We start from the raw sequence: 144,179 nt of genomic DNA on the forward strand, positions 1-144,179 counted from the left end.
GTAGAAAAAGCCAGAGCGGTTTTTATGACATAACTATTACATTAATTGACTTTCTAAGGCCCAAAAATTTCAGTTCAAAACTAAAAATAAATTTATAGGTACGCACGTTGCGAAAAACGTAATGAGCAAGTGAACCAATATGGCCGCTATCTTTGATGGCCTGTAAAATTATTTCGCACAGGATTCAACATGTCTACCCAAGATATTCTCACATTAGAACACCTACAGATCAAGATTCTAAAGAGAAAATCTCTGGACCTAAATTTTTTTACCGGCATACATTGTGGGGCCTGGAATATTAAGCCTGATGCCCTAACGGTACTGTCTGTGTATCATATCTAGTTCTGTCTTATCCCTGAATTAAGAGGGGGGGGGGGGGGGGGGACTTACTGCTAAGTATTTTATAGGCTGTTTTTATGGGGGCTGAGTTTAGTTTTCCCAGGTTGGGTAAGTTCAACTAGTGTGTCATCCCTTAAGTGGGTCAATTAAATGAATATCAAGTGTGCTTGGGAACTAAACCCTGGGGGTTCCACGCTCGGTTGACCATCTAATTGGAACATCTGCCTCACAGTTCAGAGCCCTGGGTTTTGTTAACTGAGATGAGCACAGCACAGTTTCGTCTTTATGGGCTGTAGCGCCTCTGAGTTTAGTTCCCAACAGAACAAACTTTTATTGACAATGATAGGAAAATTGGTTAACAGAATTTGAAAACAATTTTAAAACATTATTATAAAGAAAATATATAGAAAGGGAGAAAATAAATCATTGATCACAGAAGTAAACAAAGTACTAACTAATTCTGGAAAGTCTAAACTGTGACTAAAATTGAAATGAAAAAGAAAATTTTGTATTAAAAATTAATATCATCAGTATAATATGTCGGCATTGGTTGATTAATCAGTAATCGGCCAATTTTTCTATTGGTGCATCCCCAGTTAAGACTTTTAAGATTATGAATTGCTTAAAATTTTTGGTAATCAAGAAAAGTTTTAAGGCAAAATTTAAAATAAATATATTTCTTCATAGCCCGATAGTTATTTTTATAAGTTTAGTTTTTTTTTTTTTTTCAGAATATTTAGGATAAGATATAACCTGATCGGTTAGGCACTGGGCTGGTGTCTGAAAGGTCATGGGTTCAACAACACCGGGAAGAAGACAAGGCCTCCCTATGCATGCTAATGGTTACTTCACTGTCTTTAATTATTATTATTTATTTTTTTGTGCCAAAGTGTTTTCAAACTCAGTCTTTCCCAATCCGGGAGAGCTCCTCTAAGTTCCCATAGCATATCAATACCTCTTGGGTTACTGGAACAGGGGTTGTTTGGCTCCTGCTTAAGAACAAAGAATATCAAAATATTGATAGATGGTGCTTCTAACTATCATGTATTATCTGAGCTGAAGTTGGGCTTCCGCCCTTGTGAAGCTCATTGAAAAAGAAACATGCTCATTAAGTTATAAATAGGGTACAAAACATTAACCGCACTCAGTGTTCCAAGTGGCATATAAAAGAACAATGCAGAAAAGCCAAATATGCATAAAACATTTTTATTCATGTAAAGAAAAAGGATGTACAAATTATAAAATTTGACATTATTTAAAACAATATATTACAAAACAAAATACTATATTCAGATGTATTTTGCTTTTCAACATTAAAAAAATTAGATGCTGAAATGATATCAATATTCTTGCATATATACTTTTATTTTACATTGCATAAGCATAATAACACTTTTCTTAACCAACATACTAGAATTAAAAGCTTAAGCACACTAAGTTAAATGAAGTACAGTAAAATTGTACAGTGTATTTACATATACAGTATGTATATTGAAATACTGTGTCATTGAACTTCAGTAAGAATTGTTCGACCAAACAACAGTTTTGGCACAATTAGGAAGAAAAAATTACCATAATTGACAGAATCACAGAATTATAGTTAGTAATACAATTATCATAATCTCATGAAGTTAAAACAAAACTAGCAACTAATTTGGCTCATATTTTCTTTACTAATGTAATAAAGATACAAGTCTTTCTGTCTAGATCTCTGTGACGAGCATAGTGCCTAGACCATTCGGCCAATTTTCATGAAATTTGGCACAGAATTAGTTTGTAGCATGGGGGTGTGCACCTTGAAGCGATTTTTTGAAAATTCAATTTTGTTCTTTTTTCTATTCGAATTTTAAGAACATTTTCCCAAGCAAAATTATCATAAGATGGACGAGTAAATTATCAAGTTATCACAATGTGGAACCATAACATGGGCAAGCCAATTGGCGAAAAATTCACCATACATTATTTGTAAATATACAGGCGAACCAAAAGACCTTTTACTTTTCTACTACGAGCAAAGCCGTGCGGGTACCACTAGTCTAATATAAAAGTAATTTTTCCACTGTTATTAATCCATTTAATATTGATTTAGAACTATGATTTAGAACTATAATAACTTTCAAGACAATGAATTACTTGATCTGAAAGTTTAATTCAATCATTCATATCATTAAAATCTTAAAATCCTCTTAAGAAAATTGTGAACTTTTGTCATTAAAAAATAGGTTCAGTTTAATTTTCATCTCTAAAGTGATAATAAAATTTAAAATTCACTTTTTAAGTCGAAATTAGGCATGATCAAATTGCCTTTTCACAAACATGGAATGTAAAATAATTCCTCCATTTTACTTACTTAGAACACCCCCCCCCCCCTCCACCAAAAAAATCTCATTCGAATATCAGAAAAATTTAAGTCCTTAATTCTAAAAAGTAAAAAGAAAAGTAAATGAATAAATAAGTAAAATAACTGAGACAAGACGATTGCAAAACCTTTCATCTCTAAAGAAATTTATATATAACATGCAAGTTCTATCATATATCCTAACCAGAATACTTATGGGCTGTCAAAATTCTCAGGGCTTTAACTTCCATGAGACAAATCTGCAAAACATACTTCTTAAAACAATAAATATTTCAATGACAATGGAAAATACAAATAAGCACTCCAAAGTATTACAAAGAACTCTCAATAACTCGAAGTTCCGAGGGATCGGCTAAGTCATCAAGTTATTGGCAGTTTGAGTTATGGGAAGTTTCCATAACATTCTCAAGAGTTCAAGACCCAATGAAAATGATGATAAAGGAATATTCGAATTATAAAGCTTCGAGTTATTGCGAGTTGAGTGCATATAGAATGCATGAATAAAAAATGAACTTAAAATGTATAACAGTTCTTATACTATATACTTTTCATAAAATAAAGCATACTTAAAAATACTACTCAATATAACATTTCATAAAATGGAAATTTCAATCTTTATCATAATAAATTTATATCAAACTAGCAGTATCAGCACAGCGATGCCCGTGCTAAAAATTTAATGGAAGTCCGTTGAATGAAAAAAATTGACGCCCCCTCCCCCTCTGATGTGAAATGATCATTTTTCTTTGTATAAAATGCGTACACACCTTTTCAAAAAATAAATAAATAAATAACTATTTAAGTTTCTTTGGAATTTAAAACTTTTCATTAAATCATTAAATTAGATTTACCGTTGCTTTAAAACTCTATTTAGCGAGTGAAGCGGTTTTTGTTGCAATTTAAAATATTTCGCCAAATAAACAAAAAAAGACATCAAATAATATCTTTTAAATGTAAAAATAATTCCGCAGCTCTGCTGTTTATCGCCAAACTTGCCCAGCAACCACGCTATCATAATCCATCTGTCTAACGGAAAAAAAAAAAACATCTCGTGGAACATTCAAAAATCATCATCAGAAAAAAAGAAGAAAATGTCGTACATTTCACTCGAATAAAAACAAATCAAAAGTTTCTTTTCTTTCAAAACAAATCGTCAAAACAATGAATTACATTAACGGTTGCCTTAAAACAATAATCCTAGAGTGAACTGCTCAGCGCCTAACGTGCCAAGCGATCACGCCACAGGGACCCAGCCTTTTTGCGAGTGAAGCGGACGTTTTTTCTTTGGCAATAATAAATGTTTCGCCAAACAAAGAAAAAGGTATAAAATCACATTAACAGTAGCTTTCAAATCTTAATATATTAAGAGCTGCGTTGCCCGGCTTTGCCCGGTCTACCTTGAGAACAAAAATTGTGTCAAGTGACATATATTCAACGATTAATTAAAAGAATAACTTAATTACTTAAAGAAGAAATTACATAAAAGAAAAAAAAAACACCATGAAAAATTACCCTCCCAAACAATGACAACAGCTATTAAAATACTTTTAAGAAATTAAAATGCAAAAGATGGATTTTAAAAGCGTAACCATGGAAACATGAAATAAGTTTTAAAAAATCAGATGCAAAATAAGGAAATACACAATGGATTCAAAAAGCGTAACCATGGAAACGCGAAAATAAATGATTGACAACCTGAATCAAAATGACATATTTCGAAATTGATTTGAAAACGCTTGTAACTTTTTTTCCTTTGAAGATAGAAGCTAATTTTTTCGACCATAGGTCAAGAGAGATCTGGAGTAAAAAATCTCTCTTTTTCCAATGTTGTCAAAAAGAAAACTGTGGGACAATTCCTTCAATTTTTATTGATAGATTTAATGAAGAAAATAGTGCCTAAATTTCAGCTAAGCCTAAAAAAGTTCAAGCTAAAAACGCAAATTACTCCCGCCGTAATTTAGTTAGAGTATTGAAGTAAATTGTTTAGAACGCAGAAAATTCTACCCTTTCTAACGATATATAATATTAATATGTGCAAGTAATTTTTCACCCCTTTAATAGCCAATAATAGGCAATTTAAGTGAAATTTGGGCCTAAATTTGAATAAAAAAAGAACTATTTATCGGATTTTTCGAATTATAGCCTATGTTACTCGGTAGGAAAGCACCTTTCATATAGTGAAAGAATTTTTCAAATAGGTGCAGTGGTTCCGGAGATTACCTCGAACATATAAACACACAAAAATCCACTCTCTCTCTTTATAATAGTAGTAAAGATAAATACATGTAACAAATATAACACATGTAACAAATGGAAATTCTATTGTTCATCATAATAAATTTATATCAAATAAATACATGTAACAAATATAACACATGTAATAAATGGAAATTCTAATGTTCATCATAATAAATTTATATCAAATAAATACATGTAACAAATATAACACATGTAACAAATGGAAATTCTAATGTTCATTATAATAAATTAATATCAAATTAATCCAGGTAACAAATATCACACAAAGACAAAATAAACTCTAAAAAATCAACTGATGAAAGCATCAACATTGTAAACTTAAACCGTAGACATACATGCAATATATTGACATCCTAGTCATATCATCCAGAGACTGCAGTTTTATCTCTGTTACGGACCCATCAGTCTGGATTCGTGAAGAACCAAGCTGGAGGCAGCTGTCATCTCATTGAAGCTGACAGTGCGAAGAAATTGGTAGCTAAAGTAAATTTAGCATTCCAGCAAGAAGCCACAGCATTGGCAGAGTTCAACTCGTCAATTGAAAGCAAAGCTTTGGTATTAAGCAGTAAGCTACCACCTTAATGTAGGGGCTAAGGCCCAGAACTACATGCAATGTACCAGACAGCTTAGTTATCACATCCTGAGACTGCAGTTTTGTTCAGATTAGAACTCATCAGTCTGGATTAGTGAATAACCGAGCTGGAGGCAAATATCATCTCATTGAAGCTGAGAGCGCCAACAAACTGGTTGAGATGACATTGGCGTCCAGCTTGGTTATTCACTATTCCAGACTGATGAGTTCTAATAAGAAAGAAATTGCAGTCTCTGGATGGCATAATTGGGCTGTCTGTATATTGCATGCAGTTCTGCCTTAGCCCTGGCTGGCTGTAACTTACTGCATTGACATATACATTTAAAAAAGGGCGATGAACAACTTCATATCACAATAAATTAAAGCTAAACAATGGGGAGGGACTACTCTGCTGACAAATTTTTTGACCCAACTGTGAAATTCATCATCTGCAGAAGAGTAACAAAGATTGCTTTGTTCATTATCACATAAAGGTTTATAATTCTACAATTCAACTTCCATGCTAATGTTTACCATAATAAATTTATATCAAAGTAATACAAGTAACAAATATAATACATGTAACAAATGGAAATTATAATGCTCATCATAATAAATTTATATCAAATATCATGTAAACAACTAACAAACAAAAATATCATGTAAAGACAAGAAGATAAATTAAACTCGAAAAAATCAATGGGGTCGTGTCCAAAATTTTAAAAGTATTTTTTTCTGAAAGAGCACGTTTAAAAACATAGGATCTGACCAATTTTTGATAAATTTGTCTAAGTTTAATATTTAAAAAAAAAACTTAAATCAGTGCGCTTTCATTCTTTACGTTGTCACAACGTACGATGACGTTTGTGACGTTTTGTCACAAATGATGAAATGCCAGTCAGTATTGCCATCCACAGAGCAAAATACTTAATTTGCATCTTTACTCACGTGTATTGGCAACGTTAGGTGTGATAGCAAGCGTAGAGCGCAATTTTAATTTGTTGCTTGATTATCAAAACGTGGAAACGTAGTAGAAAGATGCGGCAAAGTGCATCATTTGTGACGTCATCAAGATCATGTCTTGATTGAAAAATTGGACATTTAAAAGAATTAATTTAAAAACCGTTGGAAAAATGAAAGTATTTTCTGGGCCCATGTTATTTTTTTTTTTTGCTCATTCAATCCATTTCAATGACTAAAAGTAGTACTTTTGACTGAAGGAAACCACCCAATTGAGGCAGTGAGAAGCAAAGGGATGCAAGAGAACTATTTTAAGTTTAGAGTAAAACGCATTTTAAGATCAGATCCTCTAGGTAGGCTTTCATTGAAATTTTTTTCTAAATCATGCTGTACAGCAGCACCTGCCGGGGCTACTAGTACCATCTCTTGCCCCAAGACAGAGGAGAGGTTCACCTACCATTTGTGTACTGGTTATCTAAAAATTTTTAATTTTGCCACTTGCATGCCTTTGCTTCTCACTGCCGCAATTGATGTCAGTATCAACACTGAAGAAACAGTCATAGATATATACATTTAAAAACGCCAATTGACAATTTTATATTACAATAAATTAAAGCTAAAAAAAAGAGAGGGGGGAGCGGAGAGTTGATTACTATGTGGATGCTGACTGAAATTCTTTTCTAACCAAACTGCGAAATTCATCATCTGCGGAAGAGTCTGAGAGATTGCTCTGTTTGTTGTCCAATGAAGGTTTGCAATTTTGTAATTCAACTTCTACACTATCATCATTTGAAAATATCAAGGATCTAAAAACGTCATCAGATATGAAAGTTTTGTTAAGTTGTTTAGTTGGAAAAGGACAAGAAGCTGAAGAATCACATATGGTTTTGTCTTGCTCAGGTTCTTTCTCAGAATATTTTTCACCAATATCTTCTTTACATGGTACAGATGTATCTGTAGCAGAAAACAGAGATTCATGATAGTTATCCTCTTGTAGTTCATCAATTTTTTCATCTAAGAAATGGATGTGGCGATTTTCAGAGACTACCACCTTCATTCTATCGATGGCATTATGTAACTCTTTTAACTCTTTCATGTTCTTCAGCTCGTCCTTCGAAATCCACTTATGGCTGAACTCGCATGGAGCTCTGGGGATACAATCAAAGAGAAAACACAAAAAGTTATTTACTTTGCTAGTCAAACAAAACTGTCTGGTAGCTATTCTTTGCACACACTTGGGGACATGCTCTGTTCTTGAAAATGGAAAAAGAATCTGGCAAAACTTTTTCTTTTGGTAAGATTTTCTAGCATAGAAGTCATGAAATATTACAGTTTCGGCAACAGATAACTGATTTCGACAATGATGTCCCACTTTTAACATTCGCTTACCCATTTTTTCATACGTATGAAAAAGACCTTCTGATATGAAGAATAGAATGACACTTGATTCCTCATATTGATTTTGAAGCCACTTAATGGGGTTTCCAACTGTTTCGTAAATAGTATGAACATCGATTTCAAATGTTTTTAAAAATTTAATGAATGCTAAAATTACGAACTCGTGTTCCATACAGTCGTAGGAATAAACAAGCAGTAGTCGAGGTGTAACTTCTTGAAGAGCTGCAGATAAAGGAAAACTATTAAGCAAGAAAGCAGATATTACACATACGTAGATGAAAGAATTTTACTTTCAATGACAGTTTATTCATTATTTTAGATCTAAAGAATGCAAAAACCTTTAAAATGTATCAGATAAGAGTTGGCCATAAGAATAAGTTCACAAATTAAATGAAATAATTTATACATTACGATTCATATCCTATCATTCAATGAAGTTGAATAAATACCTTGGAGCTAGAACAGTAAAATAAGAAGCAACAATATATAATTATTCAAAACTTCAGATTACTGCAGACATGTATGTATCAGGTTTACAAGGAACCCTTTCTTCAATGCAAAAAATAAGTGAGCTTATGGATGAAATCTCTTTTTATGAATCTCTTTTGTCAGACGTCTTTTCATTTACAAGCTCACTTATTGTTTTGCATTTAAAAGGAAGTTCCTTGTAACTCCAAAACATGTGTCGGCAGTAATCTGTAATTTTGTGCAATTATATACTGTTGTTTCTTATTTTACATGTAATTCAATATTTCATAGTAAGGTTAATGATATTTTATTACTTACCCACACACATATTAATATATTTAAAAAAAAGCTTTTTGTTTTAGAGTGCAATTGCTCCAAATTTGTTCCTTCAAAAAACGATTTTTTATTTAAATTTTATCTACCATCAAGAAATTTTAGAAAATTTAACCATTGAATGGAAAAATATGTTTCCTTTAATGCTTTCTATTTATTTTAAATCATCAGGTGTAAAAAGCATTATAAAAGACAATGCTAAGTGGTTTAAAGAATTAGTAAAAACATAATATGTTGCACATTCATACAGTGGTATTTGATCATTAATTATAATAATTATGTTTTGAAACAAAAGATCTGGTTAGCATACAAGCAACAAACCCATTGAGTTGCTGGTTAGCAACTCAATCGGTTTGTTGAGCAATAATCAAGTAAAATGGCAGGAATGAAAATACTTTTTTCTGTGACAAAATATATTGCTAAATTCAGGAAAAATTTGCCGTAATTAAGAATTAAGGCTGAATCCTGCTAAATGGAATACTGCAACAAGATATTAGTCCAAAATTTTTATTTTTTTAAATTTAGTTTTAGGGGGCAAGGAAATGATACAAATATCTAAGATAAAAACAATATAATGCTTTTCAAAATTATAATTTTTTATTTGGCAGAAAACAAAGGGAAACTTTCGGACACTAAGCGAATGAAATGTTCAAGAAGTATAAAAAAGAAAAAAACCTGGATAAAAATTATAATTCAACCAAGTTCTCTTCTAGTTTACTAACTTTAACAGCTGAGAAACTTGGAAAAAGTGAATTTAGATTAAAAATAAAAAAAAAAATCTTAAGAGCAATTATTTTGTTTTTTAAGGAAAAGAAAAAAAAACTTTTTTTTTTTTCAAATCTTCTCAAGCAGTCTTAAATAATAAACATATGGTATTTTTTTTCAAAAACATAGTTATACACTGAGGTAACAAATGTCATGGGATAGCAAGGTGCAAATATAAAGATAATAATAGTGCCACATGCTGATGTGTAAGTGGGTATTGCATAGGTAGGGTTTTCATATGTATTCAAATAATTCAGGTGAAAAGGTTTTGAACCTGCTTGGGGCAGAGGATGGGGCTCAAAGGGTTGCCTATAGCACCTTCACTTTCACTTTCAACCTCTTAGATTGCACTGTTGATTTTTTTTCCGTCTATCATTGATCTAATTAACTCCATCGATTCTAATATTCAGTTTACTGCTGAGATTGAAAACAATAATTCTTTGCCCTTTTTGGATGTTTTAATCTCGAACAACAATAATAAGTTTCGTACTACCGTTTACCGAAATCCATTTGCTGTCTGTCTTCCCCCACACTCTCGTTCATGCCACCCGAAGAAGCAAAAAATGTCTGCTTTTTATACTTTTGTCAGCCGAGCCATCTCCATATGTTCTGATCAGACCCTTCTCAACAATGAACTCAATTTTTTGGAAGCCGTGGCTCTGGACAGGGGTTATCCTCTTCAGGTCATCGACAGGGCTTTTTGCAAACTTTCAACCCGGAATAAAACCTCCAACATACGTAGTATTTTTTCTTCTACAAATTTTGTGGTTTTACCGTTTTATCCACATATTTCTTTTCGTATTACAGACCCATAAATAAAATTTCTTTTTCCAAACTGAAGAACCCAATCCAACCACTTGATCAGTGGGGCCTATATCACATTTCTTGTCAATGTAATATCGGTTACGTGGGACAGACAAGGCGTTCACTTAAATTTCGTTTGAAAGAACATGAAAACCACGTTAAAAAACAGGAACTGAACAAATCTTCAATTGCTAAACATTGTTGGGACACAGGGCACAATTTTCTCTTTTCGGAAGCCAAGATCATTTGCAGAATCTACAAAAGGTAGGTGAATTAGATTTTCTGGAATCCTTTTACATTCATAAAAACTTAAATAATCTTTGCAATGAGTCTTTTGCTGTTCTGCATTTTTCTCCAATTTTATTCAATCTTACATGTTAGAATACGTCATATTTTGCCTCAGCACTCGCTGATAGCTGATTGGTCAATGTTTTTCCGTTTACGCAATTTCAACTTTCCCTTGACCTTGATTCATCCATTTATACATTTCGCTCTGAGGAAGAAGGCTATTGCCTCCGAAACATGTCTGCGTTTTTATAAACTTTTTATCGTTTCTGTGCTTTTAAACGTTGTTTCATTTTTATCCAATGCTGTAGTAGCTGGCCAGTTGCATTCAATGACCGAGATCCGCAACATGTGTGTCGATTTGTGACTAAACAGACTAGTAACATCAAGTAAAATAACAACAGAAACCAATGTGGGATGTAAGACAGATGATGTGAACGTTAGAACAGTGCAGCAAAATAGGGCTTTAATGGGTTATGACAGCAGAGAACCCACTCCATTGCCTTCCTGACTAGCACAACATCGCCTGTTGAGACTCTCCTGGACTCCTGACTGAATCAGTTGAATCCTAGATTGTTGGCAAATGCTTGTTTGGTCAGTTGAATCACTATTTCAGTCGATAAAAGCTGATGCTGGGGTTATAGAATGGCACACAGCCTGCAAAGCCATGAACCCAAATTGTCAACAAGTCATATTTCAAGATGTTAGTAGCTCCACAATGGTGTGGGTTGCTTTTACATGGCATGGACTGGGTCCTTAAATCCAACTAAACCCTATCACTGACAGGAAATAATTCTGTCAGCTACTTTAAAACAACTTACAGCCATTCATGGACGTCAACTAACAAAAAGACCTTGGAATTGTTATGGGCCGCCATGTGCCATGTTGTCAGGCTGCAATCATTATCAAATGTCTTGTAAAACATTCTGGATGATTCCAGTGAACTATTTGGCCACCTAGATCACCCGACATGACTCCCTTTGATTATTTATGGGAAATAATTGAAAAGTCAGTAAGTGTATACCTGTAACCTGCACTGATCTAATTTTCACAATTGTGGACATGCAGCACACATGGCACAACATTTCTGCAGGGGACTTCTTGAGTCTATGCCCAGTCGTTACCAGGGAAAAGAAGGTCCTGATATGACATTAGGAGGTATCTCATGATTTTTGTCACCTCATTGCACATTAAATAATGTTCAAATGAAATTTGAAACAACTTCTATTTGAAACTACATTTCATAGCCAATCCAAACATAAAGCAATTTTTTTCATAAAAAGTACTTCTAAGACAAAAAGAATGTTCACAATACCTGGTTTAGAAAACTTTTTGAAAACAAAAACAGCTAAGACACTCAAAGGAACAGCCAGTAAAACCACAATTAAACAATACAAAATGAGCTTTACATCTGGAAAACATTTAAATACAACAACAATGAGGAATTTTTGTGATAAATCAAATTGATATATAAATAAATAATATTAAAATGCATAAATAAATACACATGAATTAACATTATATAAAATCCACTAAAAATTACCAATCAACGTTTGCGGTAAGAAAAATAACCTAAACTTTTCTCACCAAAGTTTGCCTACAAAATAGTTTTTATTTCATACAAATATTTGAGTTAACAGGTTTAGTTACTGCTCTAAACTTTGAAAAGAATTGGCATTTACACTAATTAAAGTGAAGTGCAAATGAATTAAGAAATTATAAAGATTTTTGAACTGGAAATAGGACGTTATACCAGAAAATAATCAATTTCATGCAGAAATATTTGCAGCTGCAAATACTATATTATGAGGAAAACAGCAGTATAAATAAGCAAAATATTAAATGAAGCCTTAAAATTTTCATTAAGGGTTGGAAACTTCATATCATAAGCAATAGAAGAAATAAACTCAAAAGATAAATATTAAATATATAAAAATATCCCAAGCTTAAAAAAAAATGAAAGTGAAAAAAATACCCACTGCATAGCCAAGCATTATAAAAGATATACTAAGGCACCCAAAAGGTTAACAGTGCTCAGGGAGTGTTTTTCTGTACCACCTATTCCTGAAATGTTATTAAATATGCTCTTAACTGTCAGTTGTATTCAAACAACCTATAAACCTGATGCTCCTCATTGTCTTTGAACTTTTAACAACACTTTTGATTTCCCTGATCGTCAATTGAAAGAAGTTTTCATCTTGGTGAAAATAGTTGTAAGAAAATAGTGCATCTTTTACCAATTTTTATTTCTTGCTCCAGGAGTAATTGTCTTTTTCACAAACTCTTTTGGATGGCTACGGCAGGGATATAAAAAAAAATAAATGTATGGAACTAGTTCACGCCATTAAGGATATGATTTAAAAATAATCATTCCTTTGACTTAGAGATTTTAACTGGCAAGGTACAGTTGGAAAGAGCTAAAAGCTATTACTTATGTAACAGTGAGATAAAAGATATTTCATTATGTGGTTTGAGGCATGTAAGATAGAAGTAAGCTGAGAAACAAGAAATTTAGAAGCAACATTACTTTGAATCTCAGAAACAAGTGATGAATGAGTACTTAATAGTAACTAAGAAATGAGTACTTTTCCATTATAGGCACATCATAGCACATTTCCTGTTTTGACAACTATTTCTCTTTTATTTTCACGATACTTAGTCAAAGTTACATATGCAATATCATACATTATTTTGTCTTATTTTGGACTTTTAACAGCAATAAGCCTTTGGAAAAGACTAAATGTTCCATGAAAATAAAAAGTAATCTATCAATAAATTGAATTCAGCCATAAAGTATAACAATCCGCAAGATGGAAAACAAGCCAATTAGGAACAATAACATCAAAAATCCCTTCAAAATGATCGATCAAATCATTTAACTTTAAATGTTCAATTCACATGAAAAGTAATCAGCTAGATAGTATTGAATCATACATAAACATTAAAAATTTCATTAAAATGTACAATAGGAAAACATAGAAAGTAAACAGGTCGCCAAGCCAAGCGGCATATCCACAACAAAAAAGTACCCAATAATGATACTGCACACAAGGATAAGAGGTTATTAATTACCTTTGCGATAGTATCGGAAATCTTTTATAATTTATCACAATCCTGGGTTGAAAAAGGCGAAAACTTTAGATAATACAAATCATCTTTTGCCTTTTATGGCAGATTCGTTTCTCAGAGCTAACTACAAAAAGGTAAAAGTAATCAATGGAGGCAGTGAGAAGCAAAGGGATGTAAGCAGATTTTTTTAAGCTTAGATTAAAACAAGTTTAAAGTTTAGATTCTAGGAAGGCTTACACTGATTTTTTTGTAAATAATGCTGTATTTCAGCAGCAGCAAACTAAAATATTAGTACAATCTCTTGCCCCAAAACAGAGGGGACATTTCCCAATTTATTTGAACTGGTTATCTCTAAGATTTAAATTTTGATACTTATATCCCTTTGCTTCTCACTGCCTCATTTCAAAGTGAAAGAAAAATATATTTTGAATGATGGTGATCAAGAGCTAATCAGTTTTTGTAACTAAGACACAAGTTAGAATGTTTATACAAACAGCTTGAGAAAGCTGAACAGTTTAATCTATATCGTATGTACTCTGTTTTCATCAATAACAAAATTATGGCCATTTGATTTCCAAATTTCAAACTATTAAAATAAACACACCATGAAACATATACTGTACCTAAAAATTAAAGGAAAAGCACATAATAGAACCCACCCTACCTCAAAAAAAAAAAAACACTCATGTCAAAGTACTCACCCAAAAAGGATTTCCCAACGTAAAAAGCTCTTGTCTTTGTAAAATTGCAAACTGTGTTTGCATTTCCAGAAACTCTGATCCAGATGGTGTAATATCCAGATGCAGTCACTGCAAAAGCAGCCTCGAGAAAATCTTCACCCATATTTCTTCCAATGTTTCTCTCTTCAATTTCTTCATTAGTGGGCACCAATACTAATTTTACATTATATGAGACATTAAAATGTTCAGGAGCTTTGGTAAATTTGACATTTACGTAACCATTATCCAAGCTCCCTTGAAAGATCATTACTAATGGTTGCCAAGCACAAATACTTTCTAAAAGAAAAGAAAAGAACTTAGAACCATATACATTTAAATATTATTAAAAGTCCAAACAATTCCCAGATGCAAATGAAACAATTCTCAGATACTAGTGACATTCAGGACTGCACAAGAGAAAGTAGCTTAAAATACTTATTTTATTCAATGCAGTCAAACATGGATATCTTAAACCTCCTTACCTCAAGACTTTTAATGTCTTAAAAAGAAAAAAAAATCTGCATTTTTGATAAAAACTCTTATACATTTTCTATGACTCAAAATTGATTTTTTGAAGCCAATGCTACGTCAAAAGTATTGCACAGAAGCAAGTTTTAATTGGCGTTTTCCCTTAGCAGTTTTGTAGTAGAACTAGTTTCAGAGGTATCTGCATATCTGCTTGTAGTTTTTCACCACTTTTTCCTGAAAAGTATAGGGGATTGAGGCGAGATAATATAGGATTGTGGGTATCAGAGGGAGTGTTATGGTATGTTTTATCTCAGTGTTTTCCCCACAAGTTCGAGTCTATGCGATTTCTTCCAAACTAGAGGACAAGGAGTCAAGTTGAAATTTTTTTGGGAAGACAGTATTTAGATTTCTTCTTCTTTTTTTTCTTTTTTGTACTTGGAGGGAGAATTATTTATTCACATTCGCACTGACTAATTATTGAATAGGAATAGTGAAACAATTAAAACAAAAACAAGTGAAAAAAATTATTAAACTAATCTCATGATCAGCTCTGATAAATACTCACCAAATATTCCAGTGGGAGGAATATACACAAAATAGCTTATTTCTGCATTCATTGGAAGAACTCTAAATTTCATTTCAACATTTTGAATGTGTTTTTCAACCAAATAATGTAAGCAGTCATAAAATATGGTACTCTGTTAAAACAAAGAAAATATAATGTAGCACAAGTATTCAAGTATTAATAAAAAACAAAATGTTAGAAAACTAAGAGTTCCATGATATTTTCAAAACTTTAGATTGAATTCTATGAAATAGTTTTTGTATCAAATATTATAATTTTAGGATAAAATACGAAAAGAACAAAAAGTCAAGCACAAATTTCTACTAAATGATCTATAAATGTAACATAAAAAAAATCGGCTATCTTGATCATATTTAATTAATTAAAACAAAGTAAACAAACAAATAACTTTTTCTTGTTCCTGGATTTAATCCCAGGGTTGCAGTCCCTGCCTCAAGAAATCATCTGACCAGGTTTCTTGAAGCCTGGCTTACAGCAACATATGTTGAAATCAGGAAAAATTACTACTTTAACAAGGTTTTAGGCATTTGGAATAGTAAACCAGAAACAGTTGTTACTAGCAATGAGGTGAACAGTTTTAAGAGGACTCCTGATTTTCATTGAGGATTGATAAATTGACTAGGACCAGCCTTGCTCGGCCCAAGTGTTTCTGGACACCACTTTTGTATTTATATTTGGTATAACCTACACTGAGTTCAAAAATAAATAAATACCTTTGTACTGACAAGTAGCACTACCTAAGTGTGAATCACTGATCAGAATAAAACTTTGCACATGGATAAAACACTTTAAAATATTGAACCTGTATTTTTTTAAAAATCGGCAACAAACGCTTTTAACAGGGTGAAATTTACCCCTAAATGTTGAATAATTGGGATAGTAGGGGGAACAATATAGTCTTTTATTTTAAATTTAAAAAAATCAAAAAATGATTGAAAATTTGAAAAAACTAAACAAACTATAATTGCTGTGCTTCCGGATTTTTTTGAAAATACTATTTTTATGGAGATAAACCATCCTTCACAACATTGCCCTGTCATGGTAAATAACCCAAAAATTAAATCTATCGAAAGAAAGTTATGTTGCATATCAATAGAAAGCTTTATTTTTTAACTTTACAATATTTTTTGAATTTTGATTCTACTATAATTAGGAGAGAAGTTACAGTCATTTGTAAAAACACACTTTTCATTTTCATCACCCCCGTTAAAAGCGTTTGTTGCTCATAAAAAAATATGTGTTCAACATTTTAAAGTGTTTACAGGTACTGATGTTTTGATGAAATCAAGTACCTGCTTAAAGTGTAAGCTGTGACAAGAACGCAGATGATTCTTTGTGTCATTTTATTACGAAAATTGAGATATATATACACTTTACTTATACATTTAAAGGAACGACTATAAGATTTGAATTCTCTCCGCGAGTATTGGGAGAACAGAGAATGCGCGAGTAAAGCAAATGCATGCAAGTACAATTGCAGTTAAAACAAGTTCGGGTTCAGTTCAGTTCTTTCGATTAGAAAAGCTGACACTGCAGTACCACTACAGGTAATGATGTTTTGATGAAATCAAGTACCTGCTTAAAGTGTAAGCTGTGACAAGAATGCAGATGATTCTTTTTGTCATTTTATTACGAAAATTGAGATATATATACACTTTACTTATACATTTAAAGGAACGACTATAAGATTTGAATTCTCTCCGCGAGTATTGGGACAACAGAGAACGAGCGAGTAAAACAAATGCATGCGAGTACAGTTGCAGTTAAAACAAGTTCAGGTTCAGTTCAGTTTGGTTCTTTTGATTAGAAAAGCTGACACCGCAGTACCCCTCTCCTAGTGGAACGTTAGGTTCTGAAACGTGCGGGGAAGCGGACTTGTCTCCGAGCACGAGTGCGTTTAGCTTCACAAGGGTCCACTTCCTCATTCAGGGTTTGTTCCATTGGTGGCCTGCAGCAAGTCTCAGGAGTCAGGTCGGAGTTTTTGGTCAAGTTCTGGTAATTATGTTGTTCGGAATCGTTCAAAACGAAAGCAGGCTTTAGACGATCAATTGATATGAATTTATGTTTTCCATCAATCTGCAGCTTGAAAACCTTATCCGTTCTCTCAAGAACCGGGAAAGGTCCATCATACGGCGGTTTCAGTGGGGGTTGTACAGCATCATACCGCACGAAAACTTGACTGCACTTCTTGAGATCTAAGGCAATAAAAGATCGGTACTTGGTGTCATGATTGCTTGTGGGGATTGGAGAAGACTTCTGCATAGTCTCTTTTAATTGTTGGATGAACTCGGCAGCACTAAAGTCCTTTGGAGTAGGTGGAGAAATTCTCCAGGTAGCTTTAAGGCAGTGCCGTAGACTAGTTCAGCTGTTGCAGCTTTTATTGTCTCGCGCAATGCAGATCGCATTCCAACCAACACTGTTGGTAAGACCTCTGTCCAACGGTGGTCAATTAAATGAGCTTTTAAAGATGATTTCATTGCGCGGTGCCAATTTTCAATTAGTTCGTTTGACATTGGGTGATATGCAGTAGTATGAGAGTTTAATTCCTAATAATTTCAGTAAGGTGTTAAATAAATGGGATTCGAATTGTCTCCCTTGGTCGGATGTGACAATTTTGGGAATACCAAATCGGGCTACCCAAGTTTCGTAGAACACTCTCGCTACCGTCTCAGCAGTTATGTCGGTGATTGGACAAGCTTCAACCCAACGCGTATGGCGATCAATCATAGTTAGACAATATGTATATCCTCGAGAAGGAGGGAGAGGGCCAACAATGTCAATATTGATATGTTCAAAACGCTTGTCCGGAACTTTAATGTTATGTACTGGACTGTTGGTATGGCGGCATACTTTGGCTCTTTGGCATGGGATACAAGACCGTGTCCAAGTTGTGACATCTTTTTTTATTGCGGGCCAGACAAAACGGGATGTTAACAGCTTGACTGTAGCTTTGACGCCAGTATGAGCTAGGTTATGGAGCATGTTAAAAGCTATTTTACGAAATTCCAAGGGAAGGTATGGACGAACATTTCTTGTAGAGGTGCCACAAAGAAGCTGAACTTCGGTTCCAGGCAGTAGCATTTTTTGAAATTTCAAAGTTGTGTCTGATTTTAATAAGTCCTGCAGCTCGGTATCGGTGCTTTGGGCTTCAGCCACAGCTGTGTAATCCAAAATAGTCGGAAGCTGTAATGCCTCAATTCTTGACAAAACGTCAGCAGGTATATTGTCGGAACCTTTTACAAATTGAATATCGGTTGTAAATTGGCCAATGTAATCTAAATGTCGTAGCTGTCTCGGTGAGCATTTATCCAACTTTTGTTGAAAAGCGAATTGGAGAGGACGATGGTCTGTAAAAACGGTGAACAAACGACCTTCGAGCATGTGCATGAACTGTTTAATGGCAGCGTAAGTTGCGTATAGTTCACGATCGTAAGTAGACCATTTTCGTTGTGGTGGAGACAACTTTGATGAGAAAAATGCAAGAGGTTCGATACTCTGTACGTTGTCAAGTTTCTTTACTTGATTTAGCAAAGCTCCAACTGCTGTATCACTAGCATCTGTAAAAAGCGTTAAATAAGCTTCAGGGTCAGGATGAGCTAAGATTGTGGCCTGAGTTAGCCATGTTTTACAAGCTTCGAATGCTGACTTTTGATCTTCAGTCCATTCCAAATTACACTTCTTTTTGCTTTTTCCCTTTTAGCATTTCATTGAGGGGCGCTTGAATATGGGCAGCATGTTTAACATTTCTGCGATAGTAATTCAACAAACCGAGGAAACGCTGGAGTTCTTTCACACTTGTAGGCAATGGATATTTTAAAATAGGCTCAACACGTTCTGGCAGTGGTTTGGTGCCATTTTGATTTACTAAATATCCCAGGAAAGATAACTCGGAAACACCTAAGACACATTTGTTCAAATTAATGCGAATGCCATAGTCTGAGAGTCGTTTTAGAACCAACTCAAGATGTGTCTTGTGCTCTTCTTCAGAATGACTTGCGATTAAGATGTCATCTAAATAGGCAAAGGTAAAGTCCAAACCTCGTAAAACTTCGTCAATAAATCTTTGAAAGGTTTGAGCAGCGTTAGTTAACCCGAAAGGGATGTAGAGGAATTCAAATAACCCGAAAGTAGTGGTTATTGCGGTTTTTGGAACATTGCGGAATTTGGTGGTATGCCCGAACTAAGTCTACTTTAGAAAAAATAACTTTACCATGCAATTGACTTGAAAAATCTTGTAAATGAGGCAAAGTATATCTATCTGGTATTGTAATATGGTTTAGAGCTCTGTAGTCACCGGTAGGTCGAAAATCCTTACCATAATCTTTAGGCACCATATGCAAAGGGCTCGACCAGTTTGAGGTACTAGGTCTGCATATTCCATGTTCAATCATATAGTCGAATTCTTTTTTGGCTGCTGCCAGCTTTGCGGGGTGCAACCAACGAGGTCGGGCAAAAACCAGTTGTCCCCGAGTCAAAATGTGATGCACTGTATTATGCTTAATTTCCTTCATTTTAGGGTATGGCCGAAATACGTTGCTATATTTGTTTAAAATATCCTTGTAGGATGAGTCGCTTGCTATTAAGGTTATTTGTGGACTGTTATCAAGTGATTTTTTCCTGCTGCTGATTAAATTAGTGAGTGGATCCTTAAGGCATCCATGTTTCAAATCGATCAGTAATCCGTAATGCTTTAAAAAATCTGCGCCAATGATAGGCTTGCTTATTTCTGCCAGAATAAATGGCCACTGAAATTTTCGACGCAAGTTTAAACTCAATGTAACCATTTTAATTCCATGTGTTTTAATTGTGGAGCCATTAGCAGAAAATAAAGTAAAATTTGTACTATCAGAATTGCATTTTTTCCTCTGAAAAGGCAGTACGCATATGTCACTTCCATTGTCGACAAGATAAGTTAGTTTTGAAACTGGATCTTGTACGAAAAGGCGACTCTTATTATTTGGCATGAAATCACATTGCGCCAAATTATGTGATTTCTTATTTAGTTTTCTGAGTTTTTAAAACGACAAGGGGATTTGCAATGCTTTGCATCGTTTCCAAACTTCCAGTGATACCAACACTGATAATACGTTTTCTTGTTCTTACTCGAGTTTGAACGTGGGCGACGAGAAAAATGTCTATTCGAAATATCCTTGGCGCGACTTCGTGAGAGGCGTTCAACTTGTTTACTAAGTTCTGCAATTTGCAGTTTTAACTCGGTAACGCCAGAAATTGCCGTGTTTTACTTCATCTATATTTGGGCTTGCAGTCTCATGTATTTTATCGGCCATTAAAGCTAATTTATCCAAATTGTCTTCAGATACCGAAAGAATAGCTTGAACTTGACTAGGTAGATGTTGTAGCCAAAGCGTTTTGAGAAACTCATCGCCAAGAGTTTGTTTTGCCAATTGTTTCATTTTCCGTAGCAAATGTGAGGGTTTGTCATCCCCCAAAATTAATTCGGAAAGTACAGCTTTAATTCTCCTCTGCTCGAAGTTGGAAAAATCAGATATAAGCCGTGATTTCAAAGTTTCGTATTTGTTGTTCTCAGGCGGCGTTATTACGATATCACTAACATAATTCAAAATGTCCGAAGTGAGAGCCGCTATTACATTGTAATATTTCGTTTCATCTTGAGTTATTCCAGAAACAATAAATTGTGCTTCAATATTTTTGAACCAAAGTATAGGATGTTTATCCCAGAAGGGAGGAAATTTTAATCCTACTCGATTTACTTGCACCAGCGTTGGAGTTGCAGCTGTCTGTTGTTCCGGAGCGTCTGTCATGGCGACAGCAAAATTTAAGCTCACTTACTGACAACTGGTGTATAAAATAGCGATAGTAAGAGGTCCTACCTTTAGTTTTGAAATCGACAGGTCACCACTACAGGTACTGATGTTTTGATGAAATCAAGTACCTGCTTAAAGTTTAAGCTGTGACAAGAATGCAGATGATTCTTTTTGTCATTTTATTACGAAAATTGAGATATATATAAACTTTACTTATACATTTAAAGGAACGACTATAAGATTTGAATTCTCTCCGCGAGTATTGGGCGAACAGAGAACGCGCGAGTAAAACAAATGCATGCGAGTACAGTTGCAGTTAAAACAAGTTTGGGTTCAGTTCAGTTCAGTTCTTTTGATTAGAAAAGCTGACACCGCATGTTCTATCGATGTGCAAAGTTTTATTCTGATCAGTGATTCACACTTGGGTAGTGTTACTGATTAGATGTATAACGGGGTTGGGTGACATCATAATTTTAACACTGCAACATATCGCTCTTTAAATATCCATATTTTTGGCATATCAACATGTTTAGGTCTGTCAATTCAACTTTTTATGGGGGGGGGGGGCAAAGGTTTTGTTGGGCTATGTTCCTGGGGTTGTTGTGGTATTTAAAGGGGTGACATTGCTTTTCGATGGAATGGGCACCTCTAATTAAAATAAGTGCATATTAAAATAGAGAGCACAGACATTGGACATCTTGATAAATAAATCCTTCCAACAATTTATTCTTAATATCAAAAGCAGGGGTGCCCATGTCAGGGGAAAAAGGTCGTGGCACACCATTTCTAAACCATTGAAATTTTTAGAAAGAGTTTAAAAGGGGTTTTTTAATCACATTGTTTGAAGAGAGGACATGTTTTTTTAGGTGGGCTATAAAATTGTTGAAGGGGAGGGAAGTGAGCCATCGTTCTTTTGTGAGATAATCACCCCTGCGAAATTATCTGCAATGGAGAACAGTAATCGGTATCGGCTATCTTAATGAGCAAACATTCCAGAATTTATTCTAAAATAATGATAGCTAAGGCAGAACTGCCGACAGAGGAAGGGGGGAGGTCTTAGCGTAGACTTACACCATTGAAATTTTTAGAACAGATATATTGCAAGGATCTTAGTCTTATCATTGGAGGATCTCCTTTTATTGGCGGGGGGGGGGGGGGCGGCGGGGCGAACGCTTGGTTAAACTTTGGAGAGGAGTGGAGGAACAATCACACTTGGAAGGATAGCTGAAGTTTCTGGATTCTAAGATATGCAATAGAGAACAGCCTGGCCATTTTTGTTAATAAATATTCCAGCAATGTATTCTAATAATAATAGCTAATGCAAGGGTTCCATGGGGGGGGGGGCGGGCAAGGAACAAAATCTACAATTGAAATTTTAAGAGCAGGTTTTTAAAAAGCATTTTTGTCTCACTATTGAGGGGGCATGCTTTTTTTTTTGGAAAGGGTTGTGAGGAATATTAAAACTCTTCCTAAGCTTTTTGTTAACTTTTATGGTAAACTCTTGCTTCAACAATAGAAACAAAGCAATAATGTCTCGGAAAGGAGTCTTTACCAAGTAATTAGAAAGACCTAAATTACATTGTTTTGGCAAAACTGTTATGGCAATGATGGCAAAGCAAATTTGGTTTGATGCATTTCTATGTTTACAGAAAGGAGAAAGGGGCAACGGTCAAAATTTTTCCAAGTTATTAAAATTGAAAATATTCTAAGATATTTAATTAAAGGCGGAACAATGTGTAACCTGCAAGTCACATTAAACAGCCCTTGAGACATGTTTTAAGGAACTGTCAGTCTTAAATTTTCTATCAACACCAATGAAATTATAATAAGATCTTATTGTCCAAATTCAAACAAAAGTTTTTAGACAACATTTTTAAAATATGTGCAATTCAAACAAAATACTTAAGAATTAATACAGTCGCACCTTGATATCTCGAACCTCCTTATCTTGAAACCCTTGATGTCTCAAAAAAACATTTTTCCCCCGCATTTTCTATAAAAATCCCTATGTATTTTCCATAGTTATCTCGAAATTTATTTTTCGAAATCCTTGATAGGTCGAAATTTTTGCACAGAAGCAAGTTTCAGTTGTCATTTTTCTTTGGCAATTTTTGTAGTAAAACCAGTTCCAGGGACCAATTTTCATCTGTCTTCTTGGAAACTTTGTGATTAGAGGATTGAAGCAAGATAATAGGGAGTGTTGGTATGAAAGGGGTGCTGTGTTTTCCCCAGACTTTAGAATCTTTTTGCATTTCTCTCGAACACCTTGTCCACTTTGAGGAAAGGGGGTTGATTTTTCACCAGTAAGTTTTCAAGTGAAAACGGAAAATGCGTTCCTCATTTTCATCATTCTGCTTTTTTAACTCCTACAAAATGGCTGCTGAAAACTTTTTGAATGTGGAGAGCTACTAGTTGAACATTAGAATTTTTAAATTTTTAGGTGAAAAACCAAGTTGAATTGTTGTTCATTTCAAAATCTCTTCCTGTGCACTTTCAACAATTATAAAATTTCAGATCAAGTAAAATATTGAAGACTAATTTATTGATCGTAATTCAAAGTGGTTTCATAGTACATATATAAATGCATATAGCGTACGTGTGCATAATTATGAGTTTCTAGTGTACTTTTTTTAAACCTTGATAACTCAAATACTCGATATCTCTAAATTTTTTTTCATCCTGAGAGATTTGAGATATCGAGGTTGTACTGTATTGCGAAAATACTTACAGATACATTTGGTCCATTTAGCAGCTTTCGAAAATCGAATACTCGACAAAGTTTTTTTCCTGGAGCATAACTTAGGAAATGAAAAACAATTCCATTAACCCCTGAAAAATCAATAAAAGAATACAAAAATCAACAAAACTATTTCATCAAACATTCAAGAACAAATTTAGAGTAATGAACAGATGCAAATATTTTTAAAAATATTTTTCAAATTGTAAAGTTTAAAAAATGTAGAGGGGGGGGTACAGTGAGACGTCATAAATTTATTTCATCCTTTTCAACTCGTATTTCACTGATATTTTCATTTTGAGCATTTGTTAAATTTTCCTTTAGAGGTACTTGTAAAAAGAGTTTGCTTACTTCAACTTGAATCCTTTCTCTAACCTTGAAATTTAATGAGATAATTGTCATTTCTAAATTTGTTGGTGTATGTTTGTGTACCATGTAATTTTGCACAAAAAGTATTTTCGTGAGAGAAAGTATTTCTAATAGTACTTAATCACCTGCTTTAAAGTTTGAAATGGTATGATCCTTGATATATTCCAAACGTTTTGAAAAAATATTCATTCTCATTAAATCTTTTCATTTCCCTGGTTTCTAGAATATGCACTTTTAGCAGTTTTAGGTATTGAGATGGGTTTACAACGTCATTGGTTCAAAGAGTAAATTGAGAAGGTAATTTCAGATTTCTTCTAGAAAATTTCAGCAGGTGTGAATTTAGTAACAGAATGTTTGAAATTATTATAATGATGCTTAAAGAGAAGTAACCTGTTAGACCATACACTAACAGAGTCAAACACAGTCACAGAATCATGGCTGATAAACATTCTCTCATAGTTCTGTTAATTCTTTCAATTAATCCATTACTTTACAGAAAAAAAGATTGATGACTTTCTGTGTACAATATTGAGAGATTAAAAAAAAAAAAAAAACATTGATTTCCGAAAGCTTGATGTTTGGCTCATTGTTAGAAAGCAGAATCTTTTTAATTCTTAAACAAGCAAAATACTGATTTAAAGTATGAGTTATGGTAAAAGATTTAATGTTGTTTAAGAGTATATCGTCTAAGTACCTAGAGTCATGATCAATAATCCTTAAAATACAGAAGATTGTGGCTAGGCAATTTTCCCACCACATCAACTGCAGCTACCTCCCACAAGTTAAATTGCAATTTCGATAGTCAATTTTGCTTTAGGTTTATATGCCAGGCAAGTACTACGATTGTTACAAAAGTTTTTCCTATTGTTTAGCATGCTATACCAGGAGTAGCTATTCTTAAGAAAATCATTTTGCAGGTGCCAAAATGGGGAGCATGTGCACACCCAAGATTTTCCACGAAATGAAAATTTGGTCTTAAGTCCTATGTGGCATATTTTTTGGGGTTCTGATCATAAGTAGATTGTTTTCCTCATTTATAAAAACATTTCTTGGAAATAAATCAATATCCTGTAGTTTGCCTAATGTGCATTTAATATCCTTAGACATCCTTTCTTTTTTGGCTATGTCTTCCAAAATTAAACTAGGATTCGCCTCAAAGATATTAATGTTATTTACAACTAAATCAGACTTGATCGCTCTCAAAAGATAATCTGAAGGATTTTTTTTCTCTTAATATGTTTGACTCTGAAATTCATCCATCTAGCTACAATCTCAGGTTGTTTCTCCAATTTTAAATGATAGGTCAAAGGTTTTGCATCAATCAGGATAACAAAAGATTTGCCCTCAACTGGATGTTATTGAAAATGCTTTATGGAATCATAAATACCCAACGTCTCCCTTCTTACTGAAGGTTATCTAGATTCAGAGGGTAAAAGTTTCGTAAAATGGAATTCAACAGGTGAAAGTTTGTTGTTCTGCTTTTGCATAAGAATTCCACAAAGCACTCTCTGACTGGCATTAGTGACAAGATAGAAGGTCTCCGATTTTACGATACTTTTCAGAGTAAGTTTCTGAAGCAGAATATGCTGAATAGTATTGAAAGCTTCCAGAGAGTCACCATCTCATAAAAATGCATCTTTTTTTTTGTCACTTTTACTAATTGTTAAACTATTTGTTCAAAGTTAAAAAACAAATGATGAAAACAGTTAACCATACCAAGAAAAGCTTGGACAATTTTAATAACAGGTAGTTTCAATAACTTATTCACATTATCAGAAGAGGGTGAAAACTATTTTTATGAAGGCTGAATCCCAGATAAGTTATTTCCTGAATGCAAAGTTATAATTTTGCAGGATTAAGTGTTAAGTTGAATTTTATAAACGTGCCAAAAACTTTCTGAAGCCATGAGCAAATTTTCTGAAGAGAATTCCCCGCAAATACAATGGATTCTGGTCAGGGGCGGCATTTCAGCATTTCATTTGGGGGGTCGAGTTTCTTAAATATGGATTACCACAGTATGGAACCAAAACAAAAATTGGCTAAGAGCAAGTAGTCATGATATGGGTTTAGAAGTAATAAAAGTAATAAAAATAAGTGTTCAAAAACAATTTGATTTCTTTTATGACAAAATTTGTAGTTCCTTTTAGAATATGTTATCATACCAAGTGTTTTGATATTACAATTTTCACCTTTTAATAAAGTTTTTATGCTTGATTTTTAAAATGCAGAAGAACAAGAAATCTTGTTACTAATCCAGCAATGCCCAGCGTCATGCTCTTTTTTCAGCTAAGTTATTTTCCCCATTTTGCTTCGAAAATAATTCTCGAACCTCCTGAAACACGAAAATGAGTTTTCTCTACAGACTGAACTGATTGGAATAGTTGAAAAATAATTGAAGTAACAAAGTTACATATGAAAACACACCTTTCACATCTTGCTCTTGAAAATCATCCAGGTAACTTTAAAAATTGTGATGATCTTCATTTTTCATCATTGAATAGCCTATTCTAGGCTAATCTCTGAACAATTCTTCTTGCCTCATGCTATAAATTTTACTCATAATTGAAACAATTTATTTTTTGTTTTCAACATCCAGTCCAGATAATATGGAGCCAAAAATGCAGGAAAATATTTATCATCAAATCTTGTGTTAATTTCATTAGAAACTGAATCCATTATTTTATACAACATGTTAAATCAAGGTTTGACTTTACATTATCATGTGCATTTTGGTCACCTCTTCTAAATTCATTTGAATATTCTTTGCACTTTTTAAAAATTCTCTGGAGTAAGAATTTTTTTGAAAAGATCCACACTTGGTTGAAATATACATCCACATGAAATTTATTAATAGTTTCAATGGGGTTATTTCCAAAATTTTAAAAGTATTTTTTTCTGAAAGAGCATGCTTAAAAACATAGGATCTGATCAAGTTTTAACAATTTTTTTTTAGTTTAATATTTCAAAAAAAATTACTTAAATCGGAGCACTTTCATTGTTTACGGCTTCTGTCAATGACATCACAAATGATGAAATGCCTTTCAGTGTTGCCATTCACAGTGCAAAATATTTAATTCGCGCATCTCTACTCAAGTGTATTGGCAACGATAAGGTTGATAGCAAGCATAGAGCACAATTTTCAATTCGCTTCTAGATTATCATAACGTGGAAACGTGATAGAAAGATGTGCCAAAATGCATCATTTGTGACGTCATCAAGACAACGCCTTGTTTGAAAGATTGGACACTTAAAAAAATTAATTTAAAAAAACTGTTGGGAAAATGAAAGTATTTTCTGGGTCCATGTCATTTTTTTTTTGCTCATTCTAGCCATTTCAATGACTAACAGTCAGTGGTTAATTGAATCAACCACTTTACTGAATCAAATCATCAAAAACAGAACTAAGTCCAGCTGTATTGAATTAGGCATTTTATTGAATTCTGCGTTATGGAATCAAAACTGTTTAGAACAAATGTGATTCATATAAGTGGCAGCCACTGTATTCAGAAAAAAATTGCGCATTGGGACCCTTGATATCTTCTAGACATTTTAGGCTCAAGCTATGAAAATACAATGTACTGTTGACACTACCAAAAGGTAACCTTGTGATAGAGAAAAGGTTAAAGATGGTTTTCAGAAAATGCTTAACATTTTATACATTTAAAATACAATTTTGAAAAGAGAGTAAGTCATTGAAAGATATTCTGAGAAAATAAAATAACACAAATTCTATCTTGCAAAATGAAGATCTAACAGAAAAAAAAAGTTCAGTTAAATGAATCATTATCAATAAGTAACTAATTACACTTCAATAACTGACCTTTACTATAAAAAGTGAATGTTACATTGATGGCAGATACAGGTTTTTCTTGCATGTCATGAACTTTCAGTTCATACGGAAAAACGGAAATGGAGACTGGAAATTCCTTCAGTGATATAGGCTTGGATAGACTTTGAACTATCCATCTCGATAAATATTCATCAGATACTAAAAATGAGAAGGAAGAAAAAATTAAATTTGACAGACACAACAAAATTTAAGTAGGGGAATGAGGGGTGAAATGAAGTAGCGGAGCAAAAAGAAACGGTGTAATATTTACTCTGCACCACCAATCTAATAATATTTTGACAATGTACCGTATCTTCCTGCGTATAATCCGAAGATTATCTCCTAAAATAGGCAAAGTTTATGAAGCGCGGATTATACACAGCCGCAGATTATCTGTGATTTTTTGCGCCCTTAACACCAACGCATTGAACCTCAATATTTTTACAGTAGGATTCACCGATCGAGACCGTATGCCGACTGAATGTTTGTTTTACGAAGCTTGCATGTTCTTCCTCGCTCTCTGCCTGTATGTTTGTTATTTTACGTTGCTGAATGTTCCTCTTGGCGATTCAGGTCATGTAAAATAAGCAAGATTACAGTGAAATAGGTACCCGTTTGCACAAGATTTGATTGTTTGCTCCTTTGTCTTGACTCTTTGTTTTTCAAGTAATTCACGTACTATAATCAAGATTTCAAGAAGAAATCATTATATTTTAGATTATATTTGAGATTAATTTTGATTATGCCTTCAAAGTAATTACTTTTTCACGTTTTTAGTTTAGTTGCTCAAATGGTATGTTAAATTCATACTTTATCTTTTTACATCGTATTATCCGCGGATTATACGAAGCTTTTTTTTCTTCAGGCCGATTTAACGACCTGTGGATTATAGGCCGCCTGCGGATAACACGCAGGAAAATACGGTAATAACACATGTAGTCTATTCATGTAGTTCAACAATTGATACTCATAGTGTAATATTTTGTTGTAAGTCAAAATTAACTTTTGGTATTATTAAATGATAAAGTTTTTGTTATTAACATTTGAAATATGAATTAAGACCTACAAATATTTATTGCAATAGTTATTTGTTTAATATTAAACTCATTTGTATTTTAAATGCTTTGTACAGTTAGTCAAGTGCATGCGGAGCAATGTGAAATAGCTCATTTACTTATTCAGTCTTTTATCAAATCACTTACATATTCGTTTATTAATTTGTTCATTTACATTCCTTCGTTTAATGATACCCTTATTTATTCTTTTATTTACTTGTTTTCTTATGAATTTACTATTTTATTTTTTCTCAAGTATTAACTTATTTATTTGTGTATTCGTTTAGTATTTCATTTCAGTTTTCATTTTTTCATTCGATCAAAAATATTGTTAATGATGGAATAGAGAATATTTCATACGAAAAATATTTTATTTTTCACTTTGACCCATGGAAAGAAAAAGGTGAGAGTTTTCAACCTTTTTTTGGAGACGGTACAAATTTATTACCAAAAATAAAATCTAATGTTTCATGCAGGTTTTATTGCAAAATACACTGTTCTTTCTTTATGTAACGTAATTTTCAGAACAAATTTTCAATTTGTTCATTTTGAAAAAAGTAAGTTATCTTAATTATTTCACTTTGTCTCACATTCCCACATTCCCCTACAGTGACATCTTGCTAAATCCTATTTTAAAGAGTGGTGGCAAATCCAGGATCCTGTTTAGGGGAGAGGATGTGTAGGACCTCCTTAAAGATGCTAGGATAGAGGTTTGGGTCTGGGGGAGGTTGCAGTCCCTTAACGTCTCCCCGGGATTTGCCACTATTAGACAAGGTCCAATGCAAGAGAGGGACAATGGGAGCGATCCCCCCCTTCCATCAGGGACCCTGCCCAGCATTTATTCTGAATTGAGGTCCTTTAAACGAAAGAGTAGGCCATCCTTGATATGACATAAAGGAAAGGAATCGGGTTCAAATCTCCCACCCGGAAACTTTTGGGAATAGAAGTTTCAAAAAGGCATTTTTAGATGATTTTTTGGTGATGCTAGGAGTTTGGAGACTTTCCCCCCAAGCATTTTTCAAAATGTAAGTCTTACAGACACAACTGTAAATACCCCAGGTAGTGTTAGGGGAAGAAATTTGTTTCGTGACATTCATCCAGTAGTTTTTGGAGACTTTAGTTCCAAAAAGCGCAATTTAAAAATACTTTTGATGATGTTAAGGGAATCAGGTTTCAAAACATTCCTCTGAAAATATTACGTAATTGAATTTCTAAAACGCAATTTTAGAATACCTCTATTAACGATAAAGGAAATAAAGAGGTTCGGGGGACCTCCTTGGCCTAATCACTATATTTTTGTTGCTTTAGATAAAAATGATGTGGTACTCCCCTCCTTCAGCAGGTGTAAATCAGATACATAGAAAGGGGTAAGGTAAAAAACAATCAGCCCCTTCTTGAAAAATTTCTGGATCCACCATATGGTTAGAGAGACATAAAGATAAAATTATACCTTGCACTTATACAAATCTGCACATAAGTATAAGTACTTTGCTCTGCTCAGTATGGGTTTGGTGCTGATCCTGCCATAGAAATGATAAAAATTTGAGTAATAAATTTTAATCAAAGCTGTTGAATTGACTAATATGGTGTTGAAGAGATTTTGCACAAAATATATTGAATAAAAAGGATGTAAAAAAAATCTACCGCAAAAATTGTTAAAAGGAAGCACTTGTGCTGTAAATACCAACAAAAATAAGAAGAAGCCCATATTATAGACATTTTAGCTTCATTTTTTCATTTTGCCAATGTAAATTGAGAAATTCAATTGAGAACATAAAGTTTGCCAACAAGAAAAGTTAAATAAACATTAAAATATTTTTAGTAAAACTAAAGTTTGAAGAAGCATACCATTTGTGTGATAGATCAAACAGCTTTCCGGCATCACATCAGGTATCTGCAAGTAGAAAGATAAGATCAGATGACAAAAATAATAAAACAGATTTTGAGAACATTCATTGGCACTTTAGAGAGAGACAATAAATCAGGATCTTTATCAGCTAAGCATTAATTTCATGTCATTATTAAAAATTAAAGGGGACCCGCCTTGTTCCGGCATGAAATAGATTTGTAGCGAGCAAGACTTATCTGTCGTAAAATACCAAAAAGCAAAAGAATCATGTATCAAGTTCATATTTTAAACAAACACTGTACCTGAAAAGAACATTCTGTAATGTTTCTCTCCTTGCACATACTAAGAGAATGAAATGTACGAGAACAATTTACAGCACAAATAAATAACATAAAAGTACTGCTGAGTATCAAACAATGCATATTTCATTCCCCTTTTCATCAAGTAAAGCTAGATGTGAAGAAATGATTTCTTGGCTTTCGGCAATTAAACGAATCGATAAATAAACAAAAATTCAGAAAGCTACTTTTGGAAGTGACTATGGAGAAATTTCTTCCTGTTCTATTAAAACTCGACATCTATCAATCTATACAGCTTCAAATTAAAAAATATATATATTATTTAAGAACTGCAAAACTTGTCATAATCATCTTTTACAGTGAGCACATTATATTACATACGACGCAAAGAATGAGAAAAGGGATAAAAGATATAGACTGTAAGCCCCTCCTCTTCAATATTTAAAAATGGAAGAAGTTTCTTTTCCCTCGAAACTTCTCATTTAAAAGAAAACTTTTAATTAGTAAATGCATGTAAGTGACAATCTTATGCGTCCTTTTCAATTCTTTAGAACTTAAAAAGGCAAAAGCTTGCAAAAAGTGCCCTGAAGCAGAGCTAAACAAAAGAAACATGTGAACTGAAGTTATAAACGTACTGAAGTCTTGTTGACGTTTGGAGGATGTCACACTGATGTTACGATAGATGACAAGCATAAGTTCATGAAAAAAGGGCGTTTCGTGAGCATGATCGAAATATTCTCCAAATAGAATTTCACTCTTTAGTGAATAGAAGATATTTACAACTGTAAGGTGTTTCAATCATTGTCTGAAAAATGATACTGTATAAAATTGCAGTACAAGATAACTAGCTATTCCAGTTCAAAAAATTGCTAACTTTAATATAAATTTAAAGAATTCAAAGCTTCTTAACTTACCTAAAGTTTCTTAGTAACTGTCTCGTGAATTAAAGGAAATGTTATCTTCCTTGTATAGAGTTTAATACACGTCTCGTATATCCCTATTGATGTTTCGAATTTTATCTTGCACATAAAGTTGAGAAATGCATTGCTTAGCATTTGTCTGTAAAATATTTTTTCAATTGTAAAAAGATCATGTTTTAGCTAATTGTAACGTGTTAGTGTGTTACTGCATAAATTTTCAATGGGAATTGCATATCACTTCTGGGATAACTGGTTATTGCTTTAAAAAAATGTTATGTTTATGAAATCGTGACTTTCTGGAAATGATTAGCAGGCTTATCAGAATTACAGAAAATTATTTAATTTTCTCTTGATAGTTAAAATATAACTTCAAAAATATGAACACTCTATTACAGTACCAGAAAGGAATGTTAATATGAAAGAAGTAGGTACTAGAATACTTTAAAATAAATAGGGTCAAAGTTGATTAAAGTTCGTAACACAACTAAACTTAGGGCAAAATATTTTTTCTCCCCCTCTTTCTTTTCTTTTTTTAACCTTCATAAAAATTTACTACTCCTCTTGTAACCTGTTAGTATTCAGAAAAAACATTTGGCAGTTAGCTTGGGGTGACTATTTGTGATGGGTTTTTTCATATAATTGAGGCATGTAGCTGTATGAGCAGATATCTCCAATTCAAATTTTTTGTGCTTATGAGTTTTTTTTTTTTTCTGTTTCTTCAATGCAATACTTAGGTAAGCAACCATGGCAACTGCTGACTTGTTTTCATGTCTACTCAGCCCCTAGCCCGGTTCCTGGGGTAAGCAGCCGCCTAGGGCGGCAGATTTTAGGGATGGCAAATTTTGAAGTTGAAACTTTTTTTTTTTTTTTTTTTGAGTATGAATACCTGTTCTGATACATTTCTTCAATGCTTAAAAAAAATAATAATAATTTAAAGTGTGTACCAGTACTTGGATATGCAAAACATAGTTCAGAACTTAACCAGAAATTCAATGTAATTTTAGAGTCGGCAAATTGCGTGATTTAAAAGTCTTTTGAAAAATTAATGTCTGTTTCAGCGCCCTAAAATGCACTACTTGAATGTTAAAAGATAGTTTAAAGTGTACCAGCGCTTGGGTATGCAAAATCCAGTTTGGAATTTTAACTCAACACTCACTTTAATTTCAAGAATGTTACTAATATTTTTATTTTATTAATATATTATTAATTTACATTATCATTTAATGGAGGGGGGGAGCGCTGCACTTGTCAATATCGTCTAGGGTGGCAGGTCTACTAGAGCTGACCTTGCTCAGCCCTCTTTAACAGATTATGTGTGTTGCCTCTACAATTTCCACAAGAACTGTTCATGGCCATTTATAACTCTAGATGCCATGGATTCAGATATAAGATCTGGTTAGGTGGTACCTATTGCCCACATAATCAAAGTCTATTGTAAGATTTTTACAGCAGCCTTTTTTAAGGAGTAATTTTCAACCATTCCTTGAAATTTCGAAAAGTAAAGCAAAAACACACAATTTTAGGCTTTTTCTTTGATTTGTTCAAGAGGGTCATGGCCATTTTTGAATTCCATCTGGTCTCTAGAATAGGCTAAACACCCTTAGCCTCCTCTGTGGGTGCACCACTGCATCTAGCAAAATAGCTAGTTGAATTTTTACAACTTAATCTTTCATTCAAGTTCCATCAGAGAGATGTAGGTGCAATATTCTCCAGTTGGTAGCCGTATAAAACTGCACCGTTAGTTTTGCATCACCCTGTACTTTGTTGACATTAGCATTTGTTAAACTTAGTGAGAAGTTATTTGCCAATCCTTTAGGTTAAATTTGTACCTATAAGTCTGAGGAACACAAGTCACACTATCAGTACTCAACAAAGCACAAAGCAGCATGAAAACATTTGTCTGGTGGATATAAAGGTTGGAACTAGACCAACACCAGTAAATAATTTTAAAAGGAATTGTTTTATACAATTACATTGTTGAGTCCCAATGTGGAATAAGATAAGATTCTACATACCTACAATGCAATAATAACCTAAAAGTCACTATTTTTATGACTTATGCTATTCGTCATTACTTATGCTATGAGGTACAGAAATGAGATGACTCTGGCGTGCACAGAAATTTTGGGGCCAGTCACAAATGAATTTTATGGGCCCCGTTGATATTGTTTCCCCCTACATATATTTCACCCCTCATTTTAAAAATCTCAAGCCCAGGGAAACAGGTGTCCTTTCTCTCTCTCCTCCTCCCCCCCCCCCCCCCCCCCAGTGCACATCTCTGAGATAACCATTTTAATAAATGTTGTGAATTCATATAGTGTAGATGTTGTTACCTGTCCTAATATTGATGTGTAAAATTCACACAATGTTTTTAGGATTTTCAAAATGGAACAACTAAACAATGTGAGTAAAAGCATTGAACATTTGAACCTTAAAGATGATGGATCAAGTTCGGTTCTGTCCGATACAGATGAAGATCCTTCAATTCGTCCTTTGATAACTTTCCGTGAAAGGCTTTGCAAGTTGTTTGACTCTCATAAATTTCAGGTTAGTTAAATAAAAATTCCTGAAATTATTTTTGTTTTTATTTTGAAATTATATTAATTTGTTCATGTTGAATTGAAAATCTGATATGAATCCGAATAGATAGGTTACTTAGAGTTTGTGGTACATTCATATTAGTTGCCGGAATGTCAGTGATAAATTTCCAAAGCTTTCATGATTTATAGTAACTCTTGACGGTGATGTTCCCGTCAGTTTTTCTGAGGGTATACTCCCAGTAATCCATACGCACAATATACATATGCGATACTATGCATAATATGTCATTATATGAAAGTTTTTGACGCTTGAGGGTATACACTATATGTCTAAAAAATGTTTGACAGTATACGCGTATATGGAGTCTCTATGGGAACACCACTGACTCTTGAAAATATTGTCTGCTAAAAATTGAAATGTTGCATTAAACATCCATTTTCTGCTATTCAATATTGAGACCAGGGGCATGCACGGGGGGGGAGGGAGAAGGGACACCTGTTGGCCCGGGTCCGAGCTTAATGGGCCGAATATTTTTAAAACTAAGGGTGAAATATAGGGGTAAACAATATAGAGGAGGGCCCGGAAAAGCCATTTGCGACGGGCCCTAAAATTTTTGTGCATGCCCCTGATTGAGACAGTGATGAAACAATAAATAAATTGATGAAATTACACTGCCAGCTCAGTCATTCCAGCTGAGTACTTTTGAATGCTAATAAGCATGAAATTGCAGTCCTCGGCTACAGGGACGGCAAATGGGGGGGGGGGGGTCAAGAGGGGGCGGTCGCACTTCCAAATTTTTTGACTAGAATGATAGAAAATGGGTGAATTCAATTTATGTAAGTTGGAAATCAATGTTCATTAAAAAAAAAACTTGCTGGTTCTCGGTAACTATTCGATGAAACTCGACACATTCCCAGAGTAGAAAAAGTGTTTTTCATTATTTGGATGACGACTTTGAAATTCATGAAGTATTTTCCGTCCTTTTCAGAACATAAAAAGCTGATAGAGAACCATGGTTAATTTTAACTGAGGAAGACATTTCCTCATATAGGCCAAATATTTCATACTTGTGTGCCCAGTGTAACGATGGTCTGTAGAAATAGGAGAGGCCTGTGAAAAGTGGTGTGGCTGCAAGGTTTTCACAAGAAAATTCCTTGATAGTTTACATTCACTTTTATGTTTATTTTTAAGTGTATATTTATTTAATGAGTATTCATCGCTTTCTTCTGCTAGAAACACATTTTAGCTGCTCAATGAATTATATGCTTTCATGGAAACTTCTTAAAATGCATGTAATAAATGAATGAAAGAAAACTTATTAACAGATACCATGGGCGCCCATATGCAAAGTTGCAAGGGGGGGGGGGGGCTCAAATATTTTCCCTGTGGTTTAGCTGGATATTTTGCCTGTGGAAACTGATTTCAGGACAGATTAGAGTCATTAAAATTTGACATTTTTAATAACTTATTCATTGATGACTGGAGAAGAAATGTATTTACATTTTTGCAAAGAAAAAAGCACTAAAAGCAAGGAAGTTCTAATTTCAAAGGGGGGGGGCTCGAGCCCCTCCTTGCCCCCCTATATGGGCGCCCTTGACAGATACCTTTTATGGGGTTCTATGATTATGCAATCTCGGGGTCACGGTGGTCTTCAAGAGTTAAAACCATAAAAACATTTCTCAATAACTTCAAAGCAGTGATTTGACGACTGGAAGTATTATTGCAAAACGATTCTTTCAATAGTGAAAAAGCTCATGCCCTTTTAGCATGTGTGACTTTGTTTGAATTTTTATTCAATTTGTATTGAGAAAAGTTTTTGAAAAATGCTTTACTCAATCAAAACATCTTCACTATTCAAGGACTATTCAAGCCACAATTCAATCTACAATTGATCTGTGCACCATACTACCATAGTTCAATCTACAATTGAAACTGAAAATAGATTTTACATAGATGTATATTTCAATCAAGCATGAAACTTTTCAAAAAAATTCTTCCTCCGAGCCAATTTTTAAAAAATGCAAAAGAAAAAAAAAGTGACAAAAACCCACATGATGATATGAAGTCAAACATTGATTTTTTAATATTTTGTATGAAATAATAGATTCAGTTTTCAGTGAAATTAACACAAGATTTAATGATAAATATTTTTCTATATGGTTTGCTCAGGGCCGATCCTAGGGTGTCGGCCGCCCGTGTGCAAAGACCAAATGTGCCGCCCCTCAAGAGTAATTTGCATATTTGACTAATCTTTAACTTCTATATAAATCTTTCTTTAAATTTCTATGCCAAGTTCGAATTTAAAAAAAAAGGGGGGGGGGACAGAAGAATGATCTTATAAAAAGGAAGAAATTTTTTATAGTAAGAAACTCCTTAGGTACAATTAATATCTTTGAAGAAAATAGTAGATACCAAAATTTACTAGTCGTAAAAACGCATTTTATGGTCTTTCTTCGGTGACATCAGAGAAGGGACGGAGGAAGGGGAAGCGTGAGGGGAGGTGTCAGGGGTTCAGGGGAGGAGGATTGCTTCAAGAAAATTATCGAAATTGGCGTATGAAAAATATTTTAGTTAATCTTTAGTTGTGTTTGTTTGCAAGGACAAAAGAATCAAGTATATTCAAGGTGCATGGAGAAATTTTCGAAATTGACGTCAAATATCGCACTTTTAGGAACTTTTTCGAGACTTTAGGTGATTCTTTCAAAATTGAAATCAATTTGAAGCTATTTTTAAGACCGTAGCTTAGGAAGGATCGGCGTTCTTCCCGAAAAACTTCCGAAATTGAAATTTTAAACCCGCAATTTTGGGTTACCTTTATTGACATTGCAAGAGGGAGGGAGATTCAATCGTCTCCCATCGAATGATTTCGAAATATAAGTTTAAAACGCAAATTTAGGCCGTCTTTGGTGACGGTAGGGGATCTGGCGGCTATCCTCCGGTAATTTCTCGGCACTATTTTTCCAAAAACCCGTTTTTGGCTAGATTTGAAAACAATAGGGGAAACGTGAAAATATTTCGAACCAAAATATTTTTCGGAACTAAAATCCATTATAGGCTGGGAAGGAAGGGTTTTGGAACTGTTAAGCGGATATTTCTAAAATCGCAATTTTATATTATCTTTGGTGACGTTAACAAAACTGAGAACTCGGAAGCTTCTACGGATCTTTCGGACATTTTTCAACATTAATATCTGAAAAATATAACTGTGGACTTTTGTACACCTCCTCTCGACGATTGATGGATATGCCCTAGCGCCGTAAAAAGTTACATAAGCCTGGCAGTTCTCCTCCGGAATTCTTTAGAAATATAAGTCCCAAAATCGTATTTTAAGCATTGTTTGATAACGATGGGACTAAGAGTGGGCGGAGGTTCAGTGTGCCCTCACGAATTTTGTTTTTGAAACTGAAGTCAATTTCAGGCTAGTTTAGGCAGGAAGCTGTGGCTCCACGGAACCGTCTAAAAACGAATTTTTCAGGTATAATGATTGCGTTGGAGAAAAGGGGGATCCAGGGTTTTCCCCAAAAGTTCTTAAAACTGATGTTTGAAAAACGCAATTTTAGTTTGTTTTTCAATACGTTAAGTGAGAGGGGTGGAATTAGGGGCTTCTATAAAGACGCTAATTGAGACTATCTTTGATAGTAATGTTTGCGAATGGATTTCGGGGTCCTCCACTGCAAAAATTTCGAAAAATGCCAAAGCAATTTTATATGACGTTTGATGATCGGAAAGGCTGTCGTCTGAAAACACGTTTTGGATTTTGAAGCCAACATTTTTAGGCTATGTTTGATTAAGTTAAGGTGGAAGAGGTGGATCAGAGACTTAATTGGGTCCTTAAGATCGATGATTCAACCAGCGAAATTTTCCGAAAGTAAAGTCTTAGAACCGCAATTTTAAGTCTTCTTTAGTTTCGTCAAGAAGGTCATGGCATCCTTTTGGATCTTCGCTTTGGAGCTACAATTAAATTTGCTTCCCGGGGCAAGGGCCCTGTCCTCCTACCTGAACCGAAACCGGGCAGTTCATTCAAGATTTTAATCAGAAAAATTGTCGTAAAGGGGGAAAAGTACAACATTTTAGTTCGTCATTCATATATGTTACTCTCAAGGGAGTCGCAATTTTCCACTTTCTCTCCACGCATTCACGATCGTTAAACACAGTTTGTTACATAGTTTGTTGTTTGAAATGCTTGCGAGAGAATCTAATCAGTATAGCTTTTTTTTTAATAAATAAAATATGTCTTCATTGTTTAGGTCTATAAAAACTTGGAGGTTAAACATTAGTGGCCGCCGTCGGTGCTCCTTTTAGACGGCACCATTTCATGCTTCAGAAGGGGGCATTTCCCCTCCCCTGTATCCATGCCTGATTACCAGTTCTGTCACAAACTTTGCAACCAAATGAAGCATGTGTGTTAAGAGTAGATATTAAAGGACAATAAACAAACACAATGTTCCCTAACATTCTATTTTTCTTAAACTATGCTATGCTGTAGGGAAATTGACACATACTTTGACAATTGAACATTTAAAAATCAGCATATTTATTCTACTTATTATAAGTTATCTTGTGAGAAATTCTTGAGGAATTTTCCTTGGTTATAAGAACTATATGATGCGGCCTGCGGCCGCCCTTTGCTTTGGCCGCCCTTGTGCGGCGCACACTCTGCACACCTGCTAGGATCGGCCCTGGGTTTGCTCTATATTATCTGGATTGGATTTTGAAAACGAAAAATAAAATGTTTCAATTATGAGTAAAATTTTTAGCATGAGGCAAGAAAAATTACAAACAATATACTGACAAGACCGCAGTTTTGTCCTTGTTATGAACTCATCATTCTGGAATAGTGAATAACAGAGCTGGAGTAAAGGTCAAGATTCAGAAAATTTCTAAGTGGCCAGTGGCCATTAGACCCAAAAAACTTGATGGCCACCACTGCGGGAGAGGATTTTTTACCATCATGAAAAAACAAAGAGAACTTTACAGAATTACATTTTAAAACGATAAACATGCATTTTTTTCTTCAAAATAAATAGATAAATAGATCAATGAAAAGTTGACAAAAAATTACATTTCAGATGAAATTTACAAAAAATACAATTTTGCTGATAAAATTTCTTTTTTTCCAGAAAATAACCAATTAAAAAAAATAATTTCTGCCCCTTTTTATGTTATTTTCAGTAGTTTGCTATGAGATAGGCATCCAGTTATGTTTTCTGGAAACTTAGGCAGTTAAATAGTCTTGTCTGCTTCCATCTTGCGAATGACCAAACATGGCGACTATGCAAAAAATTTAAGTTAAGAAAGAAATTTTAATAATTAAAAACCCTCATAATACAATAATTTCGGTGAAAGAGTCAGTTTTTAGAGCATTAGCGTCTAAAGCAATGGGGATAAAATAATATTCTGAAGATAAAATTTGAAGGAAAAAATTTTGCATTTTTCAAGACAAAAATTTATTATCCTGAGGGGGGGGGGTGCAAAATACAGCACATTTTGCAGGATTGTTCAATAGTTTGCATGGTATTGCAGTAGATATCCAATTCTATTTTTGGAAACTTAGGCACTTAAAGAATCTTGGCTACTTCCATCTTGTAAGTGACCAAATATGGCAACTGCGCTAAAAATTAAGATTTAAGTTTTTAAAGTTGTAGCATAAAAATAATCATAAAATGTAAAATCCTCATTAAACATCAATTTAATTGAACTGTTATAGCTTTTAGCACATTAGCATCTAATGTAATTAGGATAAGATGAAATTTTAAATACAAAATTTTTCGTTTCTCAAGAAAACTGTTTTAAATAATAAAAAAATAAATAAATAAAATAATTTACAACACATTTTGCATTATTTTATTAGTTTACATTGGAATAAACATCAAATTCTGCTTTGTTTTTGCAAACTTAAGCACTTAAGCGCTTAGCATACTTCCATCTTGTGAGTGACCAAATATGGCGTCTATGTTTCATACGTAACTGAAAAGTGTTGCCGTTCTGGTCAAAAAACTATCTTCCTAAATGTGTTTATCCTTAGGCGTATGCTTCTAAAGCAATTTATTTTCTTCCACCCTCTTGAGTTTGTGCAAAATTCCTGTTCATTCCAAGATTTTTTTTTTAACTCCTTTTACATTAATGTACACTTAACACTATCTACTTTTACATTAATTTCTTAAGAACAACAGGGGGTGGAGGGAATGGCGACTGAAGACGTTGTTTTAGGTAACCACTTTCTCAAACTAGGTCGCCACATAGCGAGTGTCGACCGTAAATCTTGACCTTTAAGCTGGAGGCAGATGACATCTCATTGAGACTGAAAGCGCTGATAAGATTAGATTTAGATTATTCAATGATGAAAAATTAAGCCCCTCACAATTTTTGAAGTTGCCTAGGTGATTTTGAAGAGCAAGATATAAAAAGTTTTATCATACATAACTTTGTTACTTCAATTGTTTTTTAACAATTAGCTCAGCTAGTAGAGCAGGATTTTTTTTATGTTTCAGGTGGTTAGAGAGTTATTTTCGAAGCACAATGGGCAAAAAATTCAAAGAGGTCATACATGGTAAAGAGCATGAGCTTTTTCACCACCTTTTCTCTTCAACTGTACTGGCAAAACAGCATGACACTGATCAATGATAGACTAGTAACACGACTCTCTTCTGAATTAAAAAAATCATGCATTAAAACTTTTCCAAAAGATATTATAACTTTAGTATCGAGATGTTTTGTATGATAACTTTTTCAAAAGTGAATCAAAATTTTAATTATTTCTAAACACTAATTTTTATTCTTATTAAACCGATTTTATGACCACTTCCTGTTAGCTAATGTGTGTTTGGGACTGCACTGTGGTAATACATATTTCAGAAACTTGACCCTTCAAATGAAATGCGGAAATGCCACCCCTACTCAACTGGAATGGCTGATCTGGTGTTGTATTTCATGTATTCCTGCCTTAGCCCTGGCTATAGGGTGTAACTTACTGAAAATAAATAAATTGCTGAAATCATAATTTAAGGAATTTATTCCCTGAATGCAAAGACAGGTTGAGGAATTTTTCGAAGAGGGGGCGATTGATTTTTGAAGCTTAACCCTTATTACGTATCTGATTTACACATGCTTGGTAGGGGGGAGGTTCAAAATCATTGAAATCTAAATTCTAAAACAATTAACGTATGGAAGTTTATCAAAGGAAGTCTCAGAATCTAATCCTTGCCTTTTCCGTTGAAAGAGGTATCAGAACTTTGATTTCATAATAACTCTGGAATAATGTTTCGAAACTCTTCCTATTAACATCATCAAAGATTGCTTAAAACTGCTTCGTGGAACTTTTATTTCACAAAACTATCAGAGAAAAGTCACTGAACCGATTCTTTCCCCTAACTTTACCAGAGATGTCTACAATTGTTGCTTTAAGCTTTAAATTTTGCAAAAGACCTGGAGGAAGGCCTCCTGACAATTGCCTTTTTGAAACGTTAAACCGGAAAAGTTTCCGGAAGGGAGATTCAAACTCCACTCCTTTCCTTAACCTTATGAAAGATGGCCTACACTTGCGTTTTAGAACCTCAATTTGGAAAAATTGCCGATATAGTGTTCCCTCAAGGGTGGGGCCATCGCCCCTGTCTTGTATCCGTTTGTGGCTGATAGTCAGTAAATATTTGTAATATTCATCGTGTGGACCTGTTAACACTAGAAAGACGGCGTTTTGCGTATACCTAGAAAGACGAGCAGCGGTCACTTTGACCGCCATACTTAAAATAATAGAAATTTCCTCCTTTCGGGATTTTCAGCCATAGAAAAGATTTGTTTCATAATATCAAAGTTTAATTTAACAATTTAATCCTAATATAGTCTGCAAATAAGTCTCAGATAGCTTTTTTTTATTTTACGTTCGATCAAGTGAAATACACATGCTTTACACAATTGGCATTGAGAAAGAGGAAATTTGTACAAAAAAGAGGAAATTTTCTTAGCATGTAATAACTAACAAGTACTATAATCAACCATGCATGTGTTTGATTTAAAAAATATCTTAATATCGCAAGATACCGTACATTACTATCTTTTGCAGTATTTCGAAATACTTATGTTATCACGTCACCTGTATATTAGTCATTAACAGTTTTTTGTTTGGAAGTTAGAACAAATGCTCGTAGTTTTATTTCCGCATAATTTAATTTCACACTATTTTAATCTTTTTCCTGAGGTACTTACTTATTTATATGCAGCAAAATTGATCAGTGGGGATGACTTGGCGGAAATTGAAGAAATAGGAGTTATGTTTTTGAAATTTTCTCTTTTTTCGGCGTCGGACCCTTTTCACTCTTTCTTTCACTGCTTTTTAAATTTTGAGCATCAGTTTTTATTACCGAGGTTTCTTCTCATTCTAACTCAGAAGAACAATCCTTTTCTGCAAATCTAGGCTCCGAAAAATATCCGCAATAATCTCATGAAAGCAAACTATTCTCATCGCTAGAAATATATTTCTTTTCAGATAAGTCAGACTGTTCATTCAAACCATAATCTGTTTTAGATTAGATATAAATCTGCAACAGCTTCAGGAGTTAATGCTCCAATAAGTTTTGCTTGTCAATGGTTCATCTCGACGTCATGAAGATAATTATGTGACTGAGCACTTCATTATCACCGAAGAAAATAAACGTCAATGCTTCAAGCAAAGCACATGTTTTGGTGCACAAAACAATTCCAGCAAACATTTTTGTAATTTACCTGTTTATATTTACTTCTTTTTAGACCCAAAGTAATTTCACGTGTCCAGTCACATGCTTTTCAAATTTACCTTTCCCAACTTTGCCCCCTGTGCAGATAGCAGAAAACTGAAACCATGCAACCAGCAGGTGTTTCGCATTTTCCTAACAGTTCAAAGAATTAAACCTGACCAGCAGGTACTACTCAAGCTCAAAAGAACATTACTCACCCTGACAACTAACAATAGTCCATAGTACACACAACTGATAAGCGAAAAAAGAAGAAAACGGATGCATAAAGAAAGGTTCACTTAGCGGTCAAAATGACCGTAGTCAGTCTTTCTAGGTATAAACATTTATAGCGACTATAATAATAATCCTAAAAGGAAAAAAATTACTGTTGTAAAATCTTAATAAATAGTTAGGAAAAGTCAATGAAGGAAAAAGAGTTTGAAAATTAAACGCAGCAAATATGAGCATTTGAAAATAGTTTGCGGTCAGAATGACCGCTTCCGTCTTTCTAGTGTTAAAATGCAATTCTAAAATAATTTTACTTAAATAAATTCTTTTATTTTTCAGTCTTTGCTTTTGATGCCTTTGGAAAATGTGATCTCTTTGCATCCCATATGAGAATCAAATCTTACACAATTTTGATGCTTCTTATGCTTTGTTAGAAGGCAAATAAATGAAAATTCTTTTCACATGGATTAAAATCATTAACTCAGATTTTCAATCAAAATTTCGTGTTTTTATGAGTCTCAAAATGTCAAAAAAAAAAAAAAAAAAAAATCAATGCTGAATCCCTGGTTTAATTTTGTTTCTGCTTCAATTATGTCAATAATCTCAATAGATATTAAGAACATGTATACGTATACCTTTAAAGAGCAATTCTTAAATAATTTTACTGAAATAAATGCTAAAATTTTTGTTTTGTACTTTTGATGCCATCATTTCAATTTGCAATATGTTTGCATCCGCTGTTTGAATTTTATTTTTTAAAGTTTTGATGTTTACTACATTTACTTTCTTAAGAGGCAAGAGAATAAAATTTCTTTTATTTTTCATGATAATCATGAAAATAAGGTTTTTCACAAAATGCTGTGCTCTTAAAGATTGTCAAATGTCAGAAATGTAAATGCTGAACCACTGCCTGAATTTTATTTGTTTCAACTATGTTTTAAGTTTTTTAATACATAACATATCGTTTTAATAAGTATTCTTTGTAATCTTCAAACATATATCTGCAATTTATTGCAAAAGTTTACATCACAGTGTTGTTTATCTCACATTCAATTTTCAACATTTGACACTTACATCTTCATCCTCTAATGTTAATTAATTTAATTGATTTTTTTCTTGTTTGTAATGTCACTCATAATTTTTTTTTAGTTCATAAGCAAATTCAAGAAATAAATTTAACATAATAATAACCTTAATTCTTTATTTCTTCCCTTAGATTGCAGTTGTGGCACTAGTTATAATTGATTGTTTGATTGTTATTACTGAATTGATCCTGGAAGCAAAACATGATGAGTTACATAACCGCATGTCCATGCATGTAAGTCTTCATTTATGCGAAAAGGTTTTGATTTTTTTTTGTTTATTGTAAACATATATATATGTTTGCATTTACAGGCCGAGGAGTCAGTCACCTTTCTCACCTTTAGTCACCTTTTGAAAATTTGGTTACTTTTAGTCACCTTTTGCAACTTTTGTCACCTTTCTCACCTTTCTTGAAATGTGTTGTAGGATTTTTTTTTTTTAAATAATTAAATCCTTGAAAAGTATCTGAATGATAGCTTTAACAGTGAAATTAATTAAAAAAAGTATCATTAAATATCCCCCCCTCCCCGCCCACCTTGTTGTTGTTTAAGAAAAATAGCTATGCTGCCGGGAAATCAGGGAATTTTTTTTATTGCCTGCAATTGCACCCTATGAGCAGAACCAGTCTTTCTATCCCCCTTCGACCATCAGACGCATTTTCTGCAAGTCTCGTCTAAATGCCATTTTATTTCCTATTGTGTTTCTGGCTATAGAGTGTTGTTCAACTAAAGTTCAGCTGAGCAATTCCTTTCTGCACACTTTGTTGTGTGAGCAGTCATCGAATGCAAGTTGTCTTCTGTGTTTATCAAGTAACATCATCTGGAGTCTTTGAATCTCACGCTCATCTCTAGCCGGGTGCGTTACTTGCTTGTTTTACTTTTAATGACTGTGAAAGCCGCCACAAGCCGTTCGATTTGAAAAAGGGGTGATGGGTTAAGGAGGCGTGCCTCGATGTCTTCTTTGAGTGGGGAATAGTGAAAAGTTTTGATTTGTGCTTATAGTTTCACTTTGTGTTTGCACAGAAATGGTTAGTTTGGGTTCTATTTTTGCTGCGCAAATGCGAAGTGAATTTGGTCTGTGTAAACATTTTTAAACATTTCCTTTTTTGGTGCGTCTCAGAGAATCTCCAAAAGTCTTTTTTATTAGGTTTCGACCCTTATTATGGCTAGTTCCAGAAAAAATATAGCTTTTAGAAGCAGATGCTTTCCAAAAGCTTTATTTTATGTAATAGTGAGATTGATTTTATTAAAGCAGGGTCATTCCATGTCAAATTGATTTTATTAAAGCAATGTCCATGTCAATTCAACCAAAAAAATGGCATTTTGACACCCACCGACACGGATTTTGATAAAACTTGGTGAGTTTAGTCCTTCAATTTAGAAAAGTGTCCACATCAATTTTTTCTTCTCAATCTGGTTTAGTTTTCATTTTAGAGCCAGTCGAAATTTTGAATGCTTAGTATTTTCCAAACTATGACGATTCTGTTCGTTGATTGAAAATAATTTGTATTTCATTTATTTTTCAGCCAATTTTTGTGAAAATTTACAGTAATATTAATGAAAGTATGAGGATTTCAGAAAAAATATAAAAAAATTCTAAGTAAATATTTTAAAAGTAGAAATAAATTATTTTCATAATTTTTGCAAAAAGCATTGAAGCATTTCTAATAACTTGATTTAACACTACATTTTTTACCTCCCATGGACATGTCATGGAATATTTTCAGAGCTTGCTAAAAAAATTAAAAATAAATAAAAACAAGAAAGAAAAAATTATGAACATTTTCAGGCATATGAAATGATATTTTCAGTTTCATACTTCAACATTTTATTTTTGCATTATAAGTACAATTATCATTTTGTTAAAGTCTGATTTTTCAAATTGGTTTTCTGTTATTCTCTATTGTCAAGACTTTTGATTTAATATTTATGCTTTGTATTTACTAAGAAAAAAGAAAGAATACTGATAATTTTTCAACAAGCTAAAAAAAGGGGGAAAAAAAACAATACTGAAAATGTGATTGAATAATATAAATTATATGTTCAATAAATGCATCATCTTGCTCTTTACTTCACAATTTCAAGCTTTATTATGTTGATTAAATATATATATATATATATATATATATATATATATATATATATTAAGGTTACATAGAGTTTACACTGAAAGCTTTTTGAAAATGTCTTAAAATTTTTATTTTACCACTTCTTGCCCTATAATATTCATTTCCAAAATAGTAAAGAAATCTTTACAAAAAGTATATAGGCTATTTGGGTAAAAGTCAGTAAAAAGGGATAATCCTTTTCTGTTTTTTGAGTTCTTAACAAATTGCTTTTGGTCACCTTTTAGTTAATTTTTGTCACCTTTTAGTCACCTTTGTTTTCAAATTTGTCACCTTTCTCACTTTTTTCAAAGGCCATCAGCAGTCCTCGGCCTGCATTTACTTAATTAAATGTGTGTGTGTCTTCAATTAACAATTTCAAACTTTAGAAAGTCTTTTATTTAACTAACCCTTTCTTTGACCATGACCTTTTAACAGTGCTCTGGACAGGTGAATTTCCAAGGTGAATAAGTTAGTTATAGTATTGTTTAATATTTATCATTTAAATAATAACAAAAGTTGTTTTCGTAATGCGGTCAAACATGCTATACGTTTTATGAATAAAAAAAAGAGTGTCTAAATTAATTATTACCTATTTTTAACAGTCAAAATTTGAATTTTGTGATTGCTTTTTCTTGCTGTTTTAGGATTAAATTTAGTTACTCATCAACGAATGAAAAAATGAGCGAATGGCATATTTTTAATGATACTTTAACTTACTTTACTAATTTCAATTAAATTGCTCTTAAATTATATGTCAAATTCTACATTAAAAAAAATTATACATATTTTCTTTATTCAAATGAATCAGCTGCTTTATTGCATCAAAACTGACTCTTACAGGAAAATGGGCAAATAAAAATGGAAAACAGGCTGATTTTAAGATACTTGCTCTGTATATCAATAGTCTGACCATGTTGCCATGAATTTGGCAAGCTTCCAGTTAAGACCCTTCCATCTGAAAAAGGGGGAAAAAAATTGTGTGATTTCATTCATTTCAATGTAAATGTGCTGTGTCTCCGTACCATCTCATTGCTGATCAAACAGCAATGCTTGATCAACAGCAAACAGCTTGAACCATCAGTTATTTATTTATTTTTAATATGATTTTAGTTCAAAAAATCTGATTTAAAATTTTAAAAAGAGTTTGTTTTCTTTTAAGCATCATTTTATCTTCATCTCCTACTATACTGTCTAATTTATTGATTCCCCTAATTTTCTGTGTTTATATTGTATTATTTGAAGCATAATGTTTTTGTGCATTTTTAAATTATTAATTTTAAACTAAGATATACTTATATAGTTTGCCTCGTAACAGTAGTAATCATAATAGTTCGCCTAGCTGGGCCCAGAACCTGTTGCTGGATGTCATTTTTGTATTCGTATTTATAAATGCAAATTTATTACCAAAATGGAATTTCTGAAGTCCTATTTTTTTAAATCCTATTTTAATTGAAACATTTTATTTGAATTTTAAAGAAACTAGCTTTTTTATTTTATTTATTATTTTTTTTTTTTAAGTAAATGTTTTTTTTTTTTTTTAACTCTTTATTCTAAAGCATCTTTATCTTAAAATCTCAGGAATGACTAACAATTTTTCAAATAAATATATGTTTGTAATTTAAAGTTATATATTTATGCATTTTATTCTTCATAATTGAAGGAATATGAAAGTATAAATTTAATTACATAGAAAATAATGTATTTTTCTATCTAGGTACTTCACTACATGAGTATAGCAATTCTGAGCCTTTTTGTCGTTGAAATTTTGCTCAAGATATATGCGTTTAGAACAGAGTTTTTCCGACACAAACTAGAAGTTTTTGATGCTTTTGTTGTGTTTTTATCATTCGCTCTCGATATTGCCGTTCAAGAGGAGCAATTAATGTCAAATGGAATTGATTTAGTAATTATTCTTCGGCTGTGGAGAGTTACTAGGATTTTAAATGGTTAGTCCATTTTACTTGTGTTTTATTGATTTTTCAAATTTCATATTATGCATTTTTAGATTACTGTCAGTGGTGTTTATTAGTTTAATGTTTTGATATTATATGAGAAATTTCAAAAGATTGTTTTGGGTATTCTTTTGTTTTGAAAACTATTGTCAATACATAAGTAAATTAATATTGCACACAAAATGGTATTAGAAAATCCTTAGTTTTTTAAAAGATGCAAATTCTGTACAAGAATTTTTCAATCAACTGTCATATAAGGACATGCAATTTGGTCATTAAAATACTAGTTATATTAAAGCATTATGATTTTGGGTATTTATTCAGGGTGGCGATAGAACCGTATAATCAGAGAAAAGTCAGGGAATATCATCAAACATTACACCCCAGGGTCCCCCGTATCTACCACAGATGTGGTTTACCAGTTGGATAGGGCCCTGGAGAAAGTTCAGCCTCAGTTAAAGTTACAGGATTTGTTACAGGAAAAAAAAAGTTACAGTAAAATGTTCTTTTGTGTACAATACTTTGACAGAATTAATATATGTATATATATATATATATATATATATATATATATATATATATATATATATATATATATATATATATATATATATATATATATATATTGCATAAATATACATTTGAAATGTTTGGACAACAAGAATACAAAAGCAATTGAGACCAACAGAAGTTCCTTTACAGAATACATTAGAACTCTGGGTAGCTAGTTAGAAAAGAGACGCTGGAGAAAGGGTGTGCGTTTAAAATTTTTCTAGAGAAAAACTTAGGTAACTAGGGATTTTATAGGATAAACGTATATATGATATTCAAGTAAACACACAAAGAATAAAACCCTGAAGGGGGTGCTAGGAGGAAGGGAAGGAGGATAAATCAATGGACGAGATCATGTACCTATGAACAGATAACCTTCTTGAGGTAGATGGAGAAAGAGTGAATTCATGAGTTCTCTGCAATGGAGGAGTGACAAGATGGATGAAATATTTTGAGAACTTGAAAGTCAAGTACTCCAGGGAATTTGAAAAGATGAAGTCAGAGGACAGCGATAGAGGAAGTACTCCTGAGAGCCTATTTCTCCACAAGAACAGAGAGGGGAGTCTGATAAATAGAAGCGATGAAGGTATTGAGGGAAAAGTCCATATCCAATTTCATCAGACAGGGAATATCAGAAAATTTTTGAAATGTAACCAAAATTCATGGTAAATTGATTAAGTGAAAAAAAATAATAATTTGACCTACCCATGAATAAAAATCATGTATTTTTCTGATTATAAACTTGTAAATAAATACAGTTTAAATAGACCATACAATTGCAATAGTCCATAAGGTACAAAAAACTTTCTTACAAAAGTAATTTAAGATCTTGATTTTTTAAGAAGGTTGATTGGAGACGTTGCTAATGCTTTATAATGCTTTAATACTTGTTTTTCTAAATAAGAAGACACTATTTTTAATCCCTCATCGTAAATGAATTGTTATATGCATTGTTTTATCAGCTGACTTTTTTTTTTTTTTTTGAAAACTTTATCCAGTACTAGTTTTTTTTACCTTAAGAATGAGCAATCTTAATTCCTCTTTCTCTTTGTCACAGTTAAAAAAATAGTCTGCAGATTTTCTCAAGAATCTGTATGCCCATCGTAGCATCACACTTTTTCTGCTGTCAAGGCATTCTCTATTTACCCCAGAGTACATATGGGGTAGATGGAAACATCTAAATTGCATATGAAAAATGGCGGACAAGAAAAAATTCATAGCTAAATGTTTTTAGTAGTCTTTCACATGACAAGTGAAGCTAATCTACTAGTTGAAACCAGTTTACATTTGTTGATCTGCTTTAAAGGAAAATGTAATGTCATTAACTTAGTTGCCTAGTTTCCACTCACTAATAGTTTGGTTTAAAAAACTTAAAATTTACGTCATATTTCCATTTAGTCAACCCTCATTTATTGCAGTTAATTCGTTCCAAACTTTACCGCGATAACTGAATTTCCGGGAAGTAGGATTCTGCAGAGTCAGATAAAAACATAAAGTATCTGCGCACGCAGCTCAAAAGTACTCAAAGCAACTCTGCAAGCTGATCATTGTCTGTTGCATTAAAAAAAAGGGGGGGGGTAGCTATTGTTCGTATTCCAAAGAAAAAAACATTTTTAATCATAAGAAATAAATTTTTGCAGGTATATGCTTTGAGGTTACAAGGAACTAGTTGCACAGCAGCGAATACATCCACCGAACGCGCGGGTTTATATACTATCTTGCAATAATTTTTACAATCCAAATAAATAATATCAATATCAATTTAAAACGAATTAGAAGTAAAAATATTATCTTATTTTCTTATTCGTTTCAAATTGATCTTCAATTGATCTAATCTTTACCTTTTATTTAACAACTTTTGCCATTATCGGATGATGTGCAACTCGCGGCAAATATATCCGCACGTCAGCGGATATATCCCCGCACGGCGTGCGCGCATGTGTCTATATTATCTAGCTCTGGGATTCTGTATATATTTTTCTAATTACAGCGCATAAAACTTACTTATGGCAATTTAAATAGGTTTTCGTCATAGTTATAGCCCCCTATCACACACACACACAGTTCTTACACACTACTACTGATCTATGAAAAAACCTCAACTTGTTCGATGATGAATCAATTGCCCATTAGTGGCAGTAGGGACCCCCGTTCTTCCTCTACATTTATGTATACAATTTAAAAAGCTAGTACATTGTTGAACACCATTTACAGATGTATTTATCTCCTAGTAATAATACAGTGATTTATATTTTCCAGTTGGTGCTTAACGGTTAAAATGAGATAGCAATTCCCTACACTTTCTTCGGTGATTTTATACCTCCACTCCGTCAACTAGTACAACTAGCCCCTCAGACCTTACTTAAAAAGCTTACCTTATTTAAAAGACATATACTTTGTTATTCTTTCATAGAAAAAAAGTTACACGAGAACCAGGCCCGAGTCCAGGTTTTCATAAAGGCAGATGTTTTAATCTTACCTGGGGGGGGGGGTTCAATCACTCACAACCTTTATTAGTTTTATTACAAATTATCGATCCCAGTATGGCGTTTATGCACCTGTAAGTACTGCTGTACCCCCCCCCCTTCCCCTAGAAGAATAATTCTGGCTGCTCAAGTGACCAAAGTATTCCTTTATTTTACAGGTTCCAAGGTTCGTACGCTCCTTCAAAACTCCTCCAATACTCCTTCATTTAGGAAAATTTTTTGAAGGGCCCTTCAGACTCCTTCATTTTGGTTTAAACTCCTTCAAAACTCCTTCTTTCTTAGTTCAAGAATACATAATCTTTCTCTCTGACAGTAGCTTGAAATACTTTCGTTGACAACTTAACTTCGTCACAAGAGCGAAAAGGGCGATTTTAATGTAGTAATTTTGTTTTTTCCATAATTTCCATTATTTTTTCCATAAAGATGTGATTTACAAATTGATCATAGAAGTTATAAAAATAGAAGGTTAAAATATTATTATTAGATGATTAAGACATTTCATAAATGAAGTATACCATGCTTAAATGGTGTTTGGCTATTTTTTCAAATTTTATGATTATTGCTTTTCCCTCCATCCCACTCTCAGCTGCAAAAGTCAGTTTGTCTAATTATTATTAAAATATTTAAAAATACATAAGCAGATGTACTATATTAAGTGATTGTGTTAAAAAACAATTATCAAATTACAGTTTTGATATTGTAAAATGAGTCATCCACAAGTGATGTCATGCCTTGAGGGGAGACGGGTTCATGAAAATGTGACAAGGAGAAGAGAGAGGGTGACGAAAAGAAACATCACGCTGTTATTATAACAATAAGCTTTTTAAAAACATGACATGTGACAAGAGGAGGTGTAAGATAAAGTGTTACACTTTGTGACAAAGAGATAGGGGGTTAAACATGTTGAAAAAAAAGTGCAACATCATTTAAGGACAGCCCATTAGTACTTCTTCAAAATCTCATTTTACTCCTTCAAAACTCCTCCAAAACTCCTTTATTTCCTTTCTGAAACTGAGTACGAACCCTGGGTTCACTTTTATCAAACCTTGTTTGTTTCTTTTTAATTAAATCTGTTAACTATGCGGTTTATTTCAACAAGTATTAAAAACTCTCCACGAATTCTTTTAATGTAAGAGAATGCATATCAGATTTTATGTTCTGAAATAATGCTTAGAACGAGCGTATTGTAGATGCAAATTACATTACTAAACACAATCACCAATACATCTTCATAGCTGCAACACATGCCAACTTCATCATTGCCTCCTTACAATAAGCAATATTAATGCTTTCTATTGGTAGATAATTCAACGGTTCTACCACCACAGTTTTTACAAAATATTATTTCAGTCGGCAAAGCTTTAACAGTTGTAAATTACATAACAGTTGAATGTTATCCAAAAATTTTTAAGTTATAAGAGAAATAAATGCAAGCGTTTCGGTCCAACTGAGTTGAATTAGAGGGGAAAAAATACAGAATTACTGAGTTAAAATTACAGGAAAACTTCAGAGAGAAAGGGGGGGGGGACCTTAAACGCAGGCTTTCACATTAAAGTTAATTTAAGTCGATCGTTTTCTTCATTTGACATACTTTTTTTTTCAATGGGAGGGGTTTAACCCCTAAAACCCTCCCGTTGTACACGGCTTTGACGAGAACATAAAAAAGGCCAACTACTATATTTGAAAAAAAAAAAACTAGAAAAAACCGCGATATAGTGATGTTGCGAAAGTCGAAGCGCAAAGTAGCGAGAGGCGACTGTGACTCAATGGACCCTGCTTGCTTTAGGACATCCCAAAAATAAATATTTCTTATTGAAAGCAACCTTTAAAAAAAAATAGATTAGTGAGACTTGTGTACCCTGCTTATATAATTGATTTTAAATTGGAATCACTTAAAATCATTTGCATTTTGTTGTTGAACTAGTTACCTACTTCACTTTTTCATGTTTCTATGTCATGTTTCATGGAGTTTTTACAACACAATAATTAAGTATGTGTATTCGTATATCTTCTAATGAGCTTGTTTTAAGTTACGTTTTTTTAAACTTTTTCATTACAATTAATGTCTTGTAATTATGCAGGTGTAGTCATGTCTGTAAAAGCTCAGTCAGAGCACAAACTTCTGAAGGAGCGGCAATTGAAAGAAGGCCTGGAACAAGAACTCTCAAAGTGTCGGCTGTACACAAATGCTTTGGAACAAGAGGTGGAGACTTTACGCTTACTTCTGAGAAAACACGGCATAGGTCTTCCACCCTCGGTGATCAGTGACAAAGAAACTCACCAAACAACAATTAGTGTTGTTGCAGAAGTTAACCAAATTGAGCCAAAGTGATAAAAAATCCTCATTTGACTTTGATCTCCTATCGTTCATGTTTGTCTGTATATATTTATGACATGTAATATCAATTCATTTATTTGAAGTTGTTTAGAGAATCAATATTAATTCTACTATTTAACTATATTGATGAGATTATTCAATTTCAATCCCTGTGTTATTGTTTGTGCTGTATTTAAAATTTATACTTTATTCTCATGAATCATTTGATCTGGCTATTTTTTGTTTAAGCAAATTAACTTTGGACATAAATTTTAGTGTTATTTATCTTATTTTGCTATTATTATTTTTTTTTTAATGCAGGGTATTGACAGGAGAACTTAGCATTCAGTTGAAGTATTAATATATTTTTCCATTTACTTTGCTTAAAGATCTGGGGAACAATGTCATGGCTGATTAATTGCTCAGATATATTTTTGTTACATATCTTTTATGGTGTCAAAGATCTTTCCAAAGACTAGAAATGTAGTTCTGATTGAACGGAGGTCTGCTATTTTGTTCTTATTAACAAGGTAAAAAAAGGAGTTTCTTCTATCACATCTTTATTATTTCTCTCTCTCTTTTTTTTAAAAGTCAGTTGTAATGTATGTATTTTTAACATCACCTGTTATCTTCGCAAATTTACTTTTGCTTGTTTTTACTGTGCCAACAGTGAGTTATAAAGAAATATTTTGAAGTAAAGCTATACTGTGATACATATTTTAAATTTCAGAAAATTAAATAGTCTCAAATAATTTTTAGTATTGAGAGTTAACCCTTTGAGCATTGCTTTGGCTTATGTAGACTAATGAATGAAGTCGGTAGAAAATACATTAAGGTCTTGCAATACTACCTGCTTGGATTGAATTGTAAATATAATATAATTAAATGTAATATATTTTCTTCAATGTTAATGAAAAACAAGGTTGAGATCAACAGTACCAAGTTAACAATGATGCACAGTTAAAGACTTTAAAACAAACCTGTGTGTATGAATTGAATAATTTAAAACAAAATGAGCATGTGTGATTCACAAACTCTTTTCATAGTTTCATTGTTTTACAACTTAATAATTGTAAACTATTTTGTTTTCTCTAACAACATTACATAATACTACTAATATTCCATCTGAAATGTTAACCTTAAAAGTTCTTATGTTTCAAATAATTAATGTTTTTTTTTTTTTTTTGGATGAACTCTTTATTAATGTAGCATGATATTTAGCGCTTCACACTTTTTATAAATATTCAATAAAAATTTTAAGTGTACTTTTTGTAAGGAAAAAAAGTTTTTTTATCAAAATTTTCTGTTGTTATGTTTTTCTCACTTTTGAACAAGATTTTTTATTCAGTATTATGAAGATTTAAATCAATTTTAATCATAGTTTTCTTGTTTTACGTTTTTTATTGTGATACTTACTTGAACACTATTAAGTTTGTTGTTATATTTAAGTTGCAGTTAATATTCATTCACACTTTGGGATCTTTTTTTTTTTTTTTTAATTTTCTCCTCTTAGTAAATCTAAAAAGATTATAAAGTATAACTGGAGAGTATTATAATTCATACAAGGATCTTAGGATTGTGTTTAGAGATGCCATTTTAAGTTTGTGAAAATTACATAGCATTTTAAAGACGTGTCAGACACTTCTCACCATAGGACCACAACAGCAGATTTTTAGTGTCAGACTGAGTCTGAGGTAGGACTGCAAAGAGTTAAGACACTTTAAAATACATGTCCTTAATTTTTTTCAGTTTATTTTTTTTTTTAATGATCCTGTAGATTGTGTATAAAATTAGTTTCTCGTTGATATATTAACATTCCATATCAATGCTTTGTATAGAAACGAAACAACGTTTAAAAGCACAGAAAAGATAAAAAGTTTATAAAAACGCAGACATGTTTAGGAGGCAATAGCCTCCTTCCTCAGTGCGTAATGTACAAATGGATGAATCAAGGCCAAGGGAAAGTTTAAATTGCATAACCGGAAAAACATTGATTAATCAGCTATCAGCGAGTGCTGAGGCAAAATATGACGTATTCTAACATGTAAGATTGAATAAGATTGGAGAAAAATGCGGAACAGCAAAAGACTCATTGCAAAGATTATTTAAATTTTTATGAATGTAAAAGGATTCCAGAAAATCTAATTCACCTACTGTTGCAGGTCTGCAAATGATCTTGGCTTCAGAAAAGAGAAAATTGTGCCCTGTGTCCCAACAATGTTTAGCAATTGAAGATTTGTTCAGTTCCTGTTTTTTAACGTGGTTTTCATGTTCTTTCAAACGAAATTGAAGTGAACACCTTGTCTGTCCCACGTAACCGACATTACATTGACAAGGAATGTGATATATGCCCCACTGATCAAGTGGTTGGATTGGGTCCTTCAGTTTGGAAAAAGAAAGTTTATTTATGGGTCTGTAAATTACGTGAAAGTCAAATTTACTGAGAATTCTAGAAATACGAAAAGAAATATGTGGATAAAATGGTAAAACCACAAAATTTGTAGAAAAAAAACTACGTACGTTGGAGGTTTTATTCCGGGTTGAAAGTTTGCAAAAAGCCCTGTCGATGACCTGAAGAGGATATCCCCGTCCAGAGCCACGGCTTTCAAAAAATTGAGTTCATTGTTGAGAAGGGTCTGATCAGAACATATGGAGATGGTTCGGTTGACAAAAGTATAAAAAGCAGACATTTTTTGCTTCTTCGGGTGGCATGAACGAGAGTGTGGGGGAAGACAGACAGCAAATGGTTTTCGGTAAACGGTAGTAGAAAACTTATATTGTTCTTCGAGATTAAAACATCCAAAAAGGGCAAAGAATTTTTCAATCTCAGCAGTAAACTGAATATTAGAATCGACGGAGTTAATTAGATAAATGATGGATGGAACAAAATCAACAGTGCAATCTAAGAGGGTGAAAGTGTCATCAACATAGCTAAGCCAGAGTGGAAAGTCAAATAACTGAAACAATTTCTGTTGAAAAAAGTCCATGTAGATTTCACTGAGGATGGGACTCAAAGGGTTGCCCATAGCAAGGCCGACAGTTTGTTGGTAAAAAGTACTCTCAAAAATAAAGGTTGAATGTTTAAGACAAATTTCAGTCAAATTTACAAGTTCGGAAATTTCGTGTTGGGCGTGATGGAATTTCCGGAGTCGTGTTTCAAGGCACCGTAAGGCTCCAATAACAGGTACATTGGTAAAAAGAGATTTAACATCAAAAGAAACCATAAGTAAATTATTGGGTTTGAACTTACGAAGAATATTAACAAAATCAACAGAATTTTTGACAGAATGTGTGTTGGAGTCCAGCAATGGGGCAAACCTAGAAGTGAGAAATTTGGCCAGTCCATAAGAAGCGGTGCCTATGTTGGAAACAATAGGTCTTAAAGGTACTCCGATCTTATGGACTTTAGGCAGAGCGTAAAATCTTGCACAGTGCGAAACCGAAGGGATTAAATTAAAGCAGTTATAAAAAAGCTTACTTGTTTTTACGGCCCTGCGGACGGTTCCATTTTTATCCAATTTACCTGCACAGAGCTATCGCTTTTCATATCAATGCTTTGTTTTCAGAAATAAATAATCATCCTCAAGCTGGATAAAAATTTTCCAGAATAGCTCTCTACATGGGAAAGAATCAGTAGCTTCTATCTATTTTCCAGGCAATAATGGATGCTCCTGCATATTGAAAGCTTTTACTCTTTTACAGAAAGTAATTGCCAGCATTTCTTTTGTTGTAGAAAATTCTTTGGGACAGTGGATTTTTTCTGAAATAGTTTGCATTTTCTTAAAGGGGAATGCAACTCTTTGCTTCTGAATAAGCTCGAAACTTTCCCAGCAGAACACCAACATTCGGACATGAAGAAATTATCTTGAAAGTTTCATACTAATGATTTGCACAAATTGCGCCTTGAAATATATGTTGCTCTACATGTACAGTAGTGACCAGATTGTTATAAATTTATGAAATATTTGATATTATAACCTGTCCACACTGCTGATTTAACTTGTATTTTGCATTCATTACATTGAAAATCATTTTATAGAGGGCCCTTCTACAAAAGTTTTGTAGAAATATTCTAACAACTTTAATTGTTTGAAGTAGAGTATTTCCACTGGAACCCAAGGGCGTACACATCACGAGGGAGGAGAACGGTTGCCTGTTGACCCGTACCCGAGCCTGAAGGGAGCCTAAAATTTGTAAATTGAGGGGTGAAATATAATTAGGGACGTAGGGGTAAACAATAATGAGAAGGGCCCATAAAAGTCATTTGTGATCGGCCCAAAATTTCTGTGTGCCCCCCTGCTGGAACCTTGTAGTACAAAAAATTTCAAATGACACATTTAAAAATATTTTTGTGTTTCTCATTTCAAGACACTCTTTAGCTCCAGAAATAATAAATTATTTTACCGTATTACCCTGCATTATCCATCATGCTAGAAAAAAGTGAGGTTGACCAGATGTCAGGAAATTCGAATTTTCCGGCATGCCAGATAATTCCAGGTTTATTTTGGAGAAAAATAAAAGTAAATTTCTCCATTCAGTTCCAATTAAAAAGCAAACAATAAATCCTGAAAGTAACCTTCTTTCAAAAAAAATGTGTATTGCTTATAATATGTGCTTATTATTTATGGTAGGTCATTATTAATAAATTTAGTTATATGCCAATAAAGTAATCAATTCTGAAGCAATTATCATTACTGCTATCTGTTCATAATTTTTTTACATAAATTATTTTAGGTTCCTTTTAGAGGGGTAAGTTTAATTTTTATTTATTCAATAGCTATGGTAATTCTTTAGCACTGGTTTAGGGGAGGTAAATTACTGCTTAAATGTTTGCTTACTTAGTTTTAATTTAGTTTTTAGAAAATTATTCGTTATTAATAAATATTTTTTCTTGTTAAAATAACAAATGACATTGTTAGAAACATTTTTTACGAAATTAAACTGTTTATTAATACTAATAAGATATGCATAAAACTTAGATTAATTTTTAAGCTGAACATATATTTTTATAGCATTATTTTTTCTTCCTAACTTCGATTTTTCCGGCATGCCGGAAAAGACCAGGCAAGTGTTATTGAAAATCTGGTGACCCCAGAATTTTGCGGCATGCCAGATGATGCTGGGTAATATGGTATTTGTTTGAGCATGGGCAAGACTTCTGTATAAGTATGGTTAGGTATTATGCTTGAGTGCATCAACTCTTATTTGAACTCTTATTATCAAAGCAGAGGTTGTCCCAGGAAAAACTGAGAACCAGGATGTGTTCATGAGGCATACTGTCTGTCTTTCACAAGAAAAGCTCCCGCTGTCAAGTCTGAGCCCATCTACTGCCATAGAAATGGACTTCGTTCATTTTCTGCAAGGGTTAGCAAGAAGGCTTTTTGGCGCCATTTCACCACTCGTCTGCCCGTCTTTGTGCAGTTGTACGGGTTTTTCCAACATTAAGGTTCCCTTGGAAAAATGAAATGCGCCGCCTCGTGGCTATAGCAGTAGACAGGTGCAGACATTTCGGTGGTGGCTTTTCTCGTGATGGTCGGACAGTACCTCAAGATATTCAAAAACATTTTATTATGTTATGAAAATGTAAATAAATGGAATAAAATGATTTTTATTTTTAAATCCTAAGAATATTTTATAATTTGCTATTACTGTATGTTTTAAAGTTAAGTTACTGTTCTTACTTTGGATAAAGAGATATTCACACAACTTTTTAATATTTTGTTCACAAGCAATAAATACTATAATAATAATAATGAATTCATTGCTTAGTTTAAAGATCGTCATTCAAAGACTTTTTTTTCTCCTTATAACACAAAAATATTTTTGATAATTGTAAGCGTTTAGTCTGCCTGAGAACCCCCAAATTTAAAAAGTTTCATTGAGTTCATTTCAGAACTTCAACTTTAGTATTTTATGTTCAAACATTCATTTGAAATGTTTGAGGATTTTTTTTTCTTCTGTAAAAATTGCACTTTACTTTCAAATGATTATTAAACAAGCAAAGTATGTTGCATAAAAATTATAGCTATCAATGGAATAAATTTACTATGTGGAATATGAAATGGAAAAAAAGTTTTATGAATATGTTATATACATTGTTATTAAATATTTCACGTTGAGTTACAGTAATTACTAATGGCATACTGCACAAATTTAAAAGAAATCTATGTACAATATTTAGATTTTTATTTCAAAATGAAAATAAAGTGAAAAGTATAAAACAAATCTTAGATAAGTACATAAAAAATTCTCATTTTTGTTTTAACTGGATTAACATTATTTAGAATTCCATTTTTTTTTCTTTTAATCTTTTTTACCCCCTTGAAGCAGATGTATAGTGCAATGTGTGTATTCATCCACAGCTCTTGCATCAGTAAATGCTAACAAAAACAACCCAACTAGTATGTAATTGTGTTTGATCATGTTCTTGAAAATGATTTAGTTTGGTACTAGTTAAAATTATAAATAACAACCGTAAAATTAAAATGTATTCATTAGTGTTTACTATGTGCCAAATGTACATAATCTTTATGTGAATTTCTTTACATTGTTTTACCATTCTCAATTGAATGATAATTATTTCTTTTTTTTAATTATGTAGATTTCGTTACATACAATGAAAATTAGGTACACATTTAGAAAGAAAAAAATTCAATTAAAAAATACTTTACCAAATATAAAGTACCATGAATGCTACATCACTAGAAAAATATTTCTAGCTCCTTTTTTGTGTAAGAATATTGTAATAAATTGTTGACTTTTTAAAAAAGAATAACTTTAGATACGAATGGTCTTATACTGAGTACAGTACTTCTTGCATTTTTCATATTTAAATTTTTATTATCTAATGATGCTTTAAATTATTTAATTTATTTCTTAAAAATGTTGAAAAGTTAAAGCTATTCATTGATTTTCTCTGGATTGATGCTGTATTTATTTTTGAAATGGCAATATCTGGTAAAATTTAACTTGTTCAAGTTATGTAACTTAAATTTTTATGAAAATTCATTTGTTGTTTTTTTAAATGGTATGCATGTAAATAGCACTAGAAAAATAATGTTTGAAATTTTTTGTATGAGGAAGTTGAGAATGAGAATGTTTGTAAATGCTCTGCTATAATATGTGTAAAATTTCAAATTTATTTCATGTCATACTAAATCCCCCCCCCCCCCCCCCATGCAAACAGTAAACCTCAGTTATTGTCCTCTTTACCATTCAATGACCTTCCTCATAGTATTGTAAGATTTTGCATTTGAAAATTTTAAAGGTTTTTTTGCAATTTAATGCTTTTTATTTTACTATAAGAATAACAGAAAAGCTAAAATGTCAAAATTCATTTTAAAAATAAGGCATAAAGAATCATTGAAAAATTATTATGATGCATAAGTTTTTTATGCAAAATATATTTGACAAAGTATTAGTAATATGCTTGATTAGTTACAGGGATCTAGATTTAACTAATATTCTGTTTATTCTATTTTGAAAAATTCCATAATTCACTTCTGATTGTTGAATAATGAATTAAAGATATTTTAATGTTATGATTTTTCCGCACCTGCAAGTTTTTGTAAAAGTAGAGCTTATACCCATCCCTTATAGGGGAGGGCGGGTCACAATTAGGCGTGGGCCACAGTGAGACATTGTAAATTCAAAAATAAATACAATTCTGACAGTTATCACCACCTAGGAGAGGTAACATAACCAAAATGCTTCCCAGAATTCCTAGTCTCATGCTGTTCTATGTTTTTGTTTTGTAGAAAAAAAATTAGTTACTGTTTGGACACACTGAGAGTTATTTGGACAATTTCTTGCATCCTATCATAATCTTAAAAAACTTCAACAATTACGGTAAATGTTGTAGTTTATGTTGTTACTGGCACTTAAATCTTCTATTATTCAGCTATATTATTTTTAATTCATGGTTTTATTTTAATGATGTGAAGCAGAAATCTTTGTTTTGTTGTTTGGGCCACAATAAGACAAATTTTTTGGACCACAATGAGATGTCTCATTGTGGCTCAAGCAGCAGTAAGCAAGTGTAGAATACTTATCTACTTCTTGTTTTAGTTTACAAAAAATAAATTTAACAATAAAAAATAGGCTTGATTTAAAAATACTTATGTTTTAACTAAATATTACAAGTGAACTTTTTATTTTACTACACAACTTAGTACAAAACAAAACTAGAAACCAGTTAGGTGTTGATAAGGTTGCCAAACATGGTGCTTATTTCAAAGCACTTTATAATTGTCTGTATAAAATAATTATATAAGTTAATTATCAATTAATATTTAGTATTTATTGTTTTATTCTTTTCCTGTTTTTTTTTAAATCCTAATGATTTTTTTTTTTTTTTTTGCTTGCTGTAATTAAAATTGTTTCGTATGTAAGGAAAAAACAGTTTTAAACATTTAAAATATGCTTTAAGGAGACACCAGACCTTGAAACCATAAAATTTTTGAAAGAAAAAAAAATCGTTGGAATTGTGGAAAAAATCAGTCTGTATCACATAGTATTGCAATATTTTTGTTGTAATTCTTTAATAACTCTGAACCGAATTAAGTTTCTTTAATAAACTAGCTAAAGAAAACTTATTTTGCAAACTTTAGGTAAAGATACAGTGATTATTCAGCTGTCCCATTGTGACCTTACTTAATGTCTTATAGTGACCCATAACCGGGCCACAATGAGACACTTTTTATCAAATTTACAAAGCCTCATAACTTTTTCTTCTAATATTAAATGAGCAAAATTTGATGCAATATACTATAATTTGATACTTTTAATATAATCAAGCATGTTTCTGTGCATTAGAACTTGCCAATATACAAAAAATGAAAAATATGTGTTTTTTGTCTCATTGTGGCCCACCCTCCCCTACAGTTAATCTCCCACTCTAACATTCCCATCAGAATCATTCTTCCTTCTACTGTCTTTTGCTTTAGCTTTCATGTTTCCACTGTTTTGAGCTAAGGCTTAGTCTGTAGGGGAAAAAAACCTTACTTCCTGTCTAGGTTTCTTTCAAGCTTTCTTTGAGAAACTTGGTCCTGCTTGAGATCTTAGGATACCATTTCAGTCCAAAACCGAATTACATATTCCAAATAAGACCCACCAAGCTCTTGCAAACACTGCAGCATCAACTTCGGAATGACTAGTAATCGGTTTACCAAAGGAATAACTGACTGTGTGCAACAAAGAACAAAAATAGAAAGCAGGTTGATAAATCAATAATTAGCAACTAATTGTAATCATTTGATGGGGTTTAAAAGAACTCCTTTTTCAAAAAAAAGTGAGCTTTTGGTTGAAAATTCATATGGAAGGCCCCTTCAGAAAAGGTCTTTTTCTTAGATGACTTTCATCCAAAATGCATGTCAGCAATCAGTTTCTAATTTGTAATTCATTAACATGGTGTTTCTTTTTGTTACTAAGTAGTTGGTTTATACAAATACAAATGTGATGACCAGCAACAGGTTCTAGACCCAGCTAGGCTGATCCTAGTTGTTGTTGTAGTGTGCCAGTTAGGCCAACAATTTGGGGTACGCTGCCACTCTTCCAACTGTACCCTAATTTGGTGTGAAGTCCGACTTCCACTCTACAACATGTCATAAGGACCCGTTTATAAGGTAGGCAAGATTGGTCCTAGTCAGTTTATTAATCCCCAATGAAGATCAATGACCCTTTTAAGGATATCTACCCCATTTTCTCATTACAAATATTAAGAAGTATTTTCATTTACCACTTCATCCATACATGACATATTTTAATGAACAACAAACCAGTTAAAAATACAAAATTTGCAAATTCACATAATATAAGGAATAGAAAATTATTAATACTTTTCCACAACTAATCCAGCCAGGTTATGTTCAAATCACAGCCAAATGCCAAATCATTGAAGATGATCAAGCCATTTATGTTAAAAGAGGACTCATTTAAACATAAATATTATGAAAAATTGAAGTTTACTGTATTTTTACTTTTAATTCCTTTGAATATTGTACAGAAAATAAGGATTAGTGCTACTGAGTTCATGTACGTGTATTTATTTATCATATGTATATTTTCATAAGAATATTTTTTATTTTTATCAACTATTTCCTATGAATTTCTTATTTTACTGAATGAAGTTGCATATTTTCTGAAGCTTTTGGTAGGAATGGTATTTGAAGTTTTATACAAGCATGCATGTTTTTGGACATGGATTTTACAAAATATCTCATTTTTAAAAGTATATTTTTCTGAATTGTTGAGCTTTATAATTTTTATAAAAAATAAAGGTCTTTTACCATGAGACTATTTTTTAAATTAACGATGAAATTCACTGAGTATATAAATACTATTGGGAACAAAGTGCAACTTTTATTACATATTTATCATGAAATTGTATATTGTAGATTTAATCAGGCAATAAACATTTATGTTAAACATCTTTTTGTGCCATTACTTTTTTTTTTTTAACAGAGCAACTCTTTAAAGGTAAAAGAGTTTCATTGCATCAAATTTTGAAATGATAATATTAAAAAATATAGGTTTTTGTGAAAGGTTGTAAAATATGGCAAAATATTTTTTTTTTCTTTGAGACATGTTGTGTTAGTTGAAGACACTACAGTCTCTTTGCATTCGGAACGTTGTCATGAAAGAAACATAGTATGTGGCTTTTTTGGGGGGGGGGGGGAATAGGAAGAGAATATATCAACACCAAAAACCGGTTTTGGCCTCAACCTTTGATATGAGGTTCAGGAACAGTCTTTTAGTGTACTTCTGATAATGTGACTAAATGCCTTTGAGATCAATCTAAAATAAGAGCTCGCAACTGGTCCTTTTTTTTTTTCCTAAAAGTCCCTAGTTTCAAGTCCATAAAAGTTCATTTTTTCCCAGTCTTTTTCCTTGTATACCTTTTCCCCTAAAATTTTAGTTTTAGTTTAAGTTTTCCTTGTTATCTCTTTCCTATTTATCCATTTGCAGTTGAAGAGTACTATGACAAAAGGCGAAATGTTGAGCGTTTCACTGTTTGAGTAAATCACGTTTAAAAGTTCAAAACTTGAATCTTTCATTATTGCACATTAAGCTTTTGGGTTGATTTTTCCCCTTGATCCTTCTATTTTTTGACCTGTTCAAATTGAGGAATAAATTTTGCTCTTCAAACATTATTGTGTTTGAAGTACCATATTATCATTACTGTGTGTTACCATATTAAACTTAACTCAAAAAAGAAAAAGACATTTCGCCTTTTTCCGTGCATTTTTTTTTCTTTGGTGGGGGGGGGGGAGAATTTTGTGGTTTATACACATCCACTATGATAGTTTCTGAACTTTTGAATCAAATGGGCGCAAAACAGCTATTGTTCAAAACTATTGGTTGGTATACATGAAAAACACCACCAGCTCAGTCATTTCCAGCCGAGGACTGCAGTTTCGTGCTTATTAGCACTCATCAGCCCGGCTTAGAAAAGTGACTGAGCTGTAGTTGGAAAACCTCTTAAGGATTCTGCTTTAGCCCTGGCTAATAGGCGGTAATTTATTGAATACATTGGTAGGTGTATTCATAGCTCGGTTGGAGCGTCGAATTAAAAATACTAAGAACGTGTATTCGATCCTATCGTGGGTTTTTGTCGTTTTTTAATGACTTCTTTTTTTCAAGATTAATCTTAATTCAAATTTTCAATTATATATAAACTAAACTCATTGCACTATTCTGAAGCACAGTTGTACTTTTGCATTAAAATCAGATGATAGAGACATTTTTTTTTCTTTTGCGGGAGCGTTTTTAAAACTTAACCAAACTTATCATTTTTTCCCCCCACCATTGGCAAAAAATAAGCAAAAATTCACATTATTGCTGTTTTTCGAAAATTTACGGTTGTAAAATCGGACTTTTAAATTGCCGCTGCTCAGCGAGAATTGCTTCACTCGGCTGATTAATATTATCTAAGCAAACAGGAAATTTAAAACGAGGTTAAACGTTTGAACCGAATTATCAGGAGATCTAGATTGGCGAGAGCCGCATAATGAAGGTTTCGAACCTCATATACGCGAAAATCACGGGAACATGATAATTACTTCTTATTAACCGAATTTCACCTTCTAAATTATTATTAGGAGTCCAGTACACTTCAAGAAATTCCTTTAATAATGACACAGTTCTTGCCAAAACACAGAACATTTGCAATAGGTAAATCGATAACAATTGCTAAATTATCTGTAACAGTTAGACAAATATCGTCAAACACCGTAATATCATCCGTAAAACACGTATTTACATTCAAATACGTAAAAACACTAAGTTAAAAATCACAGCTCTAGCAGCACACAGAGCTAAGTACCCTCACAGCCAAGTGAAAAACTAGACTAGACTCCAATTGAAGCGACCTCCTTCAAATAGCGTTGAATGATCATATGGCATTTTCCATTTAGGTATATTTTAATATTTTTCAGAAGTGTTCTAGCATTTTCTAGAGGGTACACGGTTTATCTATTCATTATTAGCTATGAAATCAGGCCCAGATCTGCGTACTCGCAGTGCGGGGGGGGGGGGGGGCGACGGGTCACGTCCTTAAAAGGTCTTACGAACCAAGGAATTGAAAAAGAAAAAAAAATGAAACGAACTAGCACTAAGACTTAAGCAAGTAAATAAAGTATACACTGCTCGCCTCTTGAGAGGGGCCCTACAGATTTTGTTGCGGGGGGGGGGGGGGGGGGGGGGCAAAATTTATAGATCCGGTCCTGATTGAAACACTTTACATGTTAATGTTCGAAACGTTGCCAAAATTAAGGCGCCCAAAAATTATGCCAATTTGGCGATATCTCTTAAAATTCTCGCCAATCCCATAAGAACAATATGTTAAATGGTGCAAAGGCAATGGTGCTCAAGCAAAGACAATTTACAGGTAAAGTTTCTAGAACTACGGTAATTTTGAGGAAAAATTTATGAAATAAACGCCTCATATTTAACCAGATTACAACAAATTAAGCATATACAGTCGAGCCCACTTAATGGAATAGCCCATTTTCTACGCAAAATTATTCTAATAAGCGCGATATTCCATTAAACGTGATTAAAATAATAGACATCAATGGTTTGGTACATTGGTAATGTATACATTAAGCGGAATATTCTTCTAACCAATATTCTAATAAGTGGGTTGGAATGAATAAACATAAAAGTATTTACTATTTACAAAATTTGTAACATAATTAATTTCAGAAGAATTGAAACCACGTGAGACGCCTGTATTTTCCAAGAAGTTTCTCGCAAAAAGTTTCTAAAGTTTCAGTAGTAGTTAATGATTAATGGAATTAATGGAACTAATTCCTAAAACTTTCATTCGACTATTTTGTAATGCTTTTGAAGAAGAAATTGTCATCGATCGTATTTTGTCGATTTCTCCTCTTTTTATATAACCAGAAAATTTCATAATGAAACCACAGATGTTTTTGAAGCATTCGTATACCGCATGTCAGCGTTTACTATTGCTGCGTTCTTTTTTTTTTTCTTTTCACATTTCGTGCTTGATGCATTTCGCCTGCTGTTTTTTTCTATCAAATTCAATTTCGTTAGCTTGAAATTTATTCTGCACATTTTTCTATCCGTTCATTACTTTATTAACGTTCAATTGGAAGTGCATTGACTAATTTGAATGCTTAGCCGATTGTACTTTCGGAAGAGATTCGATGTTATGCAAGTAAAAGTGAAAGTCGAAATTTAAAATAGATAGTAAAATTAACAAAAGAGAAATTATTAAGTTCTTGCAAAATTGAGTTATAAATTTATCTGTTCATTTAAATATATTATTTAGAGTGGGTAAAAATATGCTAAATTCATTTCTTTTTAAGAAGAAAAAAGTAAGGAAAAGAAAAAAGTCAAGACTACCGTATAGAGCCATTCCACGGAAAACGGTCATTTTGTCCAGCACGTGATGCCTCATCACTAAAAATAATACTTTAAAATATTATGAGTAATTTTTTTTTGCTTAACAAATTACAAACTTATGTGTCATATCTTAAGCTTAAGCAAAACATTTTCTTATTATCCTTTAATATTATTACTTTTTAATGAAATATATGAGCAGGCAAGTGCGGGACACGCGGTTGACTTATCGTGGAATGGTCCTATGTATTGTATTGCAACCGATAAATACCGTAAGAAAAATTGAGAAAACATGAAAGTTTCAAAGAAATCTTTTATTTTGAAACTGAACTAAGTCCCGGTATTAAATTGTAAACATTGTGTAAAAATATTTTTAAAAAGAAATCGATTGCAGAACTGAATTATAGCAAAACTAGCTCACCCGTGTAGATCATTCGCGCTCAACAGCAGGAATTCTAAAATAGTTTTTGCAATTCCTAAATAGTTTTTTGTGAATTGCTTGTTGATGTTTTGCGGATCGAGGTTAAAAAAATGTTTTCAATGTGAAAGTTGAAGAAATGTGATTTGTGAAGTTGAATTTATTAAGTTTGGTGAAGTATTAAGGACGTCAGGGCGGCGTACCAACAAAAAAGCACCCTTGTAAAATACTGCGATTTACTATGTTCAAATGTTATGAAGTATTAGGACGTCAGGGCGTACCCACAAAAAAGCACCCTTGTGAGATACTGTGATTCACCATGTTCAAATAGTTTGAAGTATTAAGGACGTCAGAGCGTACCCACAAAAAAGCACCCTTGTGAGATACTGTGATTCACCATGTTCAAATAGTTTGAAGTATTAAGGACGTCAGAGCGTACCCACAAAAAAGCACCCTTGTGAGATACTGTGATTTACCATGTTCAAATAGTTTGAAGTATTAAGGACTTCAGAGCGTACCCACAAAAATGCACCCTTGTGAGATACTGTGATTTGCTATGTTCAAATAGTATGAAGTATTAAGGACGTCAGGGCGTACCCATAAAAAAACACCTTTGTGAGATACTGTGACTTACCACGTTCAAATAGTATGAAGTATTAAGGACGTCAGAGCGTACTAACAAAAAAGTATCCTTGTGAGATACTGTGATTTACCATGTTCAAGTAGTATGAAGTATTAAGGACGTCAAGGTACCCACAAAAAAGCACCCTTGTGTGATACTGCGATTTACCATGTTCAAATAAACATTTTCATTTCAGGTTTTTCCTTCTTTCTTTCTTTTTTTGCATGTTGTACATCTGAGCTGCTTTCAATTGAGTTTATTGGAAACAAATCTCCCTGATGAATCAAAATTTCTATAGGATTTTAATTCATCTGTAGAACCTAATGTAGAGTTTTTGGGCCATTCTCCAGAAAATGTAACTTTTGAACGTAAATATTTTTTCAATTTCGAAACTTTTTTTTTTTCATTCTTGCATGAAAGTGATACCTACTAACCATAAAAAATGGCCCAGCTAAGTTCCAATTACTTTACTCATAAATAAAAATAAATAAATAAATGCCTTGTTCACGGAAATAAAAAAAAAGGAAAAAAAAAACTTTTAATGTTTAAAGATGGAGGCCGATTTAATATCAAAGTAGTAATTTTGTTAATTGTGCAAACAATGAGCTATTTTCATGATTAGTGGGAATCTAATTTTAAGCTCTCTTAATTAAAGAACGGCTTAATTAGTAGTCATCCTTTTAGTTCAAACGAGTGTTAAAAAATAGCATTTAGTAAATTTGAGAATATAATGGCAATTAATAGCTTTGGTAGAATGCCTAAGATTGATGTACTTCCCCTCCATCATTTATTTTCACCTCAGAAATAATGACATTGATAAGGTCTGTCACGGAGGTGAGGAATTTTTCATTAATATAGGAGTAATGGATACATTTTTCAGGGAAATATTTTTTTCTTCGTTGCTACAATCTGCAGATGTTAAGCATATGAAAACATGTTCACTTCTTTTTTTTTACATTAATTTACATACCTTAAATTCAAGTTCACGGAGGTGAGAGTTCACAGTAACCACACTTAGTTTTTAAAACAAAATCTTTTTGTTTTTCGATAAAAAGCTCACAACTTCTTTATGGCTGAAAATAAACAAGAGGGCTCCCTTGTATCCTAGAAAATAAAATTTGATATCATTACTGCGACGCGTTAATGAGCAATGGCGTTTTGTGTTTAGATAACGGAAGTGAGAATTTATTTTGTGACATGACCATTTATATTACAAAAACGAACAAAAACACAATATTAAAAAATATACTTAAATAGTTAGCATTTGAGAGACTTGTGAAAGGAATATTAAAGAAATAAGTATGTACTTTTAATTAAACAAATTATTAAGCAACATAAACAGTCATACAAGGTGTGTGACATGCCACGGAGGTTAGAATTCACATGTTGTGAGCCAAAAATATACTAAAATAAAAATTATTATTAAGAAATTGTTGAAAGGTTTGAATAAATATATTTTTGATGAAATTAAAAAGCATTGTTAAATGTGTTGTTCCTTAAAGTTTTTACTGTAAAAGGCGTGTGACAGAAAAATTACACTTTTTGAAGAATGACCCTTTTTTTTTATTGTTCAAAATCATGGAAGACGAAAAAATTGCAAATAAAAATTAAACATGTGCATAGGTGTTCAGGTCGACACCTCATGCACAAAAAATATTTCGTTCGAATTAAACTTTGGAATCCTTAGAAGTTTGGACAAGCGTGTGTGCGGCGGAGGGGTGGTGCCCACCCAGTGGGGTCATGGAGCAGACTGTGCTATTGAAATTTTTTACGGGGGTGTTTTGAGGAGTATTTTTTCCTTTTGGGGGGGTCTTTGCAATATAAAGGGGGTAGCCCTTGCTCTTAGAGGGGGGGGGGGAGACTTACAAGAAGAAAAGGGACCAATTTGTGCAGGAAAATTTTCGTATTGTTGTTAAGCTTTCTAACTTTTTTCGAGTAACTATTTTTCAGTTATATGTAGTAATTTCTACTAAAATTTAACATTTTTTGCTTTGATAAATATTTAAATGAAATAATTCAAATAACTAATTTTAGAATACTATAAGAAAGTAAAGTAATTTATAGCAGTTTGTGTTCTGAAACCAACCCAAAATGAGTTAATATCTAATTTACGAAAATGGGTAGTAATTGCTGATTGTCTAACGATCGATTTGTTGGAAACCAATTACAGCATTGTGAGTTAAAGGGTCGCCGAACATTTAACCGTTGGTCAGGTGAAATACTGATTAAAGTTGAAATATTAACAGAGTGTTTGGCAATTAAAGTTAAATTATGTTTGTGTACTTATTATACAACACATAAAACAGCGAACATGTCGGGAGGAACATATTTACAAATATTAAAGTTTAGACAATTCAGATTCATTTGTATTAAAATAAAATACATGAGGGTCATTCCACGGGGACTGACGTTACAATTAAACAGAATAAATCTTCCCTTTGGCATTTTGCAAAAAAAAAAAAAAAAAAAAATCTTAAAAACATGATTTTAGATATCTCGGGTACTGTTAAGGGAAAGAATGAGGCTTCAGTGAATATCCTTTGGTAATTTTTCGAAACTGAAACTTCAAAAACCTCAATTTTTCGAGAAGGAGGCTTTGAAACATAGACCTGAAATTATTACGAAACTGAAATTTTAAAACGCAATTTTAGAATACCTCTTTCAGCGGAAAATAAAAGGAATTATTTCGGGGATTTCCTTGGCTAAATCTCTGTATCTTAGTTGTTTTAGGTATAAATGCCGTCCCCCCCCCCCTTCCACTCCCGAGCACAAATCAGATACAAATCAGCGGATAAATCAGATTCGTAGTAAGACTTCACGTCAGCAAAAAAACCAACTGCACCCTCCTTGAAAACTTTCTGGAATCGCCCTTGGTCACCTGCCGCATTAAGCTACCGCAGATAACAAACAGAAGTTGTCGAGCGAAACGAGCAGGAATGGGAGAGTAGAAGTGTTCATCACACTGATTTTTTTTTTCGTGGGATTTTTTAACAAAGTTAAGTAGCCCTTCAGTGGGAATTGTGAAAATACTCATAAAAAAGTGAAATTGGTCTTTATTTCAGAGATATTCTCGTCATTTTTAAAATTTAAATTTGGAACAAATTCGTGAGCACTCACAGACGAAATATGAGATCGTTAGTTAAAATTTCCTATAAACATTATTTTAGACACCAAATTGGCAAACCTAAGTTCCTAAAATGCAGTTTTATTCCATATTTTATCGATTAAGTTGGATGGGGATCATAAACTGCATGGCACTCTCTGGAATTCTCGCTTGGTGAAAACTAACTTAAGTTATTTTGAAATAACTATTACAAAATGAGACCTAAAATCCGGAATGCTTGAGGCAGCGACCTTTCCGGATTTCCACATTGCTTCTCAAGATGTTATAAATTGTGCTTAAAAAGAAAAGTACAACATTTTTTCAAAATAATATTAATCAAATAATTTGTAGTTCATCAAATAAAGAACTGAAAACCTCCAGAAAATTCCACGGTGCAAAATGTGTTTCCAACTGGTTGATTCTACGCTGAAAAATAGCATTTAAGTTTATTTTCTATGATACAACGACAAATACTATTAAACAAGACAAATCTGGCCAAAAACTATTTTATTTGCATTACTTTGTAATAAAATTATTGCTAAAAATACTACAATTTGCTCTGAATATCTATTAATTAAATTCATTTTTGAGCACAACAGTTTTGATATGGCATTGAAATCACATAAGTTAGGTTTCACTTTAAAAAAGCAATTTTTTTCCTCCGTTTCATTGATTTATTGCTTTTTTTTTTCTTCTGAGATATATTTGAAGCTAGTCCAGAGTTTAGGATGATATTTTGCACCAAAATTTAACAAGAAATGTAGAACTAGGCAAGAGAAAGAAAGAGCTTCGAAGACACAGAGAGAAGCAATAAAACTTCATTCGAACCATGGGTAACCGAATATCTATCAAATTGGCCGGTAGTATAGTCCTCATCATCATCAACAGTGAGCATCACACGTTATTAATAGGGAACAGTCGCATTCTACTCATAATGAATTGCTCAAAATCGGAACTTGTTCATCTTGGGTGACAGGTCGTCTTCAGTGGAGTTCAGTTGTTAGGGTGACCGAAAGGACTGGTCAAACTTCTCGTTTTTGAAGTAACTCATTGTCCGTATTATTGATCCATTGAACCTTTCGGTGACCCGTCCACACTCACATAGTAAAGTCATCGTTTTATCAAGCAGCTTTAAAAGTCAATCACATTTTCCAAAAAAGTATCCTTAACGTAATAAAACACTATATACACAATCATAATTATTGGTTCCTTGAACCTTTTGGTGAGTCGTCAAAAGTCACGTAGTAAATAGTCACCGTTTTATTAAGTAGCATTAAAAGTCAATCACATTTTCTAAATAAGTATCCATAACGTAATAAGTAAACACTATTTACACAGTCATAATTATTGGTTCCTTGAACCTCTTGGTGAGCCGTCAAAAGCCACGCAGTAAATAGTCATCGTTTTATCAAGTAGCATTAAAAGTCAATCACATTTTTCAAAAAAAATATCCACAACAAAATAAGTAAAAACACTATATACACAATCATAACTTTTTGTTGGACCGTCAATAGTCATGTAGTAAACAATCATATCAAACAAAATACATAGTCATATCAAACAGTTTTATCAAACAACAAAAAAGTCGATCATATCTTTAAAAAAACTATCCATACCGAAATAAGAAAAATACTATATACAGTCATAATGGGCGGTCCATTGAATCTTTTAGTGAGCCATCAATCGTCATGTTGTAAACAGTCATCGTCAGCATTAATAACTAATAACGTTTTTGAAACATTCCTGTTTGGTAAATTAATATGAGTTGGTAACAAATAATTAAAACAGAAATATATACAGCCATCTTGATACAAATCTATGTACACTATATACAGTCACAAAGGTTAATTTATACAGTTATATAGTAACCAGAGCTGCAAGTTTCTGCAAGCTCTTTTGAAATGATTTTTTGGGTAGCCGCAGACTTTCGTGGCGGTTTTGGAGGCGGAGTTTGCGTGGCCACGTTGTTTTTGTTGTAAATTGGTTTGGATATATTGACTACTGTGAGGCATTGCTGCACATTTATTTGTGTGGCCACGTATATTTTATTCACCACCGACTTTGTGTGAAGTACTTTGATGTATTTCCTTTCACAGTCCAAAGCGTGTAGGAAAAATAAGGTGGAGAGCCAGAAAAAGAATCCAGCCACATCTTGATATCCGATGAAAAAAGATAGTTTAGCTCCGAGGTAGAGGAGCAAAGCGAGGCAAAGAAAGAGATAAGTGAGCCCCGTCATGATTACTTGAATAGTTTGAAAATTAATCACAAATCAGAACGTTGTTCAATCAATAACACAAACTTTCACGCTTTAATCAAGGCAGCTTTTATGTAAATGAAAGTAAAATCACCGAACTTATCAATAATATTAAAAGACTTCAATTGTTGTGGCTAGTAAAAATGTATTGTTACGTTTGAGTATTCATGGAGTATAAATATATTGTTGCAGTAATTGAATTTCAAAAGACAACAATGGTTAATGAAAAATGTTGCCCGGTTTGTTGATTCAACTGGTTTTAACGGCGCAAATGCCTTAAAAGGATACATTGTGCCAAACGAAAGTTTTAAGTTTTTCTTAAAAAATAGGTAGTGTATAGTTATGTAGATAGGATTTCTCCTACCCGCATAACTAAACAGTCACCTTCTTGTTGCTCAGTAAAAACCTTTACGAAATCATGAAAAGTCTTAAAAAAAATCAAGGATGCTTTCAAAAAGAAAACAAGAACTTCGTCTAGAACTAAGCAAGCCTACTTTCCCATATACCAATATCGATCTGATCAATATTCTCAAAATTAGCTAAAATCGCAAATCATTTAAAACATAATTATTTTATATTTTAAGCCGATTTCTTGAAATAAAATATGCTTCGCTCATCTAAAGGCTAAGATGCGTAAAAAATAAATAAACAAACAAATAAAGTAGTTGCACCTTTTAAACAAAGCAGATAATACATTTTTTTTCATTAAAAAAATAAATAGTAAAAAATCTTTAACTGCTTTCAAAAAGAAAATTAATAAAAAATTAATTGAACTTGTGAATGAACATCTTCGATTCTTGGATTCAAATTTTGTTTTTCGTAATCACGAGTGTGTGTTTGTATGTAGGCGTGTGTGTTTGTGTGTGTGGGGGGGGGCATGTTTGTTTATGTGTAGGGGGTATGTGTATGTGTGTGTGGGTAGTTGTGTGTATGTGTATGTGTGTGTATGTGTTTGAGTGTTTGTATGTATGCGTGAGTATGTGTTTGTGTCTCTGTATGTATGAATGTGTGTATGTGTTTGTGTGTGTAGGTCTATATGTGTGTGTAGGAGTATGTGTAAGCGTATGTGTGTGTAGGTGTATGGGTAAGTAAAGGCAAGTAAGTGACGCAACCTGGAGACTGTTTTTGCTAGAGGAGCAGCATCGTGAGGCCGGTCAAAGGTGGTGCTGCAGAGGAAGGCGGGGGGAAAATAAAATCATAGAAATTCAAAACAGTCAAATGAGAGCAATAAGCAATGTGATTGCTCAAATAAAAAAAGTCGTTTGTTTTTACCATGTTGCTAAAAAATAATTTTAAAAACTAATTAATGTACTTAGAAAAAAAATGTTAAATTAATGAAATAATTTTCATTGTCGAAAAAAAAAATCGTCTGCGCATATCTTTAATATCTATTCGCAACTCCAGCGCTCGAATACGCTACCTTGCGGTGATTTACAAAACTGCCGAAAAAACTAAAACATTGCCACATTGCGTTCCATGTGTGTCTGTTGACGTAAACACAGGCAGTTTGTCAGGAGTATTTATTAACGCATTCGATGTGTCTTAGATTGCTTTCAGCAACAGAATTTTTGTCCCTTAATGGTATTCTCGATCTTCTCAAAATGATGTTAGTTTTCATTATTTCCCTCTAAAAACTGTTGATTGTCGTAAATGACGAAAGCGTAAGAAACACAAGAAAACTCAGGGTTAACAAACTTCGCATTTGCTCTGTTCGATGCATTTTTCTTTCTTTCTTTTTTTTTTTTTTTTTTTTGAAAGAGGATAACGGTATACCAGGTAAGGTTTTTTTTAAAATTATTTTGTGTGAATTAGTAAGAATATGGTTTTTTTTTTTTTAATCTTAAGTTCGAAAGAAGGATTTGATAACATAAGCAGAAGAGTTAGGGGTTTTGTCTCCGCCTAGTTTAAAAATAATTAATTTAACCAACCTAATTTTACTGCAGCATTTAGTTGGAATGGGCAGTATGCAAGATATGTTCTTGAATATATTATCGTAGAACGAAATGAAAAATGTTAAACGTGCGGAGAATTTTCCTCGCCAAAATAGTGGGATTTAGGGTTATAGTTTTAGTATTGTGCGAGCAAAGAACATTTGGCGAGTTTTCGCATGTCACCATATTTATTTTTTTATCATGAGTGGAATAAAATGGTAGAAAGATTACAGAATTCGATAAGTTTAAAGAAATAATGTTAGAATCAATTGAAAAGAAAACTACCACCATATATCCGTGAGAATGTTGTTGATGATTTGCATGGCATGACATAATTAAATCACATCGCAGAAATTAGAAAAATACGCAGCAGAAAAATTTAAAATTAACCGATTCGGCAATTTGAGAAAAAAAAAACTCAGTTACAAATGCAAAACAATTAGCGCTAGCCAAGCAAGGCAAAGAGGTATCCTCTTTTTTTTGATAATAATTCGTAATGTCATTTAATTAAATAATCCAGCATTAATTGTTATTCTTGTCAGGCCACAATTACTATTTAGTTTTATCAAGAATTGATAAATATCGAATTCAACATCGTGGAAATGGCTGCTTAGAACTACGAACTAGGTAATTTGCATTGATTTTTGACGTTTAGTAATGCTTCTGGATTTCTCATCTCTTTCTACGTGAACCAAAATATCCTCAGTACTTAAAACATTGATTTAAAAAGGATAAAACAAAAAAATCAGACATACGAACAAAAATCACAACGCTTTTAGCATTTTCTTCGTTACCACGTGCGTTTGTTTTATCCTTTTTCGTCCGCCATTACAAAGTAGCTGCAGTGCCCCCTATAGTTTGTTGGAGTTGCGAATTAATAAATCTCACTTTTCTAACAAATAGAAAAGTAACAGCTGAAAATATATTTTCTGGCTTTTGAATAAATATATAGTTCGGAAGATTTTATTACTAAATGTGTTTTTTTTTCCTTTTAAAGCGATTAGAAAGAAATTCCTTTTAATAAATTTCTTTATTTTCCGAAGCGAAACTTTTTTTACTGACAAAACAAACCGAGTAAATTGACTTTGAAAGATTTGATCGCAAGATTAGGGAAGCAAAATTAGTGATTGTTTTCTATCTTGATCGGATGCGGTTTAACTTAAATTCCTTTTCTCTTTGAAGACCTTATTCCTCTGGAGAAATATTAAGAATAGAACGAAATTTTATTTCTTACCTGATAAAAGTTCGCGGAAGAAAGCGAATGAGAGAAAATGGTGTTGGATGGAGCTGATGGAATTTCTATTATTAATCGACTGAAGAATATGGCATAAAAGAATGGCATGCGATCCGAAAATGAAAAACTGATTATTAGTCAAGAATTCCGTAAGTAGTTTCAAAGTAATTGTCTGATAGTTTTCCTTAATATGCTTATTATTACCATTACAAGAGAAGCTTATTTAATAAATTTTACCAGGAAATTTATCTTTAGGACTATATAAATTATGCTACCATCTGTGCACTTTGAATGGTAAAAGTTCATTCAGATGATAGAGTATTTATTTGAAAGAAATATCTGTTGTACAAATTGACCAAAGGAATATCAATAGGTAATGACCTGAATCTAATACCACATATAGTTGAGTAGTTTTATTAGTTTTACTAGAAAACTGCCTGTCAAGGTATGACAGGTGAAAATTAATTCTACATTTGAACAAAGCTATTGCCTGTTTGATGATATTTTGATAGTTAAAAAACCCTAACGCCAGTGAATTAACCCTAAAATCCAGTAGATAGCGTTCACTGTTGACCAATTTTTCGTTTCTTCATTTTCTATAAATTAGCCTTACCAGTAAAACAGTTCAGCTCCCGGATCGAGTTCAGCCTTGTCACAATAAAGAATTTCCCTGAATGTCAAACATTACCGAAAAATAGTATCAAATTATAATGCCGTGGCGTGAGTTTCATTGTTGGTGACGTCAGGAGCGTTACTCTATCATTGGTTGTTATATATATGAGGATGTTCGTAGACGTACAGTTAAAAAAATACAGTGAAACCCCGATTTTACGTTTCTCGAGGGACTGGGTTAAAAGAACGTAAAATGCGGAAAATACATAGAAAGTAAAAATTAAATAGAAAAAAAAAACTAAAAGCAGTAAAAATGACTTTTTTAAAAGGTACAATATCTTTTTTTTACGAAAGGAACATCCTTATCCATACTTATTTTAGATCATTTTAACATTATTTGCGAATCCAGGCGTTTAGATTGAAAATAGTCTGTAATAGTGGATTGTTTTTTAATCATTGAGTTAAAAGTAAATGCAGATTCTTCCAGGATTGAAATACTTCGCAAGTCCCCCCCCCCCCCCCCCGGTCTTTATGAGAAAGAAAATAGCCGCTATTTGTAAGATCCTTAATGCAATATTGAAAGAAGGGAAGTACTATGCTTCTGGTTCTTCTTACTCATTTTCATCGGATGACGAAAATTCCATAAGATCGGCTACGGATGGAGCAGAAGCATTTTGTTTTCATAGATTAAATTTCAGCAGCTTGGATTAGCTTTTAAAAAGCACAAAAGGAAACATTTTATTTATTTTAGAATTTTTTTTTCTTATTTCCCAGGGAAAAATAAAATGAGCGGAGTTCATAAATAATAAACTTTTAAACCGGGTTAAGGTAACATTTATTAGTATACGGAAAAACAGGGACCTGATGAAAAAAACGTAAAATGCTGGGAAAACATAAATTTAGGTTTATTTTAAATCGGGGTCTCACTGTAACATAACTGTAACAAATGAAAATGGTCAAGAATTACTATATTTTACAATTTTCTTTGGCGGAAGAAAAGTCCATAAGTTTGGCTACGGATGGAGCAGGAGCATTTTGTTTTCATAGATTAAATTTCAGCAACGTGGATTAGTTTTTAAGAAGTACAAAAGGAAACATTTTACTTATTTTAGATTTTTTTTTATCTCCCGGGAAAAACGTAAAAAGAGGGGAATTCATAAATAATAAACTTTTAAACCGAGTTAAGGTAAGATTATTAGTATACGGAAAAGCTGGGACCTGATTAAAAAAAAAAAAAAAAAAAAAAAAAAAAAAACCGTAAAATGTGGGGAAAACGTAGATTCAGGACATGAAATCGGGGGTTTATCTGTAAACAACCGTAACAAAAGAAATTGGTCAAGAATTACTTTGTTTTACAAAATTTTCCGATTGTATATGAAATGAGCTTTATTAAAATGATGAAGCAAAATTTCGTCTTATCTCGTTTTGTCCATTACCCCAAATTGCGCTATTTCAGCCACAACTGATACCGGTTTCCATTTCATCCCTTCCGATTGAATCAGTTATGTATCAAACGTTGAAATTGAATTCAATTGAAATAATACATCTTAGAGAGCAGAAATCCTTTCTTCCCCTTCTTGGTTCCGGAATTTTGGGTTTTTATCTGAAACGATGTTAACGTAATGAAATTTTGAAACGTAGTATAAATAAAGGATCACATAGCATTTTCTACATAGTTTTATCACATTATTTTTATGAATCATAAATATTTTGTTCAATTTTATATTAACTTTCCCAATAGTTTAGAATATTAGAATATTTCTGTCAAAAAAAAAAAAATCTTTTTAAACAGTGTGATATACAATATTAACTGTGCTAGAAACAAGCAATGAGTTTTAGTGAAACTTACTTTAGATCTTACAGTTTCAGCGCTAAGAAACTATTTTCTTAATGCATATGACCTTGTATTTACTGTTTACATTTCAAAAAATGTGAGCTCTACGAGACAACCAGTAGATAGAAAAAGTGATTCAGCTGTAATAAATGTATACATTAAATCAAGTTGTTGTTGTTGAGATATCAAATTAAAAACATGAAAAATAATATTACAGTATAACTTCGATTCAACAATACCCGATTTAACGATTTCCTCAATTTAATGACACATTTCTCTGGTTCGGATTTGAATTTATTAAATGTCTATGCTCCTCGATTCAACGATATCTTTGATTTAACGAACACTTTTTCCAGTCTCTTACCAATCGTTAACTCAAGGTTATACTGTAATTGGGTAAGAGAAGCTATTAAAGTCCCTGCTTGCTGTTACAGGGATCATATTGGCCCTTTCTGAATTTTTCCAAAACGTTTTTTGATTAGGAAATCTAATTAAATTATCACTTTGGTAGCAGTATTTTTGGAAGAGCAGGAAGCATGAATTAAATTTACAATGTTACTAAAACAATGACAGTCAATAAAAAATTATTTGATAAAAGCCATCTAGAAGACGGTCGAAGTGAATATCGTGAAAACATAGTGTATAAATGATGTAATATCGTTTAAGACGAGATAAATTAGTAATGAAATAGAAGGCATACATTTTTTAAGATATGGGGGCGGGAGAATATGAGCACCTTTGAGTTGGAGTAAGGACAACGAAACACTTTTGAACCATAACTTGTTATTTGAGAAAGTAATGTTATTATATGAGATCATATCACACCGTGGCGAGGAAAGTGAAATAACTCAAAGTTTGGGGAAAAAAAGTACTAGCTATTGATTTAAAAATCTAAACTTAATTCTCTCGCCACAAAACTAGTACAAAGTTAGGTAACATAACTGGTACGTGGTGGACAAAAAACGATTTAATCAAAAGTGACATATCATTAAAATTTCAAAATTTAGAAGAAATTTTTTCGAACTTTAAGTATGCATTACTAATTTGGAACACAAAATTTAACCAATAAGCACTTTTTTTTTTGAAAATACTACTGCATGAAATCTTAATTTTCACTAATGCTGATTTTTTTTTTTTTAAATTTATTTAAAGTTGTGTCCGTTCTTTGCTGGGGTGTGATATGCCGATATGTTGTTATACGAGAATAACTGCTAATTTGGCACACGTTCCATTTCTTGAAATTATTTTTCAATGATTTAAAAAAAGAAAAAAGGACTCCCAGTTGGCATGAAAATTACAACAAGGTAATGAGGTGATTGATTTGTGCAGAAAAAACCCTTAGTTTCTTTTTTTTTTTAATCATAATTTTCAAAACCTTACAAGTCTCAAATCACAATTTGACGGTAAACATAACTTGGCTACAAATTGAATTCTTACTGAAACGCCTTTTAACACTAGTTATTTATTTTTTAAAGGAATTTTTATTTTGTCCCAAGTACTGAAGATAACATTTTATGAGTCTGCTAGCATGTCAAGTTTCGGAAATTGACGTGCCTGCTGCTGACGTTCAAAACATTTTTCCTAAAAAAACTTTTTCCCGCAATGTGTTATCGATCAAAAATAAGCTTTTTCAGTTATTACTAGATATTCAACAGAGAAAATGTAAGCAACACACTCAAAAATTACATTTTTTATCATTATATTTTATTTTAGGTGGTTATTATTATATATTTTTTAAATTATTATTTTGTATGCAGTAAAAGAAGTGTTTTACTTGTAAAATACTTTTCGTTTAAATTTCGTCCTAAAGTTATATTTTAATCTCTCTTAAATAAATTTCGATTAGTGTTTTCGAAACGTCTGTACGTTCACAAACGTATCTGCAACCGAAATATACCCAGGTATGCTTTAATGAGTTTTGTTGTGGCGTATGTATGTGCGTGTGCATGTATATACAAGTGAAAATAAGCGTTTATATACGTAGACACCAGGGATGCCACCCCCTAAGAGCAAGGGTGCACCCCCCTAAATATTGCAAAGATCCCTCCCCTAAAAAAGCAAAAGACCTCCCAAAAATTGGGAAAAATACCCCTCAAAACACCCCTTCTCCCCTAAAAATTTCAATGGCGCAGTCTGAGGGTCAGACTCAAAAAGTGGGTCGAATTCACGGGACGATAGAATGCAGCTATTGTCCGTTTTCTACGAGAAGGCACTTGACTCCTCCCTCGTCACGTGGTGTCCGATGATTCTATTTCGCTGTTTTCGGCAGAAGGTATATTCGGATCATAGTATTTTGTTGTAAAAGCAGCAGTTTTTAAAATGTAAGACTAACTAAAATGACAACAGACAAGTGAAGTAAGTGATGTAAAGGTCACTAAGACTTTTTTGCACATTAAAATAAACGCCCAAATTAAGGATGTTTGGTTTTGTCTTCTTTAGAAGCGCGTGGATTGCATACCGATCACCACCGCGTAAAATGGAACTCTGCGTTCGAGGAGGCTTGGCGTCTGTACGTTCACAAACGTATCTGCAACCGAAATATACCCAGGTATGCTTTAATGAGTTTTGTTGTGGCGTATGTATGTGCGTGTGCATGTATATACAAGTGAAAATAAGCGTTTATATACGTAGACACCAGGGATGCCACCCCCTAAGAGCAAGGGTGCACCCCCCTAAATATTGCAAAGATCCCTCCCCTAAAAAAGCAAAAGACCTCCCAAAAATTGGGAAAAATACCCCTCAAAACACCCCTTCTCCCCTAAAAATTTCAATGGCGCAGTCTGAGGGTCAGACTCAAAAAGTGGGTCGAATTCACGGGACGATAGAATGCAGCTATTGTCCGTTTTCTACGAGAAGGCACTTGACTCCTCCCTCGTCACGTGGTGTCCGATGATTCTATTTCGCTGTTTTCGGCAGAAGGTATATTCGGATCATAGTATTTTGTTGTAAAAGCAGCAGTTTTTAAAATGTAAGACTAACTAAAATGACAACAGACAAGTGAAGTAAAGGATGTAAAGGTCACTAAGACTTTTTTGCACATTAAAATAAACGCCCAAGTTAAGGATGTTTGGTTTTGTCTTCTTTAGAAGCGCGTGGATTGCATACCGATCACCCCCGCGTAAAATGGAACTCTGCGTTCGAGGAGGCTTGGCGAAGTCCCTTCTCGTGAAAAACGGACAACACACGAGCCATATGCTTGTAACTGTTCGTGAAATAGGTCTAATGAATGTCTCGAGCGATTGTGGGTCTGTCCGTTTATAGCAAGTGTGAAGTCTGACAGACGCTCTTTTGATTCATTTCTTTAAGGATGTGAAAATTGCACTGCTATTAGTAAAATGTTTCCAGGAGTATCTCCTCTCATCGTATTTATATTATTTCTTTAGCCCGCTTTTCTGTTCGGTCAAAGAAATCTTCCTTATTTCTTTATCAAAGTCAATGATATACACCTTATTTTAAAGCTTATCGTACCGGCTGATGACGAAAAATAGACCCACGGTCAAAACATGTACAGCTTCTCTTAAATTTTAGAATTAAAATCATCTAAAAAAAATATTAGTGTATGCGATCATTTTTAACCGACTTCAAAAAAGGAGGTTATGATTTCGTATTGCGGATTTTTATGTGTGTTTTCGAATTATTCCAACACTACTGGACCGATTTGAAATTTTTTTTTGTTTGGAAGGGTGTACTTCCCAAATGGTCCCATTGTAATTTGGTCTGGATCTGATAAGGGGTCCCAGAGAAATCCAAGAAACTTTAAATTTCATACGTCATGGTCACGTGGGGTCGCTGTGATTGGTGTATTTTCACATCTAAGGTTTTGGCTTTCTCTTGAACGATATTTAATTCTCGCGGCACATGGATGATTAATTTTCTCAACGCTGCGCCGCATGGTAATTTTTTTATTATAGGTGTTACTAATGTATTTATTACTGCGTAGCAAAGCAGTAAATTAAATATATTTTGCTACTTTAATAGTTGAATCAATTACCTTAATATTTTATTTACTAATAAATAACTTTATTTAGGCACTAAAATATAAAGTTCTTTATTTAACATTCCAATTTTTAAATATATTTAGTGTTCAATTGAGGGGGAATTGAATACAGAACACCCCTCCCCCGCGATTTAATTTATATCCTTTAATAATATACATTATAACTGTGTAGGATTTCTGAAGTTTGACTAATATTCTGGATTTACTATTTTACGATGCCGCCAGTTCAATGTGAAATTAGGGTTATATTAATTAGCAGGCTTCAAAAAAAAAAAAAAAAAAAAGAGGAGGTTCGGAACTCGTCGGATTTGTTTTTTCTTTGTACAATGCTCCATAAATACTCGAAGACATCTATACCCAGGGGCGTGAACAGGGAGGGAGGAGGGACACCTGTTGGCCCGATCCTGGAGGGGGCCCAATATTTTTGTAACTAACGGTGAAATATAGGAGTAAACAAAATGGAGAGGGGCCCGGAAAAGTAATTTGTGATGGGCTCCAAAACTTCTGTGCACGCCCCTGACTGAACCGATAAGGAAAAGTCTTTTTTTGTTTGAAACAGCATAGTTCCTCGGCGGTCTAATGTTAATCAAGTTCAGGTTTGATGAAATTGAGGGAACTCTTCAAATATCATACTCACATTTAAATCGACTTTATTAACTTTGTATATTGTCTCACTTAGTGAACCGGTTTTTATGCTTTTTTTTGTTTAGTGGTGGTTTTGTTTAGGGGTGGTCTAACTTAGGTTCCAAATCTTTGATTTACCCTATTTGTTCTTTAGGGAAAAGTTAAGGGTAAAACAATAAATTTCATGCAATTTCCCTCACAAACGATTAAATATAAAACCCATTGATAAACAAAGGCCATAAAACAAAAGTTTATACTTTCTTTACCTATAGTTAAAGAAAGTACTACAAATGTATATCATTAAGAGTTATGAAAATTTTGATGATATTGTTATAATTGTTATTATATGATATTGTTATTATGCTGTATGTTATTGTATGTTATTTTATGGTTATATAACTGTTATTATGATGATATTGTTATTGAAAATTTTGATGATACTTTGTTATGATAATGAAAATTTTGAATTAAGGATTCTCTGAAGCAAAATAAAATTCATTCCAGTGGAATTTTTAATCTTCATCTATAGTGGGGCCATGTGAAGAAACATGCGACTTTTATCACGAGTTACATGACACTAATTGCGAAACATAAATTACAATTTACAATATTACAATTCTAAAATTTACAATTTTACAAATATAAACTTAAAGCGATTTCGTGTTTTTTTAGTGACTCGTGCATTTGCTTTCGGAAAACAAACTTTGATAAAGTTGAACAAATGATGAAGACAATTTTTTTGTACATAGTTACGCATTTGAAAAGTCTTTCTTCACAGTCGTCGGAAGTCTCCGAGACGCTCGCCGTGTTATTTACACCACTAAAAAGCAAAAAATAAATTACTTTTAAACAAAAAAAATACCCGGGAACTAAAAAGCAAAAAATAACTGATTGCACTTACATTCTATTTCCTACTCAAACATAGAAATAAAATTTATTTTACAATTACAGCACAAAAATCAACTAAACTAAACTCCGAATTATAAAATAAACACTGATTTAAATGACTATACGATGAATTATTTTAAATATTTAACTAATTATATACGATCTCTTAATTTTTAATAACCTTTTGATGTCAGGGTCTCCTATGAACAACTACATAACGTAACTGAGTAGGTTTAGTTTTAAAGACTAATTTCGCGTATAGTTAAATTACTGTTTAATTCAGGATTCGGTGGGTTGTCAGTTACGTTACGTAGTTGTTTATAGGAGGCCCCGACTTCAAAAGGTTATTAAAAATTAAGAGATCGTATATAATTAGTTAGGTATTTAAAATAATTCATCGTATAGTAATTTAAATCAGTGTTTATTTTATAATTCGGTGTTTAGTTTAGTTGATTTTTGTACTGGAATTGTAAAATGAATTTCATTTCTATGTTTGGGTAGGAAACAGAATGTAAGTGTAATCAGTTATTTTTTGCTTTTTAGTTCCTGGGTATTTTTTGAAGGCGGTTTTTTATTTTTATTTTTTATTTAAAAGTAATTTATTCGATAGATATCGAGTCGGAACTTAGTTTCTCAAAAGGGATAGCCGGATAGTTCAGTCAGTAGAGCTTTTGGCTATCACCCGAATAGTCCTGGAATCGAGTTTCTGTTTGAATAGTCTTCCTGTAAAGCATATGAAAGAAAGTATTTTGCTTACTCAATCTTAGGCGTGGAAACTAATGCAGCGGGAATTCTCTTCACTTTTTTGTCTCCTTAATGCAACCTACAAATCTTATACAGCTAAATTCATAAAGCATACTGAACTATGACAGTTTATGCATTTTTTATTCATTGCTGAGTTCGTGTTCGATTCGTTAATTCTTTAAATGCGACAGTGGAAAACTATCTTCTAACTTCTCACAGTCTGCTGTCGACCATAAATTCTATTACGAGTCTAGTTCTGTCTCTCTCGGATATCCTGGGGTCGCATCAGGGGGTTACTCAACGAGGGTAGGGGAAAAACCTTGAGATGTTTCGTGAGTTGTGCAGGCGAAATGCCTAAAAAAACAGCACTAGTACCCCGACAGCATTCAAGTCAAGTCAATCAAAGGGGATACCGGAAGTCAAAAATATAAGCACATTTTCAAACTAAAAATACAATCATCACAGATATTAATTAGATGAACGATTCAAACAATTAAATTGAACTTCACAACTCAGTTCAATAGGCGCCACAGGCAGTATTTTGATACCGGTAGACGATAAATTTAATAGCAATATAAAATTTGAAGCCCCAGAGAGTTTTGGGATTTTGTATCAATTTTACCTTCCTTCTTGTTCAAATTTTATATTGCTATTGAATATATCGTTTACCTGTATATCAATATACGTATATATATATATATATATATGGGTCATTCCGACGAAAATGGTACATTTCATGTCCGGCACTTTTGGATTTTTTACAAAAAATTTGATAGTTAATATGAATTAATTAACATTTTCTTTCTTTATTCTTCATGTAATTTTGTATAATGAGGTATTTTTTGTTTTTAATATTTTGATTTAGGAATTTTTTAAAAAAAATTATGTTGGTCAAAAAGGCAAAATCTTGATGTCCCAGCTTGAAAACAGTGACAGTTAAAAAGTGATCTAAGTAATTGCTTAGATGCAATAACAAAAAAAAAAAAAAATTCCAATTATATTGCAACTCCTTTATTGTAACAATTTAAACAATAATTTTTTTTAGAAAAATATTTTTTCAATCAAAATGCAGGGAATTTACAATTGTCCCTACAGTTTATAAATTTGGAAATGTCCACTCTGTTACAGTCATTAAAGAATAAAAAAATATTTTTACAAAAAAAAAATAGCAATACTTTTGAGATGATCAGATGGTAGAAACTCCATGTTTAGCTAACCCTAGTGGATTCAACAATCAACAAGCAAGGTAAGACTCATTCTTTGTCTCTGATAGTAAATTTGAGTAACAAAATGTCCACTATGTTATATTAATTTTGCTAATTAAAATTTAAAAATGAAACCTAAATTACATATAAAGTAGTAATTTTAGAGTTACTCTTTGCTTTTGTTTTTCTATTTTAACTGTTACTTTATGTTTAGGTTTAGAAAAAACATTTTAACTACTTATTTGTCCACTCTGCTACACTTCTTGTCTAACAGAGTGGACAATATTTATGGAAATAGTAAACAAATACCATATGCTATTGATGTTTTTCAAAAAGCATAGCTTAACAAATTTACAGAAAAATTGAATTAAATACAAAATTTTACAAAATGAAACATTGTCTATTTTCTCTGCTTAAACATAGAGATCACTTCTATCTTGAATCATAGTATTCACTCTGTTACAGGTATTTCCACTCTGTTACAGGAATATTTTAACTGATTTGATTGTAATTTTTTTTTAACATTTAATTTAAAGGTTAGTTTGCATAGGCTACACAATTACTAACTAGAATAATCCAACTTCAATCTTTTTAACACGCTTTTATTAGCTTCACCTGTATGTATGTATGTATGTATGTATGTATCTTGTAACGGAATATTGCAGCTCAAATTTCGCCCACTTTCTGCGATCGGATTCTTTTGAAATTTGGCACTCGACCTCAAACCCGATGACAATGCAATCTTCTATAATCAAATTAATTAATTAACTCTTTTAATTGTTAGTTTCCTCCAATTTTAATCAATATTTTGGCATAAATCCAACAATGTGAAAAAGGAAAAATTTCAAAAAATACATTAAAAAATGCTTGCAAAAATTATTTTAAAATATCTACAAAAAACTTTAATTTTTCTGCATCAGACAAAATTTGTTCCAATGTTCCAAGGTAATTAGAACATGAAATATAATTGTTTTTAACTAATTTCATGCCAAAATTTAGGTGAGCCTTCAATTGGAAATTCATTGCTGATTAGACCATTGTTGAACAAAACTTTTATTCAAATGCATCTCAAATTTTCAAATTAATGTAGATATATATGATTTCCGCACGCATACATCGATGACTGAGATGATTAGCTGGATTAGACAATTACTCCACAGGCAATTTGTCAGCGAAGTTGAATGTTTTTAGAGCTCGGCTATTACACTTTAAGGGGTACAGTTGCTCTTTTCAGAGTTCGAGAGACCACGTTTCGAATGCCACCCGAGACCTTTAGTCGCTTTTTTTTTTTTGGGCAAATTTCATGAATATAAAAAATTTTGAACAATGTTGAAATGAATATTTTTTCGTAAAACAAGTTAAACTAAAAAGAAGAAAATAAAATAATAGTTTAAAAAACTAAAAAAACACGCTTTCGTAGCAAAATAAACTAAAAAGTGAAAAATAATCTTTGGATGATAATAGTTGACCAATCACTTAATTTTAATGCAATACAAAAAAGCGTGGGGGGCTTCTTATCAGTTGTATTGAATTTCTTCCGTTTGTTGTCCATGTAAAATGTAAATAGACAGCACACCACGCTTTTTTGTATTACATTAAAATTAAGTGATTAGTCAACTACTATCATCCAAAGATTATTTTTCATTTTTTAGTTTATTTTGCTACGAAAGCGTGTTTTTTTAGTTTTTTAAACTATTATTTTTCAAGTTTGTTTCATATAATACTCTAACTTTTGCAAATGATTTTTTAAATTTTTGTAATTTTGAGTAAGATAAGTAGCAATAAAACTTAAATGTGCCTTTTACAATGACATTTTAAGCATTTGTATGAAAGATATGTTCCATTTGCTTATATTAAGCAAAAAAAAAAAAAAAAATTAAAAAGATAATTGAAATTTTTGAATTTGTTGTTGTTTTTAAATGTGTAACAGAGTGGACAAAATCTTTCATTTCTGATAAAAGTGCTGAGAAAATTGGATATTAATACCAAGTTGAGCTAATTAATTGTTATAATTCAGATAAATTAAACCCTTTTGCCATTATTTGACATTAATTTTTGTTGAATCAGATGACTTTGAAAAAAAAAAGTTTTGAAAACTGAAATGTACCATGTTCACCGGAATGACCCATATATATATATATATATATATATATATATATATATATATATATATATATATATATATATATATATATATATATTTGTATTGCCAAAGCTGTTGCATATAATCTTAAAACACGTGTATAAAATTTATTTACCCAGCATGTGCATCACAATGTTGTTACTTCCACAAACCATATCCGCGCAAAAGGTTGAAGTTAAATACCTCCGTTTTTAGCACTCATATACATTGTAGCAGTTTATGTCATTATTTAAAACTATATCTCCCCAAACTCTCAGCCATTTATTACCATTTTCACTGACCAAAAGTAATTACATCCAAAGCTTACTAAACTAGTTTAGTATAACTAAATCAGCTCAGCACAATGGAAAGGATTTTAAGCATGTATTTTATAACAGAGTAATAAAAACTTCAATCAACGTTTTTTCGTTGCTCGGAACTGTCATCCCATTGAGGTAATGAATGTTTTTCAGACGCATTTTCATTATCTTCACTGCTTGTGGCACGAAATTCCCCCTGTTTAAGGGTGCGCAGATCGTTGAAATATCGAGCCGTCACTATACCGACGTCGCGCACCATTAGAGAAAGGCCATTATCTTTTGTGTCCCGTTCAGCGGACAGAAGAAGAAAAACTATAAGGTTCTTTTGCAGCAGACTACATAAAGAAATGGGAATGATACGTGGTTAGTTGGCACCCAGAAATCAAAAACTAAGGGAAAGTGAAATAGAGATATAAAAGAGAAGTAAATACAGAAAATATTTTATCTCAATCGGAAGATTGAGTTTCAAATACTTTTCAGGAGAAGGGATTCTATTTGTTTGTTTAAGTATTAATTAAAACAGAGAAAACTATGAAAATGGGGTGTTTGAATTGAAGGATGATAAACTTTGGTTTGTTTGTTTGTTTTTTAGCAAAAAATAAAGAAAAATATTGAAGCTTTCAGATAGGATTAATTAGTTTTTAAGACCATGTTACAAGAATTAAAAATGAGAAGAGTTTTGATTATTTTAGGCATTATTTTATGAAACACTAGTATCGTTTTGAAGTACTAATAGAACAAAAACGGAATCTACGCCATATTGTATTGCTGAGAAACTTAACAAAGATCTTTATTGTTTTGTCACTGTCCAGTTTTGAAAGCCAATACATTAAAAATTTTAAAAAGTTTTTTGAATTTTTTTTTTTTTTTTTGCTTTCATTTTTCTTTTTGCTCTTTTTTTACGACTAGTGATACTTTCTCCTATCTTTCTCTTTTGTATGTTCTTTTCTTTTCTTTCTTTCATTGATGACAAACGAGATAAATTTGTTGTTTGTCTTCTAGTAAGCTAATTTTTTTTTCTCATTAACAATTCATTTAAAATTTCACATCGATGGACGACTAATGATTTTCTTGGAAGGAGAACATTCCGAAATGCTGTAAACATTAATTTATAAATTTCATTTAATTTTGCTCTTATTTTTTTTACTTTTTATGCGTGAATATTGGGGCTCAGGAGTCGGAAAAATGACCGACTCCAACGGCAGGATTTTTTTAAAAGACTCGGACTTCGACTTCTAATTCTGTAATTTAAAAGATACCGAAACCTTTACCCTATAATCAGTCAAATTGTGACTCCATGAGTTCGAGTCCTACTCCGAGGCCCTGTTGCAACGGTTGAGACGCTCATGATAGAAAACCTTCTTTCATGATACTGAAAACGGGTTTCATTACAGAGATAATGCTCATACCAAAAAACAAACATTACAGAAAACTCGACCCGTTGACTAACACTCAAACTTGCTTCAAAACACGCATTAAAATTTTTAAACGGAAAAGATAACTCCCCAATTTTCCCGAAAATATCAAAATATAATTTTAAAAAAATATATTAACTAATTTTGAGCTTACTTTCTCGTAATAGTGAAAGAAATAAAAAAAAAAAGACCATGAAAGAAGACTTACTGTATCTTAAAAATATCGTTAAAAATAAAAACAAAAAAAACGAAAATAAATTTAAAAAAATAAATAAATGTCAAAAAATTAAAAATTGGAAATCATGGTTTTGATTAGGGTAAAATGTGTGTCTGTCGGTCTGTCTCTGTCTCTCCCTCCCCCTCCCCAATAATATCTTTTGAGTGAATACGATTCGAACATACTTTATTTTGTTCAAAAGATCTCGGGGAGGACACCTCATTCACCTATGTCCCTCTCTGATTTGAAGTTTTTCGTTCAATTTTGAATAGTTCAAATAACCTTAACATACCAAATGCCTACGAGAAAAATTTAAGGCCAATACAGATAATAAACTTAAAGGCAGATATACTTCCAATAAATTTTGTTGGAAAAAGCTCTTGATGGAGAACATGTATTACATTTTTTTAACATTTTGATACGCTAAAGGGAAGGTTTTGAACAATTCAAAACTTTTTAACGCCTACGGGAGCATTTCAAATCTTTCATCTTTACTAATAATAAAGCTCAAAGTCTCTCTGTCTGTAGGATGTCTGGATCTCTGTGACGTGCATAGCGCCTAGACCGTTCGGCCGATTTTCATGAAATTTGGCGCAAACTTAGTTTGTAGCATGGGTTGTGCACCTCGAAGCGATTTTTCAAAAATTCGATTTTGTTCTTTTTCTATTTCAATTTCAAGAACATTTTCCGGAGCAAAACTATCATAAGATGGATGAGCAAATTACGAAATTATCATGACGTGGAATGGGAAAGCGAATGCACATAGCCAATTGGCGAGAAATTCGTCATCCATTATTTGTAAATATAAAGGCGAATCGAATGACCTTTTAATTTTTAACTACGGGCAAAGCCGTGCGGGTACCACTAGTCTATAATAAACGAGCAACGCAAAAACCTATTTTTGGCACCAAGTAGTTGAAAAAAATTGTTCATTCTGAATTTACTCTCAATTTTTGGTTTTCTGAAATAGGAAAAAAGTTTTTAATAATAATCGAAATACCATATCTCGTACTTAACATTGATGAAGTGTCAGTTGTCATTAACATGACACCCGAGAAAAATTGAATCAAATGGTATAAAAGCGCAAATGCTTTTACCAGGGTTGTGTAGTCGGAAGGAGAACGACCAACTCCCGATCCAAACTCCTAGAATTTCAGAGCTTTCGACTCTGACTTCAACTTCTGTACCCCAAAATCAGTCCAACTCCGGCTCTACGACTCCGACTTCTGTTCCCCCAAATCAGTCCGACTCCGAATCCAGGACTCCGACTCAGCAGCCCTGATTCTTACAGTGAAATTATGATTGCTGAGATAATGTGCTTTCATTTTCATTTTCATTTTAAAGTTTTAATTAAATTTATTTTCGGCTACGTAAAATAAAAGGCAATGGTGGCTACCCGGCTTCATGGCGGCTACATAAACGATGTTTTTCCTGTTTCCGCCGAGATGAAAAGGTAAAAGGTCGCTAGGGGGAATGTACCCCTATTCCAAGTTCTTACATTTTACCGTTAGTTGTTTACTGCTGAATTAAAATAGTATATTTCTAATATAGTTACAGAGCTGTATTTTGAAGAAGTTGTCTTGTTTGATTTTCCTACTCTTCAATAGTAAGATCAATTGAGGCAGTGAAAAGTAAAGGGATGTAAGTGCCAAATTAAAATTTTTGTGATAACCAATATAAATAGCAGGTAAACCTCTACTCTGTTTTGGGGCAAGAGATGGTACTGGCAACCCTGGTTGGTGCTGCTGTACAACCTGATTTAGAAAAAATTTTCAATGAAAGCCTACCTAGGAAATCATCTTTAAAGCATTTTACCCAAAACTTAAAAATGTCCACTTACATCCCTTTGCTTCTCACTGCCTCAATTAGGAGTATGGAGATAAAACAAGATATGTAGAGTCAGTTGGGGGATAAAGATAAATAGAATTTCAATATTGTGTGCAACTGTCGATCCTTCCCATTCTTTTGAATGAATTGTGACACAAAATTTCGTGCATGGTGCATGAGACTAAAGTATGACCGCGAAGAACTGGACCTCCGCCCCACCTTGGTACAGAATTGTCCATTTTCGCGAAGGGGAAATACGGAAAGAGCAGATGAAAATCAGAATTTGAAAGTGCGTTATTATTTCTAGAGCAGAATACGTCAACTCGGAATTTAAGAAATTAGCCAAAGAGGTAAAACATTTGAAATCTATGCCGCCAAGGCAGATTTCTCATTGGACAGATCACAGCCTACGTAAGTGGGTGTGTCTTGGTTTTACTTCTTTCAGCAGCCATTGGTTAGAGACAGCAACTTCTCCTGTAATTAAATTCAATTGAAAATAATCGAGAGCAGGGTTGCCATAAAGAGTGCAAAACTTGACATTTTTACATTTTCGCCAACTCAATGCAGTTATTGTTGCAATATAGACATTTCAGGTCTAAATAACCACATGATGAAAATATACTAGGCGTACATTTTTTTCATATCGCCAAAATGTTGCTCAACTCCAAAATATGGCACGCGTCCTTACTTCCTTCTCTACCTATGTCAAGAAATGGACTCGTTTTCTCAAATGATTGACAAGGGTCATTTGTTCGAGGTCGATATTTAATTTTTTGAACTAGTATCATCTTAATACTAGTCAGTAAAATGATTAAATGTGTAATAACTCATTTGGGTCAAGTTGATAGCTTAAAAAAATAATAAATAATCTTTCTTTGAAAAATGTGTCAACAAAGGTTTTGAAATCATTATTTTATAGAAAAATAGTAATAGTGCATGAAATGTTTATTTGGAACGTAACAATAGTAACTAAAATGAGAAAAATCAAAATGTGAAACGCGTAACAACTATACTCAATCTCCTCTATATTTCAAATTAAATGAAGCCTACTTTTAAGCATATTTTGAATTACACCATTTTGCTCTTGTTTTAATTTTTGTTTTTATATTTCCCCCCCAATATAAAAAATAGATAAAAAAGGCACAAAAGTATTAGTGAACAAATGTGCAGAATGCACAGAGTCACAAAGTTTATACTTCGTCGTTTTACAAGTCGTAAAGTATTAAGTAAAGTAAAGTAAATACTGAGAAATTTCCACCAATGTTTCGAAATACTTTTAAACTTTATTACAAAGCGTTTAATCAATATAATTTGCAATTCTGATGATATGACTATCCGTATAAATGGATTCGTTAATTCCCAGGACTTCAAAAGCCGATATTTTCATTATAAGAACCAAATACATTCGGACATTTTTAATTCAAAATTCGGATTGGAAAATAAAATTGATGCTTAGAAATGTATTCCTTTCTGAAGGATTTGGACAACAAACCAATTTCTCCTCTTCAACTTCTGAAAGAGATCATTAAACTTTCAGTAATAGGTGGAGGGGAATGACAATATTTGATTAAGTTCGGAAGCAAATATTGAATCGAAAGTCGACAAGTTAGAACTCCACTCTGTTCCTTGGCAATGCAAATATTATTACAGCTGAGAGTTCGGAAGAACATAAAATAAATTAATTTTATTATTCACTTTCATCTAACAGGTTTATAAATCTTGATTCCACAAGGTGTCGGCATTAAAAATAAATTGATTCAAAACTGATTACATGAAAATGTACAGTAGAAATATTTAATTTCATGTTTATGGCTACATACTTTATGTTTTGGAAAAACTTTTGCATGCATTTAGCATTGAGGGTCAGTTGGGGTGAAATTAAACATAAATGAAATGGAAACAAACTCTATTACCACAGTTGTGGTCATGAGCAAAGCCAGAGGGGGTCAGGGATTGGCGGGCGAACCTCCTTGCCCGGCTCTGGCTACGCTCTGGCAGAGGAGAACCTCTGACTCTCGCACTGTTTTCGTATATCACCAAAGATAAAATATAAATTGCAATTTTAGGCCTTTAATTTCGGAAAAATTCCGGGGCAGAGCCACGTCACCACTTTTTCTGCTATCATTTGACCAAAAATTGCATAATTTTTTTTTTTTTTTTTTTTTTTTTTTTTTTTTTTATGGTGAGAAGAGGTTTATATTTTCAAGCAATTTTCGATGTCGTTACTGCGGAAGGGGCAACTGAAAACCACTATCTTTGCGCGCCTATGCTAGCCCTCCCTGACGGGAATCCTGGTTACGCCCATGCTTGTGGTAATGTTTGCTACAAAGCTTGATGAGTGAAAACTAGGTAACATACAGAAGACATTCTGATGATTCCGTATGTTTCCAAACAATTTTTTAGGCGACTTGGAGGGGAGGAGGGGGGAGGAGGAATTTCATTTCAACCCCAGCAGTACCAAAATTTTTCAAAAACAGTTTGCTCAACTCATTTGCATAAATGTTTATATGCTTAAAAATGCACATTTTTAAGTATATATTTGCGTTATATTCTCGAAACATACAACTTTGGATTTTATTTTTTACGTATTTGAATATATGGAACCTCTAAGTATAATATGAAGGATCAGCTTAACAACTTTTTAAGAAGTTTCTTGTATTAAGAAAAAGAGGTTTTCAGAAAGTTGATAATTTGTGTTATGGTACATATAGGTTGCTCATATTCGGATGTATCACAATTAAAAGCAAGTTCAGAATTCTAGAAGTAAAGTGCAAAAATATGCGGTAACATGGGTCATTTGCGAAATAAATTGAGCAAATCAGATACATCAATTAAAATGTTCTCACGGTCATGTGCTAACTGCTAGTTTTTAACGAAGTTATGAGATTTCGGAAATGATATTACGTCTACTCTAGCGGAGGGCTTCTTCTCCTTAAGTTACTAAAACGACTTATACTGGATGTCCGAAAAGTCCTTGACACATTGTCCACGTCTACTCTAGCGGAGGGCTTCTTCTCCATAAGTTACGAAAAGGAATTATACAGGGTGTCTGAAAAGTCCTTGACACATTATGGACGTCTACTCTGGCGGAGGGCTTCTTCTCGATAAGTTACTAAAACGAATTATACTGGTTGTCCGAAAAGTCCTTGACACATTTTTTAAATTAATAGAAAAGCAAGAAATAGTCGTATCAATATGCGGTTTGAGCCATAATATAGGGTGCTTCATAAGTCGCGTACATCCACATGGTAATCTCACTAAATAGAAGCAGGGATTCCATTATAAAACGTTTTGAATGTAGTTGGGGGTGGTTTCCAAAAAAAATTGTCAGTTGTGGTCAATCGAGCACAAAGGTGAGTGCACGGTGTTTTCCCCCAAGAGCGAATAATAGCCAACGTGGAATTTTGTGTCGCTACAAAATCTCATTGCCGTGTGATGAAAACATTTTAGTAGAAATATCCTGGTAAAACAACACCAAACGCATTAAAAATAACACGTTTAGTGCAACGGTTCCGTGATACAGAATCGGTTCCAGACATCGGCCTCACACTCCATGGTCCTCCGTACCTACCACTTTTTTTGTGGTTTAACCGGTTGAATGGGACCCTGCTGATTTTTTGATCCAGACCAGAAGTTTAGAAAGCCCTGGTTCAGCACCCCCAGAGTATTGATTCACATGGAGGACTTTGTGACCACGACATATTTAACGCGCCCCAGTCACCATTAACGAATACGGAGGATCTTCGACCGGCTGGGATCGAACAACCTGTTGCAGACAAGAAGCAATCGGGTAGACCTTCCATAGTGAATACGTAAGAGTCAGACGTGGAGATCACTGTACCCATACACTTGATGAAAATAAGAGTAATATCCTTCATGCCAATATCGGACATTTTTCGCAATTTGTAAAGTGTCGACTAATTTGGTAAAAAAAATCGATAGTGTGTCCAGGAAAACGGACATTTTTTTGAATATTTATTGCGATTTCATCATGCCTGACGCCTGACAATAAATATAAACCTGTAATCTTTGTTTGTTCTTCATACTTGACGTTAAATCCCGGTTATCACAAATTTGCCATTTCAACTGCGCTTGCGCACGGACTTCGCTTTTTGGGCTTTCTGTTTTGAGATTTCGTGTTGCTTGTTTATATTTCGGCTGAGCTAGAGTCCCAACAAATTAATGAATGCAATTAGAATATTTTCACAGCGATTTCGGGATACATTATATGAAACTACGGATATGAATAACTGATTATCTTTATAAAGAAAAGAGAAAAAGGACACTTCAATACTTATTGGTTTGGAAATATTTATTTAACGTAAACGTAACACACGATATGTACTTCAAAAATGATTGCAATATGAGTACAGATATCCGTCTTTTGCGGATATTTTACGTTAGGCGTAAACAGCTCAGTTTTCTACATTTGTATTTATAGGTTGAGGGTTCAGCTTTGTATTAGAAGTGATGCTGTAATTCGAGTACGCTCTTCTGACGTTAAAAATTTGACTCTGAAAAGGGCCTTTGTTTGATAGAAAAATCAGACTCCGAACACATTAATAATTAAGACTCAAAACTCAATCTTTACCGAGGCGTAAAAATTAAATCAAAGAAAGCTTTGTAATTTCTAATTTTTATCAGTTGTCATCTCATATTTATTAACAAATTTAAAATGTTTTAAATTAGTTTGAGCAAGAGTTTTGAAATCAGCTAAGTCCGCGCGCAAGCGCAGTTGAAATGGCAAATTTGTGATAACCGGGATTTAACGTCGAGTGTTCTTCATTCTGTTTATTTAAATAATTAATTTGTCTTTAAAACTCCGAAACAAAGGTTGATGTGCGCGAGTTTGGAAGCATCCTGTTCTTCATAGGTTCAAGAATTCTTTATGACATAGTAAAAAAGGAAAGAAAAGGAAAAAAATAATAATAATAGTTCTAAGCTCTAAGTAATCGTTGTATCGTCACAGTAAGAATTTGTTTAAAAATTTTTTGAACTTGAGTACAGGCGTCTCTCATATAACACGGTACTTGTACAACACGGTTTTGATATTACACGGTACCAAATTTGTGATTATTATAACACGGTTTCGATATTACACGGAACGAAACTTGAATTTAATACTTCATGGTTTTGATATAACTCGAATGTTATATTTATAAAAGATGGATTTTCATTTTGTTTAATAAATTCTGTTAATGGTTGATAATTCTAATAAGATTTTACTTGGTTTTTATGAAACTTGGTTTCGATATATATAACACGGATTTACATTATTTCTCGTATATATTTTTCGCATTTCTCTATTAAGTCTCGTATAACATGGTTTCGATATAACACGATACATCTTATAACCTGATTTTTCTCATGCACATACATAATTAGCATTAAAAATAAATAAAAATGTTATTTTAAAAAAGTCTCGTATAACACGGTTTCGATACTACACGGAACGAATTAACCGTGTTATACGAGGTACACCTGTACTATGCTCAAACTGCATATTGATACAACAATTTTTTGCTCTTCTATGAATTTTGAAACTGCGTCAAGGACTTTTCGACCGCCCTGTACTTTTGGAGCAAACCTAACCTGGCAAAGCCGTAATGCTGAGATCTGCGTAGCCTTGGCCAGATGCCAGGGTAGGTATCCCAACTATAGATCCTGCATTGGGGTATTAAAATGGCGGGAATTTTTGAACTAAAAACTAATGATTTGCAGCGCGTACAATATAACAGAATGGTAAAATATAATAGACAAGTGGTACCCCCCCCCCCCCGGCTTTTGCCCGTAGTAGAAAATTAATCATTTGGTTCGCCTGTATATTTATAAATAATGGATGATGAATTTCTCGCCAAATTTGCTATATTAATTTGCTCACCCATGGTCGCATATGGTAATTTGTTCATCCACTCTCCTATTCCACGTCAGGGGCATAGCTAAGGAGGGGGGATTGTGAACAAACTCCCCTCCCCCCAAAATGTTTGTCTCAAAAAAAGAGAGAAAAAGAAAGGAGAAGAGAAAGAAAAAAAAAAGAAAAGGAAAAAAATTAAATGACTTTTTTCTGAGTAACAAAGATCAAAAACTCACTTTGCTTCCCCCCCCCCCCCAATGGCATTGAAAATCTGCTCCGTGAGTGACCCTCAAGCGTAAAGACCCTCTGCTGCGACAATTTTTTGATAATTGACTGAAATTTGACACTTTGCTTTAGAAATGAGATTGATTTGTTAAATCCATGTATAATGTAGCCTTTCTTCGACATAGATTCTGCATATTGTCGAATATGTTTAATTTTATGAGTGGCGCAGTGGGAATATTGCATACAGTCGAATCTGTAAATTTCGAACTTCACGGGAGCTTTAAGAAACTTTATAGAAATTGGGAATACGATGGTGAAAATTTGAAATCAAGACAATGTGGGATCTCGAATAAAATTCCTCTGCATTAGTTTTGTTAGGTATTTATTCTGTTATTACATTATTAAGTGTTTTATTACGAGTTTAAGGAATCATTTTGACACTAAAAGAAACTTTAAGCACATTTTTTTCAAGAAAAAGTCTTTATTGCTTTTTGGTCCCTGATTTTTTTTTTTTTTTTTTTTGATTCATTATTTATCTTCTTGAGGTTAGCAATTGCTGCAGATCTAACTTGGCCAATGTTCTACGATTTTCCTTTTTTCATCACTTGAAAAAATCTTATACTTTCTTTTTAACCGACTTCGAAAAGGAGGCGGTTATCAGTTCATACCGTATGTATGTTTTTTTTTTTGTTTGTTTGTCCACTCACAGCGTCTCACCTAGTGAACCGATTTTGATGATTCTTTTTTTAATGGATAGGGGATGGCTCAACTTAGGTCCCATTACTTTGTTTGACCATATTTGTTCTTTAGAAAAAAAGTTATGGGAAAGAAACAGTAAATTTTATGCAATTTCCCTATTAAATGATTAAAATGATATTGTAGCGAAGTTCGCACTTTTCATCCGTGAATAACGGTGGCTCAGTGGTAGAATTCCCGCCTCCCACATGAGCGACCCGGGTTCAAATCCCAACTAGGACAAAGTGAATTTTACTAAAATTTCGTTTTTACTTTCCCGTATTTTCTCGAATGTTCTATTAATTTCTGTATCTTTCAAAGTCTGGAAAGTTCCAGCACTTTCTCAAGTTGTATATAAGGAGATGTAACGTTCATTCGTGGTTCTGAATAAAGATCTCGAGTTGAGACTAACGAGTGTTCGCTTCATTTGGCTTTTACATTGTCTTCGCTATCTTCGTCTACGCGACAATATGAAACTCATTGTTATAAAAATTTGGTGCCATATAACAGTAACATTAATAGTAATTGTAATGATAATTTTGAATAATGGCTTTTCTAAAGCAATACAGTGATATAGAGCCGAACTTCTTACTAGGTAACTTCTTACTTTTGCTGAAATATCTACATTTACACTAAAAAGAATGAAATAAAAAATTTTTGAAAAGAAAATAGAACCGACTTCAAAATTGCTCTAAAAAGTGAAAAATAATTTATTCTTTAAACACCATCGATAATACTTTTAAACATAATTTTTGAAGTTGGCGCAAGAACGATAGATAAGATCATTCACAGCCATAACTCAACTACAACTATAAGTTTAACCAGGCCTAGTTTCTTCACTACCACATACATTATGCATTGATAACAGCATATTTGAGTAACGATATAAATGTTTCGTTCCTAACTTTGGATGATTTTCTGAAAAAAATATGAACGAAGCATCGTTACTCTGGATTTTACTTTTTGTTTTTGCGCCAACTTCAAAAATTATGTTTAAAAGTATTATCGATGGTGTTTAAAGAATAAATTATTTTTCACTTTTTAGAGCAATTTTGAAGTCGGTTCTATTTTCTTTTCAAAAATTTTTTTTACTCCTATCATTTCTGTTTTCTAAGGAATCACAATTTTACGAAAGAGAGCAACCAAAGAACAGTACTAATCCAGATAACAGAGCGAAATGGCTTTTAACTTGAATGACCTTTAACCATGAACTTGAAATGTTCATCTTAATAAATATCAAATCTGTGAATTTCACCCCTTTACTCTTCTTCCAAGAAAGTGCGCGAAACGACTGTCCTTTTGTTAATCTTCCAAGAAAGCCTATTCGTGGAATGCATTTCTCCCTTTTTTCCACTGCCCCCTCAGATCTTGAAGATAATAGGGAAGTTTTCGATTTTTCAATTTTATTTTTATATGATAGAGTAACATGTATGAACATCATAAGTGAAAAGATTTTCGCGATACGATAAGCAGTTTTTTTTAAATTAATTTTTAAAGTTCAAGCGCTTCTGACGTCAAATGGCATAGGAAGTGACGTCATGCGCTCTTTCGATATGGGAGAAGTCGAAGGTCACCCATTCGACTTCGAAGACGAAACGTAAAAGGCTTATCTCCTCGCATTTAACTCCTCGCGTTTCAGGAGCATTAAACCTCTCATCCTCTCGGAAATATTCGAATATCATCATGATGTTGCATGAGGAAGATTATTTAGATTGTGCTTTTACGAATCTTGTCTCCATAGTGTGTTCAAAAGGATTATTGAATTTCTAAAATATAAAAATATCAGCGCGTTCAAAATGTCCCTAGCGAAAACAAGGGATCTTCGGTGGATGGCTGCTCATTCGCGCCCTGTGACGTAGGCTCGTGACGTTTCAGAAGAGCGCACTTACATTTATTAGGTTGCAACGTCCCTATTCCTCTGTTTCTGAGTTGAAGAAAATTTTTTTGTTTGCTGCTTTAAAGATCATTGGGCTTCGAATCCGAAAATGATAGCATAACCGGAATTCGAGACGATAGAGGTTTTTGTTAGTCTGGTCTCGTGTGCGTCATCATAGGTCATAGTCAAAACGACCTTTGCTAACCATTAAGTATCCATTGCAATCACATTGATTTTTCAGCCAGTATTTGCTGCGTATTCTTTTGGAAACGTACAGTCTGTTTAAAATAGTACATTCTAAGTGAAAGTTGTTGCATAATGAAGCGAGCAAAACCGATAACAAGCTTTTTTAAACCCAAAGAGAAAAAATGAAAATGACGAAAAGGATTCCTCTAAAAAGAGAAAGTTAACGTCGGCTGAAGAAAACGAAGTACAGTCTGCAAAGCAGCATTAGTCCCATCGGACCCTTCTGAAGGTAATTTTATTTTAATTCAACAGAAAAACTGCTTAGCATTACGTGAATAAAATGTTAAAAAACGAAATAAATCTAGACTATTTCTGTTAGCTTGGTTCGCATTAAAAAGTAGAAAATAAAAAAGACTTCTGTTTATAACACTCGAAAACTGCTATTGCTCTCTCAAATAGATATTTATATAAATTCTAAAGCAGCTGTAAAATTAAAAAGGAAAACTTGAGAGGAGAACACATATGCAGCTTTGAGCGAATAACTTTCTACCGCCTATATTTCTTCCCTTTTTTTTATTCAAATTTTATTAACTGCTTTAAAATTAGCATAAATGTAAATACATAAAAAGCAACATATAAATATAACGATATGAAAAGCAATTTCATTTTTTGCGGGTTATAATTCAAGAAGTCTTTTTTTTTTATTATTTCATACTTTTAGTGAAAACCAAGTAAGTAAAATTAGTCTTTATAGTCTGACCACCGATGAGATTGAAAGTCAAACATCCAGTTTACAGGCGGAAATGGATGCATCTATTAGCTTTCAGGGATGCCAGCTTTTGTAGATGTGTGTTAGCCTCTAAATTAAGCAGTCACACTGAAATAAACAGAACACGCTCATTGGTTTGGATTGACTGGTTTTGACAAGACCGTTGCTAGAAAATTTCACTTTAAATTAAATGGAGGAAAAATAAAAAAAATTTGAATTTTCCATAATATTAAAAAAATATAAAAAAAAAATTTTTGCTTTTGTTTTGTTTGACACAAGTGTCGGACTTGGAGCACTCCATTTCAAAGTCATTCCAAAGTATGTAAGATTCACCTCCCTTTTATTTTTTTAATACTAAAAAAAGTTTTATATATATATATATATATATATATATATATATATATATATATATATATATATATATATATATATATATATATATATATATATATATATTCGAAATTCGGGTCTAGCTACGCCTCTGTTCCACGTCATGATAATTTCGTAATTTACTCATCCATCTTATGATAATTTTGCTCCGGAAAATGTTCTTGAAATTGGAATAAAAAAATAACAACATCAAATTTTCGAAAAATCGCTTCGAGGTGCTCACTCCTATGCCACGGACTAATTTTGTGCCTAATTTCATAAAAATTGGCCAAACGATCTAGGCCAGCGGTTCCCAACCTTTTTGACTGTGCGGCCCACCGATTTTGTACACGATTGAGGCCCACAAACTACTATACATTACTGGGTCGCAACCAGACTTTTGTTTAGGAGGAGGTTTTACCAAACATATTTTTTTAAACATTTATATGGTTTATCAAATTTGATTTCATGTGTATTCTATTGATTCTTTTTTTGTTACAATTGATTATCTAAATGTAAGGAGGGGCTGTTCTTACAAAACGTCATATTGTTACATAATAAATGAATTTAACGCACAATTATTTTGTACAATTTTTCAGTCATACTAATTTCATTTCCCAAATAAAATTGAAATAATAATAATAACAACAATATTATTTTTGTCACCAAAAAAATAAAAAATAAAAAGAATAAATAATGGAAAGCATTTCTTTGGATGAAAAATTTCGGAGGGGGTTTGATTCATAACTGTATCTTAAATGTAAATAATATACCGTATTAGTATTGAAAGTGCATTAAAATCAAGAGTGCTGGAGATGCTATTTCCCTTCTCCCCTTATGTTGCCACACAGATATAAATATACTGTACAAGAACAATTTTCAAAATTATTTTTAAGGAAAAAAATAACTATTTCATTCACTTATCTGGAATAGCTGTAAGGAAACAAAAAAGTTAAAGCTCCATGGTATTTCTGACGCTGGTTTTCCTCTACGAGGGAGTTGATATCTAAATTGAAACGGGATGGTCTTAGTATCAAATAATTAGCAACATTCAATGCATTTCTATATTATTTTTTTTTAACTGGAATGAAAAGTCTCATTGAAAAAGGTAGGTCGTGAAAAAGCCCCTCAAGTGCCTTGATTCACTAGTTTGTAATGCCAGTTCAGCAAAGGATCAGCATTTTTGACTTCGAGCTTGAACCTAATGCTAGTTTCTTCAGCATTCATTAAAGAAGTTTCTGGTGCATTAGATTTCATCTTCAATTATGAGGGAAAAGTTCCTAAGAAATATGAAAAATCTTAATCCTAAAGTTCCTTATTGGCGATGAACCAGGGAGAGTTTCTAAGTGACAGTGTATCTAATAAGTGAATTTTCGCAAAAAAAAAAAAATAATTTGAATTTTGACATCTTGAATTCAAATTATGTTTTTCGCAATCACGAGTGTGTGTATGTAGGCGTCTGTGTTTGTGTGTACGGGTTATGTGTATGTGTGTGTATGAATGTGTGTGGGGGTATGTGTATGTGTGTGTAGGCATATGTGTTTGTGTCTGTGTGCATGTATGAATGTGTGGGTAGTTGTGTGTGTGTGTGTGTGTGTATGTGTGGGTGTCTGTATGTATGCGTGTGTGTAAGTGTTTGTATGTATGTATGTGTGTATGTGTTTGCGTGTGTGTATGTGCGCGTGTGTGTGTGTAGTTGTGTATGTATGCGCGTGTGCGTAGGACATGGATGCAACCTGGAGACGGCTTTCGCTATAGGAGCAGCATCGTGAGGAGCCAGCCGGTCCACGGTGATGGTGCGGAGGGTGGCGGTGGGAAAAATCAGCGCAACGCCAAAAACAGTCAAATGAGAACAATAAGCAATCGTATTGCTCAAAAAAAAGAAACACCCCAAGATTTATTTTGATTCAGATTCTTGGCCAGTGTCCACGGCCCAGCAACACGCTGTTCGCACTTGTGGGCCGCGGCCTATGGGTTGGGAGCCGCTGATCTAGGCGCTATGCGCGTAACAGATATCCAGAGTTTCAGAGACACAGACTTTTAACTTTATTATTAGTAACAAATATAGAAAACCGATTTATGGAAATAAGTTCTGGTACATTCATTTGCTTAGTAATTGAGTAACAAAAGTTTTAATTTCGATAATTAATATCTTTATTAATGGATAGTGATTTAATTAACAATTCGGAAGCAGTTGTTCAACGAAAATATCAATTATATGCAAGAAAGAAAATTCGGAACGGGAGAGTTACTAAAAATTTTTTTTGAAAGATAGCCTCCTGCGTTCAAGATGGTGCAAAATTGTCTTCATAATGTCTTTTGTGAAAGTTTTGGCAGAAGTAAACAAAGCTAATTTAGGAAGAAAAAAAAAGAGATAAGATAGTATGATAAAGCTAAAAAAAAAAAAAAAAACTTTTGTTCTTTATTGTTTCTGTCAGTTCTTCAGATCTTTTATTTTATTTATTTATTTTTTCCATGATCGTTTGCGAGATGACAGCCATTGAAAAGAAGCCCGTTGTATTCACGAATAAATCGTTGCCATGACAACGCTCGCTCCACTCCAGTTGTGATCACATGGAGCCGTTGACGTGGTAGACGCACGTGACATGGCGCCTGAAATTCTGATTTTCTTTCTAAACGAAAGTGTTTTATCCAGCGCTGCTTCTTTGAACATAATGGGTTTGTAAATCAGTGATCTAGTGATAAATAAGTTTTCATGACAGATAAAAATATTTTTGAAAAAAAAAGTGTTTGAATTTTGAGATCTTGAATTTAAAGTATTCTTTTTGCAATCCCGATGTGCGATAGGACCCTACTCGTTGGTTGAAATCTAGACATCGAAATTGATTTGAAGGTCAGGAGCTGGATGTTGTGTGCGGGACACTGTTTTCGCATAAAAATGATTATCTAAAGTCAAGAAGGTCGTTTATAAATAATACGATTCCAAAGCACATGGTTGCCTGCGTTATATGCGTAGAACGGACGTGAAGTGAAGCGAAAACAATAAGAAATTCGTGATTGTTAAAAAAAAAGAAATCGAGGAAATGTACATTAAAAAAATTTTTAAATTTTAATTTTCGACATCCTGAATAATTTAAGTTTTGTTAACACGCCGAAGGCGTGTGTGTGTTTGTAATGGTGTGTGTGTGTGTGTGAGTGCGTGTGTGTGTGTGAGGCACAGACATAACCGCCAACGAGTGTTCCCGCTCGTGGAGACTAGTGGACTGTGGAGTTCGCAGAGTAAAGCTTTAACCTTAAGTAAAGTCTCGAACGAACGCAAACGATTTGTAACCATGGCGACTCAAATCTGTCCTCTTTATAAATATTAAAACAACGAACTAGACTTATTCCTCGTCGTCAAGGTGATCTAAAAAATCAGAGCTACGTGGACTTTGTTTAGCTGAGGACAATAAGCAATTCATAATTACTCAAAAAATAGAACCGACATGAAAACTCTAGCTGAAAATTGCTCTAAAAAGTAAAAAATAAATATGTTCCTTGAACTCCATCGATACTACTTTTAAACATATAAGGTTATAATTTTAATTATAATTTAAAACATTATTTTATAATATACTAGCTGTACCCGACGAGCGTTGCTACGCCAACAAAAAAATACATCATTATACTGATTTTCATGACAATCGGTTGAACGGGGCAGAAGTTGCTACTCTGCAGTGCCACCTGGTGGCGAGTGGCTTCAATGAGCATATTATGCACCTTGTCCGTGGAAAAATACATATATATATATAGCAATTTTCATAATAATCGGTCCATGTATCAAGTGAAGCCGTGACTATACTCAAATTTTGTACTCACGCAGTTTGCAAGATCAATCAATCGCTAAAAATATCAAATAGAAAAAGTTTTAAATCCCCCCCCCCCCCCCCCGTTGCATGAAAAGCCATAAAACAATAAAGAAAGAATTTATTTGTTCAAACTCAAGAAAAATTGCAACAGCTAACTTCTTATCTATGAGATCTCACGCGAATTAATTTCTGCCGCCGATAATTTTATTCGTATTTATCCAATGGATTGTGACTTAAATTGGAATAAAAAAGGAACTATCGATCGGATTTTTTTCGAACTGGTCTATAAACATTCTCAGTACCAAAAATAACAAACGATGAAAGTTTCAGCCAAATTTGCCGGGTAATTTTTGAGTTCATGGATGACATACAGACAAACATTCATTTATATATATATATATATATATATATATATATATATATATATATATATATATATATATATATATATATATATATATATATATATATATATATATATATATATATATATATATATATATATATATATATATAGATTTTAATTTTAATTGTAATTTAATTATAATATTTTTATTAAAATTTTTGAAGTCGGCGAAAAATCATAGGTAAAATGATGAGTAATCATACTTCGTGTTTATTTTTCAGAATATCTCTTTTAAAGCAAAAAAGAGGACGAGGAGTGTTTGTTGAAAATTGTTCATGTCGCAAACAAAGACAACCGAATCATGAAAGTACTAAGTTCCGACTGCTGGTATTTTTTTTATGGTTAGTCATAATTAAAAAGGAACGTTTCCACATAACGTCATGTTTATCCACCTATTTTGAAGCTCCAGTACGACGCTAATTAGTAAAGTTTACGATTTCGGTTCATGGCCAGCCTTTTGGTTTAAATACTCGTCTGTGAGACGCGCAGATAAGGAAATCCAATAAATCTATTTGCCTTTCACACGCGCCGTTACACACGCTAGAAATTTTTTTTTGCCTAGACACACAAACACGTCCCTCACACACACACACACACTATATATTTTATAGATATATATCGTCGCTAAAAAGACGAATGGGCGGATCTCAAAAAGTTGAAAAATGAGTTATGACCGCCACAGAAGTGTCCAAAGTCCATTTAATAATATGACCAATGGGCGTATCTCTACAATGAATAGTAAAAAAAGTTACAGTCCCTCACACTCAAGCACTTCTCAAGCGATACAGTAAACTGAAAATCTTTAAATCGGTCTTCTGCAAAATGCTTAAAAGTGAGATACTCCCATTTATCTTTTGAGCGACGATATACAGATAGTTATCAAAATAATGGAAACACCTGTGAATAAAAGTGACATTTTTGAATATGCTTCGTACTTAATAAAGAATAAAACTGTTTTTTTTTAATTATTTAATTTATTTTTTTTATATAAATAGCAATGTACATGTGCTGGTAGTATATGTCAACTGAAGTTCTGGACGTCTTGGATTTTTTTCAAGCGCGTGAAACATCGGACCTCTCAAATTTTAAAAGAGGCCAAAATGCTGGAGCGCGTCTAGCTTAAGCAAGTGTAACTGAAACATCTCAACGTTTTGGTGTTTCTAGAGGTACAGTATCTAAAGCAAGATAGCATACACGCAGCATAGTAAGACAAGCTCGGCAAAGCAAAATAGTGGACGGAAAGAGAAGCTTAGTAAAAGAAACCGACGGTGGTGCAAAGGATTGTAATGTCTGTAAAAAGCGAACAATATCAGCAGAAATGACCGGAGAACTCAATCACCATCCGGATTCACCAGTGTGAGTGATTAGAGTCAGAAGGCACCTTTATCAACAGAACATTTATGGCAGAGTAGCGATTCCAAACACCTTTGTCACAGAGTGTTTCAATTATTTTGATAACTACCTGTGTGTCGAAAATAAGTTGGCAACGTGTTAGTTCATTCCGAGTATCTCTGCCCCCTAGTGGGAAAGTACGAAAGTTTTGGGAGATTCTTGTTTTGGTCGGCAACGAACGGACGTGTCCTACGTGTGTGTAGCACGTATTTTTTGTGTTGTTAATAAATAAATTTTCTGTGTACGTCACCTGGTCGTGATTCTTTTGAGCAATCTTTCTACAATGAAGAATAAGAGTACGAAAATATCCCTAGATAGCACCGCAAATTCATCAGATAGATAATATGGATGTGAGTTATTTCTGTGACAGAAATTCAATATTAATTATTTTCAACATTTTTCATCTAATTCAAATATATAATGTTTATACATGAACAGCTCATAAGCGCAAGAGCTTGTGATTAGTGAATTTGCATTTACCAAGCACGCCGATGTACCCTAAGGGTAAGAGTTAGAACTTAAAACTGCTTCAGTTGACTACGACATTAGCTGTACTTTGTTGCATCGAATTGCTCAGTAGGTACAGTCTATTTGGTCCGACTTGAATAGTTGTCCTTTATCAGTAAAGGAACATGTTTTGAACCATTTAAAACGGAATTTACTATTTTGAAGTATGAATATTAAAACTCTGAATAGAAAAAGGGGCAGTATGCAAGCCCAATTAACTAAACTCTTGTCTGAAACTAGAAGAAGAACTTTGTGCAGTGATAGATTTGTTAGAAGATATCAGCAATAAATGTGAAAGTGTTAAGCAGTAATACTGTGAAGTAGAAGAGATGACGAACAATTTGAAAAAGTCGTAGGAATAATAATGAAATGAACGGTGATTTTCAAGAATTTCAGGTAAGTGCGAAATATTTTCTTTACAAATCTATTGAGCACAAAAATCTAATGCAGTAGTTGAAAATACTTTATTCCGTTACTTAAAATGCAGTTACCCTATTTTGATGGACACTTTAATGAGAGTTCGTTTAAGCCTCAATTAAAAAATATAATTGAAAGTAATCGAATCGTATCGTACTCTAAAAAACTTTGCTATGTGAATACTTCTTAGAAAGGTGCTGTAAAACAATTACAGTCACCAACTAATTGCAATAAATCTGTGCTTAAAACTCAAGTTTCCTCATGAAAACACAAAACTTTTTGTTGATACGAATCTCAACATACCGACAGCTCGGTTATTACACCCAGAAATATAAAGAATCCTGGATAATATATATTATCCAGAGACAACATATCATTCTTGTTGGTACTTATGTACAAAATATAGTAACTAACTAATATTAAAAGAAAGTCCCGCTCAACTTCACATGCTTTGATACTTTTTCTTACTTCGCTAAAAATATTCGTTCTTTAAATTCATTAAAATTTAAATGCAATAATTTTATTGGTATTTTGTTGATAAATTTCATTCGTTCAAAGCTTGGTAAAGAAATTCATAGGCACTTTTAATTATTTTTTGATTTTCATGAAGTAAATAAATTCTTCAGATAGTTTCGTTAGCTTTCTTAAAATATATATATATCCAGCAACGAAAAATTTAAAAACTTTTCTTTGATCATACCCGACGAGAGGCTATGTCTCGCTCTTTTTCTTTTTTCCCCCCTTTTTTGAGGGGGAGGGGGTAGGGAAGGCAACGACAAAACTGACAAGGGACCCGCCTTGGTTCTCATCGGCCCTGGTTTTGATGCGAAAGCTAAATTATAGAATGCTTCGGGTAGTGACGAAAAAAATGCACTCCTATCCTGCAAATCTGAAACCTTTTCATTAAAGTATTAAACAGTTACAATTTAAATCGTTTTTTTTACATATGACAATCATTTTTAAAAATGAAAGTGTCTGAAAGGTTTGAATTTTGTCAATCGAATCAAATCTTTGCATGAACTGTTTAAATACAGCTCATAATTTAATTGAGCTCGCATCTAAATCAAGACGTAACGAATGTTGGACAAAACAACATTCTATTTTGCATAAGGGTGAGGGAAAGACATTTTAAAAATAAAACAGTAAGATTTTTTGCGACATTCAACAAAAATAAACATTGTACAAAAGATCTTTTCCGCTGGATTACTGTATGTTTTAAGCTCAATTTAATGGTATAATTGAATTCATGGTGACTGACTAGCAATAATGAAAGTAGCATGCCAGTCAAATACCAAAGCTTAAACAAGTGTTTTTGAATCATTCAAAAATGTATTTTGGGAATTCAACTATACTATTAAATTAAGCTTAAAAAATACAATAGTCAAGCAGAAAAGATCTTTTGTACAATTATACTTTTCGTTGAATGTCGCAAAATACTTATTGTTTTGCTTTAAAAATATCAGTCAGTTTCCCGTGAAATTTCCTGCAAAGCAGATTAGCTCTCCCGAAAACATATTGGACAATCGTCGAATATAAATAATTCTGATAATTTGAAGTCTTTGGGCTCAGATGTCGTATATCCCCCCCCCCCCCCGTCACCACCACCAGTTGGTAAGTTAAGAATTTCGATTTGTCGTAAATACGGGTTGCAGGGAAGGGGGAAATGATTCGTAATTTTGTTTCGCAAACATTGAAAACATTTTGTCCTTTTTCAGTACTGTTGTTATTTATGTTCATGATATTTGTAGATAAATCAGGCGGTGCAGGGTAGTTTTGGATTGCGCTGCTTAAACTTCACACTCATAAGGAATGTTTGTGGAACGTAACTTAAAACCATATGCAGTTAATTTTTCAGTCTGTGAATTAAATGGTCAATTAGTAAATACAGTGATTTCCGGTAAAGATAATGAATTTATGTCAGGTATTGAATTCTTAGTGGTTTTAAAGGATACTGATTTAGTACCTTCTCAACAATTAAGATGTTCTTGAAATAGAATCATCCTCTGCTGTTGCTCTAAAGGACTCTAGATTTTTAAACCTTTAAAAGTAGAAACTTTCCTAAGGATTAACATTTTTTTCGAAATTTTAACATCGATCTAAAGTAAAACAAACAATAGAGATAGTAACAATCGCTATGCAGCGAGCACACCTATCCTGGTACTGATGGTAAAATACGTGATTTAGAATTGAAACTACTAAATAAGAATTTGATTAAAATGCCTATTTGTGAAGTTGCTGTTTTACCTATTTCATAATAAGAATATCGTAAGAATATTTTAATTAATTTTATTTCATCATTGGAAAACATTTGTGTGTTTTCTCTTATTCTTGTATGCATGATATATTTTGTTGAAATGTAAATTGATTCTGTTTTGAAATAGATATTTAAGTCCCGGTGGGATTTTGGCGCTATATCTTATGGTTGGCGCATTTACATTCAGCAAGCACTTCAGTTCGCTCTAGAAACATAAGAATTTTAAATTGCTTCAGTGTGACAAATAGCTAGTTCTTTACAGTTAGCTACTTCGTTTCCCACTTTGCTGAATTAAATATTTGGAGTTTATATAAAGTTGTTCGTTACGGGAAAAGAACACGAAACACCGTCTATCTTCTTTACTAATAATAAAGCTCTAAATCTCTCTGTCTGGATCTCTGTGACGCGCACAGCGCCTAAACCGTTCAGTCGATTTTAATGAAATTCGGTACAAAGTTAGTTTGTGGCATGGGAGTGTGCACCTCGAAGCGATTTTCCGAAAATTCGATTCTATTCTTTTTATATTCTAATTTTAAGAACATTTCACCGAGTAAATTATCACAACGTAGAAGAGTAAATTACGAAATTATCATAACGTGGAACCGTGAAATGGGTGAGCAAATGAACATAACCAATTGGCGAGAAATTCATCATCCATTATTTATACAAATGACCTTTTAATTTTCTACTACGGGCAAAGCCGTGCGGGGGCCACTAGTATGAAATAAAGTTGATTTTACTGCCACATCTCACGAAATTCCTAGCAAGACAAAAAATTATTCCAAAAAAATTGAAATTAAATATATGTACTGAATTCTTTGAAGGTTTAGACTTAAAAATATTCTACCTTCGGAATCTAAAAATAATATGCTTTTTCAGAATTTATCTAAATTTAACTTTCGAAATAATGCATTAAGGGCTTAGACGGCAATTGTTTACGACATTCCATAAAAGTTTCATAGAATTCTTTATTTAAATTGACAACTGTTGTAAATTCCCCAGGGAATAGAAAGATAGTAAAAACAAAAGTTCAATATCGTTGCTAGTTTAGAATATAATTACTCGTCTTCAAAAAGCTATTTTAAGTTTAGTGGTCGGGCAATGCAAAATGCTAGTATAGAAACGTTGCTATAACCGACTAGATTCTGATCAAGATTATTTAAAGCCTGCCTTTTCTTCATAATGATGAATCTATAAGAATAAGATGCTGAACCCCAACCAAAAAACCAATTGGAGGTTGATAAGATAAAGTATAAGTGTGAGACGTAATAAAATAAAAGCTTAAATATTTCGTCACTTGCAAATTTTTGAAGGGTAAGCCTTTTCAGTAGGCCATTCTGGTGAATGGTCTATAAATGAACTTCGTTGCAGCATTTTTTTTTTTTATGTTCTCTGTTCCTATTTTCTTTTTACTTCCTTTTACAAAAAAGTAAGTATTGTATTCGCGACAAAAATTTCACTCAAAAATCGACCTTACTTTCCAATTTACTCACCCCCGAATGAATGTTCTTTTTTTTTTCAACTCGACCACACATTCGCGTTTCTATACGCCTAAGAACGTATAAACACGCGAAATATCCATTTTGACGATTCCCGAGTTGATTACAACGAGTTTTCTCGTGACGTCTGTATGTACGTATATGCGTATGTGCTTTTGTATGTCGCATAACTCAAGGACGGTATGTCCTAGAAAGTTGAAATTTAGTTCGTAGACTCCTAGTGGGGTCTAGTTGTGCACCTCTCCTTTCGGTTGCATTCGGGTGTTTCTAAAGGGGTTTTTTGCTCCTTTTTGGGAGGAAATCATTGTTAATTTCGATGTTAAATTTAAGTGGTGTTATAATTTGTCGGACACTTGGCGATATATCGTCAGTTTTTTTGTCGCCAACTTGGCGACTAATTTGGCGTTTTTTTGAAAACTGATTTCAATTTGGCCTCTGTTGGTGATATTTAGCGAGTAAACTATTGAATCACATTAAAATTGTCAGTAATGGGGAAATGACATTAAATTGGGGTAAAAGGAAGTCATGTGATGCACACATCAGCTCGTTTGTTCCCTGTTATTACAGTCGGACCCGATTTAACGAATTCATCGGGACTGAAACTTTTATACGTTAATTTAGGATTATTCGTCTGGGTGTGATTGCCAGGTTGCCAGTCGTCCCGGATTTCAAGGCACCCCCATATTTTGAAAAATTGTCCCCATAACTTCCATACGGGACTGCTAAAGTCCCGTATTCTTGCGGATAACAATGTTTTACAGAATGAGACATTATTTTAAGGAAAAAAATAAAGTAAAACAAAAAATGTGAAATAATGAGCTATAAGAAAATTATGTGGGAGCAAACACAAAAATCATCTTCCTTTAGATTTGGTTTGTATGTTTTTGTTTTGGCGGCAGACCATAAGAAGCCGCAGGGGTGCCCACCTAGAGGTGGGGGGGGGGGGGGTCATGGCGCAGACTGCGCCGTTGAAATTTTTAGGGGGCGTTGTTTTGAAGGGTATTTATTTCATTTTTGCGGTGGGGGACCTTTGCTTTTTTTTTGGGGGGGGGGGGGGTTTACGATATTGAGAGTGGTGCGCCCTTGCCCTTAGAGGGGGCACCCATGAGGAGTCGAATGGTTGCTTCTTCTTTGCTCATTGACTAATATTTGAAATATATCTCTGCGCATGCGTCATCATTCGCAGTGAAAACGATTTTTTCTACTTTGATAGGCGACATTTTGTTAGGTTTAATGCTTTGTTGAGATTGAATTTACAGCGACGTCTCAAAAATACCCCCCCCCCTTTTTTTCACCTAGATTCCTGTCCCGTATTTACTGTTCTTAAATCTGGCAACCCTGGTGATTGCACTTACTGTATCTATAAGCTCTGATAAGCTATTGCGCATAAATATCCAAAAGAAGTGTACATTTTTTGTTCAGCGTTCCACGAATTATTATACCCTAGTTAGTTTGAAATTTTAAAGTAGTAGATGTTTGACAATTTCCTTGATATTTGACTCGAAATAGTTCTCTTTCGACTTTACGGAGAGAAGAAAATACTGCGCCATTTGCAACCAGCTGCATGAAGCGTGAGATGCGTTTTTAGTTTTCCAGGCCTTGTAAAGTAAAAAGTAACAGTTTTAATGGGAGTTTTGTTGTCGCTTTCTGCGTCAGAATCGCTATTTATTAGTTGCCCTCTCGCCCGTCAAAAATTGCAGATTCTTATAAAAGTGTCTTTCTGCTTCAGACAATATGGATATGTCATTTGGAAAACAATCCGATATTTCCTAACTCAAATTAACAAAAAAAAAAAAATTTTTTTTTTGGCTGTTCAAATGATTCGTTAATTCGGGGTTTATTATTCGTTAAATAGGGGTTTTTGCCTTCATTTTAGTCGGGGAAAAATAAAAATTCGCTAAATCACGACATTCGTTAAATAGAGATTCGTTAAATCGGGGTCCGACTTTATCATGTTGTAACTGTACATAATCTGCCATTAGAAAAAAAAAAAATTATGGTGAATGATTCACTTTCAAGAGCGTAAACGTTGAATGAATCAATCTATCAATGTATGATTAAGCAGTGGCGTACCTATCATGGGTGACATCCGGGGTGATAATTTATGGTGTCATTCCCTCCCCCTCCCCACATAACCAAAAAAGAAAAAAAATAATAAAAGGTTTTAATGCTCTACGTCACCCTCCCGCACTTACAATAATGGTTAATGTACAAAAGACAAATAAACTGTGAACATGTTATATATAATTTGCCGTAGACACATATATGCAGAGTCTTCCCGAGGTCAAAACAATAAGGGGGTAGATGAAACCGATGGCCCCTAAATTACTTCAAATGTAGGGTAATTCCGGAAGAGACAGACCTCCGTGTGAGATGGTCCAGGTAGATTTTGCATCTGTCTGAGTCAGTTACGGAAAGGCATTTTGTATGACATCCTGCTGTTGCATCTTTAGTCAATATTTTGTCAGCTAAAAATCATTGTTTCTTTTAGTAAGACGAATAATATTTTTTCATGTGATTATATTAATATAATCTAAGCTTTTGTATGAAAAGTAATCCAATTGCGCTTTTCACGCTGTAATGTCTGGGTACATGTTGGCTTCGTAATAACTGAAAATGGTGGTGTGAAATCCACAATAAAGGGTTAGAGGGGATTGTACTTTTCACATAGACAATTGGGAGAGGTGAACCACGTCTAGATGGAAGAGATGATCCCTATACATCCTTAAATTTTTAAAGCATTGATTTTCAAAGAACTGAATTTAAAATTCTAAAGATGGTAAATTCTGAAAGCAGCAAAATACTATCTACCTATATCAGAAAAAGTTCGTCCACAGAAGCTGTTGTTTCAGATGCTGAAGATAAAAAATATGGTGCTCGAAGGTGTACTTAAGGAATATTATCTTTTTGAAAAACCCCTTTGTATCTTTAATAAGGAGGAAACTGGTTTACAGTCGAAAAAATAAATCCGGTGAAAATATGGCATTTATTACGTCTGGAGAAAAATGCGAAACTATTTCATTTTTAGCTTGTTCTAAGGACGAGGGAACATTTCTTCCTCCTTATTGTACTTTGAAAGGGAAAAGAAAACATAAAAAGAGGAGTTATTAGATAGAATGCCTCCTGGAGCACAAATTAAAATGTCGCCACCGTCTGCTTACGTAAATTTTGGTCCTTTTTGGGTTGCTTGAAATAACGTACTGAAAGTAAACACTTATAAATATAATACATGTGCAATTATTTCATAATTTTATTGTGACTCGTCTCTCCTATTTAAATAGTCAATGTAACCCGTACTACGGCGGATGAGATGGACCACATAGCAATTGTTTAAAAAAATCACAACAGGAATTCCTATAAAGATATGACCTTCTACATCAGGATTTTTATGAGAAATATTGTACACTATGTGTGTATACAATGAAAAGTAAAATAAATGTAAATGTACAGCTTTTAGAGAACGAAGAAAAAACGTGGTTTATCCAGTAGCGTAACTATGGGGTCTAGCGCACCTGGCGAACTAAAGAAATTGCGTCCCCTCCTCCCAGGGTCACCCACATGGGAAATCACCGGAGGTCATTGTGACCTCCCAAAAAAACTTTTTTTTTTTGAACATTTTGATTAATTGATTCGACAAATAGGAGGCAGCATTGTAATTTTTTTCTTATTTTCTTTTTTAGAAATTCTCTTCCATGATGACCAATGTTCTCAGTAGATCATATATACCCCCTGTAAATCTTTTTCTTGGGAAGTTTTTTTCAAATTTTTTAAAGCATTTTTCAAATTTTATAGTTAAAAAAAACTCTCATTTTTTTTAATTTTAATTAGTTGAAATGCCGCCTCCCTGGCTGCTGCGCCCCTGGCGAGAGTCACTCCTGCCAACCCCTAGTTACGCTACTGGGTCCATCTCTCCTGGAATTACCCTATCTCTAACAGAAGGAAATATAATGGGTCTCAGTTTTTACTTCCTTTTACAAAAAAGGAAGTATTGTATTCGCGAAAAAAGTTTCACTCAAAAATCGGCCTTAATTTCCATTTTGCTCACCCCCGAATGAATGTTGAGTTTTTTTTTTCCCCGACCCGACCACACGTATATATGTACCTAAAAACGCATAGATGCCCGAAATATCCATTTTGACGTTTCCCGATTTACAACGAGTTTTCTCGTGACGTCTGTATATGCGTATGTATGTGCGTATGTATGTCGCATAACTCAAGAACGGTATGTCCTAGAAAGTTGAAATTTGGTACATAGACTCCTAGTGGGGTTTAGTTGTGTACCTCCCTTTTTGGTTGCATTCGGGTGTTTCTATAGGGGTCTTTTCCACCTTTTTGGGAGAAATCATTGTTAATTTCGATGCAAACTCATGTGGTGTTATAATTTGGCGGACACTTGGCGATATATCGCCATTCTAATCAACGTCAAGCTTTGTCGTCAACTTGGCGACAGATTTGTCAATTTTTTTTATAAATCTTGTTTCAATTTGGCCACTGTCTGTGATATTTAGAGAGTTAACTATTGAATTACATTAAAATTGCAATAAAGGGGACAATTACTTTAAATTGGTGTCAAAGGAAGTCATGTGATGAACACATCAGCTCTTTTGGTTTAAGAGAAAGTCACTAGTAGGAGTAAGTATTGACAATATGAACCTAATCCTGAGTATAATATTCACTCCTTGATGTGGAGTGAGGGAGAGGGGATTCGGGAATTTCCATTCCCGGGAAATTTTTCAAATTTGTAGTCTTAAAAGTGCAGTTTCGTTGTATATTTTTCAAAAGCTTTCATTTCACTTTGGGTATCACCCGCCCTGGTGATACCAGGGTGATACCTGGGGTGGACCACCCCCTCCCCCGTAGCGACACCACCATTAAGAAGAGATAAAATGGAGGGAGTGAAGACTTTCATTCATGAAACCCAGACCCCAAGTAATGTGAAAAATTTTAAAACAGAACATTGGAAGAAATCAGGTTTCTTTCGCTTGTTTCACGCAAAACGGGCTAACAATTCGTCGTTGTTGAGTCATGTGACTTGGGGTCCTTGGAGCAGCTTCTGCTATGCCAATGATTGGACCTGCTTCCTCCATTTTAATTCCTGCTCTAAGGACGCCACTGGATGAAGCCATAACATTTTTTAGACTATTCTTACAGTAGAACTGTTTGCAAGGTATTATTTTGAAAATCTATTTTTAGTCCTTAAGAGTCCCTGGTTCTGAGATCCTGTCTGAATTGGTACTTTTTTGTAAAAGAGTAGTCATCAAGTTTTGAAATAAAATTATTTTCAGATGTAACTTTACTCACAGTGAAACGGTACTTTTTACTGTTCCTCAAAATCAGTTCAATATACTGACCTGGGGTATAAACTCTATCGACACTTTTGATAAAGCTAGTTATAGTTGCAAATTATCTCACATAAAAAGAATGAATGCTCACTAATATGGAAGTTTTGATTAATTTTATCAAAATGTTCCTCATCAAAGTATCTCATAAAACCTTATAACTATTCACTGTTGCAGATAGCTATTGAAATGCAATAAAAATACATACCTCATTTGAGGATTTATTGTCTTCACTTTCGTGATAAATTTAGTTTTATGATTTCTTAATTTTATGATCGTGAGTACTGAAAACCGTTAACCCACTGTGCATGAAAAAAATTCTGTGTCATAAAGAAGCACGATAGAAGTGATTTTTATCTTATCTTTTTTTTTCTCATTTTTAACTTTTACTTCACTCGCACGTTTTCTCTCACCCACGCTCTTATTCTTTCTGTAGCTGACTTATCCATATTCATAACAAAATTGTTTATTTTAGTGAAAAAAATAAATAATAAACAACGAGAAAACTATACAATACTCGAACTCTACTTTTCAATTATTTCCAAAAACAATGAAAAATATTAGTAACTATAAAGTTGTTAATAGTTCAAAAGCTAATTTCAAGGCTAAACATAAGCAATACGGATTACGCTTTAAACAGATGACTAGACCTGAATTATATGATTGCTTAGTTTCAGCCTTAAAATTGATTTGCTTATTTATTAACAAAACTAAAGTTATGATTGCTACTATTTTTCACTGTTTTTGGCAACAATTAAAAAAAAAAAAAACTGCGTCACTTCCGTCACTCAAAAGCTCGTAGATCAGAATTTCAAAGCCCTCGCAGAAAATTCTTCACTTCTAAAATGGGGTCGTTTTTGATACTTTAAAAGTTTTTTTTTTTGAAAGTGCATGCTTAAAAACATAGTATTTGACTATTTTTTAAATAAGCTGACAAAGTTTAATGTTTTTAAACAATTATTTTAGTCGGTGCGCAGATTGAAATTCATTTCTTGCGCTTCTGCACATGACATCACAAGTGATGAAATGCCATTCACTGATGCTATTAGCGCACCGCTCAAATTATCATAACCTGGTAACGCGGTTGACAGCAAGACGTAGTAAAGCGCGGTAATGAAGTAGCGCGCCAAAGTACACCACTTGTGATGTCATAAAGACCACGCTTTATTTCCAAACCTGAACATTAAAAAAAATAAATAAATAAATAAATAAATAACTGTTGGGAGAATAAAAGTTTTTTTTTTTCTGACTCCATGTTTTTTTTTGGTTTATTATATAAATTTCAGTGACTAAAAGTAGTACTTTTGGACTGAAGGAAACAACCCCATTCCCTTGATCGTAAAGTAGCAATCCAGAGAAGCAGCGCAACGAAGTAGAAAATCCACCGCAGACGAAATCCCACAGTAGTTAAAGTAGAAGCTAGACAAGCGCTGTCATTTGACAAGTTTCAGCACGAAAACTAAAATTTAGCGTGTTGCCTTCTTGCAATAGAATCACTATTTTTGATATGTGATTTTGAACTAAAATATGTATTTATCTATAAAAAAAAAAGTTCGTGCCGCCAAAAACTCAATTTTCAAAAAAATATAAATTGATTTGTTTCTGAAATAAACGGTTCAATTTCAGAAGTGCGTCTAGTTGTATCCAAACATTACAAAATATAATTACTTAGAAATACGTTTCACGCAAATTTTAGTTTATACAAGCGCCTTAACGTGACCTTTTGTTTAAGAATTTTAGACCCTCTTAGCGGTTTATCCCCAGTTTCGCCGACATTTCAAATATCCTCTCCCCTTTAAGGAATCAAAAGGTATGATTGAAACTGAAAAACAGGGAGGGGGGGAATGAAATTTTGGCGAACTGTGGAGGCACCCTCTTTGTGCATCTATCTCTCGTGTCTTTCATGTGTCTGGTTGAAAAAAGGTTATAATTCGAGTTCTACATAACTTGGGAATTGCAAACAAATTTCATTAGACGCAGAAAAATCCGTTAATTTAATTGGTAGTACCATGAATTTAAATTTACAAGTATGTTTTCACCACCAAAAATGCAAATTTTTGCTGTTTTTAGGAGCGATTTTTGGCCATTAAAGTCAGACGAAGATGAGACCAAACAAAGAACACTCTCGACCAAGTCACCTTTTGAACAAAAAAAGAATTTGCGAAATTGGTTTGGAGCTACGGTATCAAAGACGATGCACAGACATTTTCAACGTATAACACCTTTCCATTTGAGTCGGCGGTTTAAAGAAAATCTTTAAATATTATTAGAGGAAAAAAATAAATATCTAACCAATTACCTTTTTTTTGAAAATGTTATCCTGTTTTTAGGGTAGGAAATGTCGAGCCAATATGTAATTCTATTTACTATTGAAATTTTCAAATTCCTTTACATAAAACATGATGTGCGAAAGTATCCCCAAGGCAATCTAATGAACACTTCCTTGCAATAGACGAAATTTGTTCGGAACTTAAAATTCAAAAGCTATGCATTTTTGATTGAGTTGAATCTCAATATGAAAAATTTTAAAGCAAAGATGCGTTGAAATTTTTATCATGTCAGTTTTATGCCTCGCGAAGGGGTATTATAAGTACCCACAAACAGTGGGAAGTAATATTCATAAATAAGTTTAGAGCTGTGTTTGTTTTAAGGATTTTGTTGATGCGTTTATGAAGGTTTTGAAAAAAGTCTTCGAGTTCACTTGAGAGGGTTTAGTTTTTGCATATTAGGGATGAAAAGTAAAATAAGTTTTGTTGTTTCTAAAACAATCTTTCTTTGCCAGCATTTTTTAGAAGCAATTGAAGACCTCGGTGCAAGTTGGGGACAGCTCCACACATAAAAAATTACAAAAACAAGTTTCAAAATGATTTTCTAAAGATTTTGACTTTATATTTAGTACTAGAAAATAGTCAGTTAAGGTATGAAAGATGAACATTGCTTCTACATTTGAACGAAGTCATTGCCTGTTTGGTGATATTTTGATAGTTGAAATTTTAACCCTCACTTCAGTGGATGAACCCTAAACTCCAGTAGATATCGTTCATTGTGAACCTCTTTTTAGTTTCTTCCTTCTCCTAAAATGATAGTCTTATCAGTAAAACAGTTAAGTCAGCCAATCCAGTCAAGCCTTGTCAAAATAAAGCATTTCCCTGGCATGTCAAACATTACCAAAATATATTATCAAGTTATCAGGACGTGGCGGGAGTTTCATTGTTGATGACGCCATCGTTACTCGATCATTCGCTATTATATATATGAGGATTACGTTAGAATTTGCCTCGCTAAAACGGAGTTCAATAACATTTTAATGAAATAGAATGTTGCCTATGTGTAATTAATTGTTATGTGTTGACACTGCGCAGATCCTGTTCCAAGGTTTTTAAGTAAATATCACTGATTCTCTGGCTGCTACGAGCATTGGTGAGGGGTTTTTGCCTCATTTTCCAAAGCAATCCGCTTCTAGTAGCATGTTTTGGTCAATTTTAATTTTGATACTTCCAACAATTGACGTAAAAACACCTGTAATACTTGAAATAATTCTCTGGGTATGTGTGGAGGAGAGTAGCAATGCTTGTTTTTTTCTAGGGGATCTGCTTGAAGCCTTGCCCATTTTTAAACTATTTTGAAAATATTACGTTACAACATAAATCTAGTGTTAAACTTCAATCACAAACTGCAGTAAAAAAACTTTATTAATAAATATTACTTGCATATTTACTACAGCAGACACCAAAACTTTAAAACTATCATAGAAATATTTCTATGATACTTAATATAAAATCACGATGACAGCTGTTTTTACACATTACAGACTAAAACAGGAATAACCTCACATATTTGCAAAATGACGCAGACTGGTAGTTTTACTACTTCTAAAAAACAATTATAATGGAACCTGCAGCAACGCAGAATGAAACAAAAATTTGGTTTGTGGTTTATTTATTCAAAATGTGAGTCTAAACTTGAAAATACGAGAATTTGAGAAGTGTCTCTATAATAATTAGCTACCCACTGTATATATCTATATAATCTTGATCCTATTGACAATTTGCTTTTTTCTATTTTGAGAATTCAGTCTCATATAAATATCGAAATATCATTAAAATTTAAGATATCGAAATTTATTTAATCAGATCACTAGATGTTTGAGCTGAAAAATCACACAATTTAACTATACATCCTGTAATGCAGGAAATTCATCCATTATATTACATTTTTACCATTTTAAACGAAATTCCTGTCGAATAAGTGATTGCTCATTACTTACATTTATGCCTTTATGTGACAGCAAATATTAGGAATGCGTAAATCATTTTAAAACTTCGGAATGCTGGAATTATCTGGTATGCAGTTTCGCATTCAATATGATCTATGAAATTTTGAAAAACGGTTAATTAAGTAGTAATGAGATTTTTGATTGGTGGCGCAGAAGTGTTATTAATTAGTTTTATTAATAAAGAAATGAAAATCATTTCCTTATTTTCTACACTCGGAGAATTAATATGGTTGTGTACTTTTCGTTAAAAACATTAAGTTATTTTCTAGATATATTATATCCTAAATGAAGCGTTTTTGAATATTTTTGAACTATTCTTTATATTAAAACTAGAAAATTTTCAAAATTAAGTATTCGAATACAAAGTAAATGCACCAGTTGTGGCCACTGCATCAGTAGTGGCCACTTTGAGGTTTATATTTTAAAAATAAGAATTCTAGGGGTCCCAGTGGATTCAGACTTGCAGGAGGTAGAGCTCAGGCTATAGTGTAGTGGGCAATTCAAGGAGGAGTAGGTAGAACATCATTGGAAAATTGTTATCAACTATTTAATAGGGTCTGCTGGATTTGGGATGTTTTTTCAGCTGTCTTCTAGCGCTTCTCCGTAACGAGGTATATAAACATTGTGTTGTATTATGTTAAATGTTGTGTTATGTTATGTACAATGTTCAAAAAAAATATTTTTAGAGCTGTAACCATGTTATGAAATGTGAAAGATCATGTTTGGAACGTTTACAACTCGTAATAGCTGTTTTCTTTGCTGACAGTCACGTGGCCACTACTGGTACCAAAAATGTTAGGAAATTTAAAAGTGGCCACTACTGAATCAGGTAGGTTTTTCATAAATCAACTCAATTTTCCTTTACTAGGTTGTAATCTCTTTACATAAAAACCTGCCTCATTTCTGATATAATATTATTGTGTGATCTAGTAGTGGCCACTCGGTGGCCACTTCTAAACAGCAATATGGCCACTACTGACTCATGTACATTATATAATGGCCACTGATGGATCAAATTTGAGGTTTGAAAAAAATTGAACAAATTGACATTCTGGCATTTTTAAAAAAACGGGATGATTAAGTAAGATAAGGGCTATAATATGCTCAATGAGTTTCAAATATGGTAATTGATAGTGTAGACCACAGTTTAAAAAAGGCCACAAAAATATGCTTCACTGTGGCGACTGCTAGTGCGTTTACCTCTTCTATAGACAGGCCCGGATTACTCAACAGGCCATCCCCTAGCCCATACGCCCTGGCCTAGGGGCGCATATCACGGGGGAGGGAGTTATTAAATAACTTGTTGGTTTAAAAAAAAACAGGAATTTAGTGCGCTAGTACAAAAAGACGAGAAACATTCTACTAGAACCGAGAGAGAAATTGCAACCTGCTTGCTGAGCAGGTAAAAAAATAAAAAGGGAAGGGCATAATGCTTGATCGAAATTATCCCTTTTCTAAGCAAAGCAGATAATTTTTAATTTCTCAGATTTAAGCAATCATTTCTTGAATTTACAGAATTTTTTAAGGAAAAACACTTATTAGAAGTAAGTCACACACAGTAAAATTAGAAAAAGTCATGATACATAAAATTTCCAGTTATAACACTTGTTTATGGAACAATTTTTCTCTTTGGTAGTCTAAATCATGTCAGTAAGTATGTGTTTTGCAATTTATAATCTATTGATTCATATTTATTTATCAATGCTAATAGTCAGGGACGCCCGAAATTCAAACTTTTGGGAAGGGGGAAATTATTAGTTTACCTGATAAAACTTCAAAGCTTACCGAATAAAAAATAGGAGCATGGTACTACTAGTTGTTTTCTAAATTATCTGTGACTAGCAATAATTTAGTAGTTACTAAAATTATGTTTACAATAAATAGCATAAATAATCAGAAAAAAATAAATATTGAAGTACTTAAAAAATAATTTACTAGACAATATCAGATATTTACCGCCAAAGTTTTATGATAGGTTACACATGTTGTAAAATTTCCGAATTGTGAAATATGTAATATTTACGGACTTTTTAAAAATTTTACCTTCGAAAATTCCATGATTTCTGTATTTTATCGATGTACAAAACGTCTGTAATTAATTCTTCAAACCAATTTTATTTTCTAAAATCTTCATTAACTTATGACATAGCTGAGAATTAATGATCATTTTTATGAGTCTCTTGAATCAACACGGATGACTTAAAATTTTTGCATCGAATGCGATCGGCAAAATTAGAAGTCTAGAAGTCCTCAAAGACACAATAAGACACAAAAGGAGAGTTAAAAATAATGCTAAATACATAATTATAAATATTCAAAAGGTAAAATTACAAGGAAAAGAAAAATTAGCGGGTATTAAAAAGGCGGATGCAATCGGATTTAGAAATGTGTGAAAAACACGTAATAGCGTAAAAAGTGGCCAAGATGCGTAACTTTAAGCTAATGTGTAGAATTCGATAACTATGCATGTTCTTGAACTCAAAATCCGTGACCAATTGTCAATTTTGAGCACTTTTTGCCAAAAAACATGATTTTCTATGACCATTTTTGATCATAGCCAAAATCCATGACTTTCTAGGTGCATGGACACCCTGCCTTTAGACTAGACGTTAAATCCCAGTTATCACAAATTTGCCATTTCAACTGCGCTTGCGCGCGGACTCAGCTTTTCGGGCTTTCTGTTTTAAGATTTCGTGTTGCTTGTTTATATTTAGGCTGAGCGAGAGTCCCACCAAATTAATGAATGCGATTAGAATTTTTCACAGCGATTTCGTGATACATTAGATGAAACTACGGATACGAGAGAGAATAACTGATAATCTTAAGAGAAAAATGACACTACAATATTTATTAGTTTGGAAATATTTATTTAACATAAATGTGAAACACGTTGTGTACTTCAAAAATGATTGGAATATTAGTACAGAAATCCGTCTTTTGCGGATATTTTACGTTAGGCGTAAACAACTTAGTATTATACATTTTTATTTAGGTTGAGGGTTCGGCTTTGTATTAGAAGTGATGCTGCAATTCTAGTACGCTCTTCTGATGTTAAAAATTTGGTCCTGAAAAGGGACAGACAAATCAGACACCGAATCCATTAATAATTAAGACGTAAAATTCAATCTTTACCGAGGCCTAAAAGCTAAATCAGAAAAAACTTTGTGATTTCTAATTTTTATCTGTTGCTATCTCATATTTATTACCAAACTTAAATTGTTTGTAATTAATTTTAGCAAGATTTTTCAAATCAGCTAAGTTCGCGCGCAAGCGCAGTTGAAATGGCAAATTTGTGATAACCGGGATTTAACGTCGAGTTGCCTTTAGTAGTATTGAAAACTTATGCTACCAGTTTCCTATATCCATTCATATACCTTGGTAAGTTGTAGGAAACAAATTGTCCTAGAATTACATTGAATTGTGTACTTACTATTTTCTTATGAACTAGTGGTACCCGCACGGCTTTGCCCGGTGTGGGTAAATTAAAAGTGTTTTGGTTCGCCTATGTATTTACAAATAATGTATGGTGACTTTCTCGCCAATTGGCTTGCCCATGTTACAGTTCCACATTATGATAACTTGGTAATTTACTCGTCCATCTTATTTTGCTCGGGAAAATGTTCTTAAAATTGGAGTAGAAAACGAACAAAATCGAATTTTCGAAAAGTCGCTTCGAGGTGTACACCCCCCATGCCACAATACAACTTTATACCAAATTTCGTGAAAATCGGCCGAACGGTTTAGGCGCTATGCGCGTCACAGACATCCAGACAGACAGAGATCCAGATGTACAGACAGACTTTCAGCTTTTTTATTAGTAAAGATGATTTCGTAGTGATATTAATTATTTAGTTCATACTTACCAAAGTTCGTATGTAGAATACTTATGTAAGTACATTCATTTTCTTTTTCTTTTTTTTTTACATTAGCGTACATAAAATACAAATACAAATTTTCTACTAAAAACTTTAATTCTAAGTACATAGTACTTTGAAGAAAGAAATGTACAATAAAAATGTGGTTATTATATTGGTACTTAATGTAACTATCATACTGAATCAATTTTATCCATCAGTTATTTGAATTTAAAGTGAATAACGTGAATTCTAAGGAAAGGATGTCAGATGGCCACTACTGACTCATGCATGTGGCCACTACTGAAAATCTCAGATTTTGGAGTGGCCACAATTGGATCAAATTTAAATTTTGGGAAAAATGGATAAAAAATTTAAAAAATTGAAATTCTGGCATTTTTAGAAAATCGGACGATTCAGAAATGGTTGGGCTATAATACGTTCATTGAGCTAAAAAATTAGAATTAATATTGTAGACCCACAGTTTAGAAAAAAAATAAAATATGCTTAACTGTGGCCAATACTAGTGCATTAACTTAATTGAAAACAAAATTTTAATAATTAACTAATAACTTACTAATATGTATGTTGCTTTTAATGTTGCAACTAATAACTTACTAGTAATTAATTATCTGAAGTAAGTTAATAGTTAACTTACTCCAGATGATTTTTTTCACATAATTTCATTCCTCCCAAAAAGGTTAGGACCATCTTTTCTCTTTCTTGCAGTTCTGCTATTTTTCAAGTAAAATATTCTCTAAAAATCATAAAAAGTTCAGTTTAAGATGTAAGCATATTTTTCACAATCAAGGAAAACATCTCTGTGAAAGACATTTTTAAAAATCTATACTAATATTATAAAGAGAGAGGGCGGATTTTTGTGTGTTTATATGTTCGAGGTAATCTCCGGAACAATTGCACCTATTTGAAAAATTCTTTCACTATATGAAAGGTGCATTCTTACTGAGTGACATAGGCTATAAATTATGCATATATATGTCCTTATACTAATTTTTTAAACCAATATTTTGTCTACGCCACCAGTTTGTTTTGTACCGTTTTATAGATATAAACGTGAAAAGGACGCCGATCGTTCCGCATCCGCAGTGTCAGAATAGTTAAAGGTTCTCTCTGAACTGAATGCTGAGGAGTGTGAGCCACACGAAAGAAAATGTCAAAACAAATTCTGATTGAATATCAATGTCTGGTAAAATGTCCTCTTTGAGCGATATGCTGAGGAAGAGAAAAGGAATAACGTTGTCAGCTTAAGAACCATCAAAAAGTTTATCTGAATTTAATACCGTGCTTCTAAAAGTTGCGATTTTGCTTACATTACGTCAAGTATTAAATGCATGCGAAAATCAAAATATGTTTCTAATCACCAAATAAATTAGTAACTGCTGAGTGACTCGCCTAAGATACTAGAACACAAAGTAATGTGGACCAAATTTTTTTTTTAATAAACTTACGACTGGCCAAGATGAACAACCACACTGATGTGTGTTTTACATTTAATAGATGAATTGTTTGAACACAGTGTGTACGAATGCTGTTGTCGACGGTTTAGGGGGGTCATGACCCCCATGACCCTTCCCTTATATCTGCCACTGTGTGTGTGCAGGAATGTGCAGGCGTGTGTGCTTGTGTTTGTGTACGAAATAGACGCAACCGCTCAGGAGGAGCGAATTCCGGTGGATAGTGCTGCTGGTGGAGCAGCACCTGCAGGGGCTGAACGACGCGACGGTGGCGCTCGCAGATGCACCGAGAATCGAAGGACGCGAACGTCCTTTAACAGTTAAACGAAAACAATAAGCATTTCGTGATTGCTCAATAAAATACAATCTATAGATAACTGATGTAAAATTATTTCCGCAAGAATAGTGTCAATCATCAATATTAATCTTTATTCAAGAGCTATTTATTATGTGTCAATGTAACATTTTCTCAGAATTATTTCATTTTTCATCGCAAAGTTCCGCAAGTTGTTAGGAGGTCCTTTGGAGTTGAGTAAAGCAACATACGTGTACCTTTTACATCAATATCTAGTTTATAATACTGTTTCTTAAACATTCTAATCCTTCAGACATTTGAACTTTGTACAAAATTTATTATTTATGCCTTTTAAAACAAATATTATTGAACCTATATATAAAAACATTATACAATTCTTCATTACTCTGAAAGAACGGTATATTTTCTTTCGTATCCTTACAGTTACTCACTATCCTACGACAGAAGCTCTTGACACGTGAAGATAATTGAAAAAGACTTATCTAGTTTGATGGGGAAAAAAATATGCTTTTAGAGTCGAGGCTGCAATTAAAACGTTCTAAGTAAACGATCGCCTTTAGCGCAACCGAGGCAAATATTGTTGGACTAGAATAGCTACTGATGATCATTTTGACTAGATCTGTTTTCAACTTGCGAACCACAAAGGAAGGGGGTTATAAGTTTGACGCGTCTGGTGTATCTGTGTGTCTGTCTGTGACACTCTAGCGCCTAAACGGATGGACCGATTTTGAAAAAAAACAAAAAAAGTTTGAAAGGAGATTTGATCGAAAGTGTTCTTAGCTAGGTTGCATCTTTGGATGACATTAATTAACGAAGATATTAATTAAAAACCTCTAAAAAGTTTTTCGCGATTTCGCAGAGAAAACATAGTTAAAAATTTTTACATTTAATTACAAAATTAAGAGATTTTTTTCCGCGTCAGATAGAGTGTGTTTGGAACTTCCATGTTTCATAGAATTCGAATTATAACGTTTTTTTTAAAGCAGATTTTAATAACGGATAAAGCCTTGGTTTCCTAGAAGTGAAATCGCCGATCTTTGGCGTCGCTCTTCGCCGTGACGCTGAAATCAAAGTCAAGTGATTCCGGCGTGGCCATTCACGACGTCGATTTAGCTCGGGCGCGCATGCGCAGAAGAATCAAGTTTTCCCCTCGGCGAGAAGCGACGCTGAAGATCGGTGATTCGTTCCTAGGAAACCAGGGCTTAAGCCTTTATTAGCGCGATTGATAGCCGAATTCATTGTTGGCCGGCAAGGAAATAAAACGCGACGATTTAAAATTTTTATCTGTTGCCAGTTTCTATTTAATAGTAAATAAAATACTTGATATTGATTTTTAATAATATAAGGCTTTCAAGAGGATTTTCAATTTTCCCTCTTGATTCTACAGCTGCGACTCAGTCGAGGTTTGCTAAAATTTTTAATTTTATCGTTGCTTGCTAAACATTTTGGCGAAAGTTGTCAATATTGCTTATGAATGTTTTATTGAAATTATACTTCTATATTAACTCGATTGAGTAAAAATTTCAACATTGAACGGAAGTAATTTTAGTGGATGCAAAAAGAAATTGTGCTAAAAAATGGCGACCATTTGGTAACATCTTACCAAAATTTCCCGAGGCAATGACACCTCTCTTTCTATTATGTCGTCTATAGATAGATTCAACTGCAGCAACAGCTGAAGTTCCGCACTTAAACATCACAAAATATCAACCTATCTCATTTGAAATGTTTTTACAGTTGGAAGTAAAAGTGCGACAATGATCACAAAACGCCGATGTTTCAGAGAGTCGATGTTATAAATTAAAGCATCGATAGTATCAGTACATCGACTAAAAATGTATCTTTAAATATACCAAATAAAAAAATAATCTGAAGAAAAATAATAATACTTAAGTAAAATCTTTCATTTTCCAAGTGTATTTATACAAACAATTAAATTAGTGATCAGATCCTTGCCCAAATTATTAAGGTCAGCAACTAGACACAAATTCTTACAATTTAAAACTAATTAATTCTACAGAATAATATAAGTTCTTACAATAGTTTTAAATCAGGGTTGGCAAGGTTTTGGACACTATGGTAAAAGCCGCGGTAAATACCGTGGTTTTTACCGTTCTGTCCAAAATCTTTGTGTCCAAAACTACATTTTTAGAAAAACTGTATTTTGTGATAAAATATCAGAAACAGAATAAAATAAGTCCGAGTTGTGTTTTAATATTGAATCTTTATTCATTGTGAACAATCAAGTATAAATATATATAACTTATTTATACAGATGATACTAATCTAGTTACATAGAACTTGCACTCTTCATTAAAAATTTCAATTTCTTCGCATGTTCTTTTTTTTTCTTCATAATAGTAACCAAATTTTTCGACATTTATGCATGTGTACAAATGAAAGTGTTCAAAATATTGTGCAATAGTTGTCTTAAAATCAAAAAATGACAATTTTTGAACTGAATGGAAAAAAAATATATTATAAAGTCTTTTACAGCTTTGTGAAAGTTTTCAGCTCTTGACTATGGTGTCATTTCAAGATCTAAAACTGAATTACCACCAAACCACTTAAGGATAATTCAAATAATTTGTTTCTAAAAATTGTCAAGCTACTGTAGTTCTTGTTTATTGCAGTTACAGAATGTATTATATTTAAAATATGAATCAAAAAGTTTTTTTTTTTGTAGCTAAATATTACACATTTAATAACATTCCTTTCAGTTATAAATGGAACTGAAATTAGTTGTCTTAGTAGTGTTGTTAATTTCCTTTCATTATTCTACCAACTGTTACATAAAGAAGTTTTTATGTAATAGAGTCACTGGCAATTTTTTTAGTTAAATTTTTTTAAATGAACATTTCGGAGAAAAATATTATCAAATACTAATTAATTAAAACTTATAAATATTTATATTTATGCATTACGAATACTAATTGATTAGACAGCACTCCTTTAGCTTTAGCATACTTTTGGACATATAAGACACTTTCGGACAGTTTTAGACTTTTTGCGTGGTAAAAACCACCTGTCCTGACTTAAACCAGTTTCGGACAGTCCAAAACCCAGCCCTGTTTTAATTACATGTACCTATGGATAGCTAGGTATAGTAAAAATGATACTTTATTGCTACGGTATATACTTCATCTTCTTAAATATGAAAACTACTGCTCGAATTACTTTAGCCTATAATATTTTTTTTTTGGGGGGGGGGGCGTTAATTTCTTTCTACAACAAAACTGCTTACTCTTCAGATAACTAATAAGAGAAATGTTTTTCTAATGAATATAGTAATGAATATAGTAAATAATAATTAATGCTGCAACTGCTTTAATAACTGCGCTTTCTTGAGTATAATTATCATATTTTTATCAAACTTTTTTTTCTAATAAAAAACAATGACACCGAAAAAATCATCGAAAAAAATCCATCAATAAGTAACACATCATTTGTAAAACATCGGTTTGTTAAAATGGGATTGTTTCCTTCAGTCAAAAGTACTAATTTTAGTCACTGAAATTGATAGAATAAGCAAAAGAAATAGCATGGAGCAGGAATTTTTTTCCCCCAATAGCGATTTTTTTTTCATTTTTTTAATGTCTGATTTTGGAAATAAGGCGTGGTCTTTATGACGTCTCAAGTGATGTACTTTAGCGCGCTGAATGTTTATGCATTGTTGAATAAAAAAGGTTGCCATCAAACAGTAATATTAATAGTAATCATAATGAGAATTTGGAGGGAAGGCTTTTCTGAAGCAAACATGAATTTCATTAGCATTAATGCGTTATAATATTTTATCTTTATCTAATACCGAAATATTGCAATCTGCGCTGATGGCATCAGTGAATGGCATTTTAACACTTGTGATGTCACGAGCAGAAGCGGAAAAAATAAAATTTAATCTGCGCACCGATTAAAATATTAAAAAAAAAAATTGTCAAAAAAAATTGTCTAAATTTTGTCAATTTTTTTAAAAATGGATTAAACCTATGTTTTTAAGCATGTTCTTTCATAAAAAAATACTTTTGAAATTTTGGAAGAAAAATCGACTTAAAATATTGATGGTGAAATGTTGCATTAATGCCATACAAAGAACTAGACAAATGATTAATTACCGCCAAAGACTATCACTATCACAACCAACTACTGTCCGTTCTCGAAAGCAAAGACTACCACTCAGGAAAGATTCCATTTCAAAAAGGGGCGATAGGTTGAGGATGGGCACTTTCCGCTCGCACTTGCTGTCTTTGAACACGTTATTTTGAACCTTTTACTTCCGGGTTTCCCGCCCTATTTTGATAAAATCACAGCAGACCTGACGCTTGCGCAAACTGGCGTTAAGTCTCGGCTTAGGAAAATGAAGAGTAGTTTTAGAAACAGTAAGTTTATTTGGGTTTTTTTAATACCCGTCGGCCGTATATCTGTGCCTCAGAGCCAGAAGGACGTAAGTCACACAATGGTCATCTTACAGGCGAGAGGAAGACCTTTATTTTTTCTGTCGCGTGCAAAGGATGGGACGCGCGCTGTTTCAACACTGGTAAAAATTTGAAAAGGATTTTTTAAAAAAGAATTACGTTCACATGGCTCGATGCGTAACAGGTTTCTACATACAATGGGCTAGAAAACGGAAAGTCGCAATTTCTGAACTTACAACAGTCGAACAATCACAATTGCTAATTGTTTGCATTTGACCGTCCGTGATGTTGTGGTTTCTTTTTGAACCCTACCGCCCTCAGCGCGAGCCCTCGGTAGCCGATTCTCCTGGTCGGTGGTGTCCATGGCCTACACTCACGCCCTCTCATACACATACATTTTTTACACACATACACACGCGCGCCTTTACACACATACACACACGCATGCACACAGGTTTACGCACACACACAAGCCTACACATATGCAACTATACACACGTAACCGCCCAAGAGGAGGGGCAGGCGTGCGTTGGGACAGGATCCGTTTCTAGAAACAAGTGAGTGGGGTAGTAACCAATGCGTAGAGCCCTTTAGCTATTCATGATAGCGAAAAACATAATTTCAACTCAGCATTTCAGAATTCAAAATAATTTTGAAAATTTGAAAGGTTTTTACATTTTTTTTAATTTCTAGAACCTAACCTCTATTTAACACTAATACTAGGTCTTACTTTACGCGATTTTGATTTACCCGGCATTTTCGTGGAACGCAACCCCTGCGTAAAACGAGGGTCCACTGTATATGTCAGGGGTTCTCAAACTTTTTCGACTCGCGGCTCCATTTGATGGATTAGAACTTTCTCACGGCACCCCAGTTCATCTCTATTATGTAAGGTAAGCGCACCAAACAAGACCACCCTGAGGTTCATAACCTAGTATCTCTCTCATTTATGATTGAATTATGTATCTTCAGTTTTTGCATAGTCACCAGATGACTCATAAAAACTAAGAAAAAAATAAATGAATTTAAATGTAAAAAAATAAGTTTTAACTATGTTTTTCGGCAGTTTTGACAATAAAAGACGGTCTAGCCTTTTTAGGAACATAAATTTGGCTTCAAGAACAATAAATAACTTTTTGTATACTAGTAGCCTACAGTGATCCATGTAGAAACGAAACTTACCGTAAAATAAGGTCAGGTAGTTTTGACATCACTATTCTGTAATAACTTCTGTTCCCTGGTTTCTGTTTGAGTCTGTTGCCTGATAATTGGAAAATGCTTGTTGATAACATTTTATCATCAGTAATGTTTCTGATGAAGATGAAATCACGATCTAGCAAATTTTTACTTTGCTACATCAATGAGAAGCTGACCTTATTGGTGAAAATGGCCTTATTTTGCACACCCACTTTAAATATATGTTGATACCATGGACACTTCGCGGCACCCCTCGTCTCTTCCTATGGCACCCCAGGGTGCCGCGGCACCCTGTTGAAGAACCCCTGGTATATGTTTCCGACTAGCGATTTCAAAAATACAGGTGCGATAAACATAACACGTTATGTGTGTGTATCTAACACGTTTCTTCTTTAATAAACACTGAAAGTAAACTTTTTGGGGGGATGCTTGGAGTGAAGTTCGTTAGTGGAAAGTAACTGGAGTATATTTTGCACGTCAGGAATCGGATAACTCAACCCATCAAAAACGTCAGTTGAGACTCATTTTAATCATTACCAAGCATTTTCCGCGGTCAGAGCTTATGTGGGTCTTAATCTTAATTAATTTTAAAACTCTTAAAACGAGCAATATCTGCTGTGAAGGGTTCAGATAACTAGGAGTCCCCAAGTAAGCAAAATTTATTGTTTGCTGTTATCCGTCGCAAAAGTGTCGCACCTGTTTGAAGAGATAATTCCACTCACGACAAGAGTCAGGATCATAAAGAACATTTTTCGTTTCATACTCATTTAAATTGGAAACAGTCCCTAGGGATTTAATAGAACAAAAGATTTCTTAGGAACTACGAAGTTTCTAAAGTAACTAAATTTATTAATCACAAGTATTAAAAATGCAATTAAAATTAATATCAGGAAGGGTTGTAGTAATATTACCTTTAAATAACGTACTTGGGATTATTCTCGGAAGTATAAGTGAAATGAAAGATTATGATATAGTACGGCTTAATTTTTGAAATCCTTTTAAGCCCGCTTTCCAGAAAAGTTAAAGCCAAAAAGATCTTGATGTCCCTCATTAAAAACTCGTAAAAGGTATATATAATTTTAATTTTTAACTGCAGCATTTGAAACTATGTCATCTGTTGGAGTAGATGCACTCAGTACGAACACTCAAAGGGATAAACAAATCGATAAAATTGAAAAAGAAACAATAAAAAAGGAAATAAAAAAGACCACCATAGTAAATGTCGATCAGTCTATAAGGTTGAAGCTGCTCTTTAGTCTTCGAATACCTGCCATCAGGTTAAAATATTGCTGAAAGAAGAAATAGTGAAAAATAAAGTAACTAACTTAATAAATATAGATAAATAAAAAATACAAAATATTCTAATGATATAACGAAATGTGATTAGTCTTGATATTGGATCATATGCCTGGTGCCTGGTCCTTCATAACTTATGCGAGAACTGACCGAGTGGAGTAAAAAATATATATATGCATAAATAAATAAATAAAAAACAAGTCTTTCACTAACATCACCGCCGTTATTTATTTTGATCCATAGTTTAGTCCAATTATCCATAGTTTAAATAGGTTCTAAAGGAAGTGATCTCATGCTTAGAGCTTAGAGCAGGGTTGAGTAACTGAAGGAAGTCCAATCATCGACATAGGAATTGTTGAGGCAAAGATCTCAAGTCACGTGGTTCAACTTTGACGAATGGGAGGCACGTTTTACGCGAAACAGGTGAAAGAAACCCGAATTCTCCAATAGTATACTTTCAAATAAATCACTTGACTTGGGATCTTTGCTTTAAGCATTGAAGGCTTTACTCTTGAATTGAAGGTTTCACCTTTTATTCCTTCTCAATGGTTTGGAGGAATTGTTTTTGCTGTCAACATAAAGTGAAACCGTCAATAAAGTGTTTTGCAACCATAAGAGCCGAATTTTGCGAAATTGGGCACTGGAGTCGAAAAAAGGTAGTTAAAAATACTGTCAGAATTTAAACAAGAAAGAAATTATGGCGAATACTTATTTCCCATCAGTCTTAAAAATCGCAAAATACGTTGTTTTCACGCTTCACTGTTAAAAATTCTGGAAAATTTTAAGGTTAATATTGTTTTAAAATGGAGCGTTTGGAATAGCGAAACATTTTACAGTGAATTGCAGATTTTAAAGTGAACCATTGGAAGAAAACAGATTTCTTTCACCAGTTTCACGCAAAACCTGTCAACCATTCGTCGTTGTTAAGTCACGTGACTTGAGCATTTTGCCTAAGCTTTTGCTAAGCCCATGATTGGACTAGCGCCCTCCATTTACTAATTGCTGCTCTAAGGTTCAAAGTCCTTTTTCATCAACGTAACTTGTCCACTGCGTTCTTGTTTTTTCTACGGTAAAATTATATTGTAAAAATATGATATTTCGGTAAAAAGTACCGGCAGCATGGATGTCGGTATTTTTTTCTGTAAATTTTCTGGAATATTTTAAACAGTTGTTACTATTGCATGTGGTTTTACATCAAATCATCTCGCATGGCTCATTTGACGTTACTGTAACACGATGAAAGTATACATGTGTGAATACTATGTACATTAAACTCGTTAAAGTTGTAGAAAAAACTTCCTACTGTTTATTTATTAATTTATTTTTGATAATAAAAGAAAAGTATTGAAAACAATACATTATGTATGGAATTCAGATGCAAATATTTTAAAACTTCAGCCTTCCATCAAAGCTACACTGTAAAAAAAATCGGAAACGTTTCTGAGTATAACGTGCAGCTGCGGTTCATGAAATTTTCAAAAACGTTTCTGAGTATTTCGGAATTCTCTTTCTGTAATGTCCGGAAACGTGTCTGAGTATTTCGGAATCCTCTTTCTGTAATGTCCAGAAACGTGTCTGAGTATTTCGGAATCCTCTTTCTATAATTTCCAGAAATGTTTCTGAGTATTTTGGAATCCTCTTTCTGTAATTTTCAGAAACGTTTCTGAGTATTTCGGAATCCTCTTTCCGTAATTTCCAGAAATGTTTCTGAGTATTCTGTGCAGCTGTGGTTCATGAAAGTTTCGAAAACGTTTCCGAGTATTTCGGAATTCTCCAAACAATTTTCAAAAACGATTCTGAGAATTTCGGAATCCTTTTTCCGTGATTTTTTCTAAAAAATAATTCTTTACTATAGTATTGCATGCCATATCAGTTTCAATTCTTTCATATCTAAGAGCAATGAAACAAGCAATTTTAGAATCATTCGTGGATTTTTTTTTTCTGAATTTCTAATGACAAATAGCATGGTTAACAGCATAACATATGCACAGTTATAAATTTTTGAAAATTTATGAAACAATATAGTAGTTTCATTCATAATCACAAAATCGTCGGGGGAAGGAAGGGGAGTACTTTCTCAAAAGTGGGATTGTTTGTTAAACAATATTAAACTTCAGTTTTTCTCTCAATATTTTCAAGACAAAATTATCAACATATTGTATTTTTAATGCAGAACTTAAAAACATATCTTGTATCAAACTTGATAGCTTTTATTTTCGGATAAAATTTGACAGAACTTACCTACACTTTGCGTTCCGAAATTCGTTCACGTCAAGTCAATTTCTTTGACGAACAAAGTGTACCGAAAAGTACCAACAGAGAAATTGATGAATTTAAATATGACACCAAAGTCCCCCTGCTGGAACCATTCGGGTTTATTCTTCTGTTCTTGCCCTTTTCCAGTTTATCACAAATATAGATACTTAATCAAAATAGGTTACTGATTTAGAGTGTGCGCAAAATGCATTATATATTTTATTTATTAAAACATTGAACTCTATTACATGATTATTCCATTTCATACATACGAGAGTCCCCCCCCCCCGCACCATAAGAGTGATGGTGCACCCATAAAATGATATAAAGCGCCCCCCACCTTAAAAAAAAGCAACCCCTTGAAAATGTCAATGGCACAGTCTGCGTGGTGAACGCCCCTCGTCTTCTCACCATATGTGCATTGCATATTAATAACATAGTATTTAAAAACTGATCACTTTTAAAACGATGACATGAAATAATATTACTTTTTATTTCAGCATGTAAATTCTGTTCAGCATGTAAATGCTGTTCCATTTTTGCCACTGACTTATTCCTCTTGAGTGTCCTACATTAAACTAGTATATCCACGAAGGAAATGTTATTTTCGGAACTAATGTTAAGGAATTTTTTTATTGTTAACCACATTTAACAAAATGAATAAGCAGATGAATTAATTTCATAACTATGTTCTTACTAATAGATAACATGGTCATTTTCTAATGGTATAAATATTTTTAAATGAATGAATAAATTATAATAAAAAAAGATAAATTATACCGGCACATTTTTTGTGAAGCATATTACAATACTAGAAAATATTTGCATTACCATATTTCTAATGAATTAAACAATTGATTTTTTTTTCTTTTTGAACCAAAATGTATGTACATCCAAGTATTTCGAAATAACTTTTCTGTGATTGCTTCTTAAATATAAATCTTACTTCTTTTGCGCAATTAATCAGTTTCAGTTGGTTACAACAAATAGTACACCGCGCACATAGGTATGTAGGATAACTTTAAATTAATTCGATAAACCCAAAAACAGTTACAATTGGAGCCTCATCAAATGCAAATCAACAAAAATATAAATGTATATAACAACATGTTTTAAAATATTCATTAATACTTACAAGTGAACATGAGCGGAAGAAAATCTAAGTACCTCCATTACAACTGAATAAGTAATCCAAAGGGTTTCGTTTCATTAAGTATAAACACGGGTGTTGAAACTATTCACGCTTGAACACACAATATATATCTAATTATGGTCGCATTGGAAATTGTAAAGAAGCAAATGGTTATTAACTAACTTAATAGCTGCGTACATCGTCTAAAAAATCAAGGGTAGTCCAAAATGCAAAGGCGTAAAATTAGTTTCGACACATTTTGCTACTCTCTAGATATGAAATAACAAGCATTCCAATGCTAAACAGTTGCTGACTGCAGCAACCATAGATAAGAAAAAAAGAAGTTCTCGTTATTTCCGACTCATTGGCGCCTGTGTTGGAAGGATGAAATAGGTTTCGAAGCGTTGCGTCATCACTTCCGCTTCTAGATATCTTGAAATAACAAAAAGCTTTCTGAATATTGAGGAGTTCGCTATTGGATGAAGGATTCCTACTATTTCGGAAACGTTTCCGATATACCTAGAAACGTTTCCGAAATTTGTTACAGTGTAAAATCATTAAAATGTTAAAAGAATGATGCACAGTTTTATGGGATAATAAACTAAGTTCTTCGAAACAATTTTCTCACTTTTAACGTTATTCAATAGACAGACGATCGTTACCTATTCTATGAAGTTTAAAGTTTTGTTTCGTATGAAAAATTTATTCGTAAACTTTATTACCAAATTTAAGTGCTATCGTTTCACATAACAGTACTCGTAAAACGGCAATAACATTTGTGTAGTTGTTTTATTTACTTTAAAAGTTTTTAAGAACGTGTTGCAATCTAAGTGTCCTAAAATTATTTTTTAGGTGCGTCTACCGTCAGGTGGTGGACATATTGGATCACATTTTCCCTTCCACTTGCATACAAATTTATTATAGCTGAAAGTTAAGAAATTGCTGATCTAGTGAACGTTTTTTACTTGCGTAGTGTGATAAGCAGAAAAAAAAGCTAGAACATTTTTAAATTTTGATTTTTAATATCAAGTTTACTTGTTACGGTCATTAAACACTGTTACATATCGACTTTTCACTTCTTAATTCTAGAAAACGACCCATTAAAGCTACTGCTGCGTTAAAAAAAAAAAAAAAACAGTCAATTCGCGATAACTCAAATATTTCTATAACTCGAAGTTTTTATGAAGTGCCGACCCCTTTGTCTTTAATTCCATGCTAGACATTCTCCATATCTCAAAGTTAGCTTTCCTTAACTTGAAGTTTTTTCAAAGATGACTCGAAATTTATTTCGAAAGAACGAAATAAAAAAAAAAGAAAGAAACAAGTAATTATGAGAGAAAAATTTATTCACCTTCATTTGCAATTTCTGCACATTAGACCTCTAAAGTAAGGAGAACGCCTGTTGAGCCAATGTAAGATAAAGGAGTTACACGTGCGTAAATGAGTTAGCTTGTTTTCTTTAGTTGTACTGTACTGTTTAAATTTTGACATGTTGCTGGTCTACGAATTTGCTTTTAAGCTATAGAGTTGTCAAGTCAACTGATTATACCTTCATTCAAATGCTGACCTAAGATGCGTTCCCCGTCATTCGATCATTTGCTGTTAAGTTTCTGAGAGACAGAGCGAGTTTTCTTTACTATTAAAGCTGTCGAAACAAGTACTCTGTCAATAATATTAAAAGAAAAAGAAAAACTTCTAAAGCTGTAGACTCCATGAATCCGAATTTGAAACGAATGAAGATGTGCACCTTTCCTGAAGTAAAATCAGCTCTACTCAAGTGGTTCCAGCAGTATCGAAATCAAAACCATGCTTTTGATTTTTTTCTCTCAATATATCTGATTAAACTGTGCATATTGTGCTTAAAAACTTTTAAGTTCTGCAATTTTTTCTGTTATATGTATATATTAATTGAAATATTCAATGGTTTTTAATATTAAAATGTCAAAAATCTAAACCAGCGGTAAGTCGACCTTCCAATAAATCGATGTTTTTCGTCGGTCTCTTTAGATTCGAGGTATCGTGAATTGACTGTATATACTTTGTTTTCCTACTAGTTAACAGGGTGTTCGAAAACACCTTGAAACATTTTTAAAACTTCATAGAAAAGTAAAAAATTGTCGCATGAATATGCGGTTTGCACCATAAGACTTCTCAGGTTTACGATGTTTTCTTCTGTCCATTTTTGTTGGACTAGAAAATCACCCGTCGGGTGACGTGTGAAAATTGCTTCTTCATTTGAACGAAGCAATTGCCTGCTTGTTGTTATTTTTATAGATGAAATTTTAACCTTTACACCAGTGGATGAACCCTAAACTCCAGTAGATAGCGTTCATTGTTGATCAGTTTTTCGTTTCTTCATTCTCTTCAACTAACAGTTTTACCAGTAAAACAGCTAAGTTGCCGGATCCAGTTTGCTTTGTTAAAATAAAGCATTTCCCTGCATCTCAAACATAACCAAAAAATTATATCAAATAATCATGCACTTTGTCACTTCCGTCTCACAAAAAAGGTTTTTGATCAGAAATTCAAAGTCCCCGCATAAAAAGTTTCACTTGAAAACAGCGGATGAAAAAAAAAAATGTTTCACACAGCAAATAAACAAGCATTTATTTAATTCAAGTTGAAAATGTGTTGATAGAAGTGTTAGTTTTAATACAAAGTATCATTGCTTACTATCAATTAATATTTAGACACGTGCCTCTCCAAAAAAACTAAGCGAGTCTATTTCTAAAATGTTCCATATTGAGATATGCATTCGTCGCAGTTACGTTCGTTTCACGTCATATTTTGAAAAATTATTCGTTTCTATTACATTATAAGAAGAATGAGTATTATTCTTCATGAAACTATTCTACAATTTCAATAATATCTACCTAAACTATAGAGAAATTGAGAGCTGAATTTCATGTTGCAAATTCAAGGTTGCAAAAATATTACGTTCGTCACGGTATATTAATTTAGTTTCAAAGACTAAAATATATAATTTATACTGTGTTTTTTTGTATGAAATGTGACACAGAAGTTCTATTATTTCACCAAACTCCAAAAAACCACAAGTAAATGATTATTAAACGATCAAAACTCTTGTTATGCAACGAAACGAAGTCTCTGAATGTTACGATCGCCTCGATGGAAAGTCCAAATAATATTTAAAATTGTGATGTTTAATCATTTTTCGCCAAAGAAATCACACATGTCTGATTTCTTAGGCGATTTATTTGTTGCATGTTTAGAAAGTAAGTATAGAGCTGCCACGTATAGGATAATGCGTCTACTTTTTCGTGAAATAAACGCATTGCATGTTCATAAGCCATTTTGAATTCGAGCAGATATTTCCAAAAATATTTTGAATATTACTATTTCTAAAATAAAATTTTCAGAAATGATAATTTGTGTGGCAATGATTTTCTATTCTTCTCAAAGATCTTCAGGCCAAAGTTTTCTACAAAATCTAATCATGAAAAAATGAATAGAAGTGAAAAAAAAAAAAAAGTGTGTCGCAAAGACACACGGTAACTTTTGAAACTTTTATGTTTTCCTTTTTGTTTTTTCACATTCTGAACTGTCATTTAACATGCACGTTTACTCTCACGCTCTTGGTTTTTTTTTTTTTGAACCTGACTAGGCATATTAACAATAAAACTGTGCATTTTAATGAAGAAAATATCTCATCAAAAACAACCCTGTTGTAAAAATTTCCCCGCCAAGAAAACCTTTAACTTTTCCGCACAAAAAAGAAAACCTGCATCCTAAACCCAAAAACCCTCAGCCATAAAAAGTTATGATATTTAGTTTGCCCGCCAAGTATCTGCCAAACTATCATCCTCCCTCTTCTCCTTTTTCATCACAGCTACTTCCATTAGAACCTTCTCCCACCTTCAACTCCTCAGAAATATGGATAGATCTTCTAAATTGTTTATCTTGTTTGGTGGGACGCTTTTTTCTCACCAAGCAACCACTTCACTTTGAAAAGCTTCCCGCCAAACAAGATAAACAATTTAAAAGATCTATCCATATTTCTGAGGAGTTGAAGGTGGGAGGAGGTTCTAATGGAAGTAGCTGTGATGAAAGAGGAGAAGAGGGAGGATGATAGTTTGGCAGATACTTGGCGGGCAAACTAGATATCATAACTTTTTATGGCTGAGGGTTTTTGGGTTTAGGATGCAGGTTTTCTTTTTTGTGCGGAAAAGTTAAAGGTTTTCTTGGCGGGGAAATTTTTACAACAGGGTTGTTTTTGATGAGATATCACATCTTTTTGCATTGATATTATTACTTTGTCTGTATTTTTAGAATTGAGAACTTCAAATCAGAAAATTTTCAATTGAAACAACGCTGTTTTGTGTTTTTAAGGAAATATAATGGCTAGCCTAATTTTTCGTCAGATTATTTTCTGATTATTAAGATTCTATGTTCATTTTGCGAGAATTGGGCGGTTTAAATTTTATTGCAATCCTTGTATACTCTCTGTTGCAAAGAAAACTTCTTGGATAATAAAATACTATATTTTAAATTATATTGTTTTCGAGTATTTTACAACTTCGCAATAAATTCTATTACAGTTTCTTTATTTGACAGATTATTCAACATTTTCATGAAGGTTTCTTTAAATGTTTTACAGCTTGAGAGCTATTTTAATCTAGTTTTTCACTTTTTGTTTAATTACATTTTTTCTTAAATCGTGGATTATTTTAAGTTTTATGGGATAATTTTAATTGTTTGGTGATTTATCTTTTTCTTGATAGAAATCTTTGTCTTGTTTAATACCTAGTTTTGTTTAAGAGTTCATTTAAAAAACGAAATAACGCATGTTATCACCAAGCAAAAAAAAAAAAAAAACTAAGCCATTAAATATTTTAAATTTGAATGTGTCAGAAGATCTATAAAACTTTACTCG

General features: G+C 33.1%; 1 protein-coding gene across 1 annotated transcript; it reads left to right on the plus strand.

The window, feature by feature from the left end:
* The first annotated feature begins 32,029 nt into the window (after window positions 1–32,029).
* On the plus strand, window positions 32,030–54,238 carry LOC129226579 (voltage-gated hydrogen channel 1-like). Its single transcript, XM_054861199.1, has 5 exons — window positions 32,030–32,091; window positions 34,603–34,774; window positions 44,921–45,022; window positions 48,609–48,840; window positions 53,966–54,238. Exons 2-5 carry the CDS (start codon window positions 34,613–34,615, stop codon window positions 54,214–54,216), a joined length of 747 nt encoding a protein of 248 aa, XP_054717174.1. The 5' UTR covers window positions 32,030–32,091; window positions 34,603–34,612; the 3' UTR covers window positions 54,217–54,238.
* The last annotated feature ends 89,941 nt before the right edge of the window (window positions 54,239–144,179 follow it).

This window comes from Uloborus diversus, chromosome 7 (assembly GCF_026930045.1).
Source record: "Uloborus diversus isolate 005 chromosome 7, Udiv.v.3.1, whole genome shotgun sequence".
Classification (NCBI taxonomy): domain Eukaryota; kingdom Metazoa; phylum Arthropoda; class Arachnida; order Araneae; family Uloboridae; genus Uloborus; species Uloborus diversus.

Bases quoted from the DNA above. Each gene is read 5' to 3' on its own strand.
- LOC129226579 (XM_054861199.1), top strand. From the start codon at position 34,613: ATGGAACAACTAAACAATGTGAGTAAAAGCATTGAACATTTGAACCTT. The intron at 34,775-44,920 runs GTTAGTTAAATA...TTCTTCCCTTAG, and splicing joins TTGACTCTCATAAATTTCAG to ATTGCAGTTGTGGCACTAGT. The intron at 45,023-48,608 runs GTAAGTCTTCAT...TTTTCTATCTAG, and splicing joins ATAACCGCATGTCCATGCAT to GTACTTCACTACATGAGTAT.